Genomic DNA, 144,179 nt, shown 5'->3' with positions numbered 1-144,179 from the left:
AATGATTCCGGTGATTCTCTATGGTTGTGAACTATGGGCGAGCAGTACCTCCGACATGCAATGGAGACAAATTCAGAAAATTTAGAAGCGTTTGATTACAAACAAATTTAAGATTAAAAGTGTAGTTCCTTATGATATCTTGTTAAGTGAAACAGGGACTCCTCCTATTGAAGCAATTGTTATGGTGCGAGTCATAAGGTATGTAAAAAAAATTGAGCAAATGGAAGAGGGTAGATGGCCTAAGGTTGTCTTTAATGATAGATTGTGCAAGAGCAAAAAAAACATGGATGCAACAAATTAAAAAATGGTTTAGTAAATGGGGTATTTTCTTGAACGTGTGTCCCATAAACAGCAAAGAGATAAAATCTTTTGTTATGGAAAAGTTCCACAAATTTACTTGGGATAAGGAGCTAGGAAGAAAGAAAAATTACTATATTGAAGTGTTTAATCCCACTCATAATAATCAACCAAAAGCATACATAGAGGCCAATATCTCTTGGAGAGTCAAAATTCTTATTGCTTAGTTAAGGACTAATTGTCATCAACTCCGTTGTGAAACAAGGCACTGGAAAAGGCCAAAGGAAGTGTGGGAGGAAAGGGTATGCATTTTTTGTTCTTCTGGAAAAATGGAAACAAAAAACCATTTCATTTTAGAATGTGAGGCCTTCAAAGACAACAAGGAAAGTTATGTAGATATGCTGGCAGCTAGCTCTTGGGATAGTCTATTTAGCGAGGGGTTTGTCGAGAAGTTGGGAGAATTTATTGTGAAGCTTCACAGAAAAAGAGTTGAATACATCAAGCAGATGAAGAAGTAATATGTCCCATATTTAGCCTCGTGGATGTTAAAATAATTTATTTCTTTCGTCTTTCTTTCTGCTAGGAAGTCGCTTGATTACCAGTCAATGATGTCAATTGTTAACAAGCGTGAGAGAAACCACCAATAATGAAAATGGATCTCAAGGTATAGGCAGCACAGTTCATGGAATGTGAATAAAGGAACTGATGTCGAACACCCGTGAAATCACCCGATCGAAAGCCAATGATGTGAACTTGTCGTCAAGTGCGAAGAACTTGCCATTAAGTCATGCGAGCTCTAAGGTACTGGAAGGGAGTCTCTCGACCAGCGTCCTGGATGATGAGTTGAAGTCGACAGGAAGCGACTGAGTCAAAGGTGGGCCATGATGTATCCCACATCATCGACACGAGGTAAAGGGATTCAAATGATTACAGATGATACAGATAATTGGGAGTAAGTGTAACTATAGAAGGACTGACTCTTGAACATATCGACGACATGATTCCAAACTTTGGCAGTTGTTGGATCCATAGGATCGGTGGTCAAGAGGACGTGGCAGAGATCAAATGGAAGGTAAAAATGAGCGGCCCAACCTAGGAAGGTCAAATGAAAAGGGGGATATCCCAACCCGACATGAAGCAAAAAGTGTCATGTTCAAGAGCAAGCTACCGACACGACTGATCAAATTTCCAAATTCCCCCCCCCCCTATTTCTGGAAGGTACCCCAATTACTTTTTATCGCAATCTTGAAGGGGATAGCATATGATTGCAGCGTAAGTTCATCCTTCGGACGAATCCAACCTAGTAAGTTTAATGAGCCCTAGGAAGGAGAAGCTCACGTTCGTCATGGCGACGAATCCAATGTCGTTTAATGTTTTAACAAGTCTGAAAAAGGTGTAACTTGGTATCTTTTTTCATGTTTAGAGAGTTTGAAAAAGACATGGAAAATAAAACTCCACATGGTCCCTTTTGTACATTTGTGTCTCTCGAGCCCGAAAAGCTAGAAAACGATACTCGAGAAAATCGCTTGACCATTTCATTCAAGGAGTACCTTTTTCGTAAATAGTCCATCCCAGCCCGAAAAAGGGGTAAATTTATACTGGGTGAACGATGTTTCGCAACCTTTAACGAGTTCAAAATGACAAGATCTCGGTAATATTTTCGTGTTTAAAGAGTTGGAAAAGAGTTGAAAGAAAACCCCCCATTTTTATTCTCTTTAACAAGGGAAAAATATTTGGCAATATTTTCATTTTTTATGAGTCAGAAAATAGCTTAAAGGTGACTCGTCCTGGAGGAACGAGTGGTATAGAGGGTAGTAATTGGTTCCGGCAATGGAGGAACTACTCAAAACATGTAATGGTCAAGAGGCTAGCTAATAAAACCACTCATTGTTGCGGTTCCTCAGGAAATGAAAAGACAACCAAGTGAAAGCATATGATAGGCGATGGAATAAAACAACCAAGGCTCATCTAGCAAAAATCAGCTAATTAAAATAGAAATCACGAGATGTAAATCGAGCATGGGTTCACTCTTACACAATCTTGAACCATGGAGAACTCTGCTTGGATTTAGTTTCATGTTTACGCAAGCTTGAAATGAAAAACTATGCTTGATATAATGACTCAATGCAAGGTACATGCCTCTCAAGCTTCATTTCATTCAACTAGGTGGATGAAATGAAGGTTCACTTTTGAGATCTTGGAAAGACTCGACTGGGATTTTACGAGATCTTAATCAAAGACTCAATTTGGAAAAGGGAGTTGCTTCATTTTTTAACGAGGTTGATATAGTAAAAGAACTATTTGCGAGACTCCTTGTTTCATTTTTTAAGGAGCTTGACACAAGACAAGAAACTATGTTCGCACTCCTTGACTAATATTTTAACAAGGTTGTCACAAGACAAGGAACCATCCTCATGACTCCTTGTTTCATTTTTTAACGAGGTTGACACAAGACCAGGAACTATCCTCACGAAGTTTGTTCATGACCCATAAGAGAACATGTCTCCCAAGAGGTCTTCATTAGACAGAAGAACCACGCTCTGGGAGGAATACATGTCATTTGGTACCAAATACAAATCAGGTTCCAATTCCCCCAGTACATAATGTACAATACCATCTGTGTGATCATCAGCAGATGCGGAGATGGAACGGGTAGCCACATAATTGACCTATGGCGGGGAAGGTATTGCTTGTAAACAAGAGTTGATAGGGGACGATGGTTGCAAAGGAGGCACCTGGTGACCAATGAACAACAATTGATCAATGGTCACTATTCTCCCTTCATGTGGAAAACAAACCACACAAAAAGCGAAGAAACAAGAGCTCCCATGACATAAACATAGTCGCATCCAAGGAGAAGATTGAAATCTAACGAACCTTGGACTACCATCACATCTATATATATGGTCTTACCTCCCAAAGTAATAGGGAACTTTAGAAGGATCCCTAAGGGTTGATTGGTTCCTCCGTTGAAAGCCAACAGATTCTGGGTGACAGGCACAAGCTGTGGGGAACCCAAATCTTGCCAAATATTAAAAGACATGATGCTAACAGGCGCGCCTTCATCTAATATAGTGCCATGTACTACCATATTATAGGCTTGTACTGTGATCTGGAAAGGCACATAAGATTGAAGGCAGAATGCAGTCAATTAGATCCAATCAAAAGAAACGACCATGGTAGGGGTATCATATGATTGCCCCCATGCCCTGCGGGAGAAGGAGAAGTACTCTCCTGAACAACTAGGACGAGCGGGTCACTCTTCGATTCATGAGAATCTGAGGAGACGAGAAGAACATGAGTAGTATGATCACCACTCTCTTTAGGAACAGAGTCAATAACTGAAGGCGGAGCTAAGTCAACACTCTTTTCGACCAATGGTTGGTCAGGAATAGACACAAGAGGGTCATGCTCAGGAAGAGTAGGATGGGTAAGAGATGAATCTAATTCAATCTCTTTACCAACTGGGAGATGGTCAAAAGACAGCCTCTGATAACCAATGGGAAGTTGGGGTTGAGGAGATGCAAGGTTTTCCAAAACTTTGGAAGCTTTATCCATAAGAGGACAAAGGTGAAGAAGATGATCTCCTTCACATAACCTACAAGGAAATATAATCTTCCCCTTCTTCTTACCATCGCTAACTGAGGGTGCAGCATCGACATGATCTCCAAAGGTCGATGGGGATGGTTGATCCAGATTTTGAGACGATACCTCTAATACTCTAGGAATTCCAAGACAGTCTCGAAGTAGATGGTCACTCTTACACAACTTGTAAGGGAATCTAACCTTCCGTGGAGGATTGGAAGGTTTGTCTACAGGAGGTGCATTTGGAGTAACAGCCACATGGTTGGCCTCTCGCTTATCTGATTTCTTCTTCTTCATCTTCTTCTTCTTCTTCTTAGCCTCCTAGTTATTGGATTTCAAACTTTCACCGGGCGAAGTAGAAGGGGAAGATGAAGAAACAGGGAAAGAAGGTGAGAGGTCAACCTTAGAATCAACATGATGTGGTTCAAATGAAGGAGATGGTTGGGCAGGGGTCGAGACACTTGGGACCACCGAGGTCGAAAATAACTAGATAGGTAAACCAATGGTTAACCCAGGGGGGACAACGTTTCCATATAAGGAGCACTAGCATTTCCAAAAGAAGGAAAAGGACCAGGATTCCCATATGAGCGGAATCCTTGACTGATAGACTCTGGGAATGTTGTCATTGGAATCGACCCTAAAGAATCACTAAGGAAGATAAATTTAACCACGAATATTTCGTGGGTAGTTAATTTTAAAACACTGAAACAAAACTTTTCATTTTCATTTTTTAAGAGTCGAGAAAAGGGAAAAAGGTGACTCTAGTCTCTTTCGATTTGAACAAGCTCTAAAGGACAAGTGCTCAGTGATCTTTTAAATTTAAAGAGTCAAAGAGACCAAAACAACTATTCAAGATATTCTAGGCAAAAGGGATTACCAGGTAACCATGAACTATAGAATACCTCCCGGTGAACCGAAAAGTATGAGTAGGCAATCTCCCCGAATGTTGTGTTCGATGTATCACGTTTGCAAGGCAATAGACTTGACTTCCTATGGATAAAGGATTGCAGACCTTGTGGGGTCTCCCTTTATATACACAATGGTAAGAGGAGCACAAGTCCGTACTAGCATTGTCTAGTGCCAAAGCGAATGACAGCTGCTAGGTTTTAAGATGTTGGAACACGTCTCGAGCCTAGACCTATAAATGTAAGCATTAAGTTTCAATGCTTCCTTAGGTTAATTCGATGAATGTTAACGGTTGATCTTGAATTAGATTTCAATTACAAGGCCCTATCGTTGCCATCTGACAAAACTCCTACATGCAACTATATGAGAAAAGATATCTTTGTCTTCGATGAAAGTTAACACTAATTGAGAGATAGGGAACACAAAATCAATGCAACAATCAAAGAATGAAATCTTTCACTAATATATGTCCTAAATGCACTTAATCTTCCCTTAACAACAAAATAAGTTCCATTTCATTTCCATGCCTATGATGATGCAATTCTAGCTTCTCAATAATGCTACTAATGCAATATTTTCGCTTAAGTAAACTAGAATGATGTTCTTGTTTTCATAAAATGCAAAATGAATCTTTCACATAAATCACTTTAATGAAAATTTTCACAATTCTGAACAAACAAGCATCGATCAAATCCAAAGCATGATAAATGAAACTAAAAGCAAATTTTTCCCTGAATCGAACGAACCAAACACATAAATGCTTTAATCGACAAACCAAGCAATGTAATCTATGCTCGAAACGAGAAAAGAGACACTCAAAATAAGAGAAAGAATGAGACTCTTTCACTCATTCAATTGAAAATGAAGCAAAGAAGATGTTGTGACTGAAATATGGATTAAATGAAGCAGCAAATCATAAACTTGACACAATGAGTAAACAAACAAATGAACGGTAATTGACCTAGATGCCCTAGGGTCATAGAAACCATCCAAAAAACTCAAAAAGTCAAGCAATGAAACTTCAAGCCAATCAATCAATCAAAAGCAGCAAATAAAGCATCCTAGTCACTTTTGGGTGGAAGAAGAGAGTTTGAGGGTCAAGACACACTGGCACTGGAATGGAAGAAATTCTGATTTTTTCTTAACCCAGAGACTGAGGTGACTGCCTAACTGACAACTAGTGCCGATCGGCACGACTAGCCAGACTACAACTAGCAATGATGGGCTAATCGGCGCGACTGGCCAGGCTACTAGTAGTGATGATCGAGGGATTCAAAGAAAAAATAAAAAAGAACTTCACGCAAGGCCAGACTAAACACATCAGAGGGTGGGCTAAACCAAACAAGCACACAACCAAGCTAATGAAGCTTTCTAGTCAGGGAGAACACAATCAAAATGAGCTTAGAGATAGAAATCAGAGGGGCAAGACACACTAGCTATGATCTAGGGTAAACCCTAATCTTCACCTACAGGAATCGATGCGACTGCCTAACTGATAACACGCGCCAAAAGGGGGTCAGCGTGACTGTTTTTGAGAAACTCGCGCTAATTGGTGCAACTGTCAGAAAAATAAACGAGCTAACCGAGGATTCGAGGAAACAAATAAAAAATTTCAAATGTTAAAATGAAACTTGCCATTGTAAATTTCAGGCTCAGAGCAGTAAACCTGGCAAAGCAGAGAACATTAAAGGGAAATGGTGATACTAGAAAAGCTCACACAAAACCATAAAATGACAATCAATTAAATAGAAGGATTGGCTCTCCAGTGGAGTCGCCAATTTGTGGTGCAGGTAAATTCTCAATGTGGACATGAACAATTTCTCTAGCCCGAGAGAGCGGGTCTAGCCACAAACAAACAATCTATGGAAAATCTCCTTAATCTAGAATCAATTAAGAGGGCTTACCTCTTAGAATGCTATTCCGCTTGGTGATCCTGCTTCCTCGCTCCAGCTATCTTCTGTTTCCTTCCTTCGAATACCTGAAACAAGAAAAAAACAACAACAACAACAAAGGCGACAGCATGCAATATTGTATTCAGCCTACTTAATAGTTCAAGGAACATTAAGCCATAAAGATGTAAAATGACAATTCATGTGGGAAATCAATCGATATTGATGCTAGCCTAAGCTGACTTTACCCACAGTATGCATATAAAATGCATAATCTATCATGTCCCAAGAATTTCATATTCTTGCCTAGTCAAACCGTCATAAATTAAGGCTTTAGGCTTCTTAATTAATCCTTTTGAGCGGAACCTTATATCTCAACCCTTCAACCTTCATAAAAACTTTGGTTAATTTTTGTTTCCCGCTCGTATCAACCCAAACCATGGTCTAAGACTTTGGTTAAACCTGACTTAACCCAAAGTGCATTTAATTCCTTTATTGCTATTATAACTCTGGTATAATAGAAATACACATAACTCACTTAACTTTACCTTTCTACCAATCCACGGTCTTTGCACATTTCTGACACCCACCTTTATCACATTTAGCCTCCACTGTTGATTTCACTCCATCAGATCAATGACTGTTGCACGATCTCCATTCATCCTCCGGAACTCAAACAAACTTAACTCCAGTCCATAACCCTATCGGGTCTGCTCAGCGTATTAACCTGCGCACACCTTCTCCACGCGATATCTATCTGAACAGTCCACCAACAGATGGTCCTGATCATGATATCTCAACAAGATTTAATCTCGTTGAATAAAAGCTCATTGGGTACATTTTTCAAAGATTCCTCCGTACTTGCTTATCACGCAATATTCGTTCAATCACGGATTCAACGGACGGTCCTGATCACCTACAGATTTCAACTAATTAAGATATGGTTCATAAACCTCATTGGGTCCGTTTTCTGGAAACCACTTACGGTTCTGATGCCGCGTGAAACCCACTTCTGCCTAAGGAAACTGCTCTTCTATTCCTCTAGCACTTGGGCTTAATCTCCATCATTGATTTCTCATTCACTATATACTACGCGACTTAATCTTGGTCGCCCATTGCCTTCAACCTCATTCGTTGATCTTATAGATCCAACGACTCTTGTGCATCGTCACCTCATTTCTTTGCCCTTCCCTTTACTTCGTTTTTATGCCATTTCTTCAGTGTTTTTCTGTGGTTTCAGGTTTCTTCCAGGGTTCTGGAATTTAGTTGTTCTACCACACAACTCTCTCTTGATCTTAACTCTGCATAATTTAATCACTGTCACTCTTGAATCTCGACTGTGATCCTTCGAGTGGATTCAACGATCAAACCCAATCCTTCATCCTCCACTGTTTCTCTGTGTTCTGGTCAAACTCCACCTGCATACATGTATTATGCATAACTACACTAATTCACACACAATTTATCATTCGATTACTCAATTCAAACTTACACAATTTAGGAATTGAATCTATATATATATATATATATATATATATATATATATATATATATATATATATATATATATATCTATATATATATATATATATATATATATATATATATATATATATATATATATATATATATATATATATATATATATATATATATATATATATATGTATATCTATCTATATATATATATATATATATATATATATATATATATATATATATATATATATATATATATATATAGAGAGAGAGAGAGAGAGAGAGAGAGAGAGAGAGAGAGAGATCTATAAACAAATGATTGCATAATGAAACTCTCTGTCTCTCTACCCTGATTTTCTAATCAGTGGCCTCTGTTTTCCTACCTGCCCATAGGCTTGCAATCAAACCTCTAATTCCTAACTAGTGACTGATTAACTAACTAGCTAACTAGCTAACCATCTAACCCTTGACTATGTCTTTTAGGCTTACATTTATACAAAAGGATTCTACAACCAATTCCTGGTTTAGATCCATAACCTTCTCAACAAAATCTTAAAATCTCTTCCTTATCTCTAAGGATCCTCTCTAATCCTCAAATCATGAAACCAATTCCTAATCTAAGGTTTCCAACTGATTCCCAAATCTTTCAACTATCCTAAATCTCTCATGTTCTCCAATATTCGAGAACATTTACAAATATGCCTCACAATACTTAATTAATTCCTATTCTCATTAAAATCACTCAAAAGCCTAAATAATTACATTAGTTTAACACTTAGGAAACCAACTTTCTTAAAACACAAGACCCCCTATGTCTACTAAAATGCAATGATTTTTCTTGAGTTGAATGCTCCTGCATCAAACTCCCAAGGTAGAAAACATTCATGATCTCCTGATAATGTGTCTTCATATGTTGATAGAAAACCTCTAAGGTCCCAAACTTTAGTTTGTAGTTGTCTGAAAGCTCTACACCTTTGTTGTTGTTGTATGTCAGTTGTCTTCTGTTTCATCTTCATCTCCTTGTCAATCAGTTTCAAGTTATGATTGATCACACTTCCTGTTGTTGTCAATCTCCTCATTCTAGACTGCTTCATCATTAATTTCCATAATTCTTCAATCTCCATCTCTAGCACATCCTTGGGCTGGTACATACTCAGCCACTTATTGCTACTTCTTTCTCTTTGTCTCAGGTTGTCGTTGTTGTTCACTAACTTCGGCACCTTCACATTCTGCATTTCGCTGCACGTTGTCCATTCTTATTTATATTGTTGATTACTTTATTCAGCCTTTTCTACTTCAGATTCTGCTATAACTCTCGAAATTGCTCCAGTTACTGTTGTAGATATTGCTTCCACCCAAACTTCTTGAATATCCTTAAAGATATATCTCTCAGCAACAACTAATTTCTGCATTGAATCCTGACTCTCTAGCTTTCTTTCCAGCAATTGAACATCTCTATCCCATGGATTAAATTTTTCCACAGAATCCTTTTCTTCCATTTTTACTTGGCTGCTCATCTGTGCCAAATTTCCTCCAGTATTTGCAACTAAACCTGCACTCATAAAACAATTGTTAAAATAAAAATCATAATGCCTCAGTTCCTCTTCTTCCTTTGGCAACACATCAGTATGTTACTCTGATTTCTCCTCCTCTATCAGCACATCAGTATGTTGATTTAAATTCTCAAAATAATTCATGAGACTATCAGCTAGTCTCTCCTCCATACCATCTGCTTCAATGATGTCTTTCTTCTCTTGCCTGCTATAGTGAACTCCTTCCTCTACAATCACATTGTCATACTCTGAATTTTCTAGCAAATACTCCAGCAATTCAAGTTCTCTATTACACTTCATAAGTACTTCATCATTACTTATGATTCCTGCATTTATACACAAATTATCAATTTGAAAATTACAGAGTTCAACAGTCTCAACTGTTGTTTCACATATCAGCTCTTCAGACTGAATTTCAACTCCTCCTTTCACAAGAAATTGTTCCTGTGTTGTAACAGCTTCAAACATCAAGGTTTTACTAAAGTCTTTCTGTTGTTCCAAGTCTTCTACATGACTTAGAAATATTTTGATGGTCTGCTCTTCAGCCTCTTCAAGCCCTCCACTTGGTTGCTTGATATCCTTCTCCACTTCTTCTTGCTTTTGGTCATCATCATGAGTCAAACTTCCTCTGCTTTCAGTCCTTGCAACATGCTGAAAATTAAAACTTTTCCCCAATTGTGTATAGGCATTTACATGAGACCTGTCTATCTCATCTTCTTTCAGAACAGAATTTAGATTTTGCCTGTCTTCTTCCTCCTTTATGACAATATCAGCAAATTTTCCTTCCTCACATGTTTCACCTGCAAACATACACAAATTATCAGACTTTAAACCATGTGACCTTTTGGTCTCACTTGAAGTTTCAGTCTTCAAGTCCTCATCTTCACCTAGAACTTCACCCTGTTCTGGTTCACAAATGGACACTTCCATTTCCAACTCAGCTTCTCTAAGTTCTTCCATCAACCACTTCACTTGCCTCTGTTGTAGCCTTCTCTGTAACTTAGACCACTTCACTGGCTTTTTCTTCAAGACCCAACCTAGTCTTTGGTTTTCCTCAAGTATCATCCTTAATACATTTATTTGTTCTTTCATCTCAAAAATCCCTTTGTCAATTTCCTCTTGACTCATTCTCTTGCCATTTGCCTTGGCATTCTCTTTCTTCACTTTTTCTCCTGTTGTGGTTTTCCTCAGAACCTCTACTATGAATATCAGTAGTCATCTTCTTCTCCATCTCTATGAGTTCCTCACTCACTCACTGTGAGTTGTACAAGTCTCTGCAACAGAAAGTCCTCCCTGTTGCCACTTACCTCACCAAGCTTTCCTATGTACTTGGTCTTTTGGCAAGCACTTGGTTCTCTATCTCTGGAACCTCTTTTGAGCACTTCTCTCTGCTCCTTCTAGGCTTCAACTCATCTTCACCTTTTAAGAACACAATTGTCCTCTTTATCCAACCTCTGTTAGAATTCTTCAAGGTTCTGTCGCATTCTGCTTTCATTCAGAAACTCTTACCAGCTTCCTTCATCATTTAGCAATTCTACCCACATCCTCTGGGGAATTGCCTTTATGATATTCCCTATGGACTGTAACAATACCTCTACAGTAACAAGTCTCCTTCTTGCTACATATGCCTCACTAAGCTTCTCTCCTCTGAGCTCAATATTTTGGCATCCCTCTGGTTCTTTCCTTTGGAACCAATTGAGCACTCCTTGCTCTAGGTTGCTACAATATTCTCACCTTCTTATGTCACTACCTTCAATACCTTTGCATGATCTTGTTCTACCGTTCACTTGCACTTTGAATGGATTGTTCTCTTTTCCTTGCATATGCAAATTCTCCCAATATTCTGTTACACTTTATCTCTGTGTGATTGTCTGTATGTCAAATTCAAAATCTGATCTCCTCTTGCCTACTTTCATCACCATTCACCTATATACACACCTTCAAACATAATTCTTAGGACAGAGTTCTCTCAAGGAACTTTACACACAGAATCCTATGTTCAGCTCTGATACCAAATGATGCCAGCCTAAGTTGACTTTACCCACAGTATGCATATAAAATGCATAATCTATCATGTCCCAGGAATTTCAAATTCTTGCCTAGTCAAACCTTCATAAATTAAGGCTTTAGGCTTCTTAATTAATCCTTTTGAGCGGAACCTTATAACTCAACCCTTCAACCTTCATAACAACTTTGGTTAATTTTTATTTCCCGCTCCTATCAACCCAAACCATGGTCTAAGACTTTGGTTAAACCCGACTTAACCCAAAGTACATTTAATTCCTTTATTTCTATTATAACTCTAGTATAATAGAAATACACATAACTCACTTAACTTTACCTTTCCGCCAATCCATGGCCTTTGCACATTTTCCGACGCTCAACTTTATCGCGTTCAGCCTCCACCGTTGATTTCACTCCATCATATCAACGGTTTTTGCACGATCTCCATTCATCCTTCGAAACTCAAAAAAACTTAACTCAAGTCAATAACCCTATCGGGTCCGCTCAGTGTATTAACCTGTGCACACCTTCTCCATGCGATATCCGTCCAAACAGTCCACCAACGGATGGTCCTGATCACCAGATCTCAACAAGATTTAATCTCGTTGAATAAAAGCTCATTGGGTCCATTTTTCAAAGATTCCTCTGTACTTGCTTAGCAAGCGATATTCGTCCGATCTCGAATTCAACGGACGATCCTGATCACCTGCGAACTTCAACTAATTAAGATATGGTTCATAAACCTCATCGGGTCCATTTTCTGGAAACCACTTATGGTTCTGATGCCGCGTGAAACCCACTTCCGCATAAGGAAACTTCTCTTCTATTCCACTAACACTTGGGCTTAATCTCTGTTGTTCATTTCTCATTCACTATATGTTGCACGACTTAATCTTGGTCACCCATTGCCATCAACCTCATTCGTTGATCTTATAGATCCAACGACTCCTATGCATCATCACCTCATTTCTTCGTCCTTCCCTTTACTTCGTTTTTATGCCATTTCTTTAGTGTTCTTCTGTGGTTTCAGGTTTCTTCCAGGGTTCTAGTCTTTAGTTGTTCTTCCACACAACTCTCTCCTGAGCTTAACTCTGCATACTTTAATCACTGTCACTCCTGAATCTCAACTGTGATCCTTCGAGTGGATTCAATGATCAAACCTGATCCTTCATCCTCCACCTCTTCTCTGTGTTCTGCTCGAACTCCACCTGCATACATGTATTATGCAGAACTACACTAATTCACACACAATTTATCATTCGATTACTCAATCCACACTTACACAATTTAGGAATTGAATCTAGTTTTATATATATATATATATATATATATATATGATTACATAATGAGACTCTCTGTCTCTCTGGCCTGAGTTTCTAATCAGTGGCCTCTGTTTTCCTACATGCTCGTAGGCTTACAATCAAACCTCTAATTCCTAACTAGTGATTGACTAACTAACCAGCTAACTAGCTAACCATCTAACCCTTGACTATGCCTTTTAGGCTTACATTTATACAAAAGGATTCTACAACTAATTCCTGGTTTAGATCCATAACCTTCTCAACAAAATCCTAAAATCTCTTCCTTATCTCGAAGGATCCTCTCTAATCCTCAAATCATGAAACCAATTCCTAATCTAAGGTTTCCAATTGATTCCCAAATCTTTCAACTATCCTAAATCTCTCATGTTCTCCAACATTCGAGAACATTTACAAATATGCTTCACAATACTTAATTAATTCCTATTCTCATTAAAATCACTAAAAAGCCTAAATAATTACATTAATTTAACACTTAGGAAACCAAATTTCTTAAAACACAAGACCCCCTATGTCTACTAAAATACAATGATTTTTCTTGAGCAGAATGCTCCTGCATCAGATAGTTGCATAAATATAAATCAAAAAGAGATTACAACCGGTTCCTTGATTTTGTTGGTCTCCTCTGACGAATCTGGGTTCCCACACTTCTGCTAGCACTTCATGGATAGCCCCAACAAATGGAAGTTTTAAGGCCTCTTTCCATCTAGTTTCAAACCAAACCAAAATCACACTATTCTCCCTCAAACACACACTAGAAAGCTACAAGCTATAAATGACTTGTTGGTTATTCACACTTACTCCAAAACTCCAACTAGCTTTTGCTTAGGAAAAAGAGAGGCTTATATAGCTTGAATGGATGGGAGATGGTTCCTCTCATCATGGGAGAAGGTATTATCTCTTGAGGTTGTTCCATCATAATAGGGGAAAGGAACCCAAACTGATTTCCTCGGCTCTATCCGACCCAACCATCTACCAAACTTCCATTACAAAGATTCTAGACATGGAAGCTTCGGCTCCTTATTTAAAAAACCTTCCAAAAGATGATCAGCACAACTAGAAAATGTCTCAGTCGATCTGATTGGCGCAGGGGTTAGTTTAACCTCTGTAAATCAGCACGAGGAGAAAACTAGTCAGTAGCGTCAGTCTTGTAAACTAGGATAGAAGAAAGATTCTTGGAAAATGGTGTAAATGGGAATTATTATGCTCATGAAGAGGGGCATACTGGGAGTTTCTTCATGATGGGAAAGCATGTCAGGTACATTGTAGAGGTCCTCCAGGATCGTAGACAGGTAGTATAGGGACAGTGACAAAATGGTGTGTAACACTATTCTCCCATATTTTTTTAACAAACTTGTGATAATACCCTGCCAACCCGAGAAATCCTCGAAGATGCTTTATGGTTGTGGGGATTTTCCATTACTTAATGGCTTTAATTTTTTTATGGTCTACCCTAACACCCTCATGAGATATAATATGACCCAAATATTCCACCTCCTATACTACAAAGAAACATTTGGAGGTTTTTTCATGTAATTGTTTCTCCTCCAATATTTTTATCACCCTGTCAACATGTTGAACATGCTCCTTCCAAGACTAGTTGTAGATTAGTATATCATAAAAAAAAAACTACAAAAAAAATTCTAAGGGTTTTAAAATGAAATTCATAAAACATTGAAATATAGAAGGTGCATTAGTAAGGCCAAAAGGCATGACCAAAAATTCATAATGACCTCATGAGTTATGAATGTTGTTTTCGAAATGTCTTCAGTATTCATTCTAATTTGACGATATCCTAAAAGAAGATCCAACTTGGTGAAGTAAATTGCTCCATGTAATTCATCCAAAAATTCATCAATGACAGGAATGGGAAATTTATCTTTAATAGTGAGTTTATTGAGCTCCCTATAATCCATACACATATGCCATGATCCATCCTTCTTGTGCACCAATACTATTGGAGCAGAGAAAGAACTTTGACTAGGTTGAATTATATCGTCCTCTAGCATTTTTGCAACCATACGTTCAATTTCACTCTTTTGGGCATAGGGATATCTATAAGGTATGATGTTTGGAGTGACACTTCCTGGAATCAAATGAATAGCATGATCATGATCATGAATAGGTGGGAGGCCTTGGGGAGTCTCAAATACATTGGAATGATTGTCCAAGACTTTTTGGATATCTAGAGAAATGGATGACTTCGATGTTTGAACCTCTAGTGAGCATTATTGTGTAATTATGCCTCGTTGTTCTTTCTTCAGAAGATTTTTCATGCAATTAGACATGATTATCTTTCCTGTTTTCTCTGTGATACCCCTTAATTAAACTTCATTTCCTTCCAAAAAAAAATTCAAGAAAAGTTCTTGAAAATTAAAAGTTATTTTCCCCAAAGATTGTAACCATTGGACTCCTAGTACAACATCAGCAACACCCATTGGAATGGAAAGAATTGGACTATTCAATACATATTCCCCCATGGTTAACTTGATAATATGGCACTTTCCATAGCAATTTATAGTTCCTCCATTTGCAGCCATCACTTGACACTCTGGTGCTAGACATAGGAAGAAATTTAATTCCTTGGTTATCTTACAACGAATAAAATTATGGGTACTACTGGAATCAATCAACACTATTACCTTTCTCTTCTTGACAATCATTCTATGTTAAGAGTTTGAGTGGTAATTCCTACCAATGCATTACATTCATTTCTTCTTTCTCTGGGGTTGGAACCTGGTGTATATCCTCCGCTTTTGATGTTTCTTTTTCATTTTCTTCCTCCTCTTCACAACCTATGTATAATAATTTCTTCTCAACACACTTATGACCTTCAGTGTATTTGCTATCACAATTGTAACAAATCCCTTTTGCTCTTTTTTTCTCCAATTGTTTTGGTTTTGTTAGTGTCAGTCTTTCCAACCTTCCTCCAGTGATCAAATATGCTCTTACAAAGTGATTTTGAAGTGTCAAGGTCAAATTTTGTCATTTCAGTGAGTCTTCAAGAAAAATTTGGTCACTAGGCATTAGGTCTAGGGTTTGCTTTCACTCTTTTCAAAGTTGCCCAAATGTCAGTCTATGTCACTATTCAGCTGAGTCTATCATCATTCATAGGGTTGTCATTATCATGTCAGTGTCTAATGAGTCATTTTACACCTTGTTCATGCTTCAGTTGCGCCTAGGTAGGGTCATTTCCCTCTCCTAGGGTTTTGGAGGTAATTTCTCTTGGGCGGCCAAATCACCGGCAAAACTTGTATCCTGATGTTCATACACCTTCCCCTATCCTTAAAGTACCTTACCAAATTCTTTCCATCACTGAGATCCCCCAAATTCTTCATTTTTGCACAAACCCTAATTTCTAGCTACAACTTGGCAATTTTCTAGGTTGGGCCTGTGTTTTGCCCTTTTGGACCCCTTTCCCTCACTCAATCCCTGAGATTCCACTTTCCCCTGCTTCCTAACATCCCTCCCTACTTCCAAAAATTTCCCCAAGAATTTAGAAGCCCCTTATCCCCTTCATTTCGCTTCATTTCGACAAAATTTCTTGTTTCACACATCGGGATAAGTTTCACTCAACAGCTGTTTCAGAGAAATAAAAGATGAATTTTGGAAAACTGAGAGAGATTTTTGTTTAAAACATTCCAAGGAATAAAAACCTCCTTCACTTTTTACACAGGTGTCATGGTTTGAGAGAAATGTCAAGAATACCGTTGCTTCAGGAGAATCAAAGACACCTCTGAAGTGACCTTGGGAAAATCAAGTTTTCTCCTAGCTTGGTTGGCCAAATGATTTTCTTGATGGGTAAAATGATAACTAGACACAAATATCTTTCCAATGAGCTATCATGAGCTCAATTTGGGGTTGAGGAAGGCATTCAAAAGTTGACTGCAACAGCACTCTTCCTTGAGGCAGCCTCATTTGGCACTTTTTGACCAGTCTTGGGAGATTTGATTTTTGACAGGTCAAATCAACTCCAAATTGAAAAATTATAGTTGGGTTGGAAAGTAGACTCAAAGACCTTTCCAACGAGCTATCCTGCACCCGATTCTAACATCAGGAAGGCCTCCAAAAGCCTCTTGCAAAAGCGCGCGACCCATCAGGACACATTTGCCAGTGCAAAAATTACACTGGTGCGACCCGTCAGGTGCGCGCGACCCGTCAGAGGGTTTCCTGCAGTGAAAATTTTCAACGGGCACGACCCGTCAGGCCCGCGCAACCCGTTGGGCGAGGTGCGCGACCCGTCAAGCCAACCTTCCTTCAAACCTATTTTAAATTTGCTCAAACGCCCTCCAAGCCATCAAATTGCTTGAGGTAGGTTCCCTAATCTTGGTTATGATTGCTGGTTATGGTTGATGGATATTATGAATGTGTTTTTAATGATCGAAATGTACAAGAGCAAGACCTCCATATGGCTGTATGTTACATTGTAAAAGTGTGCTAGGGTTTATTTATGTTTCATGGTTTTTCCCCTTGTAATTATTTTCCTCATTCCCATTTCATATTCCCTATATTTCCATGTCAATTTCCCTTTTAAATTTGTAAAGAAAATAAAACCTACCCCTTTTCCCTAAAAAATAAAAATCAAGCCCTAAACCCTACCCCTCATAATACCTATGTAAACACATGAATTTGATGATGCATGTGCAATGATGTTTGCAGTGTATTTCCCTAAATTCCCTGTTATATACATGTATTCCCATTTTCCTTGTAAAAATGCCCCTCCCCTAACATTTCCCTCATGTTCCTTGTCCCCTTGAAACAGCATACAAATCAGCATTTTATAAGGCAGAAGCAACAGTACATTTTGTCCACTTTGCTCTTTTAAACATGTCAGAAACCGAAACCTATGAGCAAAGTGATGACCAGTCATCAGCTTCAGAGATTTAGGTACAGAGGAGGCCTCATAAGGGCGGTAAGGGTGGACATCATAAGAGAGAGGAGCCCACCTCTTTAGCAGAGTTACAGGCTTGTCCTATGAAAGTCACATGTTTTCAGTATATGTCTTGTTATGAGTTCTGTGAGAGGATCTCTCGGATTCAGCACCACAGAGAGCTGGCTCGCCTATTTGTTTTGCACTTGCATGATGGACATGTCAACCTTGCAGGGGTAAACTTTACATTGACACCCGAGGTGATCTCACATGCCACAGGGATACCTAATGTCGGGGAGGTGTGGAACAAGCGTAAGGTGATGGATAATGTTCACTTTGAGCCTTTTGTCCGGCCACCATTCATGAGACATTTGGCAGGTGTGTTTCCATTCAGGTTTCTCAGGAGTGAGTATGCTCCCATGATGAGGCTCATCATGCACTATTTTACTTGTGAGGGCAGATTTTCACAGGTATATTCATATCATATTCGCCTCCTGATGCACTTCACCTGAGTGAGGATGATGAACATCCCTGTTTTCTTCTATCAGAACATTCAGAGGATGGTGCCCATGTTACAGAGGAAGAGCCCGGCACAGCAGTATAGGAGCCTATACCATTATGGTTTGCTTCAGCTTGTAGTATTGCATCAGTTGACTCAGCGGGGCATCTCATGGGAGGAGTTCATCTCTCGTGAGTTTTTCACAGCACCACCCTCGCCACATCCTGAGGTTATTCATGAGGAGGGAGGACCATCCCAGCAGCATGACATCCTTGTCACTAGACATGTCAGCTCCTCACCTCTGGTTACTTATCAGAGAGGCCAAAGGGCCTTATATGCAGCAGCTCGGCGAGTACTATCTCCACAGCAGGTGGAAGGGGTCTCGCCTTCATCATCAGCTCAGCGAGTGTTATCGCCACATCAGGTGGAAGGGGCCTCGCTCTCTTCAACAGCACAGAGAGGCAAGCAGCCCAAGATTGATGAGGGGCCATCAGGAGTTCCAGATATTGAGTTTGTTGATCTTGAGGACATTTCTCCGAGCCAAGAGGCAAAGGAGGTCATTCAGCATCTCAGAGCTGAAAATGATGCCTTGCAGAGGAGGTTAGAGGGTGCACAATGGACCATCACATACCTGGAGCAGCGCAACAAACAGTTGGAGGAGGAGAAAGCACTTGATGAGCTGTGGAGGATTCGTAGTGACCGAATCTTGAACCGAAGAAGACCCAGTGACCCATTGCCCGCTGACCGAGAGTCCATGCTCATCCAGGTAAATACACACTTGGAGAGGGTGTTGGCTAAGGCCAACCAAGAGAAGAAACTATTGAGGAACATGAAGAACCACTACTGGGCAAGGATGCATGTGTGCAAGGCAAAGATGAAAATGTTTCAAAGGCGGTTGACCGAGGCATTAAAACGGAGAAAGAGGCCCAATCCCCTCCGTATCTTGGCTGAGGCTTCACTCAAGGATCAAGGCACTAAATAGCCTAGCCACAGCACAAATCCCAAGAAATTTTGAGAATTTTGGGTGAATTTTGGCATTTTCAGGCAATTTGCAGGTTTTTCCCATTAACGGGTCTCACCCCCCGCGCGACCCTTCATCATGGCAACTCCATTTGGAAAAAACTCAGCATTTCCAGATTTTTCATGCAAAGTTACACATGCTCATGAATGGACTTGAGATTTGGTGAAGTTTTGGGCCTCCAGAAAGTCAAAAAACTAGCAAAAAATGACTTTCTGCCACTTTTTTGAACTGCAGAAAGCAATCTTGGGAGATTTCATTTTTGACAGGGCAAATGAACTCAAAATTCAAAAATTCTAGCTGGGTTGGAAATTAGACTCACAGACCTTTCCAACAAGCCTACTCTTGCCCAATTTGGACACCTGCAAGTGCCCCAAATGTGGTCCCAAAGGCGCGCGACCCGTCAGGCAGTTTTTTCAAAAATGCACTGTACAGCCCAGAAAACGCAGATTTGACTCAGTTTGACTTTTTGGGGTGATTTATGATTCTCTTTGATGTAATTATGGTAATTTTAAGACACTTTTACTCTTATGTAACATTTCTAGAAGATTCATTCATGAAAAGGGTAAATATTAAATGAATGAATTGGTTTCCAAGTTTATAGAGGCAAGTTGTTTTGACTGCCTAGTTTGTAGTGCTTAGTTTAGAAGTGGTTGAAACAGCTCCTAGGATAGTGAGCTCGACCCATGGAGGCAGGGAAAGAGGTTAGGTAATCTATATTATGTACTTTCTTGCTCATTTTCATGGTTGGACTCTTGAGGGAGAAGCTATCATTGTATTATTCATTGTATCTCTGCAATTTTTGGCTAAGGAAGACCAGGGTTTTGCAGTCCTCTTTGGGATTCTTGTGGACTCATGTGTTGATGGTGTGTTTCTCAATGTACTTGTAAGCTTTTTATGTGATTCATTTCCTTTCTTTTACTTCTGCACATTAAACAAATGAAGTGTTAAAGTAAGAATTCATGCTTGCCATGATCTGCTTTTAAGTTTGTTTAATTTCAATGTTTTCTTCTGTCTAAAGGGAATTCAAAGTTATTGTTTGCTCTCTTTAGCTCTTCATCTTTCACTCTTGACCATTCACCTCAGTTAAAGGCATCAACATTGTCTCCTACCTCGCCCTAAGGAACCCCCTGCAGAAACTGTGTCCAATCCCCGCACCCAAAATTGCCCTCTCCTCAATTTGCCACCAAAAACCCAAAAAAAACCCCAAATCAAACTCTTTGATCAATTTACTAGTCTAATATCAGTGTTACCTTATTGGTCATCTCATTCATTGAAGATTTTACGAGATAGATCGGAGAGAGCCTTCTCCTGCCCCGTAGGGCTAGCTACGAGGCTAAATGGTTTGATGTTGCCTTGAGGTTTACCTTTCTCAGCCTGAGGTGAAATTTCAAGCGCTAACATACTGGCGACCATACTGGGGAGAACAAACTAATCGTTTTCTCATTGAACTGTTATTTCATAAGTCTTAGACGGAGCCTGAAGTTACGCTAGGTAGCCTTCGAAAACGCTCTTGTTTTACATCAGCGTTAGTAGATAAACGCTGCTTCAGTCAATCTCCGTGAGCTTGTGAACGTAGCGCTTCATTGACACTTTATCCCAGTATAATTGTTAACTCTGAGTCGTGGATGATAGGTTGAGAGTTTTCATAGGCTGAATGGTTTTTCTTTTCTAGTCTTTTTGAGAGAAACAAGCTGGTTACAGGTCCTAGACCCATTTCCAGATCTCATTCATGCCCAGCTATTTTTGATTATCTTGAAGATTTAGATTTTGACGAAAGCTTTGAGTTGTCTCTATTTAAAGCCAAATCTGAAAGTGTGCTCGATTCTCTAGTCCTTGACCCTGATTTTGCAGCTACTATTGAATTTGAGAAACATAACAAATTGGTCGAAAATTTCATCTTGAGACATCTCCAGACGCATATTCAAGCTACCACCCTTGCTGATTTTGTTGAGAATATCTCTGATCATATTGGATCCACTATCACGGCTCACGAAGAATCTTATCCTCCTTATGTTTCAGTTTCGCCTATAATCACCTATCCCGAATCCACAGTCGGTTCTCCTTCTACACCCCATACTCCTCCTACTTCTCCTACCCCTCCAACTCCCCCGACTCCACAACCTCCTCTTATTATAGTCCCTGCTATCACAGCTCCTCCTCTTCATACTCATCCTACTCCCCCTCCTAGAACAATGGCTGCTCGGTTTGCCCCACTTGCTTTGCCTGCAAATCTTCATGATATGCCAGCTGATTATCAAAGCAAAATTCCCATGTTTGATGGTACTCCGCAAAGTATTACTGCTCAGCAACATATCGACAAAATGACCACTTTCTTTGATCTATATGAGTTAGATGAAGAAGATGTTACCATGCGGTTGTTCGTGCAAACATTTGCAGGAGAAGTTAGAAAATGGTTCAGAGGGTTGACAGCTAACAGCATTGCCACCTTGGAAGCACTTCAGAATCAATTCTTAGATCGATGGGAAATCAGAAAGGATCCGCTTCAGATTAATGCCGAATACAACAACCTCAAGCGCAATCCGGGTGAGTCAGTTCAAGATTACATAATCAGATTCAATACAATTTACAATGCTATTCCCGATGATTTGAGACCGTCAAGAAAATCAGCACTTCTTAAGTTCTCGGATGGTTTTGATCCGGAGATGGCCTACTCATTGAGAGAAAAAGATCCACCTACCTTGGAGGATATGCAGAAGATTGTTGTCAGCGTTGAGGCAAACTTGAATGACAAAAGAGCAAGGATGAAGGCAGAAAAGCGAGTCACAATCAAAGAGGAAGCATCCACTTCAAATCAGCTACTTCGTGATGTTGAACAGATAAAGAGGGCACTTGAAAAGGTTACTATTGACAAGCCAGAGCCTCAGATTCGTAATCCCAATTTCAGAGGTCAACAGCAGCAACAATATAGGATCAAGCAACGTGAAAAGGCACAAGAAGATTTTGCATTTTTTCTCTGAAATTTTGCATCTATAGAGCAGCAGAGCCGCAAGCATTTTCGGTGAAAGGCTTGACTGCACCTCGGATGGGTTTAAGGTATAGTCAAGCTAGATCTCGGTTGAATGAAGCAGAAGGAACTTCGGATGGTTATGAGAGCAGATATCTGCACTACAGGAAGGCGTGATACTGATGTTGGATGGACACAAGATCCCGGTGATAAGCTGCAGGCTTGGTATTTTGTATGAGCGCAGGCAGACAAGACTTTGATGTCTTTCTCGGAGGTCTGAAATCCTGGATAGGCACAGCAAGGTACCTCTGTCATAAATGGCTACAATCTCGGTTAAGATCACAGTCTAAAAAAGGAGCAGTAATTCGGACAGTCTCGGCATATGCATGTTATATATATAAACATGTTGAAAAGAATTGCGAAGTCAAGGCATAGAAAAAAAATACACTGATCGAGTATTATTCACCTGTCATAATTACTTTGTGGATTGGATCCCGAACGACTGCGTCGCCCTGATCAGTTGCAAGATAATCTTGATACGAGATGTATTAATTTACTAAAGGGCAGAATTATATATTCCAACAATGTAGTGACAGTAATGCCATATCAAAACTTGGCACAGAACTCAAATGCCTAATGCCTCTAAATCATGACTACCTGCCAGGATAATCGGATACGTGTATAAGATTCTATCTTTGGTGATTTGCGCTATCCAAGCCATAAGATCGTTGATAGTCATGATTTTAATGGTCGCTTGACCTGCTTTCGTGCCGAATGGGATCCAAAGGTTCTATCCGAGCCCAATTGATTTCATCGATACAAGCAATGGACAGCTTGTCACTGAAATAATGGGTCCAAATATATCAACCAATCTTTTACTAATGTCTTCAGTCCTGATTCAACAGGATCTGCGCTCCATGTGTCGGCCATCAGAGGATTTTAGGGAAACGTTGTTCTATGTTTAGCATTGATGGAACGCTCTTTTCTAATTTTTGTAATTGTAGTTGAAACAGCGCAGAGGTTTTTGGGGTCGATTTGTTTTCTCCTTAGCAGTATTGTATTTATTGTATTAAAAAATTCATTTGTGGGAGAGAGTTAGTGGGGAAAGAAAATTCTGAGTGCTGGAGGAGAACTGAGCTCCATTGTACAGTCTTTGACAGAGTTTTTTAATGAAAATACAGCTCTGACTTCTGAGATTCCTGTGGTATGATAATTTAGCATAAGTTTTCCCTTTGTTTCATATGCAACCTGTTATGTTTCATTTCACTTCATGATCATTTCTAATTGAACAAATGAAGTGTTTAGGTAAGAATTCATAGTATTATATGCTCTGCCTATAAGTTTGTTCATATTCAATGTTTTCCTCTGTTTGACAAGGATTCAACTCTTATGCCCTTGTCAGCTCCTCACCAGTCTTGCCATCCCATTTAGATCTAGATTTGGTGTTAAATTTCTTGCCTACCTTGCCTCAGTCGATAATCTGTGTTGTTCATTATATTTCTCTGTTCAAGCTGTGATTTTGCCCATGCGCCCAGAAAAAACCCGTCATTTAATTAAAAACCCCTTTTTGATCAGTTTACTAGCCTAATATTAGTGTTACCTTATTGGTCATCTCATCTATTGAAGATTTTACCGAGATAGACCGGAGAGAGCCTTCTCCTGCCCCATAGGGCTAGCTACGAGGTTAAATGGTTTGATGTTGCCTTGAGGTTTACCTTTCTCAGCCTGAGGTGAAATTTCAAGCGCTAACAGGTGTCAACCTTGTCGGTTGTGGAAGTCTAGGAGCAACAACACTTCCATCTTTATAGCTGAGTGGTAGACTTCCTCGTTTCCATAATTTTGCTTTCAATTTTTCTTTCCACCCTGAATGCCTTCTCCAATGAATCAGGTTCCCAAAGTCAAACCTAATGTTGGATGTTAACCTTTAAATTCCCTATAAAGACGTCAATTCTATGCTCCTATGTAATATCAGTTACCTTGATATTCAATTTTTTGAAGTCCTCAATGTGGCCCACCATTGAACCCTTTTGCTTGAGATTTATCAATTGGCTAAATACGGTGTTGCTCTTTGTATTATCATAATATGCTATCATTTCCTCCATAAAGATTGACCAAGTAACAAGTGGTTGACGAGAATAAAGTCATTGATACCATACAAACTGACTGGGTCCTAAATATAAATATGTAATGTGTACCTTTTGTGTGTATTGCACATCATGGAGATCAAAATATTGCTCAATTTTTTGTACCCATGTTACTGGATCCTTGCCATGAAACTTCCTCATATTGATATTTGGAATGTGGTGGTTCTTAAACCCAACATTGGAGTCTCTAAAATCATAATTCATATTCCTTCTGTGCTCATCATGAGTTTCATGGAATACATTTTCACCATTAGGAAGCATTTATTGTAACAACTTTGTCAAACCTTCCTTCAAACCTTCCATGTCTGCTTTTAATCCATCCTTCAAACCTTCCATGTTTTCTTTTAAACCATTCTTCAAACAATCCATCTTAGCTTCCATTCCATTTTCGGTTACTCTTTGCGAGAACGAAATTTGTTGCACTTGGTCACGTAATTTTGATATGTCATGTTACATTTCTTCCTCTTCTTCATGCATCATAGAAGAGATTTATGGTTGATTACTAGGTGTGTCTATTTTTTTTTGAGGAATTTTTGAATCAAACAATGATATCTACACTTCACTATGCCCTTTGAATCACTTCAAACTGGTTTTTCAAACAAAAGTTATCCAAATTTAAAAAAAAAATAGACACACTCTTCTTGGTTTTTAGGAGCTCGAAATTTAAGTTGTTATATCTTTGTAATTTTGAATCTCCTAAGTCTTAACTTCCGTATTGTGGTATCACTCTGAGCCTTCTTTCCAATCCCATAAGTAAGATCGATATTGGATTTTTCAAGAAAGAGTTATGCCTAATCTCCCACGATGACCTGATTATAGATTGGTGCAGTAAAGCGAACTTGTATGGAGTGCCACATGTCACTATTTCGACCTTCGGCCTTGAAAATGATATACGAGAAAATACAGTCCATGCACTTTCAGTCACTTTTTATGAAATTCATATATGATGCTCGAAGAGAAATTTATGACGATTTTCCCTAGATTTTCTGTTTGAGATGGAATTTTGGAGCCTGCAAAAACCATAACTTCCTTAGATCATATCTCCAAAAATTTAGCAAACCAAGATTTTAAATTTGTACACGAAGTTCACCAATATTTAGGCTCCACGTGGTTGTAATTTCACCTTCTAAACCCTTGTAGAAAAAAAATATATATAGCAAAAATTCCAAGATGCCATGTTTGAAGAAGTGAAACCCTCGAAATCCAAAGCTCTAATACCAAATTTTATGCAACCAGCTCACAAAATAGAAGAAAAGATAGATCAATGACTTGAGAAATGGCCTCTTTGACATGGAAACCTCCTTTATATCACATAAATGAAAAATTCTTGTATGATACAAATGATAAGACCTCCTTGGTATATATAAGAGTATAAGGGATCACAATATAATCAAAGTCTACATAACAATAATAATGTAAGGGCACAACAATCACAATAGTGGGCTTCTATGGGGCACAACCATAACATGGGGGATACATGGGCACAACAATAACAATAAGGGGCTACACCAACCATGACAATAAAGGGGATACACTAGTATTATAGGGACCTAACATGTTGAGAAACATGTATGACATACCACACATTACTTTAAAGTTCTACATTAACATTGTTGTCCCTAATTGGGTAGATCTTGATGACCCATGTCTAAAAAGAGGGGTGGTGGAAGCTGATTTTTGGCTTTCCAATAATGTATTGACGGTATCAACATCATCCCTTAGTTCATTTTGATGGAATGCTCGTAGCGACATTCCCTCCATGGCATGAGTATCCTTTAAAATATCATCCATACCAACCTCTATATCATTGCCTCCACCCCAACACGTGAAGAACTAGTGTTAATGTAAAGATTTTAAATTGGTGACTCGGGACGTAGTGAGAATTGAATAGGTGGTTGATTCAACCATTCTTGGTGTGCTTCCTCTTCGAGTTTTTCTTATTTAATTTTTTTTTTTTTTTTGACATTGTAATGGGATGCAACAGTAGAAGGTAGATAGGTCAGTCATCGTCAAAATCATGATTATAAAAATATTGAACATTACATCGTCAATGTTAGTAACATGATGCATTTAGTATGCGCAAACATTATACCAAATATTTATTTTCCCACTAATAAATATGCAACTAACCAGTCTATAAAACAAATGTTAAAGGAATGAATACATTTACATTATTTCCATTGAAATCAATAAATACAAATACTCAACAATCATTTTTTATGGCCCAAAGGCATGTATAAAGGTAGACCCAATGCAACATGTTTTTGACAAGTAGTCAATGGTCTACAAAAGTTATATTTTATTAACAATTTGTTACCAATAAACAAACTATGTATTGCATGCACAACAAGAAATTTTGATGCATTATTTTTCATAAAAAACACTTTTTCATTAGAATGTTCTTCAAAGGAACAATTCGCACAAAATAATGAGGACCTACAACTATATATGAACCATGTTAAGTTCCCATGAGTTCATGGATGGCCATCGATATATAATAAGGTTTTCTCATTAAAATTTTCAAGAACATAATTGTTCATACACATACCATACATGGAAATGTTATGCTTGTATTTAACAATATTCAAGAAATCAAATTGACTATAAAGAGGATAAAAAAATGGCACAAGTGCTACAAATTTCAAGGTAGGGACAAATATATGTGAAAGAATAAACAACCCAAGGTTTACAACATCTATTTTAGACTTCGTAATCATATAACTATTATTGATATATAGAAGATGGCCAAGCACCATGTAAAGTGAAATTGTAACAAGTTTGGTTACTTTGTAGATGGATAGGAAGAGGGAAGTCATCAAGACCTTCCAACAATTGAACCGACATAGTTTTGTACTTGGGAATTTTTTCTTTCATCTCATATAACTTTTTGGGTCTCCAAATAGAGATGTTTTGTGTAGTATTGATATGATACTTTGACTCGGTAGAGCTCTTTGTTGACTCAATGGAAGAAGATGGGTTGGTCAATTTAGGATGAAACTTAGTTGGCATGGCTTCTAACTTATTAAAAAATCTTGAGATGGAAATTTTCTACATGTTTTTTCTATATCACTTATTTTATTCTCAACCACAGTGGGAGGTATTAAATCATTAACTTAGAGTGGTTGAGCATTAGCATAATAGGACAATATGACACATCGAGGGTTCTTCTTTAACCCTTTACATTTTTAAAAACCAAATACTACAGGGGTTTCATAAAATAGATACAATTCACGGTGTAGTACCATTGACGAAAGTTGGTTGCTAAATGTTACAAATTGTTGGTAAAGTGGTTATCCATTTTCATCAAACTTTCAACGGTATATTTCTCCTTGTTTCCAACCAAAATGGGTAACCCTATAGGAGATCATTTTCTCCTATTATTCACATCCAGCTGCCCAACCATGCAGCCTCTGATAGCCACCATTAGCTGATGATGTGCCATTATATCTCTACCACTTGTATTAGCCATATGCTTCTCACCCATCTGGCATGAGCACATGGATGAAGGTGTCTTCCTACAAAAGGTACTTTATTCATTTTGTAATCAAGTGTTTGTGCTTGTTTGTATTTGGGAATTTGATATGGATTATGGGGTGACATAGAAGAAATAGGGGTTTTTACCGTGATTTTGTTCTTTCACCTTAAATTGGGGGTTAATACTTGATCCTAGTCTAACGGGACCTCCCCTAATGGCCCAATGGGTATAGGAGTGGCACTATTTGGGAAACCTTGATTGAGATACTATAGTTCCATCTATCCATATTCCATATTTTCCACTTTCCATAATACATTACAAGCTCTTATCTCACATCCATTCTTTGGATTCAACTGACCATTAGTTCTTTGGGATTTGGAACCCACACATTCTCATACCTAGATATGGCCTGGAACTTTGCCCTAGGAGATTGATGTGGGTAAAAGAAAATAAAGAGTGCACATGGCCAAAAAATAAAATAAAAGAATATCAAAATGAAAATATGGATGAGATATAAAAATTAGCATGTGGGAAAAAGCCTAGCGTGAGCTCTACCTCGGTCATTATGGCCATCACCCAGTTCTTGAGCACATAGTGTTCCATCATAAAAGGAACCATTGCATGTCCCAACCCTGATGAGAAATGAAATGACTCATACTTAAGGGGTAATACAACTGGAATATCATTCAAAGCAAGCTCTAACCCTTTGAGCTATGAGCAATAATACAAAGAAAAATCAAGCAAAAGTAAAAGGTACACAACAAGGGTGGAGAAATAATGGCCAAGTTGGTAACTCGTGCATCCACAATTTCTCCCTCCTCACATCTATACATTCAAGATGTGGAACCCCATCATGTTAGTCCCTTCAACCATGGAACTTGGCTATGAAGTCTCCTCACCTTCGTACCATATGTTCACCAACACCTATCAATTCAAGGGTGGACAGAGGAAATGTTAAAGTTCCGCTTAGGGGCTAGAAACACCTAATAGGGTTGTCCTTTAGCCACTCCTACTTAGGGAGGAAACGCCATTGTGAGATCCAGGCCTTGATTTTGGAAGGGAATCCCTAGTTGAAGTATTAAATAGCCCATTACATTCAAGCTTGGTTAACTTAGATGCAATAATGATTATTGTTCGTGATGACTAGTTTCTTTCACTAGACTCTATGTTGTGATTGTCAAGTGGTTCAATAGCCCATATCGTAAGCACCTTACCCATAGATACCTAGACAATTAGAGAACTGTATTAAAACCCACAGGTGAAGCGTTGAGGGCCTTGGGCCTCCAAGTAGCAATAGCACATCACATATGACCCTAGGCACCTCATACACCCAGGAAGTTTTGCCACTTTTCACAACATTTGATGATTATTCATGATGATACACTTGGACCCAACATGCCCCCAAGTCAGCCTTCTCACCATAGGGATGGTAGTTGATTTAGGGCCTAGATGAGGATGGTCTCACCTTCAAAGATGTGGGAGGGCTAGTAGCACCTCGAAAGCTCTCAAGCTTGGAGCATAGATGGACACTTTCCACAATTGGAGACCCATGAGACCCCTTTGTGGTCCCCTAGATGGATTTTGGGACCACAAAGAGCTATTGATAAGGAATTGAGTGCCAAACCTTAAATCATGATTTTTATATGCTACTACAACATACTTGGCACCTTGTAGCATCAACGCTTGACATTTGGAGCTCATTTTATTTATGACATCAGCCCTAGACACCTCACGGCTCACACGTGTGGGTTTTATTAGAATTTATGTCAAAGCTAGTTGGGTTGGCTTGTAACCCAAGGGTTTCATTGTGATTCTTACTAGGGGATTTTAGGCTAAATTAGAACTTTAAATAAATAGAGGAGAGGACTTTTTGTTTTCATCATCATCAGTTATGACAATCTGGCCTCTCCTCAAGAATTTCGACCTTCTTGTACCTTTGGAGAGATGTGATATATGGATAATTTTTTGTATTGGAGCTATATTCTTGCCTTTGGAGAATTTTCCTTGGATCAATGATTGGATTGTGTTGTGGCCACAACCACCACCCTATTAAAACCTGCCCTGGTAGCAATTTTGAATGTTTCCCCTAGAAGTTTGATCTTTCACCTCTCCGAATGATCTGTTTATCCCAGGGATTTTAACTCTTGGCCGAGTCAAATCTTCAATTCCTAATGGTTAAGCCCCTTTTAACAAATCTCTGCCACATGATTCATCTATAACCCTCTCTAGCCCTTCATTCATATCCTTCATTAGGACTTTTTCCAACCCTCAAAACCTCCCATCACATCCTTATTTCTATATCAATGCTTTGATAATAGAAATACTCTACAACATGCATAACTTGCCCTCTTCGCTTATCGCAATCAACACTGATACACAACCTGCCCCATGATACACTGGACCCGACGGCATTATTAACTGTAATACATATCTATTTTGGGTCCAGAGCCCATCGCATATCACAATCGGTGGAGTCTGAGGCTTGTATATGAGGCACACTGCAATCTGTCGGACCCGCCGAGATAAGTAACCATAATATACATATTTTCGGGTCTGCTTCCCCCAATCATAACTCGCAATCGGCAAAGCCCAGGGCTTATACACAATGCGCACCACGATACACTGGACCCGTCGACCTTATTAAATCGTAACACATATCTATTTCGAGTCTGGAGCCCAATTGCAAATCGCAATCGGCAGTCAGCAACAGTAAAGCGATATGCGATATGCGAAGGGGCGATGGGCGGACCCGATAATAACTATAGTCCCGGGTGCATAATGTTTGAAGTCCAGCCTTATGGCCAGCCGTGGGTTTATCCCGTGTTTTCCTGTGTATTGCGATAAAAGGCTATGGTCCGGGTTTTCAAAGGAAAATCCCATATGGCGGACCCGCTAGAACTATTAACCTCAGCACATATATATTTTGGGTCCACCCCCCCAATCGCTTATCGCAATCGGTAGAGTTCAACGTTTAAACATAAGGCGTGATGCGATTAAGCGGACCCAATGATAATTATACGCCCGGATATATATTATTTGAATTCTGGCCTTATGGGTCGGCCGCAGGTTTTCCCGTGTATTTCGATAAAATGTTGTGGTCGGGGTTTTCAAAGGAAAATCATGTAAAGTGAACGGTCTACTTGTGAAGCATGGTTAAAACAATCCTTTAGTAAAAATGAATATTATGGGAAACACAAATACGTGTCATAGCAGGTTCGGTGGTTTGATAATCATAGTTGCTTTGCGTTGCAAGAATAAATAGAAATTATGGTTGAATGCAAGGTTTGTTTGTGAGAATGTTTGTCAGATTTCTCATAATCATAGCTAATATGAATTATTTCTGTAGGCGAGTTCGAGTGGACCCAGTAGCAGATAAAGGAAATTTATATCAAGATGATACCTCTGCACCACTGGTGTCAATATTGCAAAGGCATATTCTACAGAAAGGGAGATGAACCGCCATAGTGCATCATGAAGGCACGCTCCATGTCAAGAGGAAGCATAGCACTGATACATCAAGATGTTATTACCTCCAAACACACTTTCAATCATGCCATATGTGGGATGATAAGCGCGGTGTCTTCAGTTTCCTTCAGGAAATGATAGGGAGTAATGTCTGCTCAATACAGGTGCGAAGGGATGACATGCAGTCATCCTCTTTTAATCAACATCTATTCACTTCCCCAGGAAATGAAGCACTGCAACAGATATGCCCTCTACGTGTCAGTCGTTTCACCAATTGAATCTACGTCTGCATATTCTAATGTGTATGGAAAAGAGCGGGAGGAGGAAAATTTGGGGAAGGGAAGACCAAGGGTGATTTTCCTTCGGCGTAAGTGTTACCTCCAAAGATGAGATGAGGAATTTTTTGGGGGCAGAAAAGCTTTTGATATATTGTGAATAAAGAAGATTGTTTGGGTCAAGAAGGAGCCTTTTGTTTCAAATTTATTTTCCTCTGCTTTCATGTGTTTAGGATCAGAGTATTGTTGCTGGCATAAAGATAAATGTGTTTTTCTTTGTGCATATTGATAACATACAGTTCATGGTTATTTCTGGTTATTCGAATATAATTCAATAGCATGCTTAACTCATGAAAGGTTGCTGATTCGAAACTTTGTTAAACATCAGTTGCAAGTGTTATTTGTATGGAAAGGAATGTGTATTCTTGTATAAGTAATTGGATTGCAATTAGGATTTAATACAGCCTTGTTCTTATGTGAACCAGTAATTGATTCATTTGGACTTGGAATCTATATATGATGTTTAACCTCTTTTTGTTATGCTCCTGCAGGATAGATTAGGATAGTTAGGACTAGCTTAAGTAGTGAGAAGTAGTGTAGATAGGATTTGATACATATAGGTTAGCTATTTCTTTTGTTGATTTAATTGAAGTCTTCCTCCAAGAAGCAATCTCTCAACACCTTTAGCAGTTTATGGGATCCTTTAAAACTCGTTGGAGCTAGCCACCCTAAACGAGAGAAGATCTAATTGGGGTTTGTGATCGGGTTAGTTCCCCTTGTTGGTATAGCAAAAATTCGCCATGTCAACAAATTGGCGCTAGAAGGAGGGCCTGAACCGCCGTCCACAGCTTTTTATGATTTCATCTATAAATGTCACGCATGGATTCAAAAATATTAATGCATGGATAGTAAAGGTCGAAAAGATCCTTCCTCCCATTTGGAAAAGCCTCATTTCGAAGAAGAGACACTGTGGGAGTATCCTATCACTCAGGAACAACTAGTCAGAGTACTTACTCGGGCTTACGCTCATTCCCTCTCTTAGCTCCCCATCTTTCACTCTTTACCTCCAACAACTAAAAGAAAGCCAAGGATCTGTTCCATAAACGAAGAGACATCTGCAGCCCCGTCTCTTGAAGATATTGTGCTAGAGTCCTTGCAAAGTATCGACACTCCTTGGGAAGAACCCTAAGGATCCACTCTCTGAAGGTAATCCCTGGCCCAATTTGGGAAATCCTAATAAAGAACGCATCGAAGAAACCTTCAACCAGAACCTCCCTATCCATAATATGGCTAGAATTCCCCTTCTAGGTGGGAATCAGCTTCAACTGGGTGGGAACCAACTCCCACCTCCTGCGGGAGCACTCCCTCCCTAGCTCGTTCAGGATGTAGTAGCGGTACCTGGGCAGCAGCATCCCTTACCCAAGAATGCAGAAAGAGTACTACTTAAATTCGACCCTGAGCGGAGAGACACTGCTGATAACCATATTCACTCTTTCTTCCTAGTCATGCGCATGTTGGGGGTAGCCTATGAAGATATAGTATGTCGCCTATTCCCTTTTACTCTGATTGGTGTGGCCTCCACATGGTACTTTAGCTTGAGAACAGGATCGATCACCTCGTGGGTTGCCTTTCAACAGGACTTTTTAGATAAGTATGGCGATGACAAAACACCTACAGCCTTAGTTTTATAACTATCCCATTTGAAAATGGAAACCAGAGAAAAGGTCAAGGATTTTAACATCCAGTTCAACATTTTGTTCAACAGAATCCTGGCTAATGCTATACCTACTGAGAAGTGCTCATGGAATTCTACATCATTGCTCTCCCTGTCCCTACTGCAATGTGGGTCAAAAGGAGCAACGCACAAACCTTACAGGGTGCTATCGATGAAGTAGTAAAAGTCGAGAATGAAATGACCAGTCTCACAGCATGCCATCATACAAGCGGAGAAATGAAAGCCTCTAAAGCATCCAAGAAGAATAATGGGAGTGATAAAAAAGGATACCACTAATGTGGAAGGTTTGCATCGAATCATTAAGAAGTTGACAAACACAGTCATCAATATGAAAAGGAATTCGGGAGAGAGTATAAGCGGGAATGGAGGAGATTATAACAACATAAAATCTTTCAAACTTTTCTATCGTAAGAAGACAGAAGGTGGTCATGGTCAGCTTGCACTACCTGCTCCACCCAATGAAGGGAATTTAAATATGGAAGAGCTGGCTCTTATCGGATTTCTCCTTAACAACGAAGAACATATAGTGGACCTGGAGCCAGAACAAGAAAATAAGGAAGAATACCAAGTAGAAGAGCCCGTGGACGAAGAATCTCAAATCAATGTACTATAGGATTTCTATACAAATGAGAACGATGACAACGAAGGAGATAGTATGGTAGAAATCCACACTAATGAAATCCACACACGAAGTAAGGGGCCACCTGCGGGCGTGATGAAGCCTGTAGACCAAACAAAGAAAGATGTTCACCCTTTGAAGGCATCTGCTCCCAAAGTTCCTGTTGAGAAGGGTAGACCTAGTGGTGATTCCAAGAGTACTCCAATTGTGAACTGTCCACAAAAAGATAATACATCTCTGACTGCAACGAAGGCGACTCAAAATGGTAAGATACCACCTAAGAATGGAAAAACAGGTATGTTTACTCTGCCCTATCCTATTTATAACATTGATTACAATATTGTGGATGATCTTAAGAAATCTCGAGCTAATATCACATACTTCAATTGTCTAAAATTAATGCAACAAAGAGATCTGCTCTTGAAAGCTATGACTGAACGGAATTGCAAATCTCCCACCAATTCAAGTAGTCAAAGCAAAACTTCGGTGTCCAGACCCGTTAGTACCTCCAGTACATCCCAAAAGTCATCAGCCATGGAAGCCACTTTTTCAAAAATAAATTGAACCCCCCAAGATGTCAGTGTGGCCATGATAGGAAGGAAATCAAAATCCATGACTCCACCTTTCCTTATCACATTTGAAATCTTCAACATGAATGTACACAATTTCTTGGTAGATTCCAGTGCCTCGTCCACTGTTATGCCTTACGTTGTTGCTAAAAGACTTCATGCGATACCTGAGAAAACTGGAACTCGAATTATGCAATTGGACAGAACGAATGTGAAGGTAATTGGGGAATTGAAAGATGTGTTGATTCAGATGGCTACCAAACCACAGTACTCACAAGTCATTGACATAGTGGTAGTCGACATACCCAAGGCTTATGGAATGCTGCTTAGTAGGGACTGGTCAGCAAAACTCAATGGATATTTCTCAACTGATTGGTCCCATCTCTTGCTGCCTCAGAAGGGGAAGGGTGATATGCTGAGAGTTGATCGAGAAAGATACATGAAGTATGTGGTGACAGAATTAAATGGCCCCAATGAACCTGTAATGTTTACCAACTCTATCCTTGGGAATTATAGTTTCAATGTTTGTGCCACGGAAACCTGTTTTGGAGAATTCCATGCAGAAACAATTGAAGAAACTGCAATAAACACACAGTTGGAAGCTCTCCCCTGTAGTCCAACTAATGAACCACCCTGTAATATAGTAGATGATAGAACTAATTTCGTAGGAAGCAATTCAATTGATGTAACATTAGACTCTATATTTTGGACACTCTATTTTGATGGCTCTAACTGCCTTGAAGGTGCAGGTGCTGGGAGCATTCTCATTGACCCGCAAGGGAACCAACATCTGATGGCCAGCCGGTTGGAGTTCGCATGCACCAACAACACGGCAGAATACGAAGGCTTGCTGCAGGGCCTGAAAAAGGCCATTGATATGAAGGTAAAAAATCTTAAAGTTTTTGGTGACTCACAGATAATTGTGGACCAGGTAAGGAAAAGGATACATTGCAATTCGCCACACCTAGTAAGGTACCAACATGAGGTATGGAGCTTAATTGACAGTTTTGATTCTTTTAATATCACATACATACCTCGAGGGAAAAACCAAGATGCCGATCTGATGGCTGGTATGGTTGCAAAACTTTTGCCTGATTTTAGATTAAATAAGAATAAATGTTATGTTGAATTGATTTTCAGACCATCCGTGCCTGATAACATCTCAAATTGGCAAGTGTTCAAAGATGACGAGCAAATCCTTGAGTTCTTCCACTACAAGAAGACATTCAAGAATGTAGTCATTGATGAAAAGGAGCATGACAGGCTTATGAATGAGAGGGAAGATGAGGAAAAAGATCAGTCCAATATGATTCCCAAGTCAGTTGTCAAGATGGAGCACTTGTATGACCTGCATGATAAATTCAAGAAGCCGACTAACTGCAAAACGCATAGCTCATCCATGAAGTATGAATCGATCAACCTTGGAACCAAAGAAGACCCAAAAAATGTCAATTTGGGCTTGGGGTGCTCTCCACAAGAGAAGGTTGCATTTGTTAAGCTGTTTAAAGAGTACAAGGATGTATTTGCATGGACATATGGCGACTTAAAAACCTTTGATACCAGCGTTATGCAGCATGTAATTCCTCTGGAAAAGGAGGCTAAGCCCTACCAACAAAAGCTTCGCAAGATGCATCCCAGCCTAGAACCGTTGGTGAAGAAATAATTAAACAAAATGTTGGATGCTAAAATGGTTTTTCCGGTCAGACACACCCGCTGGGTAGCCAATCTCGTGCCAGTAAGAAAGAAAAATGGAGACATCGAGTTGTGTATCGATTTCAGAAACCTGAACAAAGCATTGCAAAAGGATAATTATCATGTCCCTTCTATGGAACACATTCTTCAGTGCGTTTCTGGGTCTGAAATGTTGTCCCTATTAGATGGGTTTTTAGGATATAACCAAGTGTTGGTGTCTAATGGGGATCAGCTTAAGACAACCTTCAACACTAAATGGGGCACTTACGCATATCGTAAAATTCCATTTGGACTTACTAATGTGGGTGCCACATTTCACAAAGATATGGACATAGCTTTCTGAGGGTTGATTAACAGATCAGTAGTGGTTTACATGGATGCCATTACTGTATATTCATATCACAAAAAGGATCATATCTATCACCTAAAACAGATTTTCAAAAGATGCTGAAGATACAGAATATCATTGAATCCCAAGAAGAGCATCTTCGCAGTTACAGAAGGGAAACTACTGGGTCATATCCTCTCTAAAGAATGGATTGTTATTGATTCTGAAAGAATAGAGACCATCATAAGAATACAACCCCCTGCAAATAAAAAGGCAATGCAATCTTTCTTCGGGAAGATTAATTTCGTTAGGAAATTTATCTCAGGTTTCACAGAAATAGTGTGTCCCATGTAGCTAATGATGAAGAAAAGCGTTGTGTATAGGTGGAGCGATGAAGCTAAGAAATCATTTCAACAAATTAAGGAAGCCATCGCAGAAGCACCTAAGTTGGTCAGCCCCAATTTCGACAAGGAATTATTATTGTACACTTTCCCCTCTGATGTTTCATATGCCACAATCCTCAACAACAAAAAATGATGATGGCAATGAAGTCCATATCTCTTATATGAGCTCTAATCTTCAGGGAGTAGAACTGAACTACCTAGACGTGAAGAAACAAGGCTTTCCAGCTTTTAAATCCATAAAACACTTACGCCCTTATTTATTAAAGGCCATGGCTAAAGTAATCGTTCCCCATCCTGCTGTAAGAGCCCTCTTTGTGCAAAAATAAATGGGTGAACAGAGAGGGAATTGGATAACCGCACTTCAAGAATTCTACCTTGAGATTAAGCCGGCAAAGGTAGTTCGAGGATAGGGATTTTGTAGGCTAGCAGCAGAAGCCTTGGCAGATAAAGAAGGGGCGTCCGAAGAACCAAAAGCGTAAAGCATGCAAAATGCACAAGTATAATTCAGGGAGGATCCCCTATGGATTAATGAGACGCCGATGTATGAGCGTGAAACATTAGAAGCCCTTTTGGATCTTGAGTCGTGGTATTATGACATACGCTTTTATCTAACACAGGGAGCATGTCCTCAACACGTGGATGCATCACGAAGGAGAGCACTCAGATTGAAATCTAATCAGTATCACTTGGCCAATGGCACATTATACAAAAAAATACGATGAAATCTAGCTGAGGTGTTTGGAAAAGGATGATGCTGATCATGTCTTGAAAGAAATGCACGACAACCCAACAGGTGGTCACTATGGTGGAGAGACCACTGCTCACAAAATATTAAGAGCTGGATATTATTGGCCCACAGTGTTCAGAGACTCGCATGCCTACGCTCGGAAATGAAAGGTATGTCAAACTACCGCAGGATGAGAAAGAAAGCCAGTCATTCCCCTCAGTCCCGTTATGATTTATTGCTCGTTCGAGCAATGGGGCCTAGATGTCATAGGCGAGATCACTCTAAACTCTTCACAACAGCATAAGTATATACTCACAGCAATCGACTACTTCACCAGATGGACCGAAGCCATCCCGCTTCGGAAGGTAAACGAAGACGAGGTAATATCATTTATTGAGAAATTTATTATCAACAGGTTTGGCATCCCTGACGCTCTCATATTTGACAATGCTTCTTACTTTTCATCACTGAAATTGACTGAATTTGCTATTGATAAATCAATTCACATAAGGTATGCATCAAACTATTACCCCCAGGGAAATGGAGTTGCAGAGTCCTCAAATAAAAACCTCATCTGCATAATCCGTAAATCTGTCGCCGACAACCAGAGGAATTGGCACAACGCCCTAACAAATGCCCTTTGGGCCGATAGAGTCACCCCAAAAGTGGCATTAGGAAACTCCCCATACTTCCTCGTCTATGGACAGGAAGCCATCCTGCCTCCCAACATTACCCTTCCCTCCTTACATCTCTCCCAAGCTTCAAGAGGGACCCCTTCAGCCTTACTTCAAAAAAGGATCAACCAACTGGTGAAGTTGGAGGAATTGAGAGATAAAGCTAGAAATAAATTCAGAAATCACCAAATGATTGTGAAGAGATGGTTTGATCGCCATCTGGCAGGAGATAAAGATTACCAGGTAGGAGAGCTAGTCCTGAAATGGGACAAGTTGAATGAGCCAAAAGGTAAACACACGAAATTCCAACACTTATGGTTGGGCCCATTCCAAATTGAGGAGAAAATTGGTCAGGGGACTTACAGATTGAAAACTTTACAGGGAGAAACTGAAAAACTCCCTGTTAATGGCCAACATCTTAAGAGATACTTCCAGTAACCACCACATGGTGGTTACCTCCTGAGTAGGTTAGGATTCTTTTTTATTTTTTCTGTTAGCTTAGTTAATTTTTTCGTCCCTTCCATTCTTGTTATTTCCGCAGAGTTTATTTTCCCTCTGTTTTGAATTTCAATCCTTTTCAGCCAGCAGATTTCAGTCCTCCACTCTTGTTTTCACTTTTATAAACTCTCTTTAGATTGCCCTCATTCGCCACCTTCAGCTTTTGCCTCCCTCATTAACCTGCTGATGAGTCTGTCGATCCTAGATTCACCATTACCTTGCAAATCAAACAAACTTTCAATGAGCCTATGAGAACTTGAAAATCAGCTATGGAATTCAAATCGAAGCCACTCATTAGCATCTTTTGGGAACTAGGTCAGATCTATTGATAACCTGGATATCTGGTGCATGTAGGGGCATCTTTATAAAACTAAAAAATGTGTAACCACAGCTGGACTGGCATGGCGGAATGCTGCATTTTTTAAAAATCCCACTCAGACCTAGCCTATACTTGCCTGTAAGGTTTGCAGTTATTCTCCATTGGTCCCATCCACCACACTAAGTTTTCCAATACTTTTCATCTACAAGTAGACCTCCTTTCATGGGCTAAGCTCATTGTCATAGACCATGTGGCAAATCCAATTGTGCTCTAGTCCTTGTGCCTTAAACTAGAAGGACTTATTTTAAAAAATGAAATATCGAGTCCTTGTGCCAATCTATAAGGACAAGTTTTTTGGGAAGTCGGTTGGAGTAGGGACTATTGCTAGGCTTAGAGTACCAGTTGACACAGCAAGCCCAACCTTGCTTAAGCTGTTTAAAAATATGGCATGATCCATGATTGCACCCCATTCAATCATATGAAAATATAGCACTGAAATTCTTATATAAAGTGCAGATAAACATATCTTCATCAAGTTTGATGAGCGATAAAGAGCTGAGGTACACACCTAAACAGGTATTGGTAGACCAATGATGGCCCCGAAAGGATTTTGAAAGTAGAAAATAGGTAAAGGAGGGTCAATAAATCCCATAATACTACCATTGGAGAATGCTTGTCAAAACCCTATCAGTAAGTAGAAGATATTTGTCTTTATCCCACTTGAAGCAATTAATATTGAAGTGGAACCCATGCCTGTCCATCTATACAGTTTGTATTTCAAGTTTATCTTAACACCCTGATGTTCTATTGATCCAAGGTCTATTTGGAAATAGAGATAACTGGTTCACCCAGCGGTTCGCCATTTGTTGTGGCCACAACCACCACCCTATTAAAACCTGCCCTGGTAGCAATTTTGAATGGGTCCCCTAGAAGTTTGATCTTTCACCTCTCCGAATGATCTATTTTATCCCAGGGATTTTAACTCTTGGTTGAGTCAAATCTTCAATTCCTAATGGTTAAGCCCCTTTTAATAAATCTATGTCGCATGATTCATCTATAACCCTTTCTAGCCCTTCATTCATATCCTTCATCGGGACTTTTTCCAACCCTCAAAACCTCCCATTGCATCCTTATTTCTATATCAATGCTTTGATAATATAAATACTCTACAACATGCATAACTTGCCCTCTTCGCTTATCGCAATCAACACTGATACACAACCCGCCCCACGATACACCGAACCTGACGGCATTATTAACCGTAATACATATCTATTTCGGGTCCGGAGCCCATTGCATATCGCAATCGGCGGAGTCTAAGGCTTGTATATGAGGCACACCACGATCTGCCGGACCCGCTAGGATCATTAACCATAATATACATATTTTCGGGTCCAGTTCCCCCAATCGTAAGTCGCAATCGACGAAGCTCAGGGCTTATACGCAATGCGCACCATGATACACCGGACCCGCCGGCCTTATTAAATCATAACACATATCTATTTTGGGTCTTGAGCCCAATCGATAATCACAATCGGCAGTCGGCAATAGTAAAGCGATACGCAATATGCGAAGGGGCAATGGGCGGACCTGACGATAACTATAGTCCCGAGTGCATAATGTTTGAAGTCCGAACTTATGGCTGGCCGCGGGTTTATCCCGTGTTTTCCTGTGTATTGTGATAAAAGGTTGTGGTCCAGGTTTTCAAAGGAAAATCCCATATGGCGGACCCGCCAGAACTATTAACCTCAACACATATATATTTTGGGTCCACCCCCCCCAATCGCTTATCGCAATCGGCAGAGTTCAGCGTTTAAACATAAGGCACGATGCGATTAAGCGGACCTGATGATAATTATACGCCCAGATATATATTATTTGAAGTCCGGCCTTATGGGTCGGCCGCGGGTTTTCCCGTGTATTCCTGTGTATTTCGATAAAATGTTGTGGTCGGGGTTTTCAAAGGAAAATCCCGTAAAGTGAATGGTCTACTTGTGAAGCATGGTTAAAGCAATCCTTGAGTAAAAATGAATATTATGGGCAACGCAAATACGTGTCACAGCAGGTTCGGTGGTTTGATAATCATAGTTGCTCTGCGTTGCAAGATTAAATAGAAATTATGGTTGAATGCAAGGTTTGTTTGTGAGCATGTTTATTAGATTTCTCATAATCATAGCTAATATGAATTATTTCTGCAGGCGAGTTCGAGTGGACCTAGTAGCAGATAAAGGCGATTTATATCAAGATGATACCTCTGCACCACTGGTGTCGATATTGCAAAGGCATATTCTGCAGAAAGGGAGATGAACCGCCATAGTGCATCATGAAGGCACGCTCCATGTCAAGAGGAAGCACAACGCTAATACATCAAGATGTTATTACCTCCAAACACACTTTCAATCATGCCATATGTGGGATGATAAGCGCAGTGTCTTCAGTTTCATTCAGGAAATGATAGGGAGTAACGTTTTCTCAATACAGGTGCGAAGGGACGACACACAGTCATCCTATTTTAATCAACATCTATTCACTTCCCCGGGAAATGAAGCACTGCAGCAGATATGCCCTCTACATGTCAGTTGTTTCACCGATCGACTCTACGTCTGCATATTCTAATGTGTATGGAAAAGAGCAGGAGGAGGAAAAGTCGGGGAAGGGAAGACCAAGGGTCATTTTCCTTCGGCATAAGTATTACCTCCAGAGATGAGATGAGGACTTTTTTTGGGGCAGAACAGCTTTTGATTTATTGTGAATAAAGAAGAATATTTGGGTCAAGAAGGAGCCTTTTGTTTCAGACTTATTTTCCTCTGCTTTCATGTGTTTAGGATCATAGTATTGTTGCTAGCATAAAGATAAATGTGATTTTCTTTGTGCATATTGATAACATACAATTCATGGTTATTCCTAGTTATTTGAATATAATTCAATAGCATGCTTAACTCATGAAAGGTTGATAATTCGAAACTTTGTTAAACATCAGTGGCAAGTGTTATTTGTATGGAAAGGAATGTGTATTCCTATATAAGTAATTGGGTTGCAATTAGGATTTAATACCGCCTTGTTCTTATGTGAACCAGTAATTGATTCATTTGGACTTGGAATCTATATATGATGTTTGACCTCTTTTTGTTATGCTCCTGCAGGATAGATTAGGATAGTTAGGACTAGCTTAAGTAGTGAGAAGTAGTGTAGATAGGATTTGATACATATAGGTTAGTTGTTTCTTTTGTTCATTTAATTGAAGTCTTCCTCCAGGAGGCAATCTCTCAACACCTTTAGCAGTTTACAGGATCCTTTAAAACCCGTTGGAGCTAGCCACCCAAAACAAGAGCAGATCTAATTGGGGTCTGTGATCGTGTTAGTTCCCCTTGTTGGTATAGCGAAAATTCGCCATGTCAACAGATTGTACATGCATATTTTCTTGTAAGTGATTTGTTATTGAAAAAAATATTATTTATGTCTAATGTATGGAATAAATTGATTATATAAGGTTTTTCTATTGTGCCCTAATTAATTGAATGTCAATTGTGTGGAAGCTAGGTCTCATTATTGCATGTATTACTCATTGTATGGCATGTGAATTACAATACCCTTTTTGAATCTTTCATTAGCTCTCCCATGTAAATTTTGATCCCTCACAAAGGCAATAGTTAGGGTTTTGTTGCTAGGGCATAAAAATAGCCTTACTCCTTTGCAAATTTTATCCATTCTTAAGAATCCATAGACTCCATCAACCCTCGAACTAAAACCATGTCTTATTGGTGATAAATTCATCTTTTATCCATAAATCAAAATCACTTTCTCTCTCTTCTCTAATTTGACCCTCTTAAAGCCAAGTGGCCCAATTAGGGCTTAGTATGAATTACCAAGGGGAAGTTTTAGTCTTGGAAAGTTTCAAAATCAAGGTTTGTAGTGGTTGCCTCATAGTCATTCCTCTTGGTGTCCATTCTTTCCATTTTCACCCATAATTTCTCTTGCCCTGGTTATTTGCCCTAAGATAAAACCCTAGTTTGGTTGAGCTTCAAATTGAGGGCTTGTTGAAGGTCTCATGTGTCTTTGTCTTGCTAATAACATTCATTGGAAACCTTTTCTTCACATGTTGACCTTAGGATAATCCTTTTTCCATGCTATTACTCAAACCCTAGGTCTAGCTTGCCCTATTTGGCTTGTCTAAGGGAAACGCATTACCTTTTCTTCATTGCTTGAGCCTTGTGCTTAAGTTGAGTCCTCACTTAGAAGCCTTTTTGTCACCCCATAACTTTAAGCATAGAACATCTCTTAGGTGACCCATATATTAGGACTCCTCCCATTGGTGAAAATCCATAAATAGAAGGGGGTGGTAGTTGTGGTGACAGTGAGCTACTACCTTATTATCGTCACCTAGTCTAGTGATTACCTCCACAAGGGCTACTAACTTTTGTGGAAACACTCCTCATAAGAGCTTGTGGAGTTTTTGGACTAGTGCAATATCATGTGCATCTGTAATCGATCCAAAATCATGATCCTATAAAATTCAATAAACAAGTATTCAAATCCACGTGCACAAACAACATAAATTCAATTATATAAATGTGTCACAAATAAAATTTAAACTTAGTGCAACCAATGGGAGAACTTGAATAACTTGCAATGATGTGAAATGAACTAGAATTTGAAGAATTTACCATTTGATACTATAACCATTTTCCTTTACAATTGATCCAAACCCATCACTATACTTAAATAAATTCTCAAAATAAAGTTTGGCAAGCATTGAACAATGTAATTTAAACATAACTTTAATTGGCTTATAGGAAATTATCAATGTGCCCAATAATTTTTTAACACATCTGCGCTTCTTAATACATAGAATGCATCGGTACATGTATTAATGAATCACACCAAATAATTCTCTCTATTTGAACATTCGCAAAGCAAAAATACAAAAAAATTAACTGTGAAAGTTCGAATTTATATTTTGTCAATAAAAATAATTCACTAGTGTATGCTTTACATATACATTGTTAAGCCCTACATAAGACCAATGTTAACCCAAAAACCCCTTATTGGGCCATAGATATTGAGTGATTACATTTCGATTGTTATATTGTTATGTAGGTTAGAACCCCTCATGGTCTCATTTTATTATAATTGTATCATTTTTCTCCTATATATGCTAAGGAGACCTAGTCTTAGGATCATTAAATATTGTCTTGTTAATTATATTTATTGTATAAGGAGACTTCCCCCTTGAGGTGGAACGAATTTATTGGCTCCTTATCACTTATAAGGCATAAAGATTGTAACATTTGGCATCAGAGCTCTTGATAATAGGATTTTGCTGATTTAAACAGGACAACGTGGAATTTTCACTATAACTTTTTTTCTGGGAGGTCTCAAATGGTGAAAATTGTTGAAATTCAATTGTAATGTTGAATTTTTTATCATGATAATTACTTGTGACTGATATATATGTTTTATTTTTAGCAGTCACTTCATTCAGTTATGTCATCAAGCAATTATACATTCCATTATGAAAGTATAAAGAAAGTAGAGATCACAATGCACAAACAGACAACATAGTTTTATCCTGGGAAAACCCAACAATCCTTTCCTTATAGAATCATTGCCAAAAGGAGAGATATCTAAGTCATAGATAAACTGACCAAAATAATAGCAGGAAAACCTAAGTGTCGAGTCAGTCCTCCATATGTCTTTCCACAAGAATGTCCATAGAATTGTTCACAATATGTCACTTGTCTAACTTTAGATGCCACATGCCATAGATATAAGGTGCCTTAGGAACTCGCATAACCAAGGAGACAATTTGCATAACCAAAGAGAAAATAACTTTTTATAGCCACATAAAATCCTCCTCAAAAATTTTGCTTGAGAGCCTCGAATCTTCAACTTTAAACTATATTTTGGAGGAATGTGAATAAGACAGATATATAGTCTTTTGTCCATGTGAAAGGGTGCCATTTAAGCTAGGCCAACTTGACTTCTTGGAGGGTCGAATTTTTCTTCTTAGGGACAAGAAATACATCTTTTAAAAATGAATTTTCTTTCTTTTAAAATGTCCAAATGGGACATGACAAAAACATTTTTTCTTTTGACTCTATACAAAATCATAATGATAAAATATACATTATGAAGATCAGACCTAATTACAATTTCAACACTCCCTCTTAACTAGGTATTTATTCATAATGACTCATCAATATATTCTTAAGTTAAAATGTTCTATAAGAAAGGATACAGATTGATAAGCATCATCAATGATAACATCGTCATAACCAACATTATCAAAATACCAAGGCCCTGTCAATAATCTTTATCTCTCCACTAGATCAAAGCACAAGGTTGGGAGGCTTTGAACATGATGCCACACAACCACCTCTCTGAGGCACATACTCCACCTAGGTTACTCAAAGTATGTCTTCCACGGGACCATTTCCTAATTCAGAGTCACAGTAATTGACTTAGTGGTTTCAGTCATAATCAGACACAGTACTTGACACAAGGAAATGTCGCTCCACTGAACCATTCTTCTTAAACCAGGTCAATGTACTTGACTTGGGGTGTTAATCCTAATATGTCAATGTACTTGACTTATGGTGTCAATCCTAATTGGTCATAATACATGACACAAGGAAAAAATAGGTGTCCATTCTCACTCCCTCTCAATTTGGGAGGAGTTATCCACAAGTCCAATCTTGTTTTAGAAGTACTCATGCTTCCCTTACATCAACTACTTGTTCATTTGTGGTGATCTATTGTAGATTCTCGGCTCCCATCTGTACCATATCTCAAATCATAATGTGCTTCAACCTTCCATGAAAAACTAGGTTCTCTAACAATATTCATATAGCTTTGATCATTACAAATTATTATGGTCAAATCCAACAAGCCATAAAACATTTTATGGAGCCAAACTGCTTCATAACTAACTGCACAAGTTTTAATATGTTCTACCTCCACAGTGCTCAATATAACAAAATTATGCTTCCATCTTATCCAAGAAACCATCATCAATAATACCTTTCTCAATCCCAATCATTGTGACCTTGAATCAAATATAGCAAAGAACCAATCAACTACCGGTACAATTATGGATCAACAAGATTTGAGTTAGAAATCCACAACTTCTTCAAATTGGTTTGTCATAGATTTACAATGCATCATTCTATGCTTCTGGAGGATCTTGATCACATGCTTATGTTGACCATTTTTCTGCCAAACCTCAAGTCCCAAGTAGTAGTGTATCAATCCAATATCCATCATGTCAAATTTTTCTTCCAGCTCCCTCTGAAGGCAATACTTTTTCCTTAGACTCATGATCCCTTCCTTCATCAAAAACAAATCATTCAATCAATCCCTAAGTACAATATCTTCTTCAAACATGAGGTTCCTTTTTCAAGTTCTTCAAAAATCTGGAGTGACTCTTCCAACTGAGGCAGTCATCTTATTATGATTATCTCCCTCTTAATGGGAAAACCTTCTTGCTTTCATGTTATTATATGTTGCATGCCAGATCTTGATTTCTCTTAAGTATACTTCAAATTATATGCTTCTCTTGTATTTAGGAATGTCCTCTTGCTTTGCTACATCCTTCCATTTATTTCATTTGTTGACAAAGGCTAGGAAGCCCTTTCCATTAACCTACAACCAACACTAAGAGCCATGGAAGAACAAATACATTTACAAAATACTATCAAAATTAATAATAACAGTAGTAATCAAATAGAGGAGACATAGAATACTTATCTTTTGAGAAACGTTAGCTCTTTTTTAATCTTGAACTTATTGTCATTTACATCATCCTAGTCCTCATCTCATTTTTGTATTTCCCAAGATCTAGAGATTCATTTCAGTCGAAATGATCAGTTGTAGGGTTTTCTTAGTTCAAACCTTTGCTAGGTTTTACAAACCCTATAAGATTCAATATCCAAAATATTCAAAACCTACCATTTTCAAAATTTTCAAGTTCTACAAGTATACTTATGTGTTAACTACAAACCCTATAATTTTCATTTATATGCCTTCTATACTTGAGATGGAGTTCATCGATGTTTTGATCATTGATTTTCTAACTTTTCTTGTAGCACAAAACTTAGCCTTCATATGAAAGGAGAGGATCGAGCACTTATCATATTGATTATGTCTTTGTCCTCAAGAGAGAGAGGACATTACCTTTTATACAACAAGCCCTATAATACATCATATTTTAATAATATCTTTCAATGGAGCATAATATTGTTAGGTTATATTTTATATTAGATCCTAAATGAGATTTCTTCATAACCTAGAAGATATAGCATTCCATGCAATATGATTGACATAGACTTCTAAGATTACAGATCTCTGAGATCATCCTTTTGATGAACTTAGGAGTCATTATTTGCAAGAGAAATTTGAAATGGAATTACAATTTAGATATTTCCCTAGCTCTTAAAATATGAGAAAAAAATATTATACGTACCTCTTGTATTGTAGAGTGTGAGAATTATTATTTCAACCTTACTTGTCCTCCTTTTCTACCTTTAATAAAGTTCCAAATCATAATTTCTTCAGGTTGCCTCAAAGAAATATCCTTGCAATGTCATTTGTCTTCATCTAATCTTTGATCCACACACTTGATCACCTTAAGATGCTACTTGGATGCCACAAAAACTTGCAAATTCTTCTATCGTAGTTTTTCTATACATTCTAAGATCTGAAACTTCTTAGGATTTGATTGTTACCACATATTGTTTAACTTAAGAATGGAACTATACTCAGAACCTTGACCTATAAAATGTTTCCTTCGGAAATGAATTTTGAACTATGGTCAGGCTTGTCTTCAAAAAAATTTTAAGCAAACTCTTAACATTATAGGCTTGAATCACTTCTCAATGATGTAGTTAATGATGATACTCGGTCCTTGCTCAGAGAAAAAACTCAAATCATCAACATACCTTGGACCTACTATAGATATCAGATAGGCTTTGACTATTTCTTCAACAATTCAAACTTAAACACCAACTTCATGTTGAAGAATGTGTAACTAGGTTCGACCTTCATAAGTATGAAATTTATTCTTGTAAATAATAAAATGAAAAGAAATTATTATTCGAGCACGGGTTTCATGCTCAATTTCTTTTATTTTATAGTTCAAGCACCCATTGAGTGCTTCTATGGTTTGTAGAGTCATTATCATATATTGAAGACCCTATGGGCACATTGTATCTTGTAAAGAAAATTTTATTTTGTCTTTAAAGAGTCGAAATACCTCCAAGATCAAGGCATAATGAGCTTTCAAGTCGGCCTACATGTAGAGCCATGTCGCCCCCTTGGAAGAGCCTATATATAGAGAGGAGCTCGTACTCCATTCTACACACTCATTCATCTCATTATATGCAAAGAAGAGGAAGATAATAATTCGAAGAAGAGGGTACTAAGAAGAGGAAGTCGAATAAGTCGAAGTGCTTGGGCTAGATATCTTTCTCTTGAGAAGGTTTTGATTAGGGTTTCTGCGCTGGGACTATCTTTGGTTTGATCTTGAGGAAGAGAAGGAAAGACAAGAAAAGGTGTCTTAGGGTGACTTATTATCCCTAAGATTCAAGGAAAGGAAAGCGAAGGGAGGAGAAGGCTATTTGAGGGAGATCAAAGTCTCCAAGAGAAGTAGCAGCAGTTGTCGTGAGCTAGAATTTCGGATATATAGTGGGAGGTTAAAGTATCTACAGATGGAGGCCCAAGTTGATCTTGATCTTAAATTTTTTAAGGTATTTGTCTGAGTCACTAGGTCATGGTATTCGTCAACTGAATAATATATAACAAGAGAACAGACTACGAGTTTTACCCTCAAGAGGAGGGGGTTTGGCCCTAGCTTACAGCTTATATATTGTGTCATTCTTCTTATTGTTTTGGTAGTTGTTTGATGCATCACACTTTTTAATAATAATGAACAAAGATAATAACTAAAAAAGTAACACAAATAGTTATCACGTTAAGATAATTAACCTACTTACTTCCCTATTCAATTCTCAACATGGTATCAGAGCTAAGGTTATCTAAGGGTATCATGAAGATCTCCTCTACAGTGTAGAAGTCCATCAAGATGATTACAAGCCATATCAAGAAAGGTATTAACGAAGCGTGTAATTTCTTATTCTCTACAAAGAAGGTATCAATCAAAGAAATGGATGAAGGCCTCTTCTCGACTCTCTCTAGAACATTTCAAGATGAAGACATTTAGGTAGTCGACAGTGGTACATCAAGGCACATGACCGGTCACTCCAATAGATTGAAACCTTATCAAAAGGAAAGTTTGCTTATTCAGTGGAACTTGGAGACAAAAAGAGCTATCCCATAAAAGGTATTGGATAAACCTCCATAAAGATGGAAGATGGAAGCAACATCCACCTCAACAACGTTCTCTTTATTCCAGGTTTACACAAGAATTACTTTATATTTCAAGTCTAGAAGATAAGGGTGATAGAATATCCTTCATTGGTGGAAAGTTTGTTGTCTGGGGAAAAGACTCAACTATAGATCAATTCAAATTTATAGGCATTCGAGAAGGAAGACTCTATAGATTAATGTCTCCTATGGATCAAGCCCTAGTTCACATTGAAATTAGCCCATCTGAACTTTGGCATCAAAGGTTTGGTCATCTAAACTTTAGAATCTTTCCAACCTTAAGTTCCATAGTAGATTGAATTCCTAATCTAAAAGAGGATCATGAAGGTGTTTGTAAAGGATGTACATTAGGTAAGAATACCAAGAGACCATTTGGAAGCAGTGTTTCATGGTCAAAAGAAATATTGGATCTCATTCACTCTTATGTGTGTGGTCCTATGACTTTTAAATCACTTGGAGGTCATCTATACTAGTCAAATTTATATATTATCATTCAAGAAAGACCTGGTTTTACTTAATTAAAACCAAGGACAAAGTATTTACAAAATTTCAAGAATTCAAAGCTGAAGTGGAGAACCTTAAAGAAAGAAGAATCAAGATACTAAGATCTGAAAATGGAGGAGAATATACATCCAAATAGATTATAACATTCTGTAAGGAGACTAGGATTAAGAGGGAGCTGATAGTCGCATATAATCCTGAACAAAATGGAGTTTCAAAAACAAAAAATTATTCGTTGAAGAAAGTGTAAAAGCAATGGTATACGATCAGGATCTACCCAAGTTTATATGGGGAGAAGCCACAAAGACAGTTGTCCACATTCAAAATCGATCAGTCCCCACAGGTCGCTCGATGACAAAACTCTGGAAGAAGTATTCAATGGAAAGAATTCATCTGTAGATCATCTCCATATCTTTGAGTGTCCTGTATATGTCCATATACCAAAGGACAAAAGAAAGAAGTTGGATCCTTCAGGCATGAAGGGAACATTTGTTGGGTATAGAAACTCATCAAAAGCTTATAGGATCTACATGAGAGATGAACATCACATATAAGTTAGTCATGATGTCATATTTGATGAGAGCATAACATTCAAGAGATCAAAGGAACTCTACATAGATTCTGATGATGAAGAACTTATGATATTTGAGGAGGAAGTTGACCAAGGAAATGAAGAATCAAACCATGAAGAAGAAGGTCCCTGTGAACCTGTTCAACCTATGGTCATCCCTGAGTCAAGAAAAAGACCAAATTGGTTGAAATCTACACTACTTGATGTAGAAGGTCATGGAGCAGCAATAAGCTCATTTAGAGAAAGTAAGAAACTGAAGAGATATTTTGAATATGTTTCATACATGACAAACGTGATAGAAGCAAAACCATCATCCTTTGAAGAGGTTGTAAATAATCGAGAATGGAAGGACTCCATTAATGAATAGTATCGATCTATAATGAAGAATGGAGTTTGGGAGATCGTGCCTAGACCTGAAGGAAATTATGCAGTTACTTCCAAATGGATCTAAAATATCAAACATGCAGCTAATGGAAGTATAGATAAGTATAAATCAAGATTTATGGCTAGAGGCTTCTCTCAACTTGAATGCATCGACTATGAATAACATTTGCTCCAACAACAAGATATACAATGATTCGATCATTAGTCTCTCTTGCAACATCAATGGGATGGAACATCCACCAAATGGATGTCAAGGTTGCATTTCTGAATTGCACAATAGATGAAGAAGTATACATAGATAAACCCTTGGGATTCGAAGTCAAATATATAAAGGCATATGTTTTCATATTGAAGAAAGCACTATATGTCCTCAAACAAGCACCAAGGGCATGGTATGCTAGAATGGATGCATACCTTCAAAGGATAGGCTTCACAAAAATATCTGTTGATTCTAACCTTTACATTAAGGTTGTAGATATGACCCTGTAATCATTCTTCTCTATGTAGATGATCTTCTCTTGATAGGTGTAGAAGGTAGAATTGAAGAATGTAGGAAGCAACTAGTAGCAGAATTTGACATGAAAGATCTTGGGCTGATGCATTACTATTTGGGACTAGAAGTCTGGAAATGACCTAATGAATTTTATTTAGGTCAAGGAAAGTACGTGATTGAGTTACTGAAAATTTTTGACATGATGGACTGCAAACCTATGACTACTCTAGCGATCACAAACTTGAAGAGACTAAGGAGTTCTGAATCTATCCTTTTGGATCCTTCCAAGTATAGGCAACTCATTGGTTCATTGATGTACTTGGTGAATACTTGACCAGACATATGCTTTGTAGTAAATGTATTCAATCAATTCCACGCGGAGATGAAGCATGATCATTGGGTAGCAGTAAAACATATTCTGAAATATCTACAAGGAACCATCCACTAGTGCCTAAAGTATGATAGAAGGAATGATGTCCAATTAGTTGGATATACAAATTCTGACTAGGGAGGCAGTGAGCAATATGGAAGAAGCACTACAGGAGGATGTTTTAGTTTGGGATCCTCCCTAGTCTCGTGGATGAACAAAAAGAAAGACTCAGTTGCTTTGAGTAGTGTTAAAGTTGAATATGTTACAACCTGTGAAGTAAGTAGAGAAGCAGTATGGTTGAGGAAGTTGTTATCCAATTTGTTTGAAGGACCAATGAACCATATAGTGATATGTTGTGATAACAACAGTTGTATATGTTTTTTTGAAGATCCAGTGTTTCATGGAAAGACAAAGCATATAAAAAAATATATCACTATATCTGAGAGGTAGTACAAAATGGTGTGTTGAAGCTACAATACATCTCCACTGATGAGCAGGTAGCTGATATATTGACAAAGTCACTTCCAAACAAGAAGCTTGTATATTTGAGGGACAAGCTTGGTTTGGTCGATGTATCCTCCCTAATTGAGAGGGAGAGATAGACACTACATTCTTGTCTTCACTTGGGAAGAAAGAATGGAGGATTGGGTAACCATCTGGCATTCGATACTCTTTGAGAATGTGGTAGGGAATTCAAGACAAGAGTAGTCATGGACCGATATTCTTTGAGGACTATCTATCCAAGATAAGAATAGTCCAAAGGAAGGTCATACTTTGTGAACACCCGGGTGGAGTATGAACCTTGTGAGACAATGATTATGGTGTCTATGAATCATTTGTATCGCCAACATTGTGCTCTAATCATGTGGATAGAGTTGTTAGTCAAGTCCTTGATGTATAAACAATGTTGTTTGATATGATGCTACAGACATGGGTTACCAATCCGACTCTTTTTATGAGATATCTTCAGAATGAGAATGACTATGTAACTCCTATTAATACCTCCCTAGTTAATAAGGAGTGTTGAAGAATGTGTAACTTGGTTCGGTCTTCATAAGTATGAAATGTATTCTTGTAAATAATAAAATGAAAAGAAATTATTATTGGAGCATGGGTTTCATGATCAACTTATTTTATGTTATAGTTCAAGCACCCATTGAGTGCTTTTAGGGTTTGTGGAGTCATTATCATATATTGAAGACCCTATGGGCACACAGTATCTTGTAAAGAAAAAATTATTTTGTCTTTAAAGAGTCAAAATACCTCCAAGATCAAGTCAGCCTAATGAGTTGTCAAGTTGGCCTACATGAAGAGCAACGTCTCCCCCTTGGAAGAGTCTATATATAGAGAGGAACTCGTCCTCCATTCTACACACTCACTCATCTCATTCTATGTGAAGAAGAGGAAGAGAATAAGTTGAAGAAGAGGAATTCGAAGAAGTCTAAGTGTTTAGGATAGATCTCTTTCTCTTGAGAAGGCCGAAATTAGGGTTTCTACGCTGGGACTATCTTTGGTTCGATCTTAGAAGAGGAAGAGAAGGAAAGGAAATTGAAAGTCACTTAGGGTGTCATATTAGCTCTAAGACTCAAGGAAAGGAAAGTGAAGGGAGGATAAGGATATTTGAGGGAGATCGAAGTCTCTAAGAGAAGTAGCAGCAGTTGCAGCAGTTGTCGTGAGCCAGAATTTCAGATCTACAAGTTGGAGTTTGAAGTCTCTATAGTTGTACGTCGAGTTGATCTTGATCTTAAAGGGTATTTTTCTGAGTCACTAGGTCATGGTATTCATCAACTGAAGAATCTATAAATAGAGAAGAGATTTATGGGTTTTCCCCTCAAGAGGAGGGGTTTAGGCCCTGGCTTGCAGCGTATATACTGTGTGATTGTTCTTATTGTTTTGGTAGTTGTTTGATGTATCTCACATTGTAATAATAAGGAAAAAATCTAATAAGTAAAAAGGTAACATAAACTGTTATCAAGTTAAGAGAATTAACCTACTTACTGCCCTATTGAATTCTCAAAACTTCGAACCTTTCATCAGAATTTAATCATTCTAGGAGCTCGGACCTGTTTAAGAATGAGGATGGCTAGGATACAATACCTTCAACTCAGGTACCTCAAAGATACCACAACTCCAATTTGGATGCCATAACAAAGTGGCTTAACTAGGCTTGGACTTCTGGTCATATTCCAAAAAACTGGACTTCTTACTAATTCGAATAGTGACTCTTGAACAATATTACAGGGGATATATCACAAGGAATTGGACCATGAGAAGCTTGGGTTCTTATTCAAAGAGATAAATCACAAAGATATCAACCCTTCAAATATAAAATTTGAACTTATTTCCACAAGAAAAGTCTCAGATTATATTGTAGGATCATAATCATGTACTCGAATCAAGGGTAGATTATTACCATAAAACTTTGAATGTTCTATATAGAAACTTAGATCAGTTCACAGAGATAATTTGGAATTATTACAGAACTCGAATGGTTCTTCTTTCAAGACTGCTTTTCATCTACAATTTCCTTATTATCCAAATCTCCAATACCATGTTGAAATTCAATTGCAATGTTGAACTTTTGAGCATGATAATTACTTGTGAATGATATATATGTTTTCTTTTTAGAATTCACTTCATTCAGTTATGTCATCAAGAAATTATACATTCAATTATGAAAGTATAAAGAAAGTATAGATCACAATGCATAAAGGGACCACAAGTTTACCTTGGGGAAACCCACAATGAGGAAAGAATTCATAACAAGGGAGAGAATTCGCATAACCAGAGAGAAAAGAACTTCATATAGCCATAGAAAAACCTCCTCATAAAGTTTTCTTGAGAGCCTCAACTCTTCAACTTTGAACTACCTTTTGGAGGAATGTAAGACAAATATACAGTCTTCTATCCATGTGAAAGGGTGCCATTTATGTTGAGTTGACTTGTCTTCTTGGAGGGTTGACTTGGTCTTCTTAGGGATAAGAAATGCTCTTTTAAAATGTCCAAATGGGACATGACAAAAACAAATTTTCTTTTAACTCTATACAAAATCATAATGATAAAATATATATTATGGAGACTGAACCTAGTTACAATTTTAACAAAAACTAGAGAAGAATGAGAAGACATCCAAAGCAGTTTGTGGTTCAAGTTTCAGATCTTAGTTTGCTTTATTTTTCATAAAAATAAAAAAAAAAAAAAAAAAAAAATTAAATTAAATTATATAAATATATAAATATAAAAAATAAAATTAAAATAAAATAAAATAAATAAATAAATAAATAAAAAATCCAAGGAAGTTAGGGTTTTCAATGCTCCTAAATTCTGTCTCAAACATATTAGTTCAGCATTTTCAATATAACTTTTTTTCCTGGTGAGACTTTAGACCATGAACCTTAGACCACATTGAGATGAAATTATATTGAACATATACTCCAAGTTACAGATCTTGATTTTTTATATTTTTGGAGGTATTCCTCAAGGAAGTTACAGTGTTTGTATGCTCTAGAATTCAGTCTCAAACAAGTGAGTTTGGAATCTATACTACAGCCTCTTTTTGTAAGGCTTCATAAAGAAAAACTTCAACCGTATTGAGAATAAATCTTGGGGAATACCTTGTTCTATTTTTAGAATTTGGTTAGTGTTTGTGAACAAACATAAAACAAATTTAACTTGGGTCAGCTTGGTATTTTTTCTATATCTTCTTATCTTGAAATTTTCAAAATGTGAAATATTCAAGAAATTCATAAGACATATAGAAGTACCTCAAGTACAGGTTCTAGAATTATATTTCAATAATTGGGCATGTGGCATGCTATACAAGTTTGCTCGTGGGAAGGGGAAAAAATCAATAAGTTTTGGGTAAGTTATTATAACTTTTAGTTGGCACATCAAATTCAATTTACACCTATGGAATTGCAGAAACTAGATATCAAAGTATTGCAAAACAAATATTCAGATCGAGCAGATCTCAAATTTAATAGATATATCAACAAATCTTCAACCATTTTGATATTATAAAAATTAAGGTATGTAACTTACTAGTGACCTAACTATTCATTAGAAGATCCCCATTTTTTGTTGTAATAAAGAGGAGGGCTATTATTATTTTCCAACATGCCTCCAAAGAAAGCTACTACACCAATTAAATCTATTGAAGGCCCATACTTGACTCATGAAGAAAGTGAAGACTAAGAATTTAGGTTATCTCAATTAGAGAATAAAGTTAACGACATGGATGGCAGTATGTTGAAAATGGTGGATTTATCATGTTCTCAAGAAAATATTAAAAGAGAAATGGAAAATAAGATGAATGAAAATAAGGAAGGATTAGAAAAGAAGATGAATGAAAATAAGGAAGGAGTAGAAAAGAAGATGAATGAAAATAAGGATTATAAAATAATATAGAAGGAATAGAAAAGAATATGAATTAAAATAAGGAAGGAATAGAAATTAAGATGAATAAAAATAAGGAAGGGATAGAAAAGAGGATGAACAGAAATAAGAAAGAAATACAAAAAATTATGATTGTCATGGAAAATATTATCTTAGAGAGGCTTCCTAAAAGGGATGTGGAGATGCAAGGAGATTGTGAATATATGGAGAAGCATGTTGTTGAGAATCAATTTCATATGGGGAGTATGTTATCACAATTAGAGAGCACAAATTATGAATCACAGAAGTTCCATAATCATGAATTTTCAATCCAAGATCAACATCATCAACGCTTCAAGTCATTACCAAGGAACTACTACATTCCAAATATTGTTATGAGGAAACTTGATGATAATGATCCTGTAACATGGATATTTCAAAAGGAACAATACTTTGATCTACACCAAGTGGCATCCTTACAAAAGTTAAATATTGCATCCATGTTTTTATAATAAGACCAACAAGTATGGTATCAATGGCTTTTTGAAAGAAAAAAGGATTCTATTATATTTTGGTCCATTTTTAATAAGGAATTGATAGCACATTATGGGGATATTAAGAACAACACACTATTTAGTTAATTAGTGAATATTTGACAAAAAGGTTGTGTTACAGACCACATTCAACAATTCCAAAAGTTGAGTCTCAGGGTAAAGAATATTTCATAAGATAACTTGTTAGACCTAATTATGGGTACTTTAAAGGAAAGAATCCAACTTGAGGTGCATCTCTTTAAACCTAAATCTCTAGAGTGTTATAAGTAAAAATCAAAGTTCGTTACATAGAGAATTCCTTTAGTCTGGAAAGGAAAGTTGAAAGTAAAACTATGGCCACTAGAAAATTTGTCACTAATAAATATAGAGAAAATCATGCTCTCTTTCTTAAACTGACAAGGTTGACTCCTTAGAAAATAGATGAAAGAATAGAAAACGGACTAGGTTTCAAATATGACAGCAAGTATAGTAAACGACATAAATAATATGAGAATATATTATTCTACATACATTGTGAAGATCAAGAAGATCAAGAAGTGGAAATTTCACAAGATTTAGAGCTAGAAGAAACTACTCCAACAATTTCTTGTCATGCATTGGCCAACATCAGTGCTCCACAAACCTCAAGATAAAAGATATATCAAAAAGAAAAGAGTAACAATATTGATTGATTCATGTAGTAACCATAACTTCATCAATTACAAATTGGCAAAACTTCTTAATTTCTTTGTATATCCAACATGAGAATTTCAAGTGATGATTGTAGATAGAGGTGCCATATATTGTTTAGGGAAATGCACTAAGATTAAGCTGAATATGGAGGAGTATTTATTGGTCAGTCTGATGATTTCAATCCAAATGGGTGGTGTTTATGTTGTATTAAGAGTCCAATGGTTACAATCATTGGGAATAGTCGCCCTTCATTTCCAAGATCTTTTCATAATATTTTTCTCAAAAAGAAAGGAAATTGAGCTTAGAGGTATCCAACAAAAACCCAGTAAAGTGATGAGCCCTAATAGGAAGAAAAAAATTCTAAAAAAGGGACACCAAGTTGTAGATACGCAATTGTATTCATTAGATGTTCAAACATCTCTATCCTCTAGTCTAGTGGATCTTCAAAAAGTTATCAACAATCATGCTAAGGTATTTGGATAAATACCTAAGGGTCTTCCACCTATCAGAGAACATGACCATGGTATTCATTCGAACCTGGAAGTATACCACCTAACATTAGGCCTTACAGCTATCCACATGCACAAAAAAGTGAGATTGGGTGTATGGTTAAAGAAATGTTATAGGTGGGCATCATTCAACCTAACCTAAGTGTTTTCTCTTCACCAGTGGTGATGGTTATCAAAAAGGATGGTTTGAGGGGTATGTGTCTAGAATATAGACAGCTCAACAAAATGAGAATCAAAGATAAGTTTCTTATTCCTATCATTTATGAATTATTAGATGAATTGCATGGAGAAAAATTCTTTACTAAGTTGGATCTCCATTCTACATATCATCAAATAGAATGAGGCAAGAATACATTCCCAAAATAGCCTTTAGAACACATGAAGGTCATTATGAGATATCGGTTATGCCATTTGAACTTACAAATGAACCTTCAACATTTCAAAGCTTGATGAATTCGATTTTCAAACCCTTCTTTAAAAAAATTGTGCCAATATTTTTTGATGACATATTAATTTAAAACAAATCTTGGGAAGAGAATGTATGACATGTTAACAAGGTCTTGACACTATTGGAAGAGCAACAACTATATGCAAATCTTTCGAACTATTCCTTTGGGGTTCAAGAAGTGGAATATTTGGGTCATATTGTATCACACAATGTTGTCAAGGTGGATCCTAACAAAATCAGAGCTATGAGGGAATGACCAATCCCAAATACATTAAAGAAACTCAAAATATTCTTAGAATTGATAGGATATTGCCACAAATTTGTCAATATTTATGGTCAAATAGCAACAACTCTAACAAAGTTATTTAAGAAGGAAGCATTTTCTTGGACTAAGAAAACAACCAAAGAATTTGAACAACTTAAAGAGTCTATGTGTACAACTCTCATCTTGGCGAGACCTAACTTCACAAAAATATTTATTGTGGAGTGTGATGCCTCAAGCTATGGCATTGGTGTAGTTTTGTTGCAAGAAGGAAGACCCCTTACCTTTGAAAGTAGTGAACTTAAAGGAAATAACTTACTCATACCCATCTATGAAAAATAAATGTTCGCCATACCACATGCATTTAAGAAATGGCATCCATATCTAATAAGAAGGCACTTCAAAGTAAAAATAGATCATGGTAGTCTTAAGTAGTTGCAATAAAGACTATTTTCGAAAGAGAAACAAAAATGGATCACAAATATGTTGGGTTATGAATTTGAAATTATCTATAAAAAGGGAAAATAAAATATTGTGGTAGAGGCACTCTCAAAGAAAGAGGAAGATGCAAATGGTTTAATATGTGTTATTTCCATTCCACAATCTGACTGGGTGTAAGAAGAAACAATAGAATCAAGATGATAAGATATTCAAGATCATTCAACGGCTAAAGGAGGAACCTGATGTAGTAGAAAAATATACATGGAAAATTTGTTTGTTATGGTATCAATATCACTTATACTTATGTAATAATTCTCAACTCAAACAAAATGTCCTATTAGAATTACACACTTATCCTATAGGAAGACATTTAGGGTTCTTGAAGACATACCATAGGATCAAGAAAGATTTTTTTTTGGAAGGTCTTAAAGCATATGTGCAAAAATTTGTGGTGGAATGTGTGGTATGCCAACAAAATAAAGGAGAGACTATCAAGACCCCAGGGCTCCTTCAGCCATTAGCCATACCAAGCCAGTGTTGGGAAGAAGTTTCAATGGATTTTATTACAGGTTTACCCAAATTTGAAGGAAAGAGTGTCATTATGGTAGTGGTAGATTGAATGACAAAGTATGCCCACTTTTTCTCTCTTTTTTGTCTTCTTAAAGTAAGTACTATAGCAGAAGCATTCATGGAAACAGTTCAAAAGCTACATGGAATACCAAAGATTATTGTAAGTGATAGAGATCCAATTTTCATTGGAAACTTTTGGACTGGATTATTTTATGGTTTGGGTACTCAATTGGATCACAGCTCATCTTACCATCCTCTATCTGATGGGCGAATTGATATTGTGAATAAATGTTTAGATGGATATTTATGTTTCTTTGCATATGATAAACAGAGAAAATGGGTCAAATGGTTTCCCTTGGCAAAATGGTGGTACAAAACATCCTTCCATACTTCACAAAAAAATTCATTATTTATGGCACTTTATTGATATCATCCTCCATCCATCACTTCACCCTTGAAAGGGACTATAAAAGCTCAAGTAGTAGATGACCACATCCAACACCAACAAGAGGTTCTCAAACTATTGAAGAACAACTTGGTTATGGCACAAAATAGGATGAAACAACAAGTAGATAAGCATCACAGTGAAAGCAAATTCAAAGTGGAGGATATTGTATTTGTGAGACTACAACCCAGTATAAAGAAATGTCCCTCAAGTAGAAAAAGAAGGACAATAAATTAACTATGAGGTATTATGTCCCACATAAGGTGCTGCAGAGGATTGGAAGTATGGCCTACGAATTGGATTTGTCTCCATCTTCACGTGTACATCCTATCTACCATGTTTCTTGCTTAAAGAAGGTCATCAATGATAAGATCACAATCCAAAATTTTCTACTAGAGATTAATGAAGAAGGGGAAATAATACTAGAACCAAAAGTAATTTTTGAAACAAGGGCTAAGCAATTGAGAAATCGAGCAAATATTGAGTAACTCATCAAATGGAAGAAGTTTTAGTGCCCTACTCTAGTTTCCTGGCATTGATATGACATTAATATTTATTTAGCCTTAATTCTCTCACATTATTCTTTGGGGACCTCATGTTGAGGATCTGGACACTTGAATCTCCTATTGGTAGATGTGATGGTTATTTTTGTTTCCTAGTTGACATTATGATGATGATAGCATTGATGGATGTGTATGTTCCCTATCGGTGTTATGATGATGACAACTTTTATGGATATGTAAGTTTTCTATTGATGTTACTTTGATGGATATGTAAGTTTTCTACTGATTTTATGATGATGATAGTTGTTATGGATGTGTTCCTTATGTTGGCTACTTACATTAATTCTGATTCACAATAAACAATGATGTGAATGATTAGGTCATGGTGATGATGATGATGCTATTATGACAAGGACTAACACTAATAAATTTTTCATTGATGATTATCGAGTATAACAGGGAACCACCAGATGCACTCACATGTGATGAGTCAATGACATCCGGTTTGATGGAAATGAATATTTGTCTTTGAAATTTTAAATTTTAGTTGAATCTTGCTATAAATTCTCATGACATGTTAGTGGTTGCAAGAACAGGTTAGTTTCTTTGACGAATGACTCACGCATGGTTGATGGGGTTGTACAAAAGAATGGAACTGCATGGGAGGGGTAGGACAATGTCCCATATTTCACCCGCTAGCACTCCTGTCGTGACTTGGGCTAGAAGGGTTAGAGCACCTTTGCCTTGAAGATCACGATGTTGTAGGGGCATGTCCCAAATTGTGTCGCTCATGAGGATTTTACTAGGGGGTGTGCATCAAGGCGGATTCCTTGATCCTTAGCACCATTAGTCTCACTATAGCATGCAACAAGAAAGATGATAACGGTATTTGTCATTGTACCTAATTTCACCTCGTAGCCACTGGATGCTTGAAGGGCAAGTGGTGTGGCACCCTTGGAACTTCAAAGGAATTTCGTGAAGGGCACAACTGACTTGGCACCCTTTGCATCATAAATACACTATTAGTTGTGGCACCCTTAGAACTTCAAAGGGAAGTTCTTGAAGGGCACGACCAACTTGGCACCTTTGGCATAAAAAACAAATTAATAAATATAACCAAGATATTAAAATCCTACTAATTCACATCAAGTGGTAAATGAGGTTAAAACTAAGGAAGTTAAATCAAGAATAAATTTCGGGTAAAGGGAGAATAGGAAGAAATAAAAACATTGTACCTTGGAAACTCTACACTTCCCATGTTGGAAAATATTAGGTAAATAATGTACATAAGGATTTTAATAGGTAAAGGGGAAAAGAGAGACATAGAGTTAACTCCTAAAATAGTTAGCCTTCATTAAGAAAATAGGGTGGTGAATTAAAATAAATATTAATAAAATAAATTAGAGAAACCTCCATGTGGCAAGAACCAACATAAGAATATCCATCTAAGAGGCAGATTGAATTAAATTAGGAGGTAGTTAGGGGACCAAATATGAGATTAATCAGTTGACTTCAATAATGAACACAAATTAAGGAGTAGAAAGGGGGATCAAGAGACAACTAGGAGAAGAAATAGGGAGTCTTGTTGGGGTGAGGAAAAATATTATTTTTGAATTAAAATTTAAGTAAATAATTTTGGAGAGCCTTGGTGAGAGGGTGACACATGGGTGGGTGAATAATCAAACTTTTGGATTAAAAAAAATAATTAATTATGCATGAGGTGTTAAGTGTCACCTATTAAGCCTCCTATAAAAGAAGAGGAAAACCATGGGAGAAAGAACTTTTTTCTTACCCTATTGTTGGATGGATGAGTTTTTGTCATTGTGAGTAGCTACTAGCTATAGTTGATTTTGGTGAGGTAGAGGACTTTAGAGAGGGGACTCTTGATCCAAGGAGTACTCACCTCTATCAATTAGCACACTTCCTCCATTGTATAGCCCCATTGCAGCTGGGGGTTCACAAGGAAGGAGAGTACCAAAGGAGTAGGTTGGGAGGTCAACTGGTGGGTCACTAAATTCGGTCAGAGCACATCAACATTCATGCTTGGAGGAGGACAACATCAAGGGAGAGAAAATAGTGGCAAGGCCAAGATCGAATCTTCATTATGGGTGAACGGTACCTATGGTATTTATGATGTTTTGTTATATGATTTCATTGTGCCTATAGTTAATAGAATGTAAAATAGATGATATGTCTAATGTAATGTAATTCATGGATGTTTGATGTAAATGCTTTAAAATTTCCGAGTTCCCAATGTTTATGGTTGTATTCCTAGTTTATCTACATTGTTTAAAAAAAAAAAGCATAGTATACAAATTGTCCCTACACCTAGTATCAAAGACATTCAAACCCTTGAGGCCTACGGTCCTAAGCTTGCCTATTAGTTTTGTTAAACATCCCTATACCAAATATTTATTCCTAAGACCGTGACCAACCAACAATCATTCTTAACTGATGGCCTCAGTTGCAAGGGGAACATGTTTTATCCCTGTTTAATACCCTCCCATATACCCTCTAAAACAGAGAAAAAAAACACATTGTTAGGTCCCTATAATACTAGTGTATTCCCTTTATTTGTATTGTTAGTGCATTCCCTATTGTTATTGTTGTGCCCATGTATCCCCCATGGTGTTATTGTTGTGCCCCATAGAACCCCACTATTGTTATTATTGTGTCCTTACATTATTATTGTTATCTAGGCTTTCATTATATTGTGACCCTTAGACTCATATATATACCAATGAGGTATTATCATTTGTATCATCCAATAATTGTTCATTTATGTAATTTAAAGGAGGTTCCCCCCTCGAAGAAGTTAATTTTTAATTAGTTGATCTATATTTTATTCTATTTTGTGAGCTAGTTGCATAACATTTGGTATCAGAGCTTTGGATTCTAGTGTTTCGCTTCTTCAAATAGGTCACCTTGGAATTTTCACTATAACTTTTTTTTCTATGAGGCTTCAAAAGCTAAAATTTCAACCACATGGAGCTGAAATACTGGTTAACTTCGTATACGAATTTTAGATCTTGGTTTGCTATATTTCTGGAGATATGATCTGAGGAAATTAGGGTTTTTGCAGGATCCAGAATTTAATCTCAAACAGTTGACCTAGGGAAAATCATCATCACTTTCTCTCCGAGCATCAGATTTGAATTTTGTAAAAAGTAACTGAAAGTGCACAAAATTTAGTTTTGTGTATCATTTTCAAGGCCAAAGGTCAAAAAAATGACACATGGCACTTTGTACAAGTTTGCTCTATTGAACCAATCTCTAATCAGGCCATCATGGTAGATTGGACATAACTTTTTCTTGAAGAATCCAATCTCATTCTAACTTTTGGTGTTGGAAAGAAGACTTAGAGGGCTACCACAAGACTAAATTTCAGACCTTGAAGATCCAAAATTATAGGGATATAATAGCTTCAATATCGAGCTCCTAAAAAGAAAGAAAAAATTGTGTATTTTTTTAAATTTTGCATAACTTTTGTTTGAAAAATTAGTTTGAAGTGATTCAAAGTGCATATTGAAGCATGGATATCAATATTTGGTTCTAAAATGTCTCCCAAACAAAATAATTCTACACCCATTAAGCCCTCAAAACTCTCTATTATTACTCATGAAGAGGAAGAATTGCAACATGATATATCAAAATTAAGGGACCAAGTGCAACAAATTTCGCTCTCACAAAGAGCAACCAAAGATGACCTAAAGGGGGACATGGATGGTTTAAAAGCACAAATAAAAGGCGATATGAATGGTTTAAAAGTAGAAATAAAAGAATACATGGAAGGTTTGATAAAGCTACTACAAGAAATGTTTCCTAATGGGGAAAAGGTATTCCATGAAACTCATGAGGAGAACAAAAAGAATATGAATTATGATTTTAGAGACTCCAATGTTAGGTTTAGGACCCACCACATTCCACATATCAATATGAGTGAGTTTGATGGCAAGGATACAATAACACGAATACTACAGATGTAGCAATATTTTGATCTCCATGATGTGCAACACACACAAAAGGTATGCATTACATATTTATATTTAGAACCCAATCAGTTTGTATGGTATCGATGGCATTGTTCTCGTAAACCACTTGTCACTTGGTCAATTTTTACGGAGGAAATGATAGAAAATCAAGAGGATACAAAGAGAAACACCTTCTTTAGCCAATTGATAAATCTCAAACAAAAGGATTCAATGGCAGAGCACATTGAGGACATCCAAAAATTGAATATCAAGGTAATGGGTATTCCAAATGATCATAGGATTGATGTCTTCATAGGGACTTTCAAGGATCACATCCAACACGAGGTTCTCCTTTGGGAACTTGATTCATTGGAGAAGGCATTTAGGGTGGCAAGTAAATTTGAAAGAAAAATTATGGCGACAAGGAAATATACCACTCACAACTATAAAGATGGAAGTGTTGTTGCTCATAAAATTCCACAACCTACAAAGTTGGTGCCACAACAATTGGAGGAAAAAAGTTCAGAAGGTATTTGTTACAGTTGTGATAGAAAATACGCGAAATATCATAAGTGTGCTGAGAAGAAATTATTCTACATAAGTTGTGAAGAGGAGGAAGAAAAGGAACAAGAAACATCAAAAGAGGAGGATATGCACCAGGAACCAACCCCTAAAGAAAGAAGAAATAAATCTGACCATATCTTGTAATGAATTGGAAGCAATTACCACTCCTCAAACTCTCACGATAGAAGGATATATTAAGAACAAAAAGGTAATAGTGTTGATTGATTTAGGTAGTACCTATAATTTTATTCATTATAAGATAGCCAGGGAATTCAATTTCTTCCTATATCCATCACCAAAGTGTCAAGTGATGGTTGAAAATGGACGAACTATGAATTTCCCTAGAAAGTGCCATAATATCAAGCTAACCATGGGGGAATATGTATTGAATAGTCCAATTCTTTCCATTCCAATGGGTGTTGCTGATGTTGTACTGGGAGTCCAACTGTTACAATCTTTGGGGACGGTAGCTTTTAATTTTCAAGAACTTTCTTGAAACTTTTTTGGGAAGGAAAGCAAGTTGAATTAAGGGTTATCACAGGGAAACTAGGAAATATAATCAGCTTTAATGGCGTGACAAAGCTTCTGAATAAATAACAACGGGGCGTAATTGCAAAATTATGCTCACTAGATGTTCAAACATCTAAATCATCTATTTCTCTAGATCTCCAAAAAGCCTTGGACAATCATTCCAAATTATTTGAGACTCCCAAAGGCCTCCCACCTATTCGTGATCATAATCATGCTATTCATTTGATTCCAGGAAGTGTTCCTCCAAACATCAGACGTTACAAATATCCCTATGCCCAAAAGAGTGAAATTGAACGTATGGTTGCAGAAATTCTAGAGGTTGGTATAATTCAACCTAAGCAAAGTTCTTTCTCTGCTCCAGTAGTATTGGTGCACAATAAGGATGGATCATGGCATATGTTTCTGGAATATAGGGAGCTCAACAAGCTCACTATTAAAGATAAATTTCCCATTCCTATCATTGATGAATTGTTGGATGAATTACATGGAGCAATTTACTTCACCAAGTTGGATCTTTGTTCAACATATTATTAAATTAGAATGAATACTGAAGACATTCCGAAAACAGCATCAAAATTCATGAGGGTCATTATGATATTTTGGTCATGAATTTTGTCCTTACTAATGCACCTTCCATATTTCAAGGTTTGATGAATTCCATTAAGGAATGGAAAATCCCCACAACCATAAAGCATCTTTGAGGATTTCTTAGGTTGACTGGGTATTATCGTAAGTTTGTTAAGAATTATGGGAGAATAGAAACACCTCTAACAACATTATTGAATAAAGATGCATTTTCTTGGACTCCAGAAGAAATTAAGGTATTTGAACATCGTAAAGAAGAAATGTGCAACACACCGGTCATAGCTACGCAAAACTTCACAAAAACCTTTATTATGGAATTTGATGCCTTGTGAAATGGAATTCGTGTTGTTTTAATGCAAGAAGGAAGACCCATTGCTTTTGAAATGTGTACAATCAAAGGAAATTATTTACACAAACCTATTTATGAGAAGGAAATGTTGGCAATACTACATGCACTAAAGCAATGGAAACGTTACCTAATGGAAAGACACTTCAAGGTAAAAACAGATCATGATAGTCTTAAATAGTTTTTGGAACAAATATTATCCTTAGAAGAGCAGCAAAAATGGGTCACAAAGATGTTAAGTTATGACTTTGAATTCATCTACAAAAAAGGGAAGAAAAATGTTGTTGCATATGCGCTCTCAAGAAAGGATGAGGATGTGGAAGCATTTATTTGTGTCATTTCTGTTATCCAACCTGATTGGGTAACCGAAGCAAGGGATGAATGGAAAAATGACAAAGAAGTGTAAACACTCATTCAAAGATTGCAGCAAGATCCTAATATATCTTATACATTTAGCTGGAAAAATGATTCATTATGGTACAAATATCACTTATATCTTTGTAAGAATTCCCAACTCAAGCAAAAGATTCTTTTGGAATTGCACACTTCCCCCTTAAGAGGGCACTTATGATATTTGAAAATTTACCATAGGATCAAGAAGGATTTTTTTTGGATGGCCTTAAATCTGATATTCAGAAGTTTGTGGTAGAATGTTTGGTTTTCTAACAAAATAAAGTTGATAAAATTAATACCTCGGGTCTATTACAAGCTTTAATCATTCCAAGTCAACGTTGGGAGGAGGTCTCAATGGATTTTATCATAGTTTACCCAAGTCTGAAGGAAATAATGTCATCATGGTGGTAATTGATAGACTTACCAAGTATACACACTTTTGTGCATTATCTCATCCTTTTAAATCTATTACAGTTGCTACTGCATTTATGGAAACAATTCAAAATCTACATGGAAACCCAAATATTATTGTAAGTGACAGAGATCCCATTTTCACCGGAAATTTTTGGATGGAATTATTTACTTGTCTTGGTACTCAATTAGCTCATAGCTCATCTTATCGCCATCAATCTGACGGGAAAAATGAGATGGTGAACAAATTTTTGGAAGGATATTTTCATTGCTTTGTATCTGATAAAAAAACATAATGGGTCAAGTGGTTACCTCTAGCTGAATGGTGGTATAACACTTCCTTCCATATTTCAGTAAAAATGACCCTATTTATGGCACTTAATGGATATCATCCACCATCCATCACATCATATTTAATAGAATATTCTAAGGTTCAAACAATGGAATATCACATTGAGCATCAACAACAAGTTCTTCAACTCTTAAAGGATAACCTCACTCTGGCACATAATCGAATGAATCAACATGCAAATTAGCATTGCAATGAAATAAGTTTTGATGTTGGTGACTGCGTATTTTTACGGCTACAACCATACAAACAAATGTACCTCAAGCAAACTAAGAAGGATAATAAATTTTCACCCAAGTACTATGGTCCTTACAAGGTGTTGCAAAAGATTGGTACTATGGCATACAAATTGGAGTTGCATGCATCTTCCTGACTACACCCATTTTTCCATGTTTCATGCTTAAAGAAGGTTATCAGTGACAAGCTCTCAGTTCAAACAGTGTTGCCAAAACTTGACAAAGAAGGAAAAATCATATTTGAGCCTAAAGCAATCATGGAAGCAAGAACCCGACAGCTACAGAATCGATTAATTTCAGAGTATCTCATTAAGTGGAAGAACTTACCCGCTAAAGATTCCATATGGGAGGATGAGAATTTTATATAGAAGCATACGGAACTACTCAAGCGTTGAGGACAAATGTTTTTTTAAGGAGAGGGGCATGTTAGGTCACTATAATTCTAGTGTATTCCCCTTATTGTTATTGTTAGTGTAGGCCTTATTATTATTGTTGTGCCCATGTATCCCCATGTTGTTATTGTTGTTCCCCATAGAAGCCCACTATTGTTAGTGTTGTGTCCTTACATTATTATTGTTATGTAGGCTTTGATTATATTATGACCCTTTAGACGCCTATTTATACCAAGGAGGTTTTATCATTTGCATCATCTAAGAATTGTTCATTTATGTAATGTAAAGGAGAATTCCCCCTCAAATAGGATAATTTTTAATTCATTGATCTATCTTTTCTTCTATTTTGTGACTTGATTGCATAAAACACGCCTCCCATTTACCCTCCATAATGAAAATAATAATAGAACATGTCATATAGATAATCCATGGTCTCTGTGTGGAAAAAATTCGAATACATTTCAGACTCAATAGACATTGAGGACGATTTTGCTTCGAAGGAAATTTTTAATGGGAACATTTAAACTACAATGAAACATTTGAATTGATGTTGACATCATCCAATTTCAAATATGAGGACCTTAATTCAATATCTTTGCATGAATGCAAAGCCTAGACAAAATTTTTGATGAATCATAATCGGATTTACATGTGAAGTTGAGCAAAAGAGAAAAGTTTGTTCGAATGTGAAGTAGAGAGTGCATATACATATGTTTGCGCCTTTTTTTTCCAAACAAAAACACTATCATTGATAACAAAACACAGTTACATATTCATAGATCAGTGAGTCAACACTGGCCACATGATGCCACAAAATACTAAGAATTGACCAAAGAAACATGATGTCAGAGAAACAACCAAAAAGAAACATGAACACAGATCAAAAGGCGAAACTACCAACAAAAGTACCAATCAAGAACTCGAACCATAGAAACCTTGACAAAACAGATAGATCCGAGAGGAAGGAAAGTACCCTAGACAAATTAGAGTTGGGAGAAATTGCTAGGTATAGGGAGAGAACCCTCACATAATGGAAAAAGACCTCTTACTAATGATTGTACCATGTTTATAAAATTCATATTTGATCAATCCAATCTACACAAAGATCCCCTTCTTGGATAACAAGTCCACCTGAGATTTTTGCTCTCTAACGATATGGAAAAAATAAATCGATTGGAAAGTATCTAATGGTTTAATTTGGATGATCCATTGGGAAAGAGATGGAAAAAAGAAATCGATTACAAAGCATCCAACGCTTGAACTTGGAGGATCTAGTGGGAAAGAGACATCACATAGAGAGGATGCACTCTCTTAATCCAATTGATAGTTACCTTAGCATCCCCAGCCACCACAAGCTCATCCACTACAAGCCACAAGGCACATTTGAGAACTTCCTACAAGGTCAATACTTATGCTCGAGTGGTGGTACCCTGGCCAGTAGACCAGAAAAAGTGGAAAGTATGGGAAGGACAAAAAGAAGTCAGAACACCAAAGCCGCACTTCCCTCCAACCGAGTCACCATCAAAGAACCCAATGGGAAAATATGTTTGTGCCTTACAATTGTTTTAATAGACGTAAGAAAATAAATAAATAAATTCAGGAATTCACGTTTATGTTACCAAAATTTTCCCTGATGTTTACTAAGTGAAGATAGGAATTGTTAAAACAGTTATATAAATAGAGAGAAAAAAAAAAAATTCAATTATGTTCACCCATGATGATTGTCAAATTATTAAGCAAAAAAATGGATAAGATGGTAGTGATCACAGACAGTTGTTTAATAAATTGAGTGACAGACAAGAGGGCAGGGATACATTGACTCGTCATCAATCACGAGCAACCTAACACATCCCCTTCCCTTTCCCTCATATGCTACATTGTAAGCTACCGAACCTCGAGGGAAGTTCGAGAAAATCCCCTTGTAACTTTTTTCATGAATGATGAAGAAGTTACAGGTATGCCATCACCCCTTCCTGAGTGACTTTCTCATCAATGGGTCTATGTTTGAACTGGCAAGATTTGGGATGGTTTTGGGTGAACTAGAATTATTTGTTAAAAATTATTTTACAATCAATAAGTTTGTCTAGGTCAGTGTCTCAACAAATCGCTATTGTTATTTCTATGCAATCCAATTAATTTTATTTCTTTCCAATTTAGTTTACTTTATACGTATGGATAGTTGCATTTTAATCCTTTCTAGTATTTCTGCTTACATTGTACGTCAAGGGGTAGAGTATTAGATTTTATAGAATGAATATTAATCTAAACTTATTGCAATCTCAATAAAATAAGTTTATATTTATTTTGAATTTAAAACATTTAAATGAGAACAAACTATTGGACTATCATGTTTGGCTTGTGACCATGCCCCAAAAAGACAATATACCAACTAAAATGGGTCGACCAAAAATACCTAGGTGTGGTCAATTAGATATATATTTGAGCTTGGTGGTCCCCATATTAACCATCTACAACATAAAGACGATAGTAGGTTTGGTAGCATTAGAGTTATTTTAGGCTTGAATATTTGAATGAATGAATGGTTTTTAATGACGTCCATGAGACCCCATGGTCTAAGGGACCACCAAACAAATTAAACCATATTTAGATTCTTTTCCATGTTAATTTTGTTGTTTTGAATCTAGAGTAAGAAATTCGCTATTTTGTGAAGTCTTTCCTCCTCAAAAATCGCATTGAGTCTTCACCTTTAAATTGTTATCAAACTGGCGATGAATACCTTCATCTACTGCATATTCTTTGATATATTCCATTATGTTTTTATCGCCCCTATGTTGCAAAAAATGCAAGTTCTTTCTTCCCACTATTCTTTAGGGGTCGCTCATCTCCCGGTTTCACACCTTAGATGATGGGAACTAGTCCTCAACTGCAAAATTAATATTTTAGCTTTTCCCTTTATTGTGGAACTCAAATACTCTTTATCATCATGCTTCCACGCGGGGTTAAATTCTTTGACATAATATGTTTTTTTTTGCCTACTTGTTTTGTCCACATGGTAGTCCTGAATTTTTCTAACACCCACTTTTTTATCTACTCCTTTACATGGGGACAGTCTTGTAGATTTATGTCCCGTTTTCCTAACCACATTTTATTTTTCTTCATCCACATCTTTTTCTAATGACTTAGCTCTTCTTTGACAACCAACTTGGGCCATCGGTGCTTATCCATATTTTCAACCTTCTTTAGGTAACTTAGCAAATGAATGATCAAGGAAGCCTCAATTGGAAACATACAAGTCTCAGCTAAAAGTATATCATATGGAACCGTTTATTTGACTTTGAGGCTACTTTTGATTAGATGTTTTTGGATTCCTTCTATTTGTCTCCATTTGAGGCTTTACATGTTACTCCCCCATATATCGCAACCATAGAGGATAACTGGCACCACTAATAAACCAAACAGGGTTTTCTTAGTCTTCCAATCCCATAATTTTGCTTGTCTACACCTGTTCTGAAGAAGGTAAGAATCTTTCCACCCTCCTTGGATTCTCTTTTATCTACATGTCTCCCAACTAAGTCTATAGTGGAACTCAATTCCTAGATATTTGTACTCATCTACAACCTCCAAGGGGTTGCCCTCAAAGAGAAAAGTATTATGTTGTTTCTTTCTTTTCAGGGAGAAAATCATGACTTTAGTTTTGTTGATATTTACTTGCATTCCCACATCTTGACAAAAGAGTTCCAGAGCTTTCAAGTTCTTTCTCAAACATATCACGGATTTAGCAATAAGGATAAGGTCATCTGCATATAAAAGCAGTTTCACCACATATCTTACTAATTGGATGCCTTCTCCTTCGATATTTCTTATCCAATCTTCAAGATTATCAATATATAAACCAAAAAATGTGGGAAAAAGAGGACATCCATGTTTTACTCCTATGTCACTGCCAAAGCATTCAAACATACCCTCCTTCGTTCTAATTTTGGATCTAACGCACTCATATAGCTTATGAATAGTCGCTCTATATTCATTTGGGACCCCTAGCTCTTCCATTCTGTGTCATAGCTTATCTCTAGGGACAGTGAATGAATATGTGGTAACTTATTTTTTTCCTTTATAGGGGTTCGTGGCATAAACGTATGTGGTATTAAAAAAAAGCTACTTACAAAAACTTGGAAAAGACCAATCGTTTTCAAGTTGTGAACATGGTCTGTTGTTAAGTCTTTTCATGGAAACATTGGGTCAATAACCATACACTTATCTGTTGAAATTAGCAACAAGAAATGTTAAAAATAGCATCTAGAAATTCTAGTTTAATTTTACCTTGAATTAAATTGGGAATTAAATCGAAATTCTATTCTCATAGAAACTTGTAATAGTTGATTTATTCAGTTGCACACTTGTATAATTATAGAGGTCTAGCAAAAGACACATACGGCACACTGAGAGGTGGCTACAAACCCTAGCTTAGCACTGGAGCGACAATGGGGTTTCCCTTGAACCCGGGTGTGGTAGCAAGAGGAGGGGAACGTCGATGTCGCTGGCAGACAAGGCACGGAGCATCAAGCATATTTTAACCACGACGTTTTTGGCACCATCTGGTCACGCGAATTTGTCGGGTCAACAGAAAAGGGGATCAGTGGCGGAGGAAGACGGAGGAACAGTTGGGCCAGTGTCTATCAGAGGGTTTTGAGCATAACAGAACATAGGGATAGTGTAACGGTGAAAGGGAGAACATCATTTTTGCATGGACGAGGAACTTGTTGCTTATTCTTGAGATACAATGGAAGCTTCCCAAGTTTGGGTGGAGGAGCCACATCAGCACCGAATTGGGGTTCCACCGGAGCCACCCCATGAACAAGAGGTCCAAGTCGACACTTTTATCTCAGAGTTGTATGATGTGGAGGTTTCCTTAAATTCCCTAGGGTTTACTCACTCGAGCTCGATGGTGAATGTTGAATTTCTTCAGCTACAGGAGGACCAGGGTCACCTGATCCTACAAATACCAACGCCATTGGAGTTACAGTATTAGGAACTCGAGAAACAAGGATAGGTGTTAAATGTACAAGGTGCTTCATTCATGGAAGATGGGGGCATGAGTGTTTTTGGGGCCGACACATATGGTTTTGTAAATTCAGGGTGTTAGCGCTTGAGATTTCACCCTAGGCTGAGGAAGGTAAACCTTCAAGGCAACATCAAACCATTTCACCTCGTAGCTAGCCCTACGGGGTATGAGAAGGCTCTCTCCGGTCAATCTCGGTGGATTTTTCAATGGGATGAGATGACCAACACGGTAACACTGATATTAGGCTAGTAAACTGATTATAAAGGTTGATTTGGGTTTTTTTGGCGTTTTTGGTGGCAATTGGAGGGAGTGCAATTCAGGGTGTGGGGATTGAGCTCAGTTTTTGCAGGTGGGTCTTTGGGGCAAGGAAGGAGTTTGTGCTGATGCCTTAAGCTGAGATGGATGATCAAGGAAGAAAGAGAGGGAGCTAAAGAGGGCAAACAATGACTTTGAATCCTCTTTAGACAGTGGAAAACATAAATATTAAACAAAATTGAAAGCTGAGCATGGCATGCATGAATTCAAACTTTATCACTTCTTTTGTTTAATTAGCAGCAATAGAATAAGAGATGGAACACATAAACACACTTACAATGACAAGTAGAAAACACACCATCAACACAATAATCCACAAGAATCCACAATGATGTCTGCAAAACCCTGGCCTTCCTTTTCCTCAAATTGCAGAGATACAAGTAAAATATACAATAGAGCTTCTCCCTCAAGAGTCCAACCATGAAAATGAGCAAGAGAAGGCATAATATAGATCATCTAACTCCTTTCCCCACCTCTAGGGGTCGAGCTCAGCTTCCTAGGAGCAGTTTGAACTAATTCTAAACTGAGCACTAGATAATAGGCAGTCAAAACAACTTGCCTCTAAAACTTAGGTAACCCATCCATGCATTTAATATTCACTATTTACATCAAGGAAACTTCTAGAAGTGTTAAAGGAGAGTAAATGTATCCATTTGCCATGAAAATTACCCAACAATCCATCATTTACAAGCATTAAGAGTCAACCATAGTAAAAACTGTGTTTTGCAGGCCGAAATAGTCAAAATGGTGAAATTTCTCTGAGTGGTCGCGCCCCTCCCTTGGAGTGGTCGCGCACATTGGAAGCTGTGTGTGAGGGTCTTCCTGGTGTCCAAATCGGGTGCAAGATAGCTTGTTGGAAAGGTCTATGAGTCTACTTTCCAACCCCACTGGAATTTCTGAATTTTGAGTTGATTTGACCCCTCAAAAGTCATTTCTCCCAAGGCAGCTTTCTGCAACTCAAAAAAGGGGCAGAAAGTCAAAATTTGCATGTATTTTGAGCTTTTGGAGGCCCAAATCTCCATAAAATTTTGACCCCATGCATAGGCAAGTGTATTTTTGCATGAAAATTCCAAAAATGTAGAGTTTTCCCCGTTCTGAGCTGTCCCCACGAGTGGTCGCGCGCGGGGTGAGACCACTCCAACGGCCAAAACCTGTAAAATTGCACAAAAAATTCACAAATGACAAAATTTTCTCCAAATTTCTTGAAATTTGGGCTGGGAGTCCCCAATAAAGTACCATGCTCAGTCAAAGAGGCTTTGGCCAAAATTTGGAGTGGATCAGGCGTTTTCCTTCGTTTTTGTGCTTTGGCCAACCGTCCTTGGAGCACCTTCATTCTCGCCGGTATTTTTGACATTTCTCTCAAACCATGACACCTGTGTAAAAAGTGAAAGAGGTTTTTCTTCCTTGGCATGTTATGGACAAAAACCTCTCTCAGTTTTCCAAAATTCATCTTTCATTGCCCTGAAACATCATTTGAGTGCAACTTGTCCCGATGTGTGAAACAAGGGATTTTGTCGAAATGGAGCGAAATGAAGGGGATAGAGGGCTTCTAAATTCTTGGGGAAATTTTTGGGAGTGGGGAGGGATGTTAGGAAGTAGGGGAAAGTGGAATCTCAGAGATTGAGTGAGGGGAAGGGGTCAAAAAGGGAAAAATACAGGCCAAACCTAGAAAATTGCCAGGTTGTAGCTAGAAACTAGGGTTTGTGCAAAAATGAGGAATTTGGCGGATCTAAGGGATGGGAAGTGTTTGATAAGGTACTTTAAGGATAGGGAAAGGTGTATGAACATTAGGAAACAATTTGTCGGTGATTTGACCATCCAAGAGAAATTGGCTTCAAAACCCTAGGAGAGGGAAATGACCTTGCCTAGGTGCAACTGAAGCATGAACAAGGTGTGAAATGACTCATTAGACACTGACATGATAATGACAACCCTATGAATGATGATAAAATCAGCTGAATGGTGACATGGACTGACATTTGGGCAAACCCTAGACCTAATGCTTAGTGACCAAATTTTGCTTGAAAACTCTTTGAAATGACAAAATTTGACCTTGACACTCTGAGACCAATTTGTAAGAGCATATTTGATCACTGTAGGAAGGCTGGAAAGACTGACACTAACACAGGGCATAATGTACAAGGCTCTGTTGGCATTATGACACAGATTTGGCACTATGACACAGGTGTTGTCCTTGATGGCAACTCATTCAGATGACAAATCATAGTTCAAGTTCACGGAATGAAGAAAGAGAGGTATACGCAAGTTCCCCATTAACCAAGCTGCGTGTACACGTGGGTTCGCAGACCAAAAGGCGTGTATAGCGTACACACGCACTTTCACGGAAGGAAAGGCGCATACATGTTGGAAAACTTGGTTTGGTCCATGGTATTGTGATCCATGGTATTGGTCCAAGGTATCTTGTCCAAAGTGTTGACCCCAGATATTTGGTCCAAGGTATTGATTCTAAGTGGTTTTCGACCATGGTATTGAGTAAGGCCTAAGACTATAAAAGGAGGAGAAGATCATTAGGCAAAGGCACTCATGGATTGAATATCTAATGTAGAGCAAGATCTAGAATACAGTTTATTGGGTTATGGTGCACAGCTAGATCTGAATCAAGGATGAACTTGAGCACTTAATGAAGGATAAGTTCTATTGATGGGTCAAGATCTTAAGGCTTGAAGAGAAGTATCTTTTTATGGTTTTGATATTTTATCTGAATAATTGGCATATGTCATAATCTGTAAATATGATGATCTGGGTATAACTGATGTCTGAATAATTGTAAAGGTTAAATCATCATTTACAAATATGTACGCAGGTTCATTATAGCAAAGGTGCGTATACATGCTGGTTCGACATTTCAAAAAGCGTATACGCAGGTTTTCCTTGATACAAGTGCGTATGCACACAGGTTCGACACATTGAAGTAGTGTACACCTCATAAAATATGCTTTAGCTACTTCTGTTTGTTGTTGCAGTGTTTTGGGTTCTGGCTTGGGTTCTGGTTACTGTTACAGTATTCTGGTCACAGTATTCTGAGAAGTGATTGTTTGATTCAGTTTTGGTTGGTGCAAAGGAAATTGGTTGATGCAGATATATTTGATGTTTGATTGATGTTATTGATGGATCCAGTCTGAAAATTTATGAAACGTGGTCCCTGGAAGAAAAGAGAAGGTTGTAGCCTTCTGTAGGCCAGCACCTACGTACTAGTAAACACATCAACTAGTACAAGAGCTAGGGGGTTGTAGCTCCCTTCCAGGAGAAGCTGGAGAACGAGAGAAGGTTGTAGCCTTCTGCAGGTAGAAGCCTGCGTACTGGTATAAGACTGCACCAATACAAAAATTGTAAAAAGAAGTTTCTTATTAAAAGGAAGATAGAGACGATTGTAGCAGGTGGTTTTCACCCACATTGGCTTTCCACCTTATATCTTGTGTTCATGTGTGTGATTGTCTATTTTGTTTTACTACTCCTGGTTATTGTTTATATGGTTCTGATGCATAGATTAAAGATCAACATATGAATGATTAACTAAATTATAAGTTTACAGGGTATGCGCTAGTTGCCTTACATACATTGCGTATACATGCAAGTTTCATTAACTGAAGTAGCGTATATGAATCTGAATATGGAAATGAAATATTATTGACTTGCTAATATTGATTCAACCCCCCCCCCTCTTAGTATTATTTCCAACAATTGGTATCAGAGCAGGTTCTTCAGAAGAAGCTTGATCGCTTGAAGCAAGATCTATCATCATGAGTAACTACGAAACAGAGGGATCCATTAGACCACCAATCTTTGATGGGAGCAATTTCGTCTATTGGAAGGTAAGAACACAGCCTATCTTCAATCTCTTGGAACAGATGTTTGGGAAATCGTGGAAGGAGGATATACATTTCCATCAGCAATTCCTACAAATACGCCAGGTAAAAAACAGTATGAAACAAATGCCATGGCTATCAATACATTATTGGGGAGTCTGTCACAATCAGAATTTGTCAAGGTTATGCAGCTCAAAACCGCCAAAGAAATATGGGACAAGATCGTTCTAAGCTATGAAGGAGACAATTAGGTAAAATGTGCAAAACTACAATCTCTCAAAATTCAATATGAAACTCTCAAAATGCACAGTGATGAAAGTATAGCTAATTACTTCTTACATATAGATGAGATTGTTAATTGCATGAAGAACTTGGGTGAAGAGATAAAATAAGTTACTCTACTTGAAAAGGTTTTAAGATCCTTGTCTACTAAGTTTGAATCAAAAGTTTCTGCCATAGAAGAAAAGCAAGATCTTCAGAGTATTACTATGACATAGCTGCACGGAATCTTAACTGCTTTTGAAATGAGAAAAGGAGGTCCATCAGATATGAGAGAAGCCGCATTTAAAGCTTCAGGAAAAGAAGAGCTCAATGAATCAGGACATATTTCAGAAGGAGAGGAAGAAGCAAACTTTGTCAAGAACCTTCAACGGGGTTCTGGAAGATTCAGAGGTAAACTACCTTTCAAATGCTTTTCTTGTGGAAGAGTCGGTCATTATGTGGCCAAATGTCCTCATAAAGATAAGCTTGATAAAGGTAAGGAATCAACAAAATGGAATAGAAAACATAATGTAAGTAAGAAGAGCTACTATATGCATGAATATAGTGATGGTTTATCAAATAGTGATGAAGATGAACATTGTAATGACTATAGAAATCTGATGGCTTTTGAAGATGATGATTTCTTGGATGCTTTAAATGAAGATGACCTTTATGAAGAGATTTCTAAACTCAAAATCTGTTTAGAAGAAAAGAATATGATTATAGATACTCTGGCATTCCAACTTGCTAAAAGAGAAAAACACAATGAAAAGCTAGAGTGTGAAATTGTGGGTCTAAGAAAAGATATTCAGAAAACAAAGACTCTCAATATCAGATTTGCTTAAGGATTAGAAACTTTAGATGAAATTATCAAATTGCAGCGTTCTCCTCTAATAAAAACAGGTCTTGGATACACTGAAGAAGCATCTCAAGCACAGAAGCCGTCAACCTCCACTAAAAGCTATCTTGATGCAGCAAAGAGAAGTGAACAGTTTGACAATTGTCAGCAAAGGCATAAAGGAGATCACCAGGTAAATCGGGTTCAATCTACTTCAAGGATGAACAAAAGCTACAACCAACCTCAGGTAAATCATACTCAATCTGTTTCAAGAATGAATCACCAGGTCAGTAGATTCGATAATCGTAGGAACTTCTTTAATGGCCAATGTTTTTCATGTCATAACTTTGGACACAAAGCTACTCAATGTGTTGCTTACAAGACCATCATGACTAGAGAAGCATGAAATCAAAGGAATGTGACTGGGATCATGAAAAGGACCTACAATAACTTTTCTCCTCTTGAAAATGAAATAGAATGCTCTATCTGTAACAACTTCAGTCATGAATATTCTGAATGCAGGAGTAAACTTCGGCAAACATCTCAAAAGGAGCAAACTTCATTAGGTCCAAAAACATGGAGAAAGAAAGAACCGCAAACAGAAAGATGTGGTATAGCATTGTTTGCAGAAGGACAATAAAATCAATGGTACATCGACAGTGGATGCTTGAAACACATGACAGGTGATAAAGAAAAACTTCAACCATATAATGCCTTAGAAAAGGAAAAGAAGGTCTCATTTGGAAATGACACTCATGCTGTCATAAAAGGTGAAGGCTCTGTTCTTTTAAAAGAAAAGGTTAAAGCTGGAAATGTTATGTATGTTGATGGTCTGAAGCATAATCTATTAAGTGTTAGTCAAATGTGTGATCAAGGAAATGAAGTAGTATTTCGATCAAATGGATGTGTTGTTCATGAGCTTGATACAGGAGAAACAGTGATTAAAGGTATAAGAACTCCAAACAACCTATACATACTCAAGGGAGGACAACAACAATGCTACCTAAGCAAAAATGATGAACACTGGCTATGGCACAGAAGATTGGGGCATCTAAGTTTCTCTCAAATAAGAAAAGCATGCAGATTCCAGGTTGTTCGTGATCTTCCTGATATCGGCATTCCAGAAAATACAATATGAAAATCATGTCAATTTGATAAGAAAACCAGAGCACATTTCCCTGAAAAGGAAGGATCAGCTAGTAAGCCTCTTGAACTTGTTCATACGGATTTATGTGGTCCATTAAGGAAAAAGTCACCTCGTGGAGAAGAATACTTTATTTTGTTCATTGACGACTTTTCCAGAATGTGTTTGATAGGACTTCTAAAGCATAAAGACGAAGCATTTGAAAAGTTCAAAGCCTTCAAAGCTTTGGTTGAAAATGAATCAGATCGCAAAATCAAATTTCTCAGGTTTGATCGAGGAGGGGAACTTACCTCGGATGAATTCTTCGACTTTTGTGAAGAACATGGAATAAAAAGGGAATTCTCTACCGCAAGGACTCCTCAACAAAATGGAGTGGTAGAAAGGATGAACAGAATTGTTCAACAAATGGCTCATGCCATGCTAGATGAGTCTGGAACTCCTGCAACCTTCTGGGGTGAAGCTGCATTTGCTGTCGTCACTATTCTCAACAAAAAAAACATTCGAGTAAACAACACTTAAACTCCACATGAACTTTGGTATGGTAAGACTCCTACTGTAAAATACTTCAAAGTTTTTGAAAGCAAATGTTACATCAAAAGGACTGATGAAAAACTTGGCAAGTTTGAACCTAGAGCAAATGAAGGAATTCTCCTTGGTTACTCTTCCTGAAGTAAAGGATATAAGTGTTATAATAAAAGACTTGGGAAAATTGTTGAAAGTATTGATGTTGTGGTTGATGAAGCAGGCAAAAATCCAAAGCAGGTAAAAACCGAAGATTGTGGAGAAGACGAGGATAATCCTTCCACGTCAAATCAGACTAATTCCGAAGAAGAAGAAACCAATGAAGCACCAGAAGAACAGATAAAGGTAGAAGAAAAGACTCCATCCAGGTATGTTCAGAAAAATCATCCAGAGACTCAAATCTTAGGGCAGAAAGAGGCAGGTGTGTAGACAAAAAGAACTATTACAGAAGCTTCAAGCTATTTAGCATTGCTTTCCTCCATTGAACCTCAAAATGTAAATGAAGCATGCAAAGATGAATGTTGGATCAAGGCCATGAATGAAGAACTTGAGAAAATCGAAAAGAATAATACTTGGGAATTAGTTCCTAGACCTCGTGATAAGAATATCATAGGAACCAAATGGATGTTCAAAAACAAGCTGAATGAAAATGGCGAAGTCATTAGAAACAAGGCCAGATTTGTTTGTAAAGGATATGCTCAACAAGAAGGTATAGATTTTGAAGAAACTTTTGCACCTGTTGCTAGACTTTAAGCCATAGGAATGTTCCTTGCTCTTTCTAGTTTTCATAAATTCAAAGTATACCAAATGGATTTAAAATCTACCTTTCTTAATGGAGACTTAGAAAAAGAAGTATATATTGAGAAACCAGACGGATTCATCCTTGGAAATAATCCAAAACTTGTATGTAGACTCAGAAAGGCTCTCTATGGTCTAAAACAAGCTCCAAGGGCCTAGTTTACCGTCTTGACAAATACCTCCATCAACAAGGTTTTTCAAAAGGATCAACTGATAGCAATCTATATACAAAGATTGACAACGATAAATTTCTAATACTTGTTGTGTATGTTGATGATATCATTTTTGGTAGCAATGAAGAAGCCATGAGTCAAAACTTTTCTTTGCTAATGTAGAAAGAATTTGAAATTTCCCTGCTCAGTGAGCTCACATATTTTCTTAGTTTACAAGTTCAACAAAATAAAGATGGCATTTTCTATCACAAACCAAGTACCTCAAGCAGATCTTGAAAAAATATGGCATGGAAGATTCTAAACCTGTATGTACCCCTATGGTAACAGGATGTAGTCTCAGCTCAAATGATGAATTAGCAGCAGTACATCAACCAACCTACAGATCCATGATTGGCAGTCTGCTTTATCTAACAGGTACCCGACCAGACATCATGCATGCAGTGGGAATAGTTGGAAGATTCCAAGAAAATCCAAAGGAATCACACCTTCAGGCAGTCAAAAGGATTTTCAAATATCTTCAAGGAACTCAGAATTTTGGTTTATGGTATCCTAGGGATACAGATCTTACACTTCATGCATATACAGATGCAGATTGGGAAGGAAGTGTGGATGATAGAAAAATAACTAGTGGTGGTGCATTTTATATGGGTTCCAGATTAGTATCTTGGTTCAGAAAGAAACATAGTTCAATTGCATTATCTACAGCTGAAGAATAATATGTGGCTGTCTGTTGCATCTTGCTACACACAACTCCTTTGGTTGATGCAAACATTGCAAGATATTTAGATCACATGTACTCCACCCATCTCCATTCTATGTGATAATACAAGTGCAATCAGTATTTCAAAGAATCCAGTCATGCATTCCAAGACCAAGCACATACCTATCAAATATCATTTTCTCCGTGAACAGTGCTTGAACAAAAGGTCAAATTGGAGTATGTTCCCTCCAAAGAACAAGTTGCTGATATATTCACCAAACCACTGCCCAGAGAGACATTTGAATATCTCAGACAAAAGCTAGGAGTAGTTGATGCATAATCTTGTTGTTGAAACTTATTTGTTTTAAAGAAAAGTGGTTGTATGCAAGTTTCATGAAGCGTATCTGTGTACATACGTCGGTTGTTGTGGATACAGTCGCGTATATGTTGGTTTGAAGAAAAATAGTGGGCCAGACTCAGGATGAAAAGAGTCTGATATGGGTTTGATAGTGATCATCTGGCACAGATACAGGGGGAGCACATACTTCTAATAATGCATTGTTGGCATTATATTAGAAGATCTTGGTAAAAATTCACAGTTGTTTTTTATTCAGGGGGAACAGGTGCAGAGGGAGATCATGGTTGCTGGTCTAGATGGTGATTGACAGATGCTACTGATGATAGTTATTGATAACTATCATAGTCTTGTTTTAGATATTTTGTCTCTATGTCATGTATATCTTTTATTATCAAGGTCATGAAACAACCTATTTTGTTTCCCCACTATGCATGGGATGGGTGATGTAATGTTCTTGTTTTTTCATGTATAGTCAATCTTGGTATATCCCGACTTGGTTCGGAGATGGATGTATGTATGAGTCTTTGGTGATAGGAAGGTCATTTATGATGTATAGAGTCATATTCTTCTTGTAGAACATATTTTTGCAGACCTTGCCTACATTCAGGGGGAGCATGGACAACACTCTTCAGCATATCAGAGAATTCAGCATGTACTCAGGGGGAGCATAACCCTTTGCCCTTGATGACAAAGGGGGAGAGTGACTTGGGTTTGCCATCAAGTCCAAAGGGGGAGATTATTGGCATTATGACACAGATTTGGTGCTATGACACAGGTGTTGTCCTTGATGGCAACTCACTCAGATGACAGATCACAGTTCAGGTTCACAGAATGAAGAAAGAGAGGTATACGCAAATTCCCCATTGACCAACCCGCGTGTACACGCAGGTTCGTAGACCAAAAGGCGTTTATAGCGTACACACGCACTTTCACAGAAGGAAGGAAAGGGTCGTACATGTTGGAAAACTTGGTTTGGTCCGTGGTATTTGGTCCATGGTATTGTGATCCATGGTATTGGTCCAAGGTATCTTGTCCGAAGTGTTGACCCCAAGTATTTGGTCCAAGGTATTGATTCTAAGTGGTTTTGGACCATGGTATTGAGTAAGGCCTAAGACTATAAAAGGAGGAGAAGATCATTAGGCAAAGGCACTCATGGATTGAATATCTAATGTAGAGCAAGGTTTAGAATACAGGTTATTGGGTTATGGTGCACAGCTGGATCTGAATCAAGGATGAACCTGAGCGCTTGATGAAGGATAAGTTCTATTGATGGGTCAAGATCTTAAGGCTTAAAGAGAAGTATCTTTTTGTGGTTTCAATCTTTTATCTGAATAACTGGCGCATATCGTAATCTGTAAATATGATGATCTGGGTATAACTGATGTTTGAATAATTGTAAAGGCTAAATCATCATTTACAGATCTGTAGGCAGGTTCATTATAGCAAAGGCACGTATACACGTTGGTTCGGCATTTCAAAAAGCGTATACGCAGGTTTGCCTTGATACAAGTGCGTATGCACGCAGGTTCAACACATTGAAGTAGCATACACCTCATAAAATATGCTTTAGCTACTTCTGTTTGTTGTTGTAGTGTTTTGGGTTCTGGCTTGGGTTCTTGTTACTGTTACAGTATTCTAGTCACAGTATTCTAAGAAGTGATTGTTTGATTCAATTTTGGTTGGTGCAAAGGAAATTGGTTGATGCAGATATATTTGATGTTTGATTGATGTTATTGATGGATCGAGTCTGAAAATTTATGAAACATGGTCCCTGGAAGAAAAGAGAAGGTTGTAGCCTTCTGTAGGCCAGCACCTATGTACTAGTAAACACATCAGTTGGTACAAGAGCTAGGGGGTTGTAGCTCCCTTCCAGGAGAAGCTGTAGAACGAGAGAAGGTTGTAGCATTCTGCAAGTAGAAGCCTGCATACTGGTATAAGACTGCACAAATACAAAAATTGTAAAAAGAAGTTTCTTATTAAAAGGAAGATAGAGACGATTGCAGCAGGTGGTTTTCACCCACATTGGGTTTCCACCTTATATCTTGTGTTCATGTGTGTGATTGTCTATTCTGTTTTACTGCTCCTGGTTACTGTTTATATGGTTCTGATGCATAGATTAAAGATCAACATATGAAGAATTAACTAAATTATAAGTTTACAGGGTATATGCTAGTTGCCTTACATACAGTTGCATATACACGCAAGTTTCATTAACTAAAGTAGCGTATATGAATCTGAATATGGAAATGAAATATTATTGACTTACTAATACTGATTCACCCCCCCCCCCTCTCAGTATTATTTCCAATAGGCTCAACAGGAGCCGACCCCCAAGGCTCGAGACCTCCCCTCGCAGCACGCACATCAGGATGTTTTGATGGAATTTATTGTCAGGAACAAGGTAATGAGAACACCAGAGCTCCGAACTCAGATGAGTATCAACCTATGGAGGATGAAAAAAAAACCTGGTAGACCACTCTCAGAGGTCATGGGGAAAAAATTCAAAATGCACCAAGATATGTGAGTGGGGGCATTTGCTGGTATTTGGAAAGGAATCAGTATGGCACAAGCTACCCTTACTGAGAGTATTGTGCTTGTCGGCAGGGTTTGAGGCCAGAACTATACCCCTACACAGTTGAAGCGTTAGACAATGGAAATATGGGGACACTTATTGGACCAGTTGTCGACTGTTATTACCAAGATGAGAGGTTGGTTTGCACTTATCCTCCAGCAACCAGACCAAGCCCATTGGGTCTTGTCCAAATATTGGCATATCGATATGACCCCGGTTCTCCTCAAGAGGTTATCGCCACTCTTCAACCCAAAGAAGGAGAAATTGGGGGCAGGTCCAATATGGGTTAGACTCCCAGGATTTCTTCTACAATTTTGGTTGGAAGAGATCTTCAGGTGCATCAGGGACGACCTTGGCATCTATCACAACCATGATAGATCATATATTGAAACCAGTTGTTTAGAAATTGTCAGGATTGTGGTTCACCTCGATACTAGAGAGGGTTTAGTTGAAAGTTATCAGCTTCAACTCGAGGAGATTATAAGATGGCAGATCCTCGATTATGAAGGGATCCCATTCTGGTGCAGAAGGTGTCATGAGGTGGGGCACTTGTATAAGGATTGTCCGCTAATTACTAAGGTGCATACTGATCCCCCGAGAATATTTGTTACTACTGATACCCATACATTATCGGATGTTGATTGTACCCCTGAACAGAACATAGCAGCGGAACCCCAGAGGAGGGAGAGGGTGGATGTGGAGGACCTTCAACATGCAAGCACTCGGACTCCTGATTCTCGTGTCACTCGATCACGCTCAAAGGGACCAGATTTGCTATTGGGTACTCTTAATTCCTCTCCTCCCTCTTATCCTAATTTTATGAATTTTAGCATTTCTATGTTATCTTTAGCTTCTTCGGGTTTGGGTTTAGATGCATGTAAATTGAGTCCCATTAATTGTCCTATTGCATCGGCTCCCCCCACTAATCTGGTTACTACACCTACCATTTCCTTGGGTTCTCTCTCAATTATACCTAATAAGGAGGAATCTTCTAGCAATATCTCTCATAGATACAACCTCAGATATCAAACCCACCCCCGCCCCCTCACTTTTGGACTGGGAGAGGACCCCCCCCCCTAGAGCACTAAAATTCCCTAGGGGAAGACAATCCAATATTTCTAAAGTCATCAAAAGAGTGGGTGTTGAGGTGGCGGTTAGTATCCAAATTCCAATTGATCAGGTTCTTAGAGCACATGGAAACCCTAATCGGGTTATCCCATGAAGTTCCTTTCTTTAAATTGCAGGGGTTTTGCCAACTCAAACAAGAAACTGGTGCTAAGAAGACTTGTAAGCTCGGTTAGGATTGATGTATTACTGCTTCAAGAGACATTGGGAGAAGGGGACTTTATCAACAATATTCTGTTGAACATGCTCTTGGAATTGATTTTCCATACTTTCGATGTGTAAGGGAGATTCAAGGGTTGCGCATTGGGTTTCAATTACCGAACTATCAAGATCGATAATATTTGGGGTGGAGAAGCATTTTGGTGGCTAACTTCAAAGCCACTGAAATTGATGTATCTCTCATATTGATAAATATTTAAGGACCCTATCATAATAGAGAGGGATTTTGGGATAAGTTGATGACTACATCATTTATGAATAATGAAAATATCATCATAGGAGGAGACTTGAACTTCTCCTTCGGTCATGTCGAATCTTGGGGTAATAGGGCACAGACTGACCCCTTGACGGAATACTTTGAACACCTGTTGGACTACAATAACCTCATGAACATTGACTCGACCAAGATAATGCTGACTTGGCGGAATAGGAGAACTGGTGAGGATGCACTGGCTAGAAGATTGGATCGTTTCATTATTAAAGAACCTCTGGTGGAGAAGCTAGATAGAATTAGACAATGGGTGGGATCGGGGGGTGTATCTGACCACTCCCCAATATATTTGGAAATTATGAATTCCAATTACAAGCCAAATTCTCCTTTCAAATTTAACTCGACATGGCTTGTAGAAGAAAAATTTCACAAAATAGTTATGGAATCCTGGATTCACTGTGGACAAGAAAACAACTCCACTATAGTTGTGGTGATTGCTAGCAATTTAGCCCGAATTAAACTTAGGACTATAAGTTGGGCTAAAGAAAAAAAGAAAATGGATGAGGCTTCTATTCTGAAAATTGAATCTAGCATATCGGAGTTAGAGGGCTCTGGTATTGCTAGTTTTTTATCCAGGGACAGTAAGGAACACCTGATAAAGTTAGAAACAGAAAATATTTGCCTTCTGAGATAGCAAGAGGAGACATGGAGATTGAAGAGCAGAGCCACTTGGATAAAGGCTGGGGATGAAAATTTGAAATTCTTTCAACAATGTGTCAAGGGGCGAAAATTAAGTAATACAATTTGGACTACAAGAGACCATACTGGAAGGGAAGTAAACACCTTCAATCAACTTGCCAATATGGGTATTAGAAATTTCTCCCAAATGTACAGGGTGCCTAGAGAAGCTACCGTTGTTGAGGTTCTCTGCATTGCAGGTACATTACCTAGATTTGTTGAGGCAGAGGATATAGAGACACTAAACAAACTGGTGACTTTGGGGGAGATCGAAGTTTTTCTGAAGTGGTTTAAAAGAGATAAAAGCTTGGGACCAGACAGTTGGCCTATGGAATTCTACCTCACCTTCTTTGAGCATATTGGTATTGATCTCCTAATTGCAATTGAGGACTGTAGGCTTTCGGGGCAGATGCATGAGGGGTTCAATTTGACTTTTATTTCTCTCATACCCAAAGCTAATAACCCTCAATCATTTGATGACTACCATCCTATATCCTTATGTAATTGCATATACAAAATTATATCAAAAATCATTGCAATTCGTATCAAGCCTATTTTATCCAAGATGGTTTCCAAGGAATAATTTGCATTCCTTAATCACTGGCAGATTCATGAATCCATTGGGACTGCATAAGAAGGGATCCACTTGATTAAGCTCAAGAATTCTATGAGTATCATACTCAATATTTACCTATCAAAATCATTTGACAGAGCTAGTTGGACATACCTTCAACTTATTCTAACCCATATTAGATTTCCCCGCTCTTTCATTAATTGGACTATGTGTTGTTTCACATCTGCATCATATAGCATACTCATTAATGGGGTTGCATTTGATTTTTTCTATGTTGAATGTGGATTGAGACAAATATACAAATATACAAAATATCAAATATCAAAATCTCATGCTGAAGGATCTTTAGGTGGTGTAAATATGACAGATGTTTCCTATCTTTCTCATCTATTATTTGTAGATGATGTACTTATTTTTTTAGATGGTTCTATCTGTGATACTACTTGCTTCAAGAATATTCTATCCTTGTTTTGTAGAACTACAGGTATGGAGCACAACTACAACAAATCCACCATTATGTTGGTGTCATGTTTACAAAATGAGAAAAGACATGCACTTCAACATTTTCAATTTTTTAGGCAAGAAATGGAGACAAGACTCAAATACCTTGGCTTCAGGCTCAAGCCAAACGATTATCGCATTGCGGACTGCACATGGTTGATTGCAAAAATTGAAGGGCGTATCAACATATGGCAGCAGAGATGGCTTTCCAGAGCAAGCATACTAACTCTCATAAAATTTGTTTTGGAGGCCATCCCAGTATATTGGATGGCACTTGCCTAGATTCCAAAAGGCATCATCAACATAATACAACAAATTTGTTGTCGATTCTTATGGAGAAGGAAAAATGTTGGGATGAATTTTTCTTGGGTTAAATGGGAAGGAATTGGAAAACCAAAAAAATGGGGAGGATGGAGTATAAGGGATCTGAACTTATTTGCAAAGGTGCTTATTGCAAAGATGGGGTGGCAAATTATCACATCCAATGGCTTATGGAAATAGGTGGTTTATTATAAATATATACATCCACTTTCAGTAATGGATTGGATTCATAGACCGATCCGGGGAGGAAATGCTGGATCCTCTATCATATGGAAAGCTATCACACACTCCATAAATGTCATTAAGCAAGGATTATCTTGGCGAATTGGAAATGGTGAGTTGGTTTGACTAGGCATTGATGCTTGGTTGAGATGTGGCAATGCACACATTATACCACTGAAGTTCAGGCAGACACTTGCACTTGAAGGTATCTCTCAGCTCTCACATATTGCAGACGGTAGGAACACATCCTGGATCTCACAGAAATGGTTAAATGCATAGGATCTCAGGATACCAGAAAGGTGGCGTAGGGTTTGGCACCATTTCATTGGGGCACTAGAAGAAGATTGTATTAGGATTATTGTTTGGGAGGATGAAATCATTTGGGCTGCAACATCACATGGTCGATATACCCCCTGGGATGGATACTCTGCTCTTATATCAGCACCGGAACCGGTGGAGGCGATTTGGTGGTGACGCCCTCTATGGAATCTTAAAGCACCACACAAAGCCCACCTATTCATGTGGTGTATTCTATCAAACAAAGCGCCCACGGACGATAACCTAAATCGTTGTGCCTATCACGGTCCATCTCGTTGTTGTCTTTGCAAAGAATGAGCCAAAGGTATTGATCACATGTTCCTACATTGTCCTGTGACAAGTCAGGTGTAGCTATAGATTACTAGTTCCCTGTTGTAATGACTACAACCACCCTCCAAAATTTTGGCTCGCATGCAAATTTTAGAGCCTACCTCAGATCCTACGATCAATTATCCTTGGTCACTTGTTGGTAAGCTAATAATAAGAGTTGTCTGCATTCTTATCTTTATGCAGCATGTGTCATTTTCGAGCATAGGGGTTGTTGTTTGTCATGAAAAGGGAATGTTGTCTTGCTTTAAGGGAATTGTGTGTGTATCAGTGGTGTCATCACATAGACATGTTTCACACTCACCTCACGCACTCACGTCACGAAGGTTGTTGCATCAAGAAAAGTATGTCTTATGTATTTTGGATGGTCTATGTTGTGCCACTAAGTGTCTGTGTGCGATCACAGTCAAAACCTATCAATGTCTGCATATGTTTCACTTATCTCACACTTAGCCATTTTCCCAAGCAACCTAGCCTCATCCAGCTTCCCAGAAATGTGTGCTTTTCTTCTGCAACCATCAAGCTTCCTCCCTTGTCTTTTGAAACCCCGCAGTGTGCAGAGACACCAACCTCCCTTGTTTGTTGAAACCCCGCAACCCATAGAGGCCCCAGCTAGCACTGCTCTCTAGAAATGGGCAAAGCAGTCTAGCTGCACTTGCACTCAAAATTGCATAGAGGTTTCCTCTTAGGACCCCTGTGACCTATCCTGCAGTGCCCTGAGCTACAAAATTGTGCAGTGGTGTCCAAGTTGTCTTGTCGTTCTTGCATGCAGAAATTGCGCAGATGAGCCTCCCGAGGCCTCATTCCAACAGCAGTCACTGCACGCTAAAATTGCACAGATCTACCTCTCAGTGACTATAGGCAAAGGTGACATGTTGAAATCACTTCCAAGGAGTTCAGGAGAAGGACCAAGGAACCGAGTAACGGAAAAGATCAGGACCACATGAAAACTCTGTCGAATGCATGATCATCTTAAGGGTAAGTATGGCAAGTAAAGAACATCTCCCGAAGTACACCTCTTAGTTGAGTTTGTAGGACTGCTTGCCATTGTCATATCATCATGTCCTTAGTAACGTGCATGTGTGCAAACACAAAAAGTCACCTCGTGTTTCTTCTACATGTCTTGCTTCTTTTCACTTGTTCGACCAACTTTCATCTTCCGCATGTTGATTTCTATGTCATGCTTGCAACCTCATTCTGATGATGTTGAAGGTTGTGTTTTAGTTGTGTTTGCCATGTACACATCTATCACACTCACACACAATGTTGTATGCACTGTCGCGCAAGCGTCGTTGCGGTCGTTCAATGATCCACAACAAGCATCGCACTTGTCACTCACACTATCAGTTAATCACAATGAGTATGTGTTGTCTTTATGGTTTGAGGCGTCTTGTCGTCAAGTCATATTGAGTGTGTGTTCGCAAGGTCACATATGCACAAGTTCACTCACTCACACACTTAGTCATTTTGTTGAAGTTCTGACGACCGGATCACCCTCCAACAATCGAACCCTCGCTGAGCTACATTGCGTAGTGTCAGCACTCAGTGAACATGTACTGCTACCTAGAATTGCACGAAGCTTGAGGCAATCTCCCAAGCAGCTTGCACTACGCAATCCTGAAATTGACCGAACCGACTATCACCTAGAACACCGCAGAAGTGTCCAACAAGCCATTTCAATTTGTGTTGCCCGCAAGCTAATCAAACAACCCTCCTATTGGTCAACTGGAGAGTTTGACCAAGTAATGACGTCGGGACTCACTCCCCTCAAAAATTGTGCAAAAGTTGCAGACCTAGCCCACTCTGCTCACTGAGGACACTGTGCAAACAGGCTGGACAGACACCCATTGTTTGTCCATGTCTCCCTCAAGAAATTACACAGTTTTAACAGCCAGCCACCCAGTCAGCCGGTCAGTTGCTCACCTAGAAAACTGCGCAAATTTCATGAGAAATCCCCTTAGCTTCCCAGGATCTCGCTCGACTCATAAACTGTGGATATGTGTTCATCTGGTCAGCCTCCCAGCAATTGTGTAGTTTTTTTCACCAACACTCCTACATCTTGCTGCTAGCTCCCTCTAAGAATTGTGCAGTTTTTGTTGCCTAGCACTTCTGCAGCCAGCTCCCTGAAAAAAATGCACAATTTTTCCTAGGAAGCCTCTCACAACCTGCTTCCATCTCCCTCCAGGAATTACGTAGCTTCTGCTGCCAAGCCTCTTTACTGCTTGCACTGCTTCCCTCCATAAATTGCGCAGATTTTCCCTCCAGTCGAGCCAGATCCCGCGGATAGTCATTGTTGATCCAGACTATCTAGCTCAGTCTCCCAGTGACTTCTGTGCAATTTTCACCAGTAGTGCCCAGATCCCACATCCCAGCTTGAAACTTTCCTTACGCAGTTTCATAGCCTTGTCCTCTCTCGCGGTCACCTACACCCGAAAGCAAATGACAATGCATCATGGTAGACTAGGAGGTTTATGGATTTGATGTCGTCTCGTCATGAGAGATCGCATATACAGGTATATGGATAAGACATGATGTAATGGTGTATGGGATGAACGAGGAGTGTACATGCAAGGAGATGTGTTCGCGAACGGACGAATGAACAATGCATGCAAGGAGAATTTTTTGTGAACACACGATGCTTGCGAGGATAATTTTTCGCGAAAAGCAAAACATGTCAAGCATGCCAAAGTACAAGCAAATGAGCAACGTGCACATGCAACATGAAGTGAACACCAATGACCATCGAAGACTTCGCACACCTTTCCGTGCAGAGGTGAAGCTATGGTACACCAAGATCGCATCCATCACTCAACAGCACTGCAGCTCGACATGGACAGCAACATCAGCATGAACATACCAGCATTGTTGTGTCGAGTTGTGTCATGAGTCATGTTGGCCACATCACTATTGTGGGCCATAATATTGCAATGTAATGTAACGTGGAAGTCTAAGAGACCCACATGTAATCTGAAGAGTCATGTAATCTGAAAAGTCATGAAATTCAAATAGTCATGAATGTCAAACAGTCATGAGGGAAGTCGAACAGTCACAAGGGCCAGTTTTACCCTTGGTTATAAATACCCCTCATTTGTACATGCAAAATATTTTTTCATCTTGGCTCCCCCCATATAGCCTTGAGAGTCTAGAATCTTTTCTTTGAGGAGTGAGCAGTGGCTCCAATGCCCCTCCATCAGGGTTAGTAATGTAATGGTGTACCAATGTGTCTTGGAACTTTCGCTTAATTCAGAAGCCTGTTAACAGGCCAACACATTTTCACACATGTGTTGTAACTATTTGTAAGATTAATCTTGAACACTTGTAATGCAAGTTTCTTTAACCTGTGTTAAACAATTGAACTCATTCAGTTGCTCTAATACATATATTTACGAAAATGTGTTGTATAAGTTGTTAACGGTGTCCTGCCTGTGTTGGTTACCTCCATGGACATCAAACAGAACCTTTCACGTAAACTTGTTATAACGACCATTGCACTCACGCAGACTATCTTGCTGGATGTTGTACGTGTTGTCTTCCCTTGTGTGTGTGACTGTCGCATCCGTGTGGACTGCTCCTCCGGAAGCTGTGCATGTCCTGTTGTGTTGTGTGTCTCTGACAGAGTTGGGACTTCCTCCCTTTCGAATGGAGACTCACTCCCACCCTCTCTCTCTGCAGTGAAAGAACCTTGACACAAGTAACACTAGCACTCACCAGGCACGCGAACCTCGTTGTTCGAAGACAAAGAATACCACTCTCACGTGCTAACAAGCAAGAGATAAGGCATATCTTTAAGATAATGGCAATCAGGCCATCGTACCGGATGGGACTCCTACAAAAAATAATGTGAGGTCTAGTTGGGACTTCATACCGAGGTGATCCCCTGATGTTGGCGGGTCCAGCACTGTCAACATTTTGGCGCTAAAAGGAGGGCTAGATGACATGCTGAGTACTCACAATCTGTGTTGAATCTTCACACATATATAATGGAGTTTGTTACAGTTCACCCTCCGAAATGTCTGTCCAATGGAAACATATTTCATGTCGAAAGGGAGTTTTGGTATGACTTGTCACAAATCACGTATGATGGTGAAGGCAAAGTGGCCTGGCCTGAGCACTTAGATGACTTCCATGCGCTCATGGAGGACATGGAAGGTTTTAATGAAACATAGGTATGTTCGTTGCTCATACACACACTCTGCGACCATCCACTGTGATGGTGTGGCATACTTCCTCATAACTTCGTGCACTCATTCTAGCAGTTCAGTGATCTAATTGAATCTTTTTTTCACCATTTTGATCCTGAAGCACTTGATAAAAAGTTGTTAAAACAACAAAAGGCCCCGCATGAATCGCCTATGGATTTTTTGCAGCGCTTCCGTCTATTCATGTTTGAAGCTCCGAAAAGTCAGATGAAATTCCAATATCTCATGGACAGATTTGAATATTGCCTTACCAAATCACTTTCTCCCAAGATGAAGTTGAAGTTCAAACCCTGCTTGGCATACTTCGGTGATGGAGCTGCGGAATCACAAGCAAACATAGTTGCTGTCACAAGTGATTGTCCACCTTCCCCTCATCAAATAGCTCCACCATCACAGATTGATGTGGGAGAACATGTGCACACGTCTTTTCAACTGTCACATCCTCCCACCCTCACTACTCTCAATATCTGCGCAGATTTGATTGGGAATCCCATGGGTTGTCATACACACTTGTTACCTCAACCTTCATCTTTGCATTCTCTTGATCCTCCGGATTGCACTATCTTGTGTTCTTATGTTCCGGACTCTACACCTCTTGTGAAAAACGATCAAGCCATCGACAGAGTTGATGTTGAACAACCAACCTGCATTGTCAGTCACGAAGAGTATCACCGAGCATCTGAGCTTGAACCCACAGTGAAGGATGACCTCCTTATGTCCGTGCCTCCTCCACTTTTTCCTAACATTGTTGGTGATTTTGTTATCCCTGATTGTCTTTGTGTTAATCCATCCATGGATGCATCTGCTTTCGATCATTCGCAGAACACACCTGATGTTAGTCCATCATTTGATAATGGAGAGGACAAATCGTTCATTAAAAATCCACTTGATCTTTCATCTTCTTTTTCCAGGAAATGCAGAGGGTGAACATTCTTGCTTCTCATCTACCCCTCTATATGATTCATCAAATCATGAGGATGCCGACAAACATCCTAAATTTTCTAATCATGGTTTTCGTGATCTCTATACTTCTTCATCTGATCACGATGTTTATTTACTCGTTGTTAATCTATCTAAGCCATTGGTCTCTAATGATCTATCTATTGACGAAGTGGAAACCCCACAAGTTGTCGAGGCACTTCAGCCTGAGTTGATGGTTATGTGAAGCCCTTGTTGTCCTGAGGTTAGTTCCACTTCTGATCAGAAAATTTGAGAAAAACCCAAGACTCCTCATCACTCATCTGTATGCACTAAAGATCAATCCAACACACAGATTTCGCTTCCTCCACCAGAATCACATGATCCCATCACCTACGCACTGGAGGAATCATTCACAGCAAGCACAGTTGAAAGGCGACACTTGTCTCTTTTTCTCATGTTTTCTTGTCTGCCACCATCAAGAGAGTGCATATGTTTATCATCTATACACAGTGTGTCATAGCACCATGGCAAGTCCACAGAGGGTTTGTCTTGCACTTTCACTCTTTCCTTTTATGTGGATGTTTTAGAACTCAGAGTGTGTTGGTCTTCATTGTTATATCTTTTATGTTTGCTGATTCGCTTGACTGTGTTTCTCGCAAACCATGCTTTCACCAACATGGGCCAACCAATGTGTCGGTGGCTAAATTGGAAATATCACTTCACATAAGTAGGCACATGCACTGTTTAGCGTAGGAGTAGGAGTAGTCTTTGCTTCTTGCTTTGCTTTTCTTTCTAGTTGTCATGTTTTTTTGCCTTCTTGAATGCTTTGGTTTTCTTGCTTTCTTTCTTTGCTTACTTGCTTTTCTTTCCCTTTACTTCTGCTTTTTTCTTTTTTGCTTTCTTTGCTTCCTTGTACCCGTAGGTTAGCCTCTTGTGAAATTGTGTTTCTCTCGAGACAAGCCGGGTGAATCTAAGAGGACTTGTACAACTATCAACATTTGGTTATATGTTTTCCTCTCTTTTTATGACGAACTTGTTGTCTTCAGTCGATGATGCCTTGATGGAAAATACGTTATGTTCAGAGTGAGTCTTGGTGAAAACAAAACGCTTGCGCTCTAACTAGTACCACCTACTCTAGTCGGTTGTTTTGGGTTAACCCTTGTCAGCTTAGTCAAGTAGAGTAAGGTGAGGGGGGAAACCTTAACAAGTGTGTCAAAGGTATATATAGCATACTTTTTTGAAGGAATAACCTCTTCTTCTCTCAATAAGTCGGGATCCCTCTTTCGCCTCTGAAATAAATAAGTGCCTACGCACAGTTCTTTGAAAAATGAAAAATAAAAATATGAAATTCTAAAAAAAAGAATAAGACAAAAGAAGAGAAAGGATTCCCATGCAGAGAGGTGATGCAAGCAACTCTATTGGGGTACTGACCAGGCTCGCTTGGCAGCGGAGTAATGCTTGTATTCCTGTGTGACTTCGTCGGGGTACTGTCTAGGCCTGCTGGCAGCGGAGCAACAACAGAGATGAAACTTAAACTCTGACTATCATATTACTTGTGCACCAATATACCCCTCATACCCAATCGAAACAACTAAGTTGACTTGGTTTGGAATGTGTGTTGGCCGATCAAGGGAATGGTAGGGACTACATCTTTCAATCAAGCTAGTGTGGAAACCATGATGATCAAAGAATCGAACAATTCTTCAGGAAAGGTTAGACTTGCTTTTCATGAAACAAGGTCCATTCAGAGAACTGGAGTTCTACCATTGTGTCACCAAGTGTTGTAGCGACTACAACCAGCCTCAAAAATTTTGTCTCGCATGCAAATTTCGAAGCCTACCTCGAATCCTGCAATCAATTATCCTTGGTCGCTTGTTGGTAAGTTGATCCTAAGATTTGTCTGCGTTCTCATATTTATGCAAAATGTGTCATTTTTGGGCATAGGGGTTGTTGTTTGTCATGCAAAGGGAATGTTGTCTTTCTTTAAGGTAATTGTGTGTGTATGAGTGGTAGTCATCACATAGACATGCTTCACACTCACCTCACGCACTCACGTCATGAATGTTGTTGCATCAAGCAAATTATGTCTTATGTATTCTAAATGATCTAAGTTGTCCCACTAAGTGTTCGTGTGCGATCACAGTCGAGTCCTATCAATGTTTGCATATGTTTCACTGATCTCACACTTATCCATTTTCCCAAGAAACCTAGCCTCATCCAACTTCCCAGAACTGTGTGCTTTGCTTTTGCAACCATAAAGCTTCCTCCCTTGTTTGTTGAAACCCCACAATGTGCAGAGACACCAACCTCCCTTGCTTGCTAAAACCCCGCAGCCCGTAAAGACCCCAACCACTACTTCTCTCCAAAAATGCACTGAGAAGTCCAGTTACACTGCACTCAAAAATTGTGCAGAGGTGTCCTCCCAGGACCCCTATCCCGCAACAGTGCCCTGAGCCTCAAAATTACACAGTGGTTTCCAAGTTGTCTTGTCAATCTTACATGTAGAAACTGCACAGACGGGCCTCTTGGGGCCTCATTATGGTAGCAGTCACTCTCCACTGAAATTGCACAGATCTACATCTCAGGGACTAGAGGAAAAGGTGACATACTGAAATCGCTTCCAAGGAGTTGAGGAGAAGGAACAAGGAACTAAGTAATGGAAAATATCAGGACCGCATGCAAACTTCATCGAATGCATGATCATCTTAAGGGTAAGTATGGTAAGTAAAGAACATCTTCGGAAGTACACCTCTTAGTTGAGTTTGTAGGACTGCTTTCCATTGTCATATCATCATGTCCTCATTAACATGCATGTGTGCAAACTTGAAACTCTTCTCATGTGTTTCTTCTACATGTCTTGCTTCTTTTCACTTGTTCGACCAACTGTCGTCTTCCGCATGTTGATTTCTATGTCATTCTTGCGACCTCATTCTGTTGATGTTGAAGTTTGTGTTTGAGTTGTGATTTCCATGTACACATCTATCGCATTCACACACAATTTTTTACGCATTGTCACGCAAACGTCAACACGGTCGTTCAATGATCCATCACAAGCATCGCACTTATCACTCGCACCGTCGGTCAGTCACACTGAGTATGTGGTGCCTTGATGGTTTGAGGTGTCTTGTCGTCAAGTCATGTTGAGTGTGTGTTTGCAAGGTCATGTATGCACAAGTTCACTCACTCACACACTTAGTCATTCTGTTGAAGTATTGACGACCGAATCACCCTCCAACAGCCGAACCCTCGCTAAGTTGCATTACGCAGTATCAACACTCAGTGAACATGTATTGCTGCCCAGAATTGCGCAAAGCTTGAGGTTCTTTCCCAGGCAACCTGCACTGCGCAATCCTCAAATAGACTGAACCCACTGTCACCCAGAACAACACAGAAGTGTCCAACAAGCCATTTCAATATGTGTTTCCTGCAAGCTAATCAACCAACCTCATGTTGGTCAACTGGAGAGTTTGACAAGGTAGTGACCCCAGGACTCACTCCGCTCAAAAATTGTGCAGAAGTTGCATACCTTGCCCACTCCACTCATGGAGGAAACTACGCAGACAAACAACTAGTTCATGTTCATGTCTCCCTCAATAAATTGTGCAGTTTTTCCAGCCAGCCACGCAGTCAGTCGACCGACTGCTCACCCAGAAAACTGTATAGATTTCATGAGCAAGCCCCTCAGCTGCCCAGCATCCCTCTCAGCTCATAAACTATGCATATGTGTTCAACCAGTCAGACTCCGAGCAATTGCACAGTCTTTATCACCAACGCTCATGCAGCCCACTGTCAACTCCCTCCAGGAATTGTGCAGTTTTTGTTGCCCAACACTCTTGCAGCCCACAACCAGCTCCCTGAAAAAAATGCGCAATTTTTCCTGGGAAGCCTCCCATAACCCGCTGCCATCTCCCTCCAATAATTGCGTAGTTTCTGCTGCCCACACTGGTTCCCTCCAAAAATTGCGTAGAACTGCCCTCCAGCCAAGCCAGATCCCGGGGACAGTCACTGTTGATCCTGATTATCCATCTCAGTCTCCCAGTGAATTTTGCGCCATTTTCACCAGAAGTTCCCAGAGCCCGCATCCCTGCTTGAAACTTGCCTTACACAGTTTCATAGCCTTGTCCTCTCTCCTAGTCACCTACATCCAAAAGTGAACGACAATGCATCATGGAAGACTAGGAGGTTTATGGATTTGATGTTGTCTCATCATGAGTGAATAGAGATATAGGTATATGGATAAGACATGATGCAATGACGAATGGGGTGAACGAGGAGAGTACATGCAAGGAGATGTGTTCGCGAATGGACGAATGGACGATGCATGCGAGGAGAATTTTTCGTGAACGGACGATGCATGCAAGGATAATTCTTCGCAAATAGATGAACATGCAAGGAGAATTTTTTCGAACGGACGAACATGTCAAGCATGCCAAAGTACAAGAAAAGGAGAAACATGCACATTCAACATTAAGCGAACACCAATGACCATCGAAGACTCTGCACACATTGCCATGCGGAGGTGAAGCTATGATACACCAAGAAGACATCCATCACTCAGCAGCACTACAGCTCGACATGGACACCAACAGCAACATGAACATACCAGCACTGTGATGTCGAGTCGTGTCATGAGTCATGTCGGCCACATCACTACTGTGGGCCATACTGTTGTAAATCAATGTAATGTAACGTGGAAGTCCAAGAGACCCACATGTGATCCGAAGAATCATGTAATCTAAAAAGTCATGAAAGTAAAATAGTCATGAGGGAAGTTGAACAGTCACAAGGGCCAGTTTTACCCTTGGTTATAAATACCCCTCATTTGTACATGCAAAAGAATTTTTCACCTTGGCTCCTCCCACATAGCCTTGAGAGTCTAGAATCTTTTCTTTGAGGAGCGAGCAGTGGATCCAATGCCCCGCCATCGGGGTTAGTGATGTAATGGTTTACCAATGTGTCTTGGAACTTTCGCTTAATTCAGAAGCCCGTTAACAGGCCAACACGTTTTCACACATGTGTTGTAACTATTTGTAAGATTAATCTTGAACACTTGTAATTCATGTTGCTTTAACCTATGGTAAACAATTGAACTCATTCAGTTACTCTAATACATATATTTATGAAAATGTGTTGTATAAGTTGTTAACGTTTTCCTACCCATGTTGGTTACCTCCCCAGACATCAGACAAAACCTTTCACGTAAACTTGTTATAACGACTGTCGCACTCGCGCACACTATCCCACTGAGTGTTGTACGTGCTATCTTCCCTTATGTGTTCTGACTTCCACATCTGTGTGGAATTCTCCTCCAAAATTTGTGCATGTTCTGTTGTGTTGTGTGTCTCTGACAAATTTGGGACTTCCTCCCTTTCGACTAGAGACTCACTCCCACCCTCTCTCTTTGTGGTGAAGGAACCTTGACACAAGTAACACTAGCACTCACCAAGCATGTGAACCTCATTATTCGAAGACAAAGCAGACCACTCTCACGTGCTAAAAAGTAAGAGCTAAGGAATATCTTTAAGATAATGGAAACCAGGCCATCATACTGGATGGGAATCCTACACCAAAAAGTGAGGTCTAGTTGGGACTTCATACTGGGGAGATCCCCATATCTTGGTGGGTCCAGTACCGCCAACACTCCCTTAACATCATGCACAAATGGAATGGGACTCATCTATCTAGTGCCTGGCAATCTTGGTGGGATTCTACAGCATCACAAAAATAAGGAACCTCCCTTTGCTCATTTGTTGGGGTATTTGGCTAGTTAAGAATCGAACTATATTTTAGGATGCCCCTATCCTTTGCCCAACTAATTGCAATCACATTGTTTCATTATATCACTTGATCCCTGAGGATGCGACAACAAAACCTATCCATGTCATCACCCCTGAATTTATTGATAAGAATATCCCCTAGGCATATTTTGATGGGTCGACTCAAGAAATTGGATGTGGGGGTGGAGTTGTACTTCACATTACTGAATCAGATTATTAGAAGTTTAAAGAGGATTGGGGAGAGGCACCAACAATTTTGATGAACTCAACAGTCTCAGACACCTTCTCATTTTTTCTCTAGAACAAAACTGCAATAAGATTCAGATCTTTTGGGACTCTCAACTTGTTATAAATTGGTCAACTTTGCATCTCATTGTCACGTGCCCACACTCAGGGGTTTACTGGATGAATTAATCACTTTAAAATCACTTTTTGATTTTTTATTGTATGCTCACATAAACACAGAAAGGAATTCGATCGCTAACTTTCTTTCCAAGGAGGTTGCCTAGCAAATCAGGGGGAAGTGGATGATTCCAAAATTCTGAGACCTGGAGATCTATCAGTACTTCCATCAGCCATTCATTGAACTGGATGGGGAAGAATCCGAATGATTTTCCATGATCATTCGGCGACTATAAGCATTTTTGTGTTTTTCTATTTTGAACCATATGAACAGTTTATGTTATTACTGTATATATTTATGTATTTTAATGTATATAATGGATGGTCTAATGAACACTGAACTGGATAGAATGGCTTGGTCCATTTCTACAATTTTGCATATTCACATGTAGATGATACAACATGTAATTTTCTTATTGCTAATGAAAATTACGATTTTTGTCTTGGAAAAAAAAAGAAACTTGTAATAATTAAATAAGTTAATTTGACTTAGTTGGCTCAGTAAATTCGAGTTGGAAGTCTATCTAGAGTCATGTAGAGAGATTCCTAAATTTTAGGGGTCCATGTTGAGTTATTTTGAGTTGTAATTAATTAACTCAGTCTAACTAAGTTATAATCAGTTAAACTAGTTTTAACTATTGGAGGAACTAGTAGGAGGTCTAGCAGTGGGGACGGGCACCAATGCATCCTCTGTGCCACACCAGTTAACTGAAGATTCATTCGTAAATAACTCATGCATGTCAGTTCAAAGGAAGACCTAGTTGAGATTAGAGTTCGAGGAGAGTGTACTATCAGTTGTATAATTTTCTAAGTTGTACAGATTATGCATGCAATCAGTGAAGGGCCTATGGATGGATTGCGTAGTCATGGATAAGGAATTTACCAATTATATATGGGCTAATTCTCTCAGCAATTGCACAAGGAAGTAGGGGCTTGGCAGGCAGTAGATTTGGCTAAGTCTTGGCTTGAGATGGATTGTGAAGCAAAGAGAGGGATTGTACTTGTGCAGGAATTGTTCAGGTTGAACAAGCATTGTATTTTTTTCTCAAATCTTCTAGTTAATGCAATATAGATAGTCAAGGTTTTTAGCAGTTGATTTTCCCAGAGAAATATTGTGTTATGTGTGATTGATATTCTTCCTTTTCTTCTTATTGTTTTCATCGATCAATTTTGGTTTCCGCTGAAGAGTAGAGTATATTCTTGTCTTATGTTTTAGCATATCACATAAGTTGTTGAATCTACAAGTAAAAATTTGCATTATCTTATTTAGATGATAGTCAATGAATTGTTGGAATGATGCGTTTTTGCATGGGATCTTTTCGTACTTAAATTTTGTTATTTTATACTTGCATCTTAGAGGGTTTCGATCATTTTTGAAAAGAAAAATTGCATTTGGAAAATTTTAGTGTGGTGGTTATGGATGAGGAAGTAATATTCAACTTCGGGATGTTAAGATGTGATAGTTTTCAAGATGAATGGAAAAATCAAATGGTTATATTGATCTTTTAAGTTGGTTTCTTGTAATAATCTTCTATTGAAGGAAAACCGTAAAAAATATATATATATATTTTTAATAAGTGCATCATTGTGTATCTACCCTATTCTCACCTTGGTGTATTTTGTTTCATATATAATATCATATATTTGTAGCCAGCTAGATGATTCTAGAAAAATTACTCTCATACATTCGTACCCGGCGAGATGATTCTAGAAAAATTACTTTGTTTCAAGAAGTGAATTGTAACAATGTTGCAACTAGAAATTACACCAAATGTTGCAAAGGAAATGTCGTAAGGCGGTAGCATATGGAAGAAGAGCATAAAGAAAGAGAGATGTGAAATGTAATGTGATTAGATGTTGTCTAGTTTGGAACTATTTCCATTGAAACATAAATTGATGTGTCTAACAATAAGTAATAAATTAATTTAACTTTACAACATGTTTAATTTAACTCGAGATATCTCAACTCTTCTCAAGAAAAATACATGGTACAAGATGTTTTGTGACCTTCTACAAGACAAGCGTAGATGGCCCATGGTTTAAGCAACATTTCATGTTCAGCCCCAAAACAATTAAGCAATATTCATCGGCTAGGAAAATAATAATTGAAGGCAGTTAACAAATCACCATCTTTTACTTAAAACGAAATCTAGCCCTACAAGCAATATGACATGTGACAAATTTGTCAATCTACCATCAATGCTACAAACAGTTGTCATGTGTCATTTGACCTGCATCTCGTACAAAAAAACACAAGAAATATCCCACAAGTGATGTCCTTCGTTGTAACTTGAAGAATTGTTATCTGACATGAGGCATGTGCCCTGTGAGGTTGTTATATGATAGGCCTAGTTGTTGTAACTTCACACATTTCCCTAGAGTTAATGGTATACTACCCCATCACTGGTTCACTCCTCACTCGTTCACTACATATGACACTCAATGTGCGTTTTTGAGAAAAATATTTTGGAATGATCTCAATTTTCTAGTTGTAATTTATACAATTACCCCAAATAAGTGCATTGCATTTCAATTGACACGGAAAACTACATAGATATTAAGATACTAGAAACTTACAATGCTGACACTGCCATCTCATTTATAAAACAATCGCAATTTTTATGTTCTCATTATTCAAATTAAATGCAATATGTTTAAATTCAAGATAAGGCTAACAAGCTATTTATTGTTTCAGGGACAATGAATAATTGATCTAGTAACGAAGCCAGTAAATGTGATGTCAGAACCATTTGTAGTCAGGAATGTTCTAAATAGGTCCCATTGTTGCAATAATAACATCCTGTAGGTGCAAAAAAATAAACTCATGAAATACTAGTCTTGAAAAAATATATCGTTGCCTCTTAAGTGACTATTCATGGGGACAATATGCAATATCCATATAACTTACCCTGTGAAAGATGAATCAGTTAGTTACTCACTTCATTGTAGTAGCATCAATTATATCTATTCCAGCAAACAATTATGCACTTGGGATTCTCCTACCATAAGTAAGCACCAAAAAATGAGAACTAAAAATCAATTAACGATACAAAATAAATGTTGGCAAAGGGATGGGTATGTTGATATCTTCTTAAAAGTATTGTCCATGTCACAATTAAAGTTATACCTGATGGCCAATATCTTCAACTATAATATTGGTGCCATCAATATGAAGCTACATAGAAGATTTCAACTACCCCAAATAGAAGTCCAGACATCACAAAGATATTAACTTTAATATGCAAAATTATGATGAAAAAAGAGCTAAAGTATTCTTAAGAAATTTTGAAGGTTGGCAACAACATAGCACTAAGGGACTATCTACTATGAGAAAAGGTAGCATTATCATGATATTCTTGATGCAGTTTACTAGAGAGCATGGTATCCAACATAGTCTAGAGGGATTTCTAAAAATGGTTAAAAAAATGAATTACCGAGTCAGAAAGAGGTACAAAAAAAGAAACTTAGACCAAGTAAACATAATACAAAGAAATACACAAGTACAAAAATTCAGATCACGTAAACATGTCAAACAATGTGTGACTAGTAATTAATCACCAGTTAAAATTGCATTGACTGAATCTTGATCATAGATCATGGATGTCAAAAGGGTAACATGATTCTATATTTGTGTAGAGAACAATTACACAACATTTGAAACAAAAATGGTTGTTATGCAGAGTAGAAGGATTACCAATTACAAGAGTTGAATTTGTCAATTGTTTAGTTTGGAAGGGTGATGCCCTAATTTTTGAAGTGGGAAGAGTAACTAATGAAATATTCAAATTCATTGTTACTACTCATATTTGAATTCCTTGGCTCAAACTGTGAGTTTTTCATTTAACTCAGTCAGACTACGCTTGATTTATCAATCACTAGTTAAACTCACTTAGGATTGACAAAATTAGCAAGCTTGTGCCTCTATAAAGGCAAAATGATTTTTAATTTCTTTCCACATTTACTTTTTGATCTTGTGCTGTGAAAAAAGGTTTGCAAATGCTAGAGAGTTTGCAGGGGTTTTTTATATGATAGGCCTAGTTGTTGTAACTTCACACACTTCCCTAGAGTTACAGGTATACTACCCGATCACTGGTTCACTCCATATGACACTCAATGTGTGTTTTTGAGGAAAATATTTTGGAATGATCTCAATTTTCTAGTTATAATTTATACAATGACCCCAAATAAGTGCATTGCATTTCAATTGACATGAAAAAATGCATAGATATTAAGATATTGGCATCTTACAATGTTGACACTATAATACCTCCCATCTAATTTTAAAAACAAGCATAATTTTTTTGTTCTCATTATTCAAATTAAATGCAATAGGTTGCAAGTCAAGATAAGGTTGACAAGAAATAGTTATTGTTTCAGGGAAAAAGAATAATTGATATAGTAATGGAGCTAGTAAATACAATGTTAAAACTAGTTGTAGTTAGGAATGTTCTAAATAGGCCCCATTTCTGCAATGGCAACATCCTACAGCTGCAAAAAAATAAACTCGTGAAATGCAAGTCCTGAAAAATAGATTGTTGTCTCTTAAGTGCCTATTCATGGGGACAATATGCAAGATCCATATAACTTACCCTATGAAAGATGAATCGTTTAGCTACTCGCTTCATTGTAGTAGCATCAATTGCATCTATTATAGCAAACAATTATGCACGTGGGATTCTCCTACCATAAGTTAGAAAGAACCACCTAGGACTCGTGCCATCAATATGAAGTTACAAAGAAGATTTCAACTGCACAAAACAGAAGTCCAGACCTCACAAAGAGAAAAAGCTAAAGTATCCTTAAGACATTTTTAAGGCTAGAAACATCATAGCGCTAAGGGATTATCTACTATGAGAAAATGTAGCATTTTCATGATATTCTTGATGCAGTGTAGTAGAGAACATGGTATCCAACATAGTCTAGAGGGATTTCCAGCAATTGTTGAAATTTTTGAATCACTAAGGCAAAAACAAGTACAAAAAAAAAAAATATCAAATAAACATAATACAAAGAAGTACACAAGTATAGAAACTTAGATCAGGTAAACATGGCAAACAACGTTTGACTAGTAATTAATCACCATTTAAAATAACATTGACTGAATCTTGATCATAGGATGTCAGAAGGGTAACATGATTCCATATCTGTGTGGAGAACAATTACACAACATTTGAAACATAAATGGTTGCATAATAGAAGGATTACAAATTGCAAGAGATGACCTTGTCAATTGTTTAGGTTAGAAGGGTGATGCCCTAATTTTTGAAGTGAGAAGAGTAACTAATGAAACTATTCAAATTCACTGTTACTACTCATATTTTAATTTCTTGGCTCAAATTGTGAGTTTTTCATTTAACTGTGCCAAACTATGCTTGATTTATCAATCAATGGTTAAACGCTCTCAGGTTTGGTTCTATAAAAGCAAAATGATTTTGAATTTCTTTCCACATTTACTTTTCCATCTTGTGTTGTGAAAAAGAGTTTGCATATACTAGAGATTTTGCAGGAGTTTAGGTCCTTGGACACTTAAATCTAACTGATTTTGACTCATCTCAATGTTTGAGAATACAAGAAAGAAGCATAAATAATGGGTGGTATGGGGCTTGCATATCAAGTGGGTAACGATTCATTGTAAAGAAGGGCATGATCAACAACCCATTCAACTTCAAAGATGGCATTTTGAAGCACTTTTATCTGTTTTCTTTTGGCTATTATACCCAAAACAAATTTCCCATGAAAATTTGTAGGAAATAAGGCTTCCACGGGTGGGGATCATCCCAAGTTCATCCCATCTTCAAATCATAAGAAAAAAAGACCAAGGGTTGATATAAGGAAACATCTACTTTCTACTATCAGCTAACAATAGTATGCCTTCTCATCCCCCTCTGGTTCCGATCATGATAGCCACAATAGTTCGTTACATTCTTTACTCCTTCACCCTACCTATATCTCTCAACCAAACTTTAAGAAGATAACTTTTGGTTTTATATAGACTTTCCATTTGATTGTTGCTAGATCCCAATGTAGACAAGCCATGATTAAAGTTATTGATATGTTGGCTTGAGGTTTATAGTCCCTAGATCCCCATGTAGACAAGTCATGATTAAAGCTATTTGTATGTTGGCTTGAGGCTTATAGTCCCTACTTTTGAATCGCTTGCGGGTTAGATCTATGATTCTTCTCTTCAAGATGTTGACAGAATCAAGGTTATGTATGTTGCATGCTCTGGGGCCACGATTGATAGCACCATTATGCAACAAGGAAAGCAAAACCATGCCAATGCTCCTTATATCTTTGTTCCAAAGGAACGGGACATTATTTTCCTTTAAAATTTAATGCAACTCAAAGGAAATGTGTGCACTTATTATGTTATTTATTGGAGTCTATTATTTTGGAGGTGGGTGTGGTGATAATCATACAAATTGTTATCAACAATTCTTTAATTATGTTGATGCTAGTAGCTTCTCATAGATATTTGTATTATTAACCAAACTTGTAGCAGCTTCTCATAGATATTTGCACTATTAACCAAACTTGTAGTGCACAAAACTGTAAGAGTAAGTAGATTTGAGCATGCAAACTCATGGAAGTGCAATAAGCTAGCTCAACATAATTGAAATATTCAATGTTGTTCAATACAACATTTATATTCAAAAAAAACTCATAAAGGACAACATAAATATTGAATCCATCCATCCAGATAAGGTATGTAATTTGAGATTATAGTGTATACTTTGAGTATGTACAATTTCCCAACTACCTATTATTAGTCTTTAAAGCTAATTTATTAAAGATCGTACATTTAAGTATACTTTTAGCTTACTTTCATTGTCCACCTAGTTTAAAATCTAAACAATGGAATCAAGGATAAGTCTCTAAATTAATTTTGTCAATATTGTTTTTAATAAACTTTCCAGTTTTTAAGCCTTTTGCAAATTTTTACCCATTTACATGAGTAACCCTTCTTGAAATCTACCAGATATGGTTTGACAAGGAATGAAATTACTTTTACATGAGTAACCCTTTTTGAAGTCTACATGATATGGTTTGGGAATGAATGAAATTGTTTTAATTAATTTTGCCCACTATTAATTTGTGTAATATATTTGAAATCTACCTTATATGGTTTCGCAAGGAATGAAATTACTTTTACATGAATAACCATTCTTGAAGTCTACATGATATGATTTGGGAAGGAATCAAATTATTTTAATTAATTTTGCCCACTATTAATTTGTGTAATATATTTTTTAGTTAAATTATATTCCAAGATTTATTCAAATCCGTAGTTGTAAGGAATGAAATTATTTTAATTAATTTTGCTAACTAGTTATAAAATTAGCAAAATTTTACCAAATTATATTTTTAAATAGTTATAAAAATAATAATAAAATTTAACTCATTCTAGAATAATTCTATAACCTATTAATAAAATAAAATTAGTTGTTAAATTCGTATCAAATTATGCAACATTTATCGACTAAGTTTCATTTACACAATCACTTGTTGCAGCATCCATTGATGCAGATGACTAGTATTGTCGAGTCTTTAGAATCGCTCAAGAAAGAGAAAAAAATGTTTTTCATCATGTGAGAAACCCAAACATAAACACAAAAGTTGCAAAATCTATAGATCTTTTGCACCCAACTCAGTGCCATGGACACAACAGTGCTCCAGTACATAGACATGACACAAATGTTAGAAACCGCACAATTTCTGATGATATCACGCACCATGTTTGGTATATGGGATGAATGAGACTGAATTATATCTCAACAATAATTCCCGCAATTGAGAGTTTAGATATATAAAGAGTCTGGATATTTCTTGGGAATCATGAAATGATAGCTAACAGAGTCTGCAATTCCTCTTATGAAGCATTTGTTTTATTGAAGTTGCAATGAAACTCAACGGAAATAACTCATCAAATTGATATGCGCATTTTTCTATTTGTTTTCCATATGCATGAAATATTGGAAGGGATGTAAGAAGATTCCTGGAAGGTGCTCTGCCAAGTTTTAGTAATTAATATGTCAACCTCCATTTGGAATTGCACTGGTCACAATATTATTTTCTATTTAGATGGAATAAGGGAGTGGTCTAGGTTTAAATATCATGGTCATATAAGTGGATTTTTTTTAATATAATATTAATATTTTTTCTATTTAATTGTTTAACAACTTGCATAAATTTTGGTGGGCACTAACTGTGGTAAATCCACATTTTTATTCATGGAATTAATTTATGCAAAGAATTGCATAAATCATGGTGTGCAACAACTCTTGGTAGATATGCTATTTTACTTTAATGTAGATAATGTCTGAAATAATATCAGAGCAACTCTTACACTATTCCAACCACTTCATTTACATGGTTGTGCTAGTTTAACATTATAAGAATCATCACATTCATTTATTTTCCATATAAATAATGGAATTTATTGTTATGTACTTTCATTCTCAATATATTTATTCATATATAGCTCCTATATTAAAATAAAATATCTTATCATTCCATACACTATTAATTATACGAGCACTTACTCGTATATAAATTGTGATTATTGTAATTTCAAGTTATCCATTGATTCGAATTAGTATTCCTACCATATATGCAAGTAGTATGATAACGACTATGATGTAGTTGTATGCTATAGAACACAATATTTAAGATCTTGTTATATGTTATAGAACACAATATTTAAGATCTTGTTATATGCTATAGAACAAAATATTTAAGGCTATGCTTATTATTAACATTAAACTTTTTGGGTACTTCCAAAATTGAAATCATAAAACATTAGGAACTTAATCTCTCTCTCCTTCACTAATGGCATGCTCACTTTATGTAATGATAATTGTTTATGATGGCGTATCATTTGATTAAAACTAATCATATCAACTACCTCTAACATAGTTATACTACCATTTATATAACATAGTGTCTTCTAAGTGTACTATCCTCAATTAAATTGATTGTATCATTTATGATTAAGCCTAGTAGGAAAGTGTGAAATTGGTAGGTGAATCATATCAAACTTATAAATGCATAAAATGTTCCTTTGGAAGTATATGATGATGATAGTAATTATAAAACTACTCAAGTTGGCTATAATTTTTATTTCAATTTTACTTTTATAAGGAAAACCATATTAATTTATGACAGGATTCATGGGTGCACGTTAACCATGCCTAGAAGAGGTACAAGAAGGAATGGGGCAACTAGAAGGCGCACATGGCGCCACCAAAGGAAGCAACTCCTGTCACCCCACTCGATAATGAGGAATACATCACAACACAAGAGCAGATTCCTGCTTGAGAAGTACTGAACTTAATGAGGCCATTCCAGCATATGTCTGAGGCATTGATAAATTGTTTGGAACGGGAGCATGTAGGACCTGTCATGCAAAATGAAGCACCCTAAAACACTGCAAGAAATGATGTACGGCGAGATTTGGAAAATGTAAAATTTCCATAGTTTTGGGGGTCCACATATGGTCAAGCTGCAGAGGCATGGTTAGAGAACATGGTTATGTGCTTTACCCTAAGAGACTACACCTCAAACCTAAAGGCCAAGATGGACATATTTGTTAAAGGGAAATGCACTACTTGGGTGGAAGACATTATTACCCAGTTGGGTATGGATATCTCATAAGTAACTTGGGAATTATTTGAAGAAAAGTTTAGAAAATGCTACCTGTTAGAGGAGTTCCTTGAGAGACAATTAAATGAATTCAATGCACTAAAATAGGGGAGTTGCTCAGTGCCTGAGTATGAGGCTCGATTCATGGAGCTCCTTCGTTATGCTCCTCAATTAAACACTGAAAATCTCAGAGTGAACAAATTTGTGTATAGACTAAATGTTAACATTCAGTCAAGGGTTAGGATTTTAATACCCATACATCGCATGAGGTAGTTCATTGGGGGATCATCGCAGAGGAGGAGATCACAAACAGCGGACCTAGTAAGATAGCAAGACCTGCAAGATCAGGAGTGCATAGTGGAAGCAGCATGGGATGTAGAAATTTTCAAAGGGGGGTCAATGCCCAATCATCAAAAGCGGTCAATAGGAAATCAAAGAACACCTTATAGGCATCCATCTCAATAGTTGCTTGGGGTACATCAACAAACTCTCAGTTGAGAATCAAGGAAGAAGATATCCTGAAGACAACCTTTAAGACAAGATTTGGGCATTATGAATTTGTAGTTTTACCCCGGGTGTTTTCATGAGATTAATTAATGGAATATTTCAAGATTACTTAGACAAGTTTGTACAAGTCTTTATCGATGACATTTTGATCTACTCAAAGACCCTAGAAGAGCATGACAACATTTAGGCTAGTTCTGCAGTGTCTTGGAGAGAACCAATTGTTTGGGAATTTGTCAAAATGTTCCTTTTATCAAACAAGGATTCATTATCTTGGGCATATTATCTCTGGGGAAGGTATCACAGTAGACGTGGCAAATATCGAGGCCATCATGGAATGGCCAACACCAACCAATGTTCATGAAATACGAAGCTTCATGGGCATGGAGAAGTATTATCGTTGGTTGTCAATGGGTTTTCAAAGGTAGCAAACCTCATTGTTGAACTCCATAGAAAGAACAAGAAGTTCATTTGGACCGAAAAATGTGAAGATTTGTTCCAAAGGTTAAAAGTATTACTAACAACGGTGCTGATTTTGAAGGTACCAGATATGGAACAAGAATTTTTGGTTTGTATCGATGCCTCCAAGGAAGGGTTGGGCTACGTATTGATGCAAGAAGGAAGAGTAATAGCATATGCATCAAGAAAACTTAGAGCCCATGAAGAGAACTACGCAACCCATGATCTAGATATGGAAGCAATTTTTTATGCCTTAAAGATTTGGAGACACTACCTTCTAGGAGGGAAGTTTGAACTTAGGACTGACCATTATGGGCTACAACACATATTCACTCAAGACCACTTAAATGCAAGACAAAGATGGTTGTACGAGCTTATCAGTGAATATGATTTTGATATTACCTACATAAAAGGAATGGTAAATAGGGTGGTTTATGCTTTAAGTAGGAGGCCTCAGATATTTTCAATGATTCCCTTAAGAACCAACTTGAGGGAGAAGTTTCTTGACTTACGAATTGAGGATGTTATTTTTGTAGCACCGGATGGTGTTCTAGTCTCGACAATTGTCAGAGAGGCTAAGAAACACTAGGATAATCATAAAACGTTTCAGGAAAATCCACCTAGAAATGCCTTAATTAAGTTAATTAAATTGTAATTAAACTTTTCAAGTCTAACTTAGGGAAAGTGATAAATTAACAACAATTAATTGAGGAACGTGATATTTCTCTAGAAACTCAAATGGCTCGACTAGGAAATAATCTCAACCATTGATTAAGTTTTAATCTTGGTCATTGGAGTCCCAACTGGAGATTATAAGAAGAATTCGATGGGTAGATGGAGGAACACACTTGAGGTCGATTTCCTTGGGTAGTTCAACTTTCTAAAGAGCAACATCATTCTACCAGAAGTGTTTGAGCTAGAGAGGGGATGCAGAGATGGATAGGGGCAGAGATAGTGAGTCTAGAGGAAGTTTTCCAGTTCTAGAGAATCATAAAGAGGAGAATGAAATTTTCTATAGGAGGTTGTGCAGAGGTAGTATAGAGCCTCAAATGAGCAATTCAATTAAGCTGAAGGGAAGGACGTCTTCAATTCCATAGGGTCGGAGAAGCATTTTCCCAGTCACTAGCAAGTAGGATGGCTAGATTGGCAGTTGTTTTAGGTAGTGCATTTGGTAGGCAGCGCGGGGGTGACACAGAGCCTACACAAACCAGTTTAAACGGATAGCTTTTCAGAGGTCAAACAATGTTTGGATTGCTCGGAGTTAGGGTAAATTCCCTCAGATATTTTTACCAGTATTTCTCCTAGATAGATTCACCAATACCGATATTTATTGTACTCAGAATTTCTCACGGCTACTTAATAATAAAAACCCCCAGGTGTTGCACCGGTTTTCCCGCGTTGTGTTTTTTTGGGGACTTTTGTCCAAAAGTAACAGTGTTATATTTTGTGTGGGTGTGCCAGTATTTTCTCAGTTTCAAGTTTATCTTCTACAGTATTTTATTTGTGAATATTGTAGTGTGATTAATTCGTTGTTGACGTAGCAATAAACTGCATAATTTATTTACAGCTAGAAGAATTAATTCTAGTTGTTGCAATAGAATTTCAGTAGTGAAATTTTCACAGAGGACACCTGGTACCAGGAGGTTAGCAAGAATTTGAGGGAGGATGAAATGATGATCCAAAAATATGAAGGATACTCCCTTGATAATGATGGACTATAGTTTCGAGGAAGGATATATGTGCCACTGAATGAAGATATACACCAACTAGTATTGAGAAAATCACATCGAGCGTTATGCATGGCACACCCTAGTGTTAAGAAGATGAGTGCAGACCTTAAACCAATCTTCTTTTAGAAAGGGATAAAGAAGGACATTGTAAACTTTGTAGCAAGATGCTTAGAGTGTCAATGAGTAAAAGTTGAACACAAACATCCTGCAGGGTTACTGCAACCCCATGAGATACCAGAATCTAAATGGGATGTTATATCAATGGACTTCATCATGGGACTACCCATGACCGCAAGAAGGTGTGATGCCATATTTGTAGTGGTAGACACATTGACTAAGAGCAACCATTTTATACCAGTTAAGACTACATATATGGCACCAGATATAGCCAGCGTTTTTATTGATGAGATTTTGAGGTTACATGGAGTGCCTAGGAATATCATATCAGATAGGGGAACACTTTTTAGAGTAAGGTTGGTTTTGGACGAGTTTCCAAGAAACCTTGGGAACCTAGTTGAACTTCAATGTTGCTTATCACCCTGAGACAGATGGTCAAACAAAGAGGACTAATCAAATCCTCAAGTACATGCTACCAAAATTCCATCAAGATGGTACCATTTGAGTTCTTATATAGGAGACCTTGTAGAACACCTCTCAGTTGGGACCGACTAGAGGATTGAGTATTAATAGGACCAGAAGTAGTGCAAGAGATGGAAGAACAAATGACTATGATTAGGGGGAGCCTAAAATAAGCACAAGATTGACAAAAGAGATACTTTGGTTTTCATCAGATAGATCGAAGTTATGAAGTGGGAGATAGGGTGTTTTTGCAAGAAAGGCCCCAAAATATCTCTATAAGATTTGGAAAGGAAGTGAAATTATCTCCACAGTTTGTGGGAACTTTTGATATCTTAGAAATAAAAGGGCTAGTGGCATATAGGCTTTCTTAACCTCCATCTGTAACGCATATGCATGATGTGTTTCATGTTTATGTTCTGTGTCATTATATTTCAGATCCTTCACTTGTTATTGACATGGGTCATTTGTAGGTTTTGGACAAGGGCATGGTGATGGTCGAACCAATTCACATATTAGACCAACGAGCTCTACAACTTAGATGATAATCAGTGGACCAAGTTAAGGTCTAGTGGTACAATTATAGTCCCATTTCAGCCACTTAGGAGGACGTCGAGGAGATGCATCACCATTTTCCTTACCTATTCCAAGGACTTCAGGATGAAGTCTATTATTAAGAGGGGGTGTATGTAGTGCCCCACTCTAGTTTCCTGACATTGATATGACGTTAATATTTATTTAGCCTTAATGGTCACACATTATTCTTTGGGGACCTCGGGTTGAGGATCTGGACACTTGATTGTACTATTTGTATACGTGATGGTTATGTTTGTTTCCTAGTAGACATTATGATGATGATAGAATTGATGGATATCTATGTTCTCTATTGATATTATGATGATGATAGAATTTATTGATATGTATGTTCCCTATTAATGTTATGATGATGACAAATTTGATGGATATGTATGTTTTCTGTTGATGTTGCAATGATGACAACTTTGATGGATACGTAATATTTCTATTGATGTTATGATGATGATAGTTGTGATGGATGTGTTCCTTATGTTAGCTACTTACATTACTTCTGGTTCACGATGAACAAAAATTTGAATGACTAGGTCGTGTTGATGATGTTATTATGACAAGGAATAACACTGAGAAACTTTGTACTGGTGATTATCAAGTATGACAGGAAACCATCAGATACACTCACATGTGATGAGTTGATGATATCTGGTTTGATGGAAATGAATATTTTGTCTTTGAAATTTAAATTTATCTTGCATTAAATTCTAATGACATGTTAGTGGCTGCAGGCACAGGTTAGTTGCTTGGTCGAATGACTCACACATGGGTGATGGGGTTGTAAAAACAAATGGAACTGCATGGGAGGGATGGTACAGTGTCCCTAATTTCACCCGCTAGCACTCTCGTTGTGACTTGGATTGGAAGGGTTGGAACACCTTCGCCTTGAAGATCATGATATCATGGGGGAAAGTCCCAAATTAGGTCACTCATAAGGATTTTACTAGGGGGTGCACATCAAGGTAGATTCCTTGATCCCCAACACCATTAGTCTCAGTATAGCGGGCAACATGAGAGATGATATCGGTCTCTATCACGGTCTCTATCATTGCACCAAGACTTTCCCCTTGTAGTTATTGGATGCTTGAAGGGAAAGTGGTGTGGCACCCTTGAAACTTCAAGGGAGGTTCTTGAAGGGCACAATCGACTTGTCACCATTGAATCATAAATAAACTGTTAGGCGTGGCACCCTTGGTACTTCGAAGGGAAGTTCTTGAAGGGCACGACCAACTTGGCAACCTTGGCATAAAAAAGAAATTAATAAATATAATTAAGATATTAAAATCCTACTAATTCACATCATGTGGTAAACGAGGTTAGAACTAAGAAAATTAAATCAAGAATAAACTTGGGGTAAAGGGAGAATAGGAATTAATAAAAACATTGTACCTTAAAAATTCTATCCTTCCCATGTTGGAAAATATTAGGTAAATAATGTACATAAGCATTTTAATAGGTAAAGGGGCGAAAGAGGGACATAGAATTAAATCTTAAAATAGTTAACCTTCATTAAGAAAAGAGGGTGGTGAATTAAAACAAAGATTAATAAATTAAATTAGAGAAACCTCCATGTGGCAAAAACCAACATAAGAATATCCATCTAAGAGGAAAATTGAGTTGAATTAGGAGGTAGTTAGGGGACCAAATCTTAGACTAATCAGTTGACTTTAGTAATGAACACAAACTAAGGAGTAGAAAGGGGGATCAAGAGACAACTAGGAGAAGAAATAGGAAGTCTTGTTGGGGTGAGGAAAAATATTATTTTTTAATTAAAATTTAAGTAAATAATTTTGGAGAGCCTTGGTGAAAGGGTAACACATGTGTGGGTGAATAATCAAAATTTTTGATTAAAAAAAATAATTATTTATGCATGAAGTGCTAAGTGTCACCTATGAAGCCTCCTATAAAATAAATGGCAAGCCATGGGAGAAAGGACCTTTTTCTTACCCTATTGTTAGATGGATGAGATTTTGTCACTGTGAGTGGCTACGAGCAATAGTTGATTTTGGTGAGGTAGATGACTTTAGAGAGGGGACTCTTGAGCCAAGGAGTGCTCACCTCTATCAACTAGCACACTCCCTCCATTGTACGACCCCATTGTAGCTCAGGGTCTACGAGGGAGGAGAGTGCCCAAGGAGTAGGTTGGGAGTTCAACCGGTAGGTCACTACATTCGGTCAGAGCACATCAACATTCACACTTGGAGGGGGACCACAGCAAGGGATTTCAAGTAGCGGAAAGGCCAATATTGAAACTCCTCTTCGGGTGAACGGTACTTGTGGTATTTATAATGTTTTGTTATATGATTTCATTGTGCCTATAGTTAATAGAATGTAAAACAAGTGATATGTGTAATGCAATGTAATTCATGGATGATTGATGTAAATGATTTAATATTTCTGAGTGCCCAATGTTTATCTGCTTATGGTTGTATTCGTAGTTTATCTGCATTGTTTAAAAAGAAAAAAACATAGTATAGGGATGGACCCTACAAAAACTACCAGTGGAAGAAGAAACATGGGAAGGTGAGTGTTTCATGCAGAAACAGCCACATATGGTCAAGTGTTAAGGACAACACTTATTTGAAGGGGAGGCATGTTAAGCCTTATATAAGCCTTATGTTAACCCAAAAACCCCTTATTAAGCCCTAGATATTGCGTGATTACATTTCTATTGTTATGTAGGCTAGAATCCCTCATGGTCCCATTTTATTATAATTGTATCCTTTGTCTCTTCCATATATACATATTTTATAGTTTAGAGTGCCACTACTATCTGCCTCTTTCTTATCCAACCGATTGCTCCTCCAAATAGGTTAAACACATACCCACTTGTCGATCTTCTATGATTCATATCTCCAACCTAGTTTGCATCAACAAAGTCATGTACTTCCAACATTCTATCCAATCCTGATCTTCCTCAATAGCATAATCCATAGCTAGTAATACAACACAAATACCTAAAAACCATGTTTACCATTGTCTAGTGCTCATTCCCTAGTTTTGACATATACCTACTCAATATTACCACTACATGTGTCATTTCTGATCTAGTACAGACCATTGCATACATCAAACTTCCAACCAGACTACCATATGGAACATGGCACATGTCCTCTTCATTTTCTAAAGACTTGAGACACTATTTTCTATATAACTTTACACATACATGAATAGGCACCTTTGTCGGTTTACAGTCCTGCATATTAAACCTTTACAATATTGTCTCTACATTCTTTCTTTCACATAACCAAAGTTTCTTGGTTTCCCAATCACTTCTAATTTCCATGCCCAAAATGAAATTTGCAACACCAATATCCATCATGTTAAATTTATAGTACAATTGAGTTTTCACTTCCTTGATGATTTCCATGTTATTTAGCAACATATCATCCACATAGAAGATCAAATAAATAATATCACCGACTAATTCAAAAGGCATGCAATGATCCACTTTTCTCCTTGTGAAGCCAATTCCAACAATATAAGTATCAAATGTTTGATACCACATCCTTGGTGATTCATTTTCATCCTGCATAGAAACTCTTTATTTCCTTTCACATCAAATCCTTCTCGCTACTTCATGTAGATTTCTTCTTCCAAATCCCCATGTAGGAATATTTTTTTCACATCCATCTATTCTGCTTCAAAATCGAAAGTAGCAGAAAAAGATAAAAGAAATCTAATAGAATTTTACCTGGAAATATGACAAAAAATATCGTCAAAGTCAATTTCCTCTGCCTCGAAATAACCCTCTACTACTAACCAAGCTTTGTATTTCTCCACTCTTACTTATTCGTTCAAATTTTTCTTAAACACTCATTTGTTTTCAATGGGATTTCTTCTATCCAACAAGTCCACTAGATCCATCCTCATTCTTGTCCAAGGCCACCATTTCTTCAACCATGGCATTTTTCCAGAGTTTGTCATCCTTTGAATCCATTTCCTCCCTAACATTTCTAGGATCATCATTAGTAATAAACAAAGCAAAATTTGAACAAAAACTAGTGGAGTATACCTTTTTAGCTACCTTCTTTCCTGAACCGATCTCCTTAATACTAGAGTATGTGGTTCTTCTTCTTATTATTCATGTTCTTCTATAGAATCTAATTCATCATTCTTCAACTCAAACTCTATCTTTTATAGTTATTTCTCCCTTCGTAGGACTTTCTACTTGATAGAATCTTTGATTTCCATAAATACCACATCTCTACTATACATAACCTTCTTAGTTTATGGGTTCCAAATCTTATAGCCTTTCAAACCATCTTTATATCCCATAAAGATACACTTTTCATATTTCTTATCTAGCTTGATCCTATTATCCTTTGAAACATGTACATAGGCATCACAATCAAATACCCTGAGATGTTTAAGAGAGGGTTTCTTACCAATCCATACCTCATATGGATTATTGTCATCCAACGCTAATGAGGGTTATTTATAAATGAGAAATAGTCATACGAAAGGATGCACCTAAGTCAACTAGACATCCCTCATAATTTAAATGTGTACTTGAACAACCCAAATACACAGCCTTTCATTCATCTAAGGATATATTTCCTTGTGTGGAGGGAGCATCATTATATCCCTTCCCTTTCTCAACAATTTTGGATTTATAGTATTTTTTATAATGCCCTTTTTTTCCACATCTCCAATATACCTATACGAAATTTCCTGGAGATTCAAATCTTCCTCTAGATTTAGATCTCCCACTTGAGGACTCATTTTTATTTTTATTATGGGACCATCCACTTACAGACAAGGCATAATGTTCTAACTTTCCATATTTTTCTGTATTAACTCCTTCAGTAACGAGGATGATATTATATCATTGAAACTTAAAGTAGTTAAATTACTATCTAAGGAAACAACTAAACTATCCCACGAGTTTTGTAAAGAACACAAAAAACTGATGCACTAATATTCATCTGAAATCAAGATATCAACTAATAATAGTTACCTTACCATAGTATTGAAGGCAATTAGGTTCTATGTCAGCGAGTCTCCATCTTTTATTCTCAAGTTATACAAAGTTTTCCATAGGAATGATTTGTTCACTAGGGACTTAAACTGATGCAAAGTCCCTAACTTGTTCCACAATTTTTTCATTGTAGCTTCTCCTGAAGCATTTAGTAATATTGAATCTGAGAGACAATCATATTTTTCTCTTTTCCTTTCAATCCAACTTGGGCCAATATTTTTTCAACATCTATGTTGGTGCACTACTTATATCCACGATGATCCACTAATATTTATCCACCAACAAATATTCCATTTTGAGCTTCCATTGCTCAATTATTCCCATTGAATTTCTAAATCTCTATCTTTGAAATGATTAGCATTTGCTTTCACAACAAGAATTGATTTTGCATATCTCTCATTGTAACAGGGTTTGCCACAGGTCTAAGCAAAAAAACCCTTAGCCACAAGGCATCCCCTTGAACCTAGAATTGCTCTGTGATCAATTGTAGGTCGTAACCCTATAAAATTAATTGTTGCAAACAAACTCTCAATAAAAACAAAAGTATGCAATGGAAAATACACATATTAACATACAGATTTTTATCTTGGAAACGCTAAAAATAAAAATAAAAATAAAAACTAACAATATTTTTCAATGTCTATTATTTCGTACAATATTACAATATAATATATATCATATGGCATCCATAAACTGTTAATCCAATTACCATGGATTAGAGTATAACCATAGTTCCTTAATGTAATGGTGTGTTTGTTGTTTGTGAGTACCAAAGACACCTTACTGGGAGTTGGTTGTTACCTACAAGGAGCATACAAGAAATTGAATGTTGTTAATGGACAAACATGGATAAACGAAGCATTGAAAGTAATGGAAACAATGCATGAAGGAACATAAACAAAAAACTACACTAAATAATACACAAACAAGCTTAAAGAAGCAAACAAATCAAAAAAAGTTAGGAAAAGGGTCCCCTTTATTGATTGTTGGAGTTAGAAGAGTTACAATACAAGTGTAAAAGACACTTGAAGATAATTGTTTGAGCAATGGTGCTAAAAAACTCTCAGCAAGGGTTTCCCTTTCGCAAATATCCTTTCAAGCTCTCTCTCTCTCTCTCTCTCAAATAAGTATAGAAGACACTCTCAATGATATGCTTGATTGTCAGGGAGAAATTTTGGTAGCATAACAATTCTCTACTTCTTCTTGTTTTTTAGCTCTCCATTGGACACTCCTTCCCTCCTTGGCTCATGAATGTCATTGTTCACCTTATAAATGAGATAAGAGCTACCATCTCCTTGCCTTTAAGGCTTCTTGGGGCTCAAGGCTCGAATTTTTCAACCCATCATGTCAAGATTTGGAGTGTTCTTCAAGCAAGTTCATGGCCTGAGGTGCTGATTGTACTTTTCGTGATCACACGGCGATCGAAGAAACAGTCTCGCGGTTGTTAATTTCTGGTAATGATGCACCTGCAAGGTTCAATTTTTTAACTTGAACCTTAGGAAAGCCTTTAATTTTTTGTCTTCATGGTGCTTCTAGCTAAAAACATAACCTCTTTATGTATTGATCACTAACTTTGAGTGTCTTCTAGTGCATATAGATGTGTGTACAATTTTCATATGATAACAGTTGCCCCCTGATGTATGAGGTTACGAGCAAGCGTATAGCCGAAATACATAATTTTTTTGCTTATATGACTGAGATTCCTGCTCACTTCTTGAGAGATAGATAAACTTACAATGGAGATGATTAGTGAAAATCCTTGACTGAGAACTAAAGAGAACCATGCTCTGCATAAATACTGATACAAAAGTTTCTATATGAGGCAGGCATATCCCATGCTCGTTATGATGGCTATGACTAAGTATTAAAATCATACAGGAAATGGTCCTGTCAAGTCAACATTGATATGGATGGCATGTTGATGGTTGATGAAGATAATCGGTTACGCCCCCAGGGGCGTCTCTGACAAATAGACTGAATTGGGTGCCCCCATGCATCAAAATTAAAGCATTGTTGAATGAGGTGTTATAGGATGCATGGGTCTTCGACTCCGGGTACTTCCCATGCATCAAAATGTAATCATTGTTGAATGAGATGCAATGTTAACCAAGTACGATACTACCCTAACATGAAAAAGGTATGTTGATGTCGAATGTCAGGGAGACTGATGACATAAATAGGCAATAGTGATTCCCATTGTGCCACTTGAGATTGTCCCTTAAATGGGGGAGCAGCCAAGGTACGGCTTCAACCTTTGAAGAATGTTGAAGTCGACAGGAAAGAAGCATCAACCCCCTGAAAATATTATTCGGGGAGTCGTTGTGAAGGAATAGAGATGGTTGTAATATAATGGGTCATAAATGCATGATAACAAGAGTTGACAGCATGTGTGGATACGGAAAATTTCCCCAAGGTTGGAGTTGTAATGCAAGTGGCGGAAGTCAAAACAAATTTTCTGGGGGGAATTCCCCTGGTGTCAATGGGACCTGTACGGTGGGTATGAGTATGTTCTGACTGCCTTGGTAAATAATGAATAAATATGGGTCATGGTGTGGTGACAAAAGTGAGCTCCAACCAAGGGTGACTAGGGACTGTCGTCGAGTAACTGACACAAAAATATGGGTGAGAATCATTTTCCTTAAAAAATATTTGTACACTTTCTAAAAGAATGTAAAAGTGGTTTGGGATGTACAAACATAGAGACGGGTGCCCCAATAAAACGGTGGCCTACGTAATGATGTAGGTGGGTTTTTTGCTAATGGAAAGGGCCCCATTGGTTGGTCTTAGTGTGAGGTTGATGAGGCAGATGAAGTGACGCAAATGGGTTATTTCCATATGGAGCGGTGATAGGCCAATTATAGAATTCAGGTGCACATTCAATTCAATCCGACAATGAATAAATGTGGGGGCTGAGGAGTGGGGTTGGTAAGTAATAAGTAAAGAAGAGGAGAATGAGGTGTATCTTTGAGACATGTGTATGAAATGGCTCTAGGGCTTGGGGGAATGGTCATGGATCCCAATAGTGTAAGGTGAACTATAAAATGAGGTGATCCATGCAGTGGAAGGGTTATCAACCGATGTGGATGTTTACCATATGCAAGGGGAATGTGGTGGTAAATGTGGTCGAGATGATCGGCCTTATGGTTTATTTTATAGAAATTATGTCAACATATGCAAAGCTTTCAAGAAATCCTATCATGGTGCATGGAGAATGATACCTTAATTGTTGATTGTCACTGGGGCAATGGTTTTGCTGAGAAACTGCAAGCAACCTGCAACTTTGACAACCAACACTCCAAGTGAAAACATCTTGATGAAACCATGTGTGAACTAAAATGTACTAAACAAGATGAACCCAAAAACATGGAAATGAGCACCTGATGAGTACTCTGAAAAGTGAAACAGGCCCGAAAATTAGTTTGCTACTGAAATGAAATGGAGGGTACCATGACATAGGTGGGGATGTCCTAATCCCGATGTCGCTTATGGTTTTGTGAATAGAGGTTGTGAGCTCCTGAACGAGCCTCTAGAAAAATGGTTGAGGGGGCAATATATATGGGTGTGGGGCCCATATGCCACCTCATTTGTACTAGTTGACATATAGTCCAAAGTAAAGTTTGGGCGTTGTTCAGTTGTGTGGCTTGGACCTTCATAAGGTCGACTCTAATGCCTTTCTAAGAAACAATGAAGCCCAACAATCATCCTGTGTTGATGCAAAATACACACTTGAGAGGGTTCAAGCATAGGTTATGTTGTTGACATCTATGAAAAACCAAGCAGAGATCTTCCCAATGGTTTGAGAGCTTTTTGGATCATACTATATGGTCGTCCAAATAGGCTAGTATTAAATGAGCCAGATCGTGGAAGAAGTAGTTCATGGCCTGTTGAAAGGTTGTGATAATGTTTTTAAGGTCGAAGGGCATTATGCGATAAGCGAATATGCCCCATTGTGTTGTAAAAGTTGTTTTGTACTGATCGGTATGTCATATCTAAATATGGTTATACCCTGAGAAGCCATCCATGAAGGATAAGGTTTCATGTCTAGTGCATGCATCGATTACTTGATCGATGAAGGGAGTAGGCTAATTGTCTTTGGGAGATTCCTCATTCAGATCTCTAAAGTTAATACAAACTTGAATGGTGCCATGTTTCTTCATGATGCTATAGAGTTGGAAACCCAAGAATTGTAAGTGATCGGGTAGATGAAACCGACCTCATGAAGATTTCTTGTTTAATCACTTTTTCCTTTTAGGAGTGGAGTTGACGTTGCTTTTGCCTAATAGGGTAGGCATCAGGCCATGTGTCAATGTGGTGCTCCACAATTGTAGGACTAATGTTTGGCATTTCTGAGTAAGACCATGCAAAGATGTCCCTATATTCTTGAAAAAGGGCTTTGTATGAGGCCACTTTGTCTGGGGAGGATGTTGCTCCTGGAGATATTTCTTCGACTAATCTAGGCTTGGTGGAAATATCTACCTTGATTGTAACTGAGATATTGGACATATTCCCTTCCTCAATTGCATTTGGTGTGGGAATGGGATTTTTTAACCAATCTACCTAACTTGGTGGTAGGAAGTCTTTCGTTTCTATTGTGCAAATAGTGTGGCTTGGTGCATCAATAGGTGAGAATGATTTCTTGGGTAAAAAGAAAGAGTGGTGATGCATGAAATCCCAAGGACACTCTGGTTTTGTCATGGCCTCGAGAATATCTTCATCTGAGTGAAAAATATTGTTTAATGGTGATAAAGGTTTTGAGAGCTCGTGAGGATGGGATTGGGACCTAGCGGTGTTGGTTGAAAAACAAGAGAACGACTTGGTGGCTGTTGTTGTAGAACCTAGCGGTGTTGACAATGTGCGAATTGCATGGGTCTGCACAGTCAGCGGTGGTAATACCTTTGCAGTGGACGAAGTGACCTTGATGTCAAGAAATGATGAGCAGATGGTGTGAATCAGTGTTCCTAAGTTGAGGAAATTAATCTTATGTGGTGTTGCATGTCGTCATCACTAGGTGGTGGGAGAATTTCCATGGTGGCAACTTGATGGTGAGTGGGAGAAGGTTCCCACAATAACGTTGGCGTCCTAGGATCCAAGGCATCTTCCTCTATGAGAGGAGGGTGTTCAGGGATTTTCTGAACTGGGTGACATCATATGCTAAGTTGTACAAATGTTCACAACATAGGACATGTGTCCAAGCATTGAAATTTGTTGATACAAATGTTGCACGTGTGTGCTACACATAATGTAGGTTTTGTGCAAATGTAATAAATGGTGTGCATATCAGAATTTCTCATGGTTCATGATGATGATAGGTGGATGATATCATGAGGTAGGGAATTTAAGGGTGTGGACCACCTCTAGATCTTAGTATCAGTGATAGGCGAAGGATTTGTAATCTCAATGTCACTTTGACGCAATGCTGCTTTTGCTGCTCGAAACTGCGGGAGGTATTGACAGTTTTGCATATAATGAACTTTGGAACATATGCAACAATTGTTGTGTGTGTGTATAGATTTGTTTGAGTGAGTAGGTCGAGGAAGGTGGACCAAAAAGAGAAAAATGTCTCTGATTTTACTCAATTCTCGAGTTTAATTAATCAAATGGCTTGGTTTGTCGCATAGGGCACAGGAAGGTTGTGGAAATATTGTCTTAGGCAAATTTTCCATCCTTCTGGATACTAACTGTGGGTGAGAGGTGGAATGACAATGGGCGTAAGGATGAACTTGGTGTGTATCTTCTTCCTCGAAGACAAAATAAATGGTTTTTGACCCATCAGCTGCCACTAACATGGTGGGAAGTGATGGATAAAAAATTGGCTTGACTGAGATCTCCCAATGCATCTCGATAATGAGGAATTTCATAATAGTGATGTGTGTAATTTATGTACTCTGCACATTAGCGCATGCATGGTCAATGCGTAATGCCTTATTACATGTTGGTGTGACCTTATCTCCTAAAGGTGGAGGTGGGGCTACTGGTGCTTTTGGGGCATGAAGAAGAGATTTTAACTCCTATAATTTCATGCACGAGTTGGTAGGGTGCCCTGATACTTCACATAATGGACAGGGTGGTCGTACCCTATATGAGGAAGTGGTTGAGGCTTCCACCTTCTTTCCTTTCTTCTTGTCCATTTGAGCGGAAACTGTTGGTGTCGACGCAGGTGTAGCTCATTTTGGGGTGGCTTCCTGAGGGGTGGCTATAGGAATCATTCTTTTCGAGGTAATACTTTAGTTTGTTGACATGGCTTGTGGGGCCAAATACAAGATAGGTAACGTAAAATCCATATTTGGCAATGTCAATGTTGTCATGACTTGTTGCGAGACAAAACCAGGTAGGGGATATAAGAAATGTTTTTGAGTGATTATGTATGGTAGGAACGTTGAGTCAGTAGTCGCAGCACTAGGAGTGTCTGGAACTGGTTCCTGAGGTTGACGTGTGTTGATGAATTCATCACATACACCGGGGTTGCAGGGGTGGCCCCAATTAAAGTGGGTCAACAGGGTATGTGCCAAAGAGTGATGATGGTTTGAAAATCCCTGGGACTGTTTCAGTAAAATATGTGATCACATTTGTGTGGGATCCTACGATACGTATTAAACCATCAGGGGTGGTGGATGTACTTTTCTCATAGTATGTGATTTGATCTACTGTAACGATTTTCCCATCATGTGGGATCATCATGATACGAAACAGTGAAGATGCTACTGCAATCATCACATACATGTAGCTACGGCCTAGCATGATATTGTAATCCATTTGGGCATCAAGGACCTCTATATCTATGAGAAGTATTTTTTTGGCTATCTCTCCCAAAACGTCTTGAAAAATTCCTACAGGAGTCGAGGGGTGCCCGTCGTATGCTCCAAATGTAATGGGTGATGCTTTGAGCTCAGGGGATCCTAGCTTTTTCCAAATTGATTTGGATATGATATAGGTAAATGCTCCCTCATCAATGATGCAATGATGTATGTTGATATTTTGAATGGTGACCGGAATCTGGAAGGCGACTATCGATGGAAGGCGTGAAGTAGCATTATCAAAATCAAAATCCATCAAACGTGAACTTGCTGGGTTGATTGAGCCTAACATGGAAATAAGGCTTTTCATTGGGTTGGGAAATTTTGACAAACCTCCAATGATAACATAGTTGATGGGGATTGAGCTAGATCATCAACAATGTTATAGCTATGAGTTGCCTTTAAATTATGTCATGTTCGACTGGTGGCCCTTTAACCATTCATGGGATGGTTTTTACCAGGGGTCGAGGTAACGTTAAAGGTGTTGTAGCTACAATGGTGATTGTCTTGGAAGGGTTGGTTTCTGGAGTGGTTTCGTAGTCCCGGTTTTGCATTTGTAGGAGAACATCTTCTCGTGTCATGAAAATGTCACGATTGGTGGGATCTTTGGAACTTCCTCAAGGAGGATTCCAATATTACTGATGGGATGGTTCATGTTGTCTATTCACCACTCTTTAGTGGGGTAAGGGATTCTGCATATATGCAGGTTGTTGGTTTGGCCCCCCTTGCCCCTTGGTATCTTTCATCCTCTTTAACTCAAGGAGTTGAGGGCAATGATGTGTGTAATTCCCATATTCCCCACAAATAGCACAAGCATGATTAGTCCTTAGACTAGTGTTTTTATTCTACTTTTGTGGGTTTTTATTGTTATACCCTAGTTTTGGTTTTGATTGGGGGAATTTCCCCCAGCTGGTGCTCACAAAGGTTATTGTTGGTGTTGAAATGTGGCAACAAGAATATTCCAATTTAATTTTCCCTTGAATTAAATTGTGAATTAAAATCGAATTTAGTCTTAACAACTTCTTGGAAATAATTGATTAATTCATTTTGAATTAATTAGTTGGAGAAATTCAAGTTATAAGTATTTCTGAAGTCATGTAAGAGTTGTCCCTTAAATAAAGGAGATAAGATTGAGTTATATTTGAGTTGTAATTAGTTAACTCAGCTTACTGAGTTAAGTCCAGTTAAATTAGTTCCAAATTGTTTGAGGAACTAATAGAGAGTTAACAGTCAGTTGATGCATGCATGCACTCAACAAGTGTACTCCAGTTAACTGAATATTCCCTCATCGGTAACTCATGCATGTCTATTCTGAGAAAGACCCAGTTGAGATTAAAGTCAAGGACAGTGTACTATCAGTTGCATGTGTTTTCTTATAAAGAAAGCTCAAGCATGCATAAGGAATCATTCCTTGAGGATTGCGCAGTTCAGACAATTTGTGAGATCAGGAGATCAACCACTGGGTAGAAGAGGTTTTACACTTGGTTGAAGGACAATCATCCCAGAGGAACAACACAAGGAAATAGGAGCTTTGAGGGCATAGAGGAAGGCTTGAGAGAAGCCAAGATTTCCTGTGAGCGTCTGTGAGGATTGTACTGAGAGCTGGCTAGCTATGAGAGCTAAGGCTTTGTATAATTCCTATTTATTTCCACTTTGTATGATAATACAGATAGTGGGGTTTTTAGTTGAGGCTTTCCCCAAAGTATTTCCATGTGTATTGTGTGATTGATTCTTCTTCTTCTGGTTATATTGTTCAGCTTGATCTTTAACTTCTAGAAATTGATAGTAGAAGTAGGTTATAGTATTTTTCTTTGATTTATATTGCATTATCGGATTAACCTACATACATATTTTCTACAATTGGATGTTTCCCCCTTGCCCAGATTCCCCTTTCTGGTTGTTCTTTCCTTTCTTCTTGTTGGCATTTAGTGGGTTTTTCATATTCAGTTGTTCAAAATATTTTTGTTGCTGTGGGAAATATGGTTGCATGAAATTAACCCCAGCGTTAGGTTTTGTTGTTGGGTTACTTTATTGTGTTGCTATAAAAGGGAAGTAAGGATTCCCTTGTCTTGGGTTGGTGTAAGTGCTTTGGGAGGTCGAAACTACCTCTATTGCACGTGAAGGGTACTGACCACCCTGCATGGGAGGGCATTGGCTACTTTGAATGGTAGAGTATTGGTTACTATGCATAGTAGGGTTCTACGAAGGTGCAGGTTGATTGGAATGATATCCCATGTTGGATGGTGTTTGTATTGCAGATGGGGCACTATATGGTTGGTAAGTGGTTGGTCCACTGTACAAATTTCCCAGTTGTTGAAAATTGTTTTCAAGTTGATTTTGGGCTATAGTTCCAATCAACCTATCTATAGCACTTAATCCTCCTAGTATCTCTGGTCTGAAATACTTTAGCCGAGGGGCATAAGGAAGAACATGATAGAGGTATCTAGACTAGTATAAATGAGCTCAAATTATTGAGCTTTATAGATAGCCTCCTCTTTTGTTTGTGGGAATTTGGTAGCCACATATTTTGAGATCTCTAATGTAAGAGATTTAAAAATAAGTCGACGAGGAGGTATTGTTCTACGTTGACTTTGCACATGCTTCGACGTTTCCACCATTCATGGACAAGGTCTGAGATATGTATGGCATATGTTTGTCGAAAATAGGTAGTAGCTCTAATCTAGTTTGATGGTGTATTGGAAGTTGAAATAATGTGAGAATGAACTGGATAGAGAGTTAAAGATCCCATGGGAACCTACGGTCTCACTTACATACAATTGCACTACAGTATCGGTGAGGGTGCATTGAAAAAGTTGTAGGTGAACTAATTCATCTGTGATGTTGTTTGATTAGCTCCATAGATGAAAGGTCATTATGTGGTTTCCTGGATCTTACCCTTATTTCCCTTCGAATTCTGGTATATCCGATGGTAACTTGGTTGGCATAGGGGGCCAATTCTGACTAAGTGCAATGAGGTCATTTTTCAGCTTGCTTAGATCTGAGATATTTAAGGAAGCGAGAAACAATATTTTGGTGTTATTTGCCATCGTAAAATGATTTTGAACTTTGATGTGCAAAGGGGTTCCCTGTGGGGGAGTACGAGATGGACTACCTGACGGGGTAGCATGTGGGATCTCCTGAGGGGTGGCGTGAGGACTACCTTGAGGGGTAGTGAAAGGATTACTTTGAAGGGATGGGGTCCTAATCAAGGTTGCTCCAATAAAGGGTGAACCAATAATAGTGGTTGTGTGATGTCTTCTATGCCGAAATGGCGAGATACCTAGCACACCTTCCAGCAATGGGGGGAGGTTTTGGAAGCACCTAGAGCGATGGAGTACCATTGGGTCCCCTATGGTGTAAAATCGAGTGTCTGTTACTTCTGTGGTGACGGGGGTTATGTATCAAAGCAAGTAAATCACATACATAAAACAAAGCAAAAAATAAATGGTTACTTTTCCTTTAATTTATGTTATGTGATCAATAAAATAAGAAAAAGGTCTTTGTTTGTTTTGTGTATAGTAAAAATTATAACAAGATGTATTCATCCTTTCCACTCTGAAAGTAACTGGGCCTTGCAATGATATATTTTTTACTGGTACTGGGCTGCGTCCCGAAAGAATTAGTGACACTTCCAGCAGCCAAAGAATCGACCAAGGTAATGAAAATGCTTTAGTGCTTCCCACACCTCCACCTATAAGGAAAGATGTCCTAAATTTTGGCCACTAGGATACCTTTTTCCCATGGGGGAAATCGAGTCTTTAACTTCTTGGTAGTTAGTCATCAGTGTCGAGCACTATATAAGTCAGGTAGCCCCACATAGTACCGCACACACCGAGACCTAAGCCAAGCCCCCTCTAAATCAGGTTTCTTACGTGACCAAGTAGCCTTTTCCATGGGATGATGAAGGATTTGAAGCATCCTAAAAGACAACTTCTACATTTAAAAATGTAACATGACCATGGTGGCTTATTGGATGTCTACCCCCAATGGTCGTAACCTGAACTATAAATTCTTTTATGGCCCCTATGGGGAATTTAATGTGTTCAAGAGTATGGTTACTTTTAGGGTCTTACTTCACTTATGGTGTGAATGGGTAATCTAGAATAAATTAAGTACAAAAGTTCATGAAACCGAATTCCCTTTGTAACAAAGTTTAGAGTAGCTTAGTGTGCAGAGTGTAATGTGTGTGCAAGTGACAAAGTGAGCATACAAAGTGTGTAATGATGTGGATATGTGATGATCATTTAAAAAAATCTCTTACTTACACTAAGTTGTGCTTGTTCCTTGCATGAAAAAAAAATATGTGGATAGTGGGCCACTTACTTCCTTCCTATTAAACTATGTGAACTTAAGAAGGAAATGGAAAAATTGAGTGTGTTAAGAAAGCTTTTAGATGCAAGCCTGAGATTGTCTAAAAGACGCAAGGGAAGTAGGGGCTACTCCCTTTCTTTAATAACACAAGGTCCTAGTCCCAATACTAATGAAATAAAAAAACTTTGGTTAGTCAAAAAGATGTGTGGATTTAAGGCCACTTACTATCCTCCTAATTAAGCTATGTGACTTGTGAAAAAAAAAAAAAACAAGTTGAAAATATGGGTGGATAATGGCCACTTACTCTTCCCCTAATTAAGATATGTTTGGATTGAAAATTTTTAAAGTAAAGACTAAGTAATTACCCTACTAATTTTGGTCAGTAAAGAAATTAAACAATTTATATAACTATAAAAAAAAATTGCAAAAGTGTAGGTAGATCACTAAAGGCTACCTGACACTCAGGAAAGAATAATTACAATGATTTTTTGAGTTCTTTGTGACCTACGCATGTTATGTTCTGAACAGATGCACGAGCCATGCATCTATCTGCGATAAAATCCCCACGACCTCTGCAAAAATTTAAAAAGAGATCTTTTCGGGCCAGAAAATAGGTCGAAGGAGGCATGTGAAATTCCAAAGAACTAACATACACACAATGGAGTGAAAATGAAGAGAGAAAGCTCCTGCAAAACAACCATTATATCAAGAAATTTTTTTTAGGCTTGGTCAGTGTTACCTTTTGTGAGTTCAGTTTTGGAGCTCTCTCACTATTATCTCTCTCTCTTTCTCTTGGACACTTAGAGTTTTCTTGGAGTACTTTAGCATTGGTTCAAGAAAGGAAAAGAAGGCAAGAGGAAGGAAGGAGAAAGCAAGGAAGAGCAGGATCAAGTAGCTATAATAGGATTCTTTGCAAGTATCGATTTTCATGTGTGGTTTCCTTGCTATATTTGGCATGCATAGTATTGCATGTGTTTCTTTGTTTTCATGGCATGTGTTTTTTTAGGTGTGATAGTCTTTTCAGCCTGGATTTGTCATTTCCGGATAGCCATGGTGTGATGGGGTTCTCATGTTTTGGTTGATCTAGATTGTCAGATGGATTTGAAGCTGAGTGAGGTGGATCTCTAAAAGAAAGAACACATGGCCTAGTGATCCCTAAATCAGACTATGGATTGCAATAAAGCCACTGACCTAGTGACCCCTAAACCAGAATATGGGTTGCGGTAAAGCTAGATATTGTGTGCCTCGGTGAGCCTAGGAATCCTTGACCGGTTAATGGCGGGATATATGGTAAAACCTGGAGAGTGGATTCTCGGTTTAGGGCCTATTGATCCGGTGTGGATTGCAGTAAATCCTTTGAGACTAGGAGACAGGAAAATTCCTCACAGTGTAGGTGGAGAAATCTGGTGGCATCCATGCGTGTTTTGGCCTAGTGGTCTGTTGGAGATCATGGTCAAACCTGTTATTGCATGTTTGTGTTGTCCTAGTGATCCGGTGTGGATTGTGGTAAAGTCTGGTTCCTATTGATGAGGGTGAGGTGGTTTATCCTCGGGATGCCTTAGTTGGTTCTTTTGGTTTGAGTCCCACATTCATGCTTGGAATATGGCACGGGGGTGATTGGTTGAAGAGAGATTTGGCTCAACCAATCTATGGTCGAATGGATCGTGGTAATCCCATATTGAGTTGAATTTTGCATTCATTAATAAGATGTTCTTTCCTTGGTATATTATTTATAAATGTATTGGTTTAAATTGGATTTTATTGTTGATGTATCCTTGATATTTATGTTGTTATTATGCTAGTTATAAGCATGTATTATGACAGTGATGACGTATGTCTCTCCTCATGTTTTGATTTGTAAATGAATGAACAATGTATCTATGACCTAATAGATGATAATGTAGTTAATGATATAAGGGAATGATGCTTCTTAGTGGTTCTCAAAAAAGTATGAGACCCCTATGCTCAAATCTATTGTTTAAACCTGTATATTACATATTTGTGACATGTTTGACGAAATGCTTGTCATGGCTGGTAGGGGTCTAGTATAGTCCTTGTCAATGTTTTTGCAAATGTATCATTTTTTTGTTGTGTAAATTCATTTTTGGACCTTCCATAGACTTCCGGGCAGTGACCTAGGTTCTGCGCCTTAAAAAGTGGCACAAATCCGAGAGTCGCAAACACGGGTCTAAGGAGAAAATTCCCGAAACGCATGTATACCCATGTTGTGGGAGCGTCTGGAGCCTCCCAGACACACCCTTGCCCATATCAAGGGAGTGTCTAGGGGATTGATGTACTAAAAATTTAGTTGATCTCAGGAATTGGTTACCTGAGTGATTGGGATGGCTCCTGGGAGTTTTTTTGTTGATGTGGAAGGTCTGTGTGATGTGTTCCTCTGATTCCACTTCCTTAACTGACACATAGGGAGTCAAATCATATCATAGTAACTTATCGTCACATGTTTACCCTAGTTGGTCGGTTATTTGGGTAGATGTGGGATGAGGGTGTTACATAAATGAGATGAGAGCTACCATCACATTGTCTTTAAGGATTCTTGGGGTTCAAAGCTTGAATTTGTTAGCCTATTATGTCAAGAGTTGGAGTGTTCTTCAAGAAAGTTCGCAGCCCAAGGTGTTGACTGGACTTTTCGCGACCGCAATGGCTATCGAAGAAACAATCGCGCGGTTATTAATTCCCAGTATTGATGCACCCATGTGGTTTACTTTTTTAACTTGAACCTTAGGAAAGCCTTTAATTTTTTTTCTTCATGGTGCTTCCAACTGAAAATGTAACCTTTGTATGTGTTGATCACTGACTTTCAGTGTACTCTAGTGCGTACAGATGCATGTACGATTTTCATATGATAACACTTAACCAAAACTACAAAACCATGAGCAAAACCACCATGTGCTACATAATTTTTGAAGGTGAAAACATTGTGCTAAAAAACACCAAAAATGGATCCAAAAACCACCCAAAAAAAAAATTGGGGACATAGCCCCTGAACCCTCACACAGGGGGGATTTCACCCCTGCCCCCACCCCCCACCCCCAACAAAAAAAAAAACAAGGTTGCCACCCCCATTACACCCAATGCAACATACAACACACATGGATAGTCATGCAAAGAACATAGCACATACCATAAAAAGGCAACACAACAAGGAAGAAAAGGGTTGATTGCAAACTTTGTGAGTACTTACATTTTTTTCCTTTCTTAAAATTTCATATTTGTCGTGATCATTATACAAAATAATTAATTTACACTCTTCCATGAATGTGATTTTCTAATAGGTGATAACATGCAAAAAAGAGCCAACGAAGAATTGATCAACATTGGGTTAAGCATGGGTTGTAAGTATATGTTGCGGTATCGAGGGTTAATAGTACAGTTTGCAAGTAGTTACGTTTTTAAATTCCCTCATTTTATAATTAATTGAACAATGTACAAGGAATATTTGTGTTAATTATATCTATGCTTTATCATGGTGCATTTGACATGCAATAAAGAAAGTATGGAGTGGAGCCACCAGAAGATATTTTGAGAGAAGGCATAAAGTATGGCTTCAAAAGAATGTGTGTTATTCGTAAAGAACCATTTGCTATAATATGATTTTAGATTTACATAAGCATGTATATTTTAGTATCCAAATATAGATATGTTATTACACTTTATTTCTATATTTGTAGATGGAACAAGAAGAGGTAGAACATCAAGCACAAGTCAATCAAGAAAACAAAAGGTTAAACAACCCAACCAGAACATCATTTATAAGTGATGAAGAAATGAGGTATGCATGCAGCTTGAGTGATAACAACTATTTAAGTGATGAATGAAAATCAAAATATTTGAACATTATTGCAAATTGTATGTTTTGAAATATTTGTTTGTGAAAATTAAAAATTTTACTTAATATACTCAAAATATTGTTTCAATCGCATGAGAACATGTTACCAATAAGTGTAACAATCACATATTGACATTTTGTTTAATGTATTGGACACATATTGTCTCAATTTGATGCCAATAGGTTACTAATAAGTGTAATAATTACACGGTGGCTACATTTTGATCATTGCGGACTTTTATGATGTCTCATTTTGTTTGATGTTGAGTCTCTTATTTATATATAATAAAATTGATTTACAATTATATTACATTGTCCAATGTTGTAAAATGTTGCATTATCAATTGATTAATATATGGCATGATTTAAATTGCTACAATCAATAGAGGTGTAATCCACTGGATGGATAGTGTGTTAATGTAATCATTATGTTATAACACAATAATTAAAATATAAAAAGCAAAACTATAGGTTAAACAACCCAAGTACAATATCACTTGCAAGTGATGAAGAAGTGAGGCATGCATGAAGCTCAAGTGGTGACAATAGTGAAAGTGATGAATGAGAATCAATATAATTCAATGTTATTGCAAATCGTACGTTTTGGAATATTATTTTGTGAAAATCATAAATTTTGTTTAATGTACTTGACATATTGTCCCAATTGCAAAGGACATGTTACTAGCAAATGTAACAATTACATATTGGAAACATTTTGATTTTTATGCACCTTTGCAATGTCCCATTTTATTTGACAATGGGTCTCTTATTTATCTACAATATGTGACATGACTTACGTTTCCACAATCAACAAAAATGCAACTCATTAGATAAATAATGTATTGATGCAATCATTATATCACAACATAATAATTAAAATATAAAAATCAAAATTATTAGTAAATAATTAATTGAAATTTTGGTGCACTATATTCTTTTGAACCATAAAAATAGATAGAGATGTGCTTTATGAGCAACATGCATCGATGCCTATACATTATGTTACCATATTGGTGCTACAATTGTGAAAAGCACTGTCATTTTAAACAATAATGTATGATTATATTTATCGTTTCAAAATATTAAAATGCATGTGTATCATATGCACCCGTGCTTACAATAAATTAACCATATTGGTCCTTTTTAATAAACAAACCACAACGATGGTTTATAGTTGTCTACGCACTGGTGCTCACAATAAAATAATCACAATAGTGCTTTATAGTACAATAGGCATGATAGTGTTTTAAATAAATTATAAGCACTCACGCTTTAATACTCTATAAACACATTAATTCATTACACGTGTACAAGCACCAACCATTTTTGAAACAAATAAATAATTATCAACGCATAAAAATTATATTAGCACTGGTGTGTTACAAGACAAGACATAACGACCTGAAGCAAAATAATTATAAGAGCATCGGTGCAAACTATTGTTAAGCGATGAATCCAGTGTCTAATACTTGCTTACTTGAACTAGCATTGATGCTTCTAGTTTCAAGCATCATTGCATTGGTGTAGACAATATAGTTCCACTAGTGTGTGATGCAAAAAAAGAACACTACAAAAAATATTTGCTATAACTGTTGTTTGCCTAAATTTTGTTAGTGATAAGGAACACCCATTTAAAGTTACGTTAAAACCAATGCACCAAATGGAAAAGGGTTGGAGCTAACCAGCCATATATTGGTTATTTAATGCCCTCAGAGCAGCACGCTACTTAGCCCGATAACACGGGAGCGGGCAAATATTATTTAATGCCGAATTTGCCCGCTCTCGTGTTATCGCGTTAAGTCGCGTGCTGCTCTGAGGGCATTAAATACCCAATATATGGCTGGTTAGCTCTTTCCATGGAAAAGGTTGTGAATTTATTTTTTTTTAATTTTGCCATTTTTTTTAACACTAAAAATCTCCATTACAATTTGTTTTTCCTTGTAGTGATGGGATGGTGATGGTGTCGATGGGTGAGAAGGAATTTGGAATTGAAGGATACTTAAGTATTTCCTCGATTATGGATTGAGTTAGCTCATGTGGTTAAGAAAGGAGTATTATCATCCTTATAAGTTCAATTATCGCAAGTGACATGTTGAAATCTTAATAAGGATATTGTTGTAATGGCTTGGAACCCTAATGTTGACCTAGCTTTGTGCCTTAAAGAATATACCCTAGGTATCATCCTTGGAATGAAGGGAAGTACCCAGGGTTTTCCCTGAGATATATTACTTAGAAGAAGAATAAAAATTGATTCTGCGTACACTGAAAAGGTGAGATAATGGATTGGGGAGTGGGTGTAGTATAGGGTTTGGCCATGAATCAGATAAAAGGTAAAAAGGGGGGCCTAAGAAGAAGGAAATCAAACATTTACTTAGCTCGAAAGAAGGAAAATTTGGAAGTTCAAGGTCCAAATTGCTTATCCGTTATTGGCTTTCTTGAATCAAGCCAACCTTTTTGGGCATGTATATAATGATTTCTTTGTCTTTAATTTGTAGGGGTTTAGGTCAACCCACAAAAAAAAAAAAAAAAAAAAACATTTAAAAGGTTTATGGATACCCAAAATCCAAACATCTTATTAATACTAAAGTCCATGGGGGGAGGGCTGGGGGGAGAGAATATGTGTTGAATTCAAAAATGTCCTAAATGGATAGGATCTTATTTTTCTAATTTGAGCGACAAATACAGTGGATTATTGTCAAGTTGGAAGGTTATATCTCCTATTTACTAATACATGGGATTTTAACTAAGGTTTAGGCATGACATTATATTCACAAGCATCGATATTGGAAATTTTGACGTTGAATGTATATGGACATTGTGCAGATGGAGTCCCTTAATGGAAAGGTTATTTAAAAGAAAACAAGTTCATCATGGTGGAGAGATGTGGATTTCAGCATAGGGAATGTAGAAATATGGGGTGAAGTAGCTCTATTGGATTCTTTATCTGATTTTTTTTCTTATAAGTAATTTTGAAGAAACGTGACTAATTGATGTAATGCAAGGAGGAATTAAACCCACTAGAGAAAATAAGAGAGTTCGGTCTAATAAATTAGACAAAAATTTTGTTATAAAATGTAGAAATTCCTTGCGGATTCAAACTTCTAATTCTAATTTACTAAAACAATATACTTGAATCTACTCTACCAACTGTGGAAACAATTAACGATCACGAAATCACAAAGCATACAAGAGAAAGAATTCAATCAACACATTACACCATGATTTCCTGGGGAAAGCCACAGCTAAAAAAACCCTACTGTATGTATATTGCATAAGTCAGAAAATATGAGAAGATCAAAATGCTTTTCTCAAGCCCGAGCAACCTCTGCACTATCTCTATCTGTTTCATTTCTTCCTAGACAAGCCTTGGCCAATACTTAACCAATTTTTTTCTTGCCCAAGTCCTTATTTCCTTGTGTTGTTTCCTTGAGAATTAACCCCTATTAATTAGGAAATTCCTCAATTGGAATTGTGCAATCCATCATAGGCCCTCCTCTCACTGCATGCACCACCTGTACAATTTGGATGATTATACAAATAATAATACACTACCCTTGAACTCCAATCTCAACTCGGTAACTCTCATATCCCAAATGCATGAGTTATTTATGGTTGAATTATCAGTTAACTGGTTGAATACATGAAGCAACACCCCACTGATAGACCTCCTACTAGTTCCTCCATCAGTTGGAACTAGTTTAACTGATTATAACTCAGTTAAACTGAATTAATTAATTACAGTTCAAAATAAACAAAACCAGGGCTCCTATAAAGTAGGAAACACTCTACATGACTCAAGTTAGACCCTCAACTTGAATTAACTGAACCAACTAAGTCAAATTAACTTATTTAACTCATACAAGTTGTCTTGTGATCTAGAATTACAATTTTTCTCCTAATTTAATTCAAGGGAAAATTAAATCAAGATTTTCTTGTTGCATTTTCAACACTCCCTCTAAAAAAGAAAGGGATTATCAGATACCCCAATCCTGCCTCTATGGAACTCAAATTTTCCTCTTGATAGTGCATTAGTCAAGATGCCTGCATCATGTTCCTCTGTAGGAATGTACTCTAGCAACATGATTCTCCTCTACACACAATCTCATAGATGGTGATATTGGATGTCGATATGCTTGGACTGATCATGAAAATATGGATTCTCAAAGAGTTTGATACAACTCTGATTGTCACAGTGAATCATTGTAGGATCCATCTATTAACTAAATAATCCAACAAGGATCTTCCTCATCCAGATAGCCCCACAAGGATCTTGACTAGCAACCATGTACTTTGCTTCTGTTGAACTGAGTGTCGCTGATCTCTACTTCCTAGCGCATCAAGAAACTGCTACAGACCCAATACTAAAGATTCCCCCTAATATGCTCTTCCTGTCTGATGGAATCCCTGCACAATCTTCATATGTGAAACCTTGCATATTCACTCCCTTTGTCTGTTTGTACCAAAGACCAAACTGAGTGGTGCCTCTGAGGTATCTCAAGACATGTTTAACTACCTTCCAATACAATTTGGTTGGCTTAACCATTTCTTGACTAAGGTGGTTAACTGCAAAACACATGTCTGGTTGTGGGTTCACAAAATACATAAGTGAACCCACAAGTTTCTTGTATATAGTAGCCTCCACTACTTCACCTGAAGTAGCATTTTCCTTCCTCCAATTCCTTGCTAGAGGAGTTTCCATACATTTGTTGCTCTCCATGTGGAACTTCTTCAGTATATCGTTGGCATACTTTCCCTGAGAGACAAACAGTTCCCCATCTCCTTTCCATACTTCCATACCAAGGAAATAATGCAGGAGCCCTAGGTCCTTCATCTAGAATTCTCTTTCAAGATCCTCTTTGCAAGATTTGACCAACTTCTCATCACCTGTTAGAATTAAATCATCGACATATAATACTATAATCAATAATTTACCTTCAACCACAATATGGTAAAGCTTTGCATCTGCTTCACTTTTGGTGAAGCCCAACCTTATGACATAGTTGTCAATATTGGTGTACCAAGCAAGGGGTGCTTGTTTTAGTCCATACAGTGCCCGCTTGAGTGCACACATGAGACTCTCTATTGAAGGTCTCAAATCCTTTCGATTGCTCAATGTACACCTCTTCCTCAATCACTCTGTTGAGGAAGGTTGTCTTCATATCCATCTGATGTATCTTACATCCCATATGCACTGAAAGTGCGATAATAGATTTGATTGAAAAGTACCTTGCTACTGGAGAAAATGTCTCCTCGTAATCAATTCCTCCACCTGAGAGAACCCCTTGACCACAAATTTGCCCTTGTTTTTCCTGAAACTCCGATCTGCTGCTTGCTTCACCTTTTAGATCCACCTGGAACCTACCACTGACTTTTCCTCTAGCCTTAGCACAACTTCCCAAGCATTTTTCCTAGTAATGGAGTCATACTCCTCTACCATGGAATCAACCCATACTAGTTGTTCCACTACTTCCTCGAATGAGAATGGCTCAGTCTCTACACTCTCACTCGTCAAAGCCATGTAGCTAGTGTACCGATTTGGTGACCTTCTCTGCCTGCGCTGTGATGTGGGTGCTCCAAAATTCTCTCTAGCATCATGCATCAATTTGTCAACTTCTTTGGTGCGCTTCCTTCCACCTCTGGATGTATCTGCATGAGTGGCTTCTTCCACTCTCAGCTCCTCTACTTGTTGTTGCTCCATGTCATCTTGATATTCTTCCTTTGGAGTTAAAATCTTCTCATCTACATGTAACGGAAGCTCCCTCTCAAGGGACCATCTCATGCCCTTCTCTTCATCTAACTTTACATCTATACAAACAACTCTCATCCTATGAGATGGAAGGTACACCTAATAGTTGTGAGGCGTATCAGTGTACCCCACAAATATTCCCAACTCATCTATCGGCTCTAGATCTTTCCTTGCATCCTTGGTAACATGACAGTAAACCGATGAATCAAAGATCCTGAAGTGTGAAACATTTGGTTTCTTCCCTGAAAAAACTTCTTCTGGTGTACTCATCCCGAAAATCCAATGAGGACTCTTATTCTACACATATACAATTGTGTTGCATGCTTCAATCCGCAAGTGCAACGATATGCCCTAATCATGTAACATCTCTCATGTAGCTCCCACAATACTTTTGTTCTTCCTTTTAGCCACCCCATTCTGTTGTGGGTTATGGGGTGTTATTAACTCCCTTCAAATGCATTCTGATGCACAGAAGTTCTTGAACTCATTCAACAAATATTCTCCACTGTTATCACTCCTGAGAGCCTTCACTTTATTGTCGGTTGCTTTCTCAACAAGTGCTTTAAATTCACAAAATTTAGAGAACGTTTGATCGTTCTTCTGCATGAAGAAAATCCAGCACTTACGTGAGAAATGATCTACAAATATCACATAATACTTGTCTTTGACCTTGGAGGCTTTTGTGAATGGTCCACACACATCTGAGTGAACTCTTTTAAGGATCACTTGCGCTTGAATGTCCTTTTCATGAAAGATGCCTTTGGTGTACTTCCCCAATGTACACCCTTTGCATGTATCTCGCTGCTCTAGTACACCCCTGGGAAGTCCTGTAGAAATATGTTGCATGATATTCAAGGCTCAATGGTGCAAATGGCCAAGTCTCATATGCCATAATTCATCGATGTACCTTCCCTGCTTTTGTGCTTAAGGCAGTTCAATATTCTACATCCTATTTGTAGAGGTTCTTCACTCGAACCTCGATCCGATTCACTTGTACTATGGCTATGTGACGAAAAAAGCTATTTCCTTTCCTAAATATCATGGCATAGCCACATTATTCCAACATAGAAACTAAAATTAAATTCTTCTTAAAACCCAGAACATACATGGCATATTTTAATGTGAGAGGAGAACCAGACTCCCTCTGAAAAAAACAGTACTAATGTCAGTCGCGTTATACCTTCCATCATCTCCAATCTCGATGTACATCCGGAGGTCCTTCTCCTCTAAGTCACTGAAAAATTCTTTGTTTCCTGTCATATGGAATGAGGCTCCATTATCGAGATACCACACTACCCATCACCGATGTCACCATGCTTGCAATGAGGGTGAAATCCAACTCTAATTGTGAAGCTAGAGCTTCACCTGTCACTCCTCCTTAGGGCTTCTTGTTGGCCTTCTTGTGCAGACACTTCGTGGCATAGTATCCCATCTCATGATAGTGAAAACATTTAATCTTGTACAAGTCCTTCTTCTTGCCACCCTGACTGGAATCCCCTTTAGATTGGGATTTATTCCCTTTCCCTTTCTTTGCCTTTCTATCCAAGGCACATTTCTCCTCATCACCATGCTTGGATGAGGTTCCATATCTGGTGTTCTGCCTTATCTCTTCTTACACCAAGTCATACCACAATTGCTCCCACTTTGGTAGATTCTCCCTCCCATTTATCGAATCCTGGTAGCTTTTCCAACTCTTGGGAAGGCCTAGAAGTGCTATGTTGACCAGATCATCTTCAGCAATTATAATACCAAAGCTCCCAAGCTCATCTCAACATTGGGCGAACCTACTCAAGTATTGTGGTATTGTGTCGCCCCTCTCCATTTTGATCTTCCGAAGCTTGTCCTTCAGTGCCAGCTTCCTGTGGTCACTATTGTTCTGAAACAAGTCTATCAAGGCTTGCCACATTTCATATGGTGTATCCTTCCCATGGAGATTCAAGACAATATGATCTCGAACTCCTTCTAGTATGATCCTCCTCGCCTTCGCCACACATTTATTCCACTCTGCCAGATCTTGAGAATTGATTGTTAGAGGTTTAGGAATATCATTGTCTATGAATTCCTTCAGCTCGTTGTCTTCTAACACTACCTCCATCATGTCCTTCCAACCAATATAATTTGAACTACCCTCAAGGGCATACTCAAGTCTCAATCCATAAAACGACATCCTGCTGGCTTTAAAGAATGATGTTGCAAATTTGATATCACCTGTAAAGACAAACTCGTATTCTTCTCTTCTAGTGTGATTTCAACTCTGATACCATGTAGAAATTCCTTGTAGATTCAAACTGTGAATTTTAATTTACTAAAATAATATACTTGAATCTACTCTACCAACTACGGAAACAATTAACGATCACAAAATCACGAAGCATACAAGAGAAATAATTCAATCAACACATTACACAATGATTTCCTGGGGAAAGCCACAACTAAAAACCCCTACTATCTGTATATTTCATTAGTCAAAAAATATGAGAAGATTACAATGCTTTGCTCAAGCCCGAGCAACCTCTGCACTATCTCTATCTATCTCATTGCTTCCTAGACAAGTCTTGGCTAATACTTAACCAATTTTCTGCTTGCTCAAGTCCCTATTTCCTTGCGATGTTTCCTTGGGAATTAGCCCCTATTAATTAGGGAAATTCCTCAATTGGAATTATGCAATCCATCATAGGCCTTCCACTAACAGATGCACCACTTGTACAATTTGGATGATTATACAACTGATAGTACACTGCCCTTGAACTCCAATCTCTACTAGGTAAGTCTAAGATCTCACATGCATAAGTTATTTATAACTGAATTATCAGTTAACAGGTTGAACACATGAAGCAACACCCCATTGTTAGACCTCCTACTCATTCCTCCATTAGTTGGAACTAGTTTAACTGACTTTAACTCAGTTAAATTTAATTAATTAATTACAACTCAAAATAAACTCAACCAGGGCTCCTATAAAGTAGGAGACAATCTACATGACTAAAGTTAGACCCTCAACTTGAATTAATTGAACTAGCTAAGTCAAATTAACTTAGTTAACTCGTACAAGTTGTCTTGTGATGTGGAATTACAATTTGTCCCCTGATTTAATTCAAGGGAAAATTAAATCAAGATTTTCTTGTTGCATTTTCAACATAAAAGGATTTTTAAATGATCATATGAGAACTAAGCAGCAATTTGGAATTGGAGGTGATTCATATAATTTCCCCATTATGTTGGGGGAGAAAAGTGAGAAGGAATTCCTAGAGATATTGAGAGGTTTGTCACTGATGTCAAAGCAAGGGCCAGCCAAACATGGTCAATGTCATTTGGTTGAACAAGGAGCCATTATGCTAATTGTCTCTCCGTAATTATGAAATAAATTCCTACTTAAACTACGATGTCATAACTGACTTGTACATGACTTTGGAAGATATTTATGTGGGGATCTCATTAAAAGACTGAAGGGAAAAGATTGTTGTGAAGCCATCTTCTTAATAGTAAAATTACTATCAATGGTTCCATTAAAACAATGTAAAAAAGGAAATGTCCTCATTAATATACATGATTGACAAAAATTAAGCATGCAAACAATAGTTCCATACCTCATCTCACTAGGATTTTCCTAATGATGCTTAAGAGAGCATCTTTGCATCCAAAACACTAGTGGGAATTGAGTGACAAGGGCACAAGTCTAGGATATTTTCGTGTGCAGATCATTCTACTATTTTGTTTTCTTGATTCAGTCAAGAAAAATGCAAAGAAGGAATACTATAGGAAGTTAAATGATTGGTCGGCCTGTTAGAAAATTATATATTACGGAGCAATGGAACACATAAAATATTGCAGAAATATAAACACAGAAAACACATAAAACAAGAGAGACACATATATACGTGGTTCACCCAGTTTGGGCTACGTCCACGAAGAAACAATCAATCCTTCCGTTTATATTGTCCAGCAAACTGAAGAGATACAACCTACAGCAGGTCCGCTGTAACACCCTCTTTGCTCTCAATCTCCTCTCTCTTTCTCACTCAGGATACAGATCTGCATAGACACAATAC

Source organism: Pinus tabuliformis, chromosome 3_2 (genome assembly GCF_031772625.1).
Source record: "Pinus tabuliformis cultivar Carrire ecotype Pingquan chromosome 3_2, CPIR1, whole genome shotgun sequence".
Classification (NCBI taxonomy): Eukaryota; Viridiplantae; Streptophyta; class Pinopsida; order Pinales; family Pinaceae; genus Pinus; species Pinus tabuliformis.
This window is presented reverse-complemented; position numbering follows the sequence as displayed.